Consider the following 132,428-nt stretch of genomic DNA (forward strand, 5'->3'; position numbering starts at 1 on the left):
AATAGGAAACATGTCACTGCCGGCGACAGCTTGTTAGGAAATAAATAATGCAGATATGAGATTTTCCAAAGTTTTTTTAGCTTTTTGACGAACAAAAGATGAATTTTCAATTTGTCGTTGATATAAATTCACGTAAGGATCGTCCTCTACCCCGTTCCGTACCCAAAGGGTAAAAACGGAACCCTATTACTTCACTCCATCTGTCCGTCTGTCTGTCACCAGGCTGTATCTTATGAACCGTGATAGCTAGGCAGTTGATGTTGAAGTATACTTATTCTAAGTTATGAATGTATGTCTGTAGAACGTAGATGTAAATAAACAATGAAGGCGCGATCGGTTTCAGTGAAAGTTGCCGTAACATTTCATGTTAGGCATGCCCGGCGTGCGCCTGGATTGTCTTTCATGCGGTTTGACAGCTCTATCTATGCACCCAAATCAAATCGTCTGCTGTCAGGGAACTAAAGCCTTGCTTATCAACACAATAATTATATCACGGCTTTAGTAACACTAGCTTTTGCCCGCGACTTCGTCTGCGTGGAATTAGTAATTTGGGTACCTTAATTCTTAAACAAATTTGCTTTTTAATCCACCCTTTTTTCACCCCCAAATTGGTCCACACTATACATTTCCACCCCATTTTTTACACCCTTAAAATAATGATTTCGGGGATAAAAGTTATTCTATATCCTTTCCCACAGCTCAAACTATCCCCATACCAAGTTTCATCTAAATCGGTTCAGCGGTTATTGATTCCTCATACAAATTTCCACCCCCCTTTTCACCCCCTTGAGGGGTGAGTTCTGGGATAAAAAGTATCCTATGTCCTTCCCCGGGACTCAAACTATCTGTATACCAAATTTCAACTAAATCGGTTCAGCGGTTTACGCGTGAAGAGGTAACACACAGACAGACAGACAGACAGACTTTCGCATTTATAATATTAGTATGGATAGTATGGATAGTATGGATTTTTAAGTTTTTGTAAAACGCTTATAATTATGAAAGTACCATTTACTTAGTCGAAATTTCATATTGTTTATATCTGGCCATATCTGGCTATCATATAATTTAATGATAAAACCTCTAATCAAACAAATTTTATAAAAATTGGGGGCGGAGTAACCAAAAATGTCAAAAATGTTTCAATTGACCCCAGTCTCCCATACCTTTAGAAGCCACACGACCTACCGCTCAGCAACCAACTTTTGATCACGATAATCAATTAATTAAAGTTCCAACTAGACAGAAGAGTACTTTATGTTCAATTCGCAAAGTTCTTGCACTACTGCGAAGAAGCAGTAAATTTTACGTGCAATAAAAAGAGTAATAACAAAATAACTTAGCACTAAAGTCTTACAGGTTGAAAATATATTGGACTCGCCTCTAGAGAGGGTACAGATGTACTCTGGTTGTAACTCGGAAGATATGAAATATTATTTTTATTTACCTATTTTATATGTTGTAGTTTAGGTAATAAACATGACATGATCAAAAGTATTAGGTATGATTTATTTAAACTTTGTTGCGTAGTACAAAACAAATTATAGACTATAGGTATTGAGTCTTCTTATCACTCACTCACACTGCTTATATGTCATTAACTTTCTTGTTACTCTAGCTATATTATTTTAATTGCACATTTCAAATAAATATATGTATAAATATGCAGTCAAAATATCCGGAACCTAGTCGATCAAGTGATTCGGTTTTGTGGTAAAAAATCCAATCCACTGCCAAACCTACGAAATCCTTTAAAACGCCAGCCAAATTTGCTGGGGGTAGCAAACCATACCTTAATAATAGCGGTGAGCCAACGGATCTGGGGGCCCGGTAGTGCCCTCGCCAAGAGGAGCAAAGCGAAAGCGAAGCGATCGCTTAAGGGGCATTTAAGGAAACTGTGGCTATCGGACCAGAATTAACTGTTTGTGACTATGGATGTATATTTATTTTATAAAACGTAGGTATTATATATATTTGTTATACTGTTACTTCAAATTTTTATCTTATTTTATTTATTTTCGCCCTCTTTTATAAATTTATTGACTTTCCTCTAGTCTATTGTACGCAGTGCTATATTTGTCTACCGTTCTTCATCAATTCTCATCTACTCAAAGGTTAACTGGAAGAAATCCCTTAAAGGGATAAGTTCGCCTTTGTACTGCCTATTTCTGTGCCATATTTGTGTTCTATGTCTTTGTACAATAAAGAGTTTATACATACATACATACATATACATACATACAAGGGCACTACCTACCTTTTCTCGTAGCGCTTCGTCGTTTTTATGAACCCTCATAACTTGGGTTTGGACTACACCAGATAAACAAAATTCTCGGGATATGATGCCAATAGTGGACTTATTATGCATAAAAAATTTCAATTGCATAGCTCTTATACTTTAGATTTTATTCATATCTAAAAAACCCCGATTTCGTCACTCACTCACTCATCAAAACCTTTAGGCCCTAAAAAGTTATCAGATCTTTTGTAGAGCCAAGCTTCTAACTCTACAGGCCCTAACTTCACAAACTCTACACCTTAATTAAAATATGTGGCTTGGCCGTTTTGTTACAAGCAAAATAATTTATAGTGAATACATTTTTCACCTTACGCCCATGTGACAGTAAAGAAACGGCCAAAACACATATTTTAACTAAGGTGTAGAGTTTGTGAAGTTAGGGATAGGGCCTGTAGAGTTAGAAGCTTTGCTCTACAAAAGATCTGATAACTTTTTGACAGTGCGAGCCTTATGGTTTCGTCTTGACAACATTTTACAAGAAATGTTTTTAGTGGGATTCATTATACTCCATTCTTTTCATCCGCAGTATTTTGTCCAATATAGGGCTTTATCTTTTCTACCAAGACTACCAAGAGTCAAAAACATTTAGGGTTAAAGTCAATATTTGGCGAGATTTTGGATCTTCATTGGGGATTCTGCGTTGACACGGTTGCGACCCTTTGTAGTTTGACATCCCGTATTTATTGTTCGTATGTTTCATGAAAAATGGGACTATTATCAAACAGTTCGAAGCTAAGTACATAATACATAAAGATATCTTTTGACGGAATTTATTGTAAGGTTTCGAAATTTGAGGCATTAATATCTTAAACTATGCATCTTCTATATCAACATAGTACGTAAAACTTAGTTTAGTTACGTTTAAGATAGAAATTATAGAAATTTCACGTAGTGAAAGATGAAGGCTACTCGTATGGAAGGCCTCCAGATAAGTATTATGACAGTTTTATTAACATTACAGAAGCTGATGAATACTGCATACGATCGTTAGTTGTGATGTTTTAAAGGACATCATCTCCAATTAGTCAAAGGGTAAACAACTGATATGTGCAAGAATAACTATTTATTTAAGAGGATAATTCACAAAATCAAGCAGTTTTACAATTGAATTTAAATCAACAAAGTAAGGTCCTCATGGACATGTGCATACTTCCAGTCCTCACCTACGGTGCTCAGACTTGGTCTTTGACGGAAACTCAGAAGTCCAAACTCGGGGTTTGTCAGAGAGGTATGGAGCGCAGCATATTAGGTGTGAAACTCGGGGATCGCATCCGGAACAACACCAGCACGCTCCGCTCTAAAACCCAAATAATAGATGTAGCTCGGAAAGCGGACAAGTTAAAGTGGGACTGGGCTGGTCATGTCTGCCGCATGACGAATAACATGTGGGCCAAAATAACCACAGAGTGGGTGCCCCATGAGTCAAACCGGGGATCCGGCAGACCTCGTCGGCGATGGCGGGATAACTTGGACTCCTTTTTGAGCGACTGGCCAGATGTAGCTCAAAACCGGGAGGAGTGGAAGAAGAGGGGGGAGGCCTTTGCCCAGCAGTGGGACACAATAGGCTCGTAATAATAATAAGATCCTAAGAGACCAAAAATTATGCCAACCGTATTTATAATGTTTGTCCATCAAAACAATATAGCCCTAGAGGCACAAGGCACAACAATTCAGTGTTAACTTAGGATGATAAGGGTCAGTAGCCTAACCTTATTTATTCAACGAGACATATTCAGGTGGCAGAGGTTTGAGACTGTCGTGTTTTAATACCTTATAGTTTATATCTCTTAGGGCCACTTGCACCATTCACTAACCCAGGATTGACTGTTTAACCCCGGATTAGTGGGATGGTGCAAGTGGCGCTTAGGAAAAATAGATTGGACTGGAAAATAATCCTTATCCCGAAGTTTTTGCTTTGTTGTTCTTCGTAATATTCTTTAAGGAAAACCTTAAACATTGACTTTTTTACCTTTTCTTGTCAAATTGTCTTAAAAGATATATTTTAACACCATATTTTTGTATTTTTTCTGAGTGCATATTGTTGCTCTATCAGGCGCAATAGATGCTTGAATTCACGATTTTATTTAAAACTAAGAAAAGGTTTAGCAATTCAAATACAATAAAAATAAAATGAATATTACTGCTACTCTTTCGTTCCATTTTAAGTTAAGCTTTTTTATACCTATCCATACTCTGAGTTAATGCTGAACAGCACGGCTAACCTCTAAAATCTGAAAAAAAATGGTATGTTTCGGCGAATCATATGAATATGTCGATATTTTCTATGGAGCAGATGTTTTTATTTCGATTTTGGGCTTGGCTCCATTTAGGCTGAGAAAATCTTCACAAAAATATACGTTAACCTATTTTTACTAATATAGTCTGCTCTCATAACGAAATATTCCAGTCTAAAATTATAATACATTTTAATAAGGTAATAAGTGTATTACAATTGCTTTTCGTGTCATTGACCTTTTGAATTTATGTAACATGACTTGTAATGACGGGAGAAATGATCTGTAACAATAATTTTACGCTTGACTGTACGTAAGCTTCTACACTTACCTACCTATAGATAATACGCAAACATGAACTGTGGCCGATTCGAACATATATTTTGACATCAAAATGATGTCTGTTTGTTAATTCGTCCGTGTGCCTCGATTGTTACGAAATTCACGCGCGAACGATAGCAAAACGGCTTCATTTAGATATCAAAATCTGTGTTTTAATTGGTCTGTATGATTCTGAAATTTCGTCTTTGGCCGGTTGATAATTTTTTCTTTGCTAGGAACTAAGTAGGTAGAGTGCAGATCAATATAATCTACACATACTTAGTAATAAACTTACTTATAGAATTCGTATCTTTATTTCATAATAAAAACTCAGAATAATAATAAATTGTTTAAAATTGATTGATTTATACCACAGGTTTAAAGGTGTTGGAATTACGATATTAGTGAAATAATATATGATAATAGGTACTTAACGGCAAAAAAACAATCAGGCGGTAGCGGGTTCAAACCCCGTCTCGTCTTGACTTACTTGCTTATAAAACATTTTTGCAATTAAACCCCGTCTCGTACCGATGATTTTTTCGGAATTTTTGATATTTACCAGTCGCTTTTCGGTGAAGGGAAACATCGTGAGGAAACCGGACTAATCCCAACAAGGAAAAGTTTCCCCTCTGGGTTGGAAGGTCAGATGGCAGCCGCTTTCGTAAAAACGAGTGCCTAAGCCAATTCTCGGGATTAGTTGCCAAGCGGACAGGCTCCTATCAACCGTGGCAAAAAGCCGGGACAATGCGTGGAAGATGAATAGGTACTTAACGGCGATTTGCACTGCCGCCGCAACAATGACAAATATAACAACACTAGACTACTCATAGTGTTGTGTTCCTGCCGGTAAGTAAGGTTGCCAGAGCTCAACGAGGGAGAGGAGTGTTAAGGGGCCCACTGACTATCAGTCCGCCGGACGATATCGGCCTGTCAGTTGTTCGGAACTGTTAAATTTTTGTTCTAACTGACAGGCCGATATCGTCCGGCGGACTGATAGTCGGTGGGCCCCTTTAGGGTCGGCAACGCGCGTGCGCAATATCTCCGGTGTTGCAGGCGTCCATAGGCTACGGTAACTGCTTACCATCAGGCGGGCCGTATGCTTGATTGCCACCGACGTGGTATAAAAAAAAATTATCATTTATTTAGATAAATTAAGGATATTATAGTTAATAATTTATGACATGTCTTGAGCTGACAAAATGTACAAGTGTTACCATAACCGACAAACCCCATGAAAATATTATAAGTCATAACGCTTCAACATTTTATTAAAGCAAAGTAAGTGCAGAGTTAGCTTTAACGGACTCCAAAAGTAAGCAACACGTATTGCCTCAATATCCACTTATTGGTTCATTGTTTGCTTCGTCTATGATATTATAAAACTTTCCATAAACAATGCCAACAGCAAAATTGATAAACTGAAATAAATGTCATAAACGCAGGAAAAAATTACCAAAGCCTCCAGTGTCCAGAGCTGGAATCGAACCAGCGTCTACTTGAAAAAACACAAATTAAAATATTTTCATAGAAAATAATTTAATTTAAATCATATTACAATCGGGTCTATCGCGAATTTATTTTGTTACCTTTATTTACCGACGTTTCGACACAGGTTTTACTGGTCGTGATTTAATATGTGTTCAAAACGCCAAAGTTTAAAAAAAATGTTATATAATTTAATTTGTTCTTAGAGTAGCAAAATTGATATTGCTGCTAGGTATAACCTTCTTTATCTAGAGCACAGGTTTCCATTCTGCACCTCTCCGTTACTGCACAATATCAAAACATATTTCGTTCCTTTCTCAAGAAATCCAATATAGAGCAAGGTTCAACCTTCTTAGGAGCAAAAGCTTCTGCAAAATCCTCGCTAAGATGGACACAAATATAGAAATGCACGGAAAATTTTCTACAATATGAATTTATGGTATTTATACGAGTTAAATCGGATTTGCTAAAGCATTGTGACGTGCAGACATTGATTTTAGGAGGCAAAATTAAATGACAGGGAATTAATGGCGATAAATTCAACTATCGATGGTTTTCCTATACCCAGGTAGCAATTATACGTCATTATGACGTCCGTTACGTCATTATGACGTCCGTTACGTCATTGTGACGTATAAATGACGTCCTTATGACGTCGCTGACGTCACTTTGCCACCAGGGATATGATAGTGATCGCTCACAGCTTCCTTACTTTTATACAGGGTGATTTTGTTGTCTGACCAAACGCTGAGGGGTGAATATTTATAGTCACACTTAATCACTTTTACTGAAGCCAACCCCGAAATCGCGAAAATAAAATCGGCCGTTTCATACATTTCGGTGAATCACATATGTCAATGTTTACTATGGAGCAGCAGATTTTTTTTCTAATCCGCCCCTCGGAGTATGATCAGACATAAAAAACTGTTTACCTACACTAAAATATGCAAATTTAATTAAAATCCGTTCGGTTGTTTTTGCGTGATGGATGAACAAACATTCAATTATCCAATTCCTTTCACAGCAAAAAGCAACATAAACATATTCAGCCGTTTTTTGATTCTTTAAAAATCATTTATGCTTTTATACTTATGTTTTGGGTTCGAGATTTTACGATGTGACATAGGTATGTTTATAACTTGGTAAAATGAAAGATGTTTCGTCTCGAAAATGCCAAAACATTATTAAGAGGCATTCATTACAAAAGCTTTTGAAGGAAAATAACTTTTAACGACCACAAATGATTAAAAGTTGTGTCCCGCCTTGTTAAAAGAGCAAATGTAAAAGATTTAAATTTTAAGAAGGGTATTTTTACTAGTCGAGTAGGAATATTTATCGAAATTTTTTAATCGATGCACAAAACACTTCAAAACACTTCGACAAAGTAATTATTACGAGCCAATAATAGATAATAGGGATGCTAGGGTCATTTAAAGCAAAGAAGCTACAGAATATAAAATCTAGGTTTAAACAAAAAGGCATCAATACATTTTTACTAAAAAAGCAATACATTTTTACTCATTCACTCACTCAAAGAGCATCGGGTAGACCTCCGGCTTCCTGGTGGTCCACTTTCAAAAGAGACCTGAAGACGCAAAACATCCCACCACTGACAACACGGGACAGATTGTCCTGGCGCAGATGCACAAGAAGGCCCGACCCCAAATGAAGTTGGGAAAAGGGCAGGATGATGATGATGACATTTTTACTCATTCTGAGCGTGATTGTTAAAAGTTTGGACTCCTCCATAGCGAGAAACTGGAATAGTTTGCATGTAATGAGTTTGACTGAACTTTAACTAATACCTATTAATATTTATTTTGTGTTTGTTTGTAATTTTAAAATGTACCTTTTTATTTGTATCATTTGTATGAGACTGAAATTTTAATTTATATATTTTTATAATTTTAGTGTTTCAAATTTATTGTTATTTTAATTGTGTACGTAATTTTAACGTAATTTTAATCTAATATGGATCATTTGTTATCTGCAATAAAGAAATGAATAGGCGAGTCCGACTCGCACTTGTCCGGTTTTATATTTAAACCGGACAAGTGCGAGTCGGACTCGCCCACCGAGGGTTCCGTACTTTTAGTATTTGTTGTTATAGCGGCAACAAAAATACATCATCTGTGAAAATTTCAACTGTCTAGCTATCACGGTTCATGAGATACAGCCTGGTGACAGACAGATAGACGGACAGACGGACAGTGGAGTCTTAGTAATAGGGTCCCGTTTTTACCCTTTGGGTACGGAACCCTAATAAATACCTATTTCTCACCACTGTATCCAGGGTGTTTCTTTGGTGCAGAAGATGAAATAAACGAATACTTCAGATTTTGCTAATTGGAATACCATTTATGATTATATAAATTTAAAAACGTATCTCTTATAAGATACCTACTTCTGTCATTAACAAGATGTATATTTAAATAACCCTCGCTCCGGGTCGTTCCTTTTGCAAAGGTTGTCCATCGCTGTTCAACGTGGCAACGCGGCGAGCGTGATGGGCTCCTTTGCATCTGGAGGGGCGCGGGGCGCATTTTGTGAATAGTTTTTGTGTTCGTTAGGTTCTAGTTTAGGTTAAGATTTTTGTAATGTTTTATTTTGTATGACATGTATGTATCCTTGAAGTAAACAATATTAATTAAGGTAACATTAATATAATAAAATTTGAATTATTTGTGTCCTTCACGAAAAAAAAAATTTAAATAACAATGCTCAAATAATTTTGTTAAATGTTGATTTTATTTATGGCATCTGGTAATTATTATTCGCAAAACGTTTTTTCTTAAAAAAGTCTCATTAAAATTGTTGTTAAAACATTTGCATCTTCTGATCGGTGTTTTATTTAAGTACCTACCCAAACCCATACATACATTACATATATTATTTCCCTAGTCTAGTCCCTGATAACTACTTGCTACATATTCGTAAATTTGGAAGCCTTTCCACATTTCGTGGTAATATCCTCCACAGTGTTTTCCAACAATTGATTCCAAATACAAATTAAGAATAAATATTATGTGGCCTCATAAATATGTGTGTACTTCTAGTAATCACCTACGATGCTCAAACTTGATCTTTGACGGAAGCCCAGAAGTCCAAACTCTGGGTTTGCCAGAGAGTTATGGAGCGTAGTATAACTATTAGGAATAAAATTAGGGATCGTATCTGGGACACTATGTTGCACTATCAAAAAATAGACGTTGCTCGAAAAGCGGCCCGGTTGAAGTGAGCCTGGGCCCTTGATGCCAAAATAACCACGGGAGCCCCACGAATAGTAACGAGTAGTACCCACTTACGATAACTTATGAGGTATTTTTCATTGATGTAGGTACTGCGTAGTCGTTAATACTTTAAAAATTAAAGTCAAGGCATTCGCACGCATTTCATTATAACTCGTACATATTAATCGAACAGAAAAAATCTACGCAAAACACTACATTACTGTGGAATTAGAAAGATGGCAGCTGTAAAAATGCAAATTTAGCACTTTTATTGGCACTTTCACTCGGTCTAGTCGAGTGACACACATTAGTGGTTAGCATGCGAGCGTGTTTGGCCGCACATTGAGATGTCGGCGCATTAAATGACGATGAGACTGGTATCTATGTCAATAGGGTAGTTCACATTTTTTTAATGGTATCAGTCGATCAGGTTTGTTTTGAGGATCAAATGTCTGTATGGGACCCATTGTCTTAAAGCAATACAAAAGTCACAACTGATGGTCACAATTTGGCATCGCGACTTTACTGAGCAAACGCTACAAATGGCAACACATCGTGATGACACTGTGTCAGTTTGCCTTTGCACCGACTTAAACACAATACATATAATAGGTATGGTAAACGTCATATTTTCATATTTTTTGAACAGGCCTTTATGTATATTAAGCCAAGTTTATAGTTTATGGTTCATTATTTTTGTATGTGGGTACTTTTGCGCATTGTAGTTTTCCTGTCACCCGTTGACCACGAACGCTGTAAAGGCAGGGGGGTGTCACTGCGCAGTTTAGGTATATTTGGCCGGCGCACCGCCCGGGCAGGTGTATGGCAGTGGGCTGCCGCTCGCGGAAAATTGAAAATACGCAATGGCTTCGAAACCTAAATCGCGATCTAATCTGTATAAAAGATAATGTTCTGTTTACGGATGTCTGAATAAACGGAAGAACAAGGAAGCAGAAAAAATTTTTTTTATATATTCCGGATTATATTGACCGACATATTTTCAAAGGAATAAGTACTTCTGTGGCATACCTACTTCCGTGAGAATCAGACATACTATCTCCGGCTAAATATTGTATGTTTACAGAATCAACGTTTGTAATTCCTACATATTTATCTTAAAAATAATAAATCAGTAGGTATAGGTACAAAAACGTGTCAAGTGACAACCCCGTGCCGACACTCGCAGCTCGGTCATAAAACTGCGGCGCGCAAAGATTCACGGTTTGTGAGCGGTTATAAGTTTCAATTTTGCTTGCAGGCGGCGGGCGTAGGTATAATTTTGTACCTAAATCTGGCTTTTGTGAAGGAGTGAATTTTCTGTACGGTAGTACTATTAGTTATTCTGTGGTAAAGGGTTCAAAACGTCGGGATGTAGTATAAATTCAATATACGCGATATAATCCGATTTCCTAGTTTTATTTCATGAGTAACTATCGCGGTCACCGAAGACAATATTACTACACTGTCGTTGCAAAGCAGATGCGGAGTTAGTTGGTCTCTTATGTATTTGTTTTGTGCAATAAAGTGTTTCACTACTCTTCTACCACTATTATCAATTAAAACATTCAATACTATTACACAGAGATAATAAAATATGACATTGATGCACCAAGGCGTTTTGTTAGAAGAGAACCTACCGGGAAACGCGAATCTGAAATTTCGCTATCTGCCCCTTTATCGCTCGAATACGCAAGAGTGACAGAGATTATTAGATAACGAAATTTCGGCTTTCTTGTTTTACGATAGACCCTCAATTGTTGTAGTGGCGCCAGTTTTTTGACAAGTTTTCACTATGATATTGATGCATCAAGGCGGTTTGTTTACAGGTGGCCTACCGCGAAACGAGAAAATCTAAATTTCGTTATCTGCCTCTCTATCGATCGAATATGCAAGAGTTGCAAGACCGATAGAGAGGCAGAAACCGAACATTATATTTTCGTGTTTCGAGGTAGGCCCTGTGATTGTGCTAGTGAGAATATTACGCAGTTTTGCGTAATATTCCCTATTAACATATAATATTCTACATGAACGGTATTTGATCTTAATCCTTGAGGATTAACTCAAGGGCCAGAAATAATACGATTCTATCATGGAGTTAAGAAAACATGAACACCCGATACATACAGTGAAGAAAATGGTCCTTAAATCGTGCAGCGAATTAAAAAATTGGATTTATTGTGCGTTGTTTATTTTATTATTAAATGTAAGTTCCGATAAAAATACCGACTAAAAAATGAAATGAATATTAATTATTTTCGTAGGAGTTGGAATTCAGAGCGGAGGCAGACTTTAAATAACTTGCTGCCGCCAAGTCAAAGGCGATTTATATGGTTGCTTATTATGACAATTTTATAAATTGAAAAAACCAAGAAAAAAGTGAAATTAAAAATTTTAAAAACCCCCGACAAAAAAAAACACTAAAAACTAACAAATAATATTTTAAACCTATTTTAATTATTATCGTCACATATATTATGTATGTCTTGGAAAACAGGTATCATTCACAGACTGCACATACAAGGAAATAACAAGAAGAATTGGACAGACATGGAAGAAGTACTGGTCTATGAAAGATATATTCAAGAAGAAAATACCAATGAAACTAAAAAAACTAGCCTTTGACTCATGCATTCTACCCTGTCTCAGGTATGGTAGTCAAACATGGTCACTCACAGGAGATATCATCAAACGAATTCAAGTATGTCAACGGTCAATGGAGAGAAGTGTCCTTAACATTAAGTTATCAAACAGAGTTAGAAACACAGAGATTAGAAGAAGAACAAAATTTATAGATGCGGCGATACATATACTGAAACAAAAATACAATTGGGCAGGGCACATAGCGAGGATGAAAAATAACAGATGGACAAAAACAGCAACAAATTGGAATCCAAAGATTGGTAAGAGAAAAAAAGGCAAACCAAAAACAAGATGGGAAAAAGACCTAATAGAAACAATAGGAAAAAACTGGAAAGAAATGGCAACAGACAGACAAAAATGGAAAAAAATGTTGGACAAATACTTAAATATAATAGAAAAAGGCGATTCGGAAGAGGCCTAGGTCAAAAAGACCTTACGAATATGCATATGGAAGAAACATACAATAAATATTAATAATTGTTACAAAAAAATGTCAACAGTTCGTATAATAAAGGCTTTAATAATAATAATAATAATAATAATATTATGTAAGTTCAAATCTTTCTATTTTCCAAGCGTCGTCGCGTCAAGGAACGGTTTTTTTTCAGATGCCAAACACAATTTAGTTTGCGTTGTTTTATCACAGAATTCCCATGGCTACCTCCTGTCTCTATCATCAGATCAGCTCCATGTCATCATAATATTGCATTGTCATCTGATTTACATACTCGTATGTATGTAAACTTTCAGCTAGATCGGAAATCGGGAAATGAGTCAAATTGCGCTTGTTGTACGAAAATAACTAAAAGTCAAAGTGGGCCAAATTTCGTACGCTTGATAGTTTCGAACAAAGCTTTAGGGGCAATTTTTGCTTTGCCAGGATTACACTCGTGAGTTTTACTTACGTAAGTAGGGACAAAGCTATTTGCTAGAATGAGATAACGATATTCATATCTCATTCTGTAGTATAAAAGTGTAATCCTGGTCTTACTACAGCACCCTTTTAGTTACGCGCTGCATTCTTAGCTCCATGTATTCTACAGATTCTACTTCTATTATATTTAGACTCACGTGGGTGTTGGGATTGCGGGTAAACCTTTAATTAACGTTCTTTCTCGATTGATCCCGTCATATCGAGCGAAGAAATAATAAGTAGATGTGTAGGTACACATTGGGGGTAATCCCAAAATCCCGTCCTAACAGGCAGCTTCTACCGTAGGTTCTGCCTACTATCTAAGACAATCAGCACAAGTTCTTCGCTTGAGATCGCTATTTAGCGATAAGACCGCCTGTTGTATACCTCAACCTGTGTTGCTATTTCTTTCTGTATTGTTTTCTTTTATTGAGGTGTGCAATAAAGAGTAGTTGTATTTTATTGCAATGTTCCTTTAGAAATATGTAGAACTTAGTTCTATGCAACATGCGCCATGAATTGAATTGTACTCAATTAAAAGTGTAACATTATTTTCACGTACTTAATGATGTAACTGCTCCCTGCCGAGGTTTTCCCGAGGGGCTACAGTATGGGGTTCTTCAAAAAAGGAGTGCACAGGTTTTTAAAGGGTCGGCAACGCGCGTGTAATATCTCCGGTGTTGCAGGCGTCCATAGGCTACGGTAACTGCTTACCATCAGGCGGGCCGTATGCTTGATTGCCACCGACGTGGTATAAAAAAAACGTAACTGACGACAGTTTAAAGTTAAAAATAGTCTTGGAACTTTGACTACAAACAGCTTTACACAAAATTACTCTGCGCATAATAACTTCCACATTCAGATCCAGTAGGATTAAAGCAGAAATGGGATATTTAACGCTGTCTATGCAAAGATGAGATGAGATTATATAAGCCAAACAATATAATATACGATGAATACTTCGAAAGCCGCAGAATTTACAATTTATATCACGTAAACAAGTAGATACACTCAGCAGCAGAAGTTGCTAAGCGGGCGAGGTGTTCAAAATGATCTTGACGCGACTTAATTGTTAAGAGAATAAGAGCGTGTCAAGGTAATTTTGAACACCTCGCCCGCTTAGCAATTTCTGCTGCTGACTGTACAGACAGCGTTAGCAGTAGTCACGTCAAACGAGAATACTGAGGGCCTACCGCGAACCACGTTCGACGTGTTGCCTCTCTGTTATACTTACGTACGAATTTACAAGTGCGACCATCTTTCTCTTTTACTCCAAATAAAGCGTAATTAGATTGACAGAGATAGTTGCTCGTTTACGAACTTTTCACATAGCCCTTTACTTAACACAGATAGTTGATACATATTATACTGATAGATTCCTATACTTTGTATTATAAATGTGAATGTAACTTTGTCTCTTTATTTGTACGAAGGTACACCTCTCTACGCTTAATTCACTAATATTGATGAAATTTCGTGTGGAGATAGTGTCCGGCTCGAGGTGGTAAAAAAAACGAATGCGAAAATGAACGAATTGAATTAATAATATGTAGAAATAGTGAAAGTTTAAATCAGTGTCGAACGAATTCATTCGGTCAAATTGTGTTTTTTAGGGTTCCGTACCTAGAGGGTAAAAAAAGGGACCCTATTACTAAGACTCCGCTGTCCGTCCGTCACCAGGCTGTATCTCATGAACCGTGATAGCTAGACAGTTGAAATTTTCATAGATGATGTATTTCTGTTGCCACTATAACAACAAATACTAAAAAGTACGGAACCCTCGGTGCGCGAGTCCGACTCGCACTTGGCCGGTATTTTGAAAAACAAATTATAGCCAGCTTTATATTGAAATTCAACAAGTTAATACATGAATATCATGAGTCTTACCAAAAAGTTGCATGTAACCTTTTTTGTGTAAAATTTATTATGGATTATTTCTTACCTTGACACTTTTTTCCTAACTCTAATACTTTTTTCAAAATAAGAAATAAAAACCGAGACATATTTCATGCTACAAGGGGGGGTTGCGTCAGGAGGAGAAGAGGGGACGCTAGTGTGCGTAGAGCACCATACCCAAAGGTATCACACTACATTCATTTCATGCTTGCTCTAATTTGTTTGTTTTCCACATACATTAGAACATTACTTGACCGAATCAAATGTTGGTCATCGATACAGGCGTGCCTAACGGCCCGGCCACCACATCGCGAGGCGGCGGCAGCGGCGAGCGGCGGCCATAGGTTGGAACAAGACACAGCGATAGGACCTTTCGTTCCCACCCATGGCCGCCGCTCGCCGCTGCCGCCGCCTCGCGATATCGTGGCCGGGCCGTAATAGTGCGGTTACCAATGTTTATCAACTTTGATTGTAGTAAGTTGTTAAAATAAACTGGCAAATAAAAGTTTATCTGTCTAGTTGAAAATCCAATATCCGATTGAAGCCTTAACGTGAGCTTATAAGGATAAAATAAAAGCTGCAATAAGCTCAAAACTCGTTATTACTTTCGCAAGCTTTAAACCAGACATTAAACACTTGGGTATTAAATATATTTTTGTGCCACCTTGTATTTCGAGGAAAACTAAAAGGAGGGCCCTAGTAAAAGTCGTTCGCATTGTCTAAGTTGACAAAAAAACATACTATATTTTACCTAACTGGAACCAACCACATCCGTTACCATCCACCTGTTATCGCCCATACACCGTAGGTCCTTATTGACTGACTTGAAGGGTGTTTAAGGACCTTATTAATTTTTAATAAGCACATTACAAACGGCATCTATTGGACAATTTTTATTTAAACTCATAAACCTTAAGATTCCACGTATAGTCTCTATTATATTCGCACAAGGTTTAATTTACCTAGGCTTGAAAAGGTATATCTAACTTATACCTAGTCGTCATGGTGTATGGCCTATGGTCATTAGTACTTCTTGGTCACTGGTTGGCGCCGTACAGTCGGGGTCAGTGACATGTATACAGTCTTTCTTACACTTTATTGTAATGGTACAAGGTACAAATTTTGTGCATTTATCAGTTAATAAGGTTGAAAAATGTATGCGAAAGTTTGATCGTGCAAACGGGGGACAGGTTTGTAACATAATGTCTTATATTAATTGTAGTAAGGGTCATTTTGTCGCGTAGTTATAGAATTTCTAACTTGATTTGAAGTGTTTAATGCTAATGGGTAATATGCCTACCTACCTACTTGCCTACCTTATAAAATACAATGTTTATTAAATGCCAGAAAACTGTCTAACAGTTTTAAGGTAGAATACATGTGAGCTGAAGTTGTAGGCGTCCATAGGCTACAGTGTTTGTTTACGATTAAGAGGAAATGGGACGGCCGTTTCCCCATACAAACGTATTCCCCATTTTCCTCTCTGGATGGAAAATATTTTTACATAATTTGATTTATTTTAACCATAGCCTATGCCCCTACGTTTGTTTTTTTCTAGATTTTTTAATTATTGTAAAAATTAGGAGCGAAAAACAGATATCATACAAATTTTTAAATGCTACCAAATCTTATAATAATTCAAAATTGGAAAAAGTCAAACGTAGTAGCATAGCTGTTACTATGTGCGGTACTTACAACAAACTTACATAATGTAATATCCAGAGAGGAAAATGAGGACTACGTTAGTATGAAAAGGCGATATTGCGGGGGTCCTCCACTTAACCGGACCAGTGCGATACGGACTCGCCCACCCACTTTTTAGTATTTGTTGTTATAGCGGCAACAGAAATACATCATCTGTGAAAATTTCAACTGTCGAGCTATCACAGTTCATCAGACCGACGGACAGACAGACGGACAGACGGACAGACAGACGGACAGCGGAGTCTTAGTAATAGGGTCCCGTTTTTACCCTTTGGGTACGGTACGGAACCCTAAAAAATGAGAAGGATTACCCCGTTACACTAAAACTAAAATGAATATAAATATAGTAATAATACACACTAAATATAAATAAAATTAAATTGATAGACACAATTAGTTAATTTCTACACGAATTACATTATTATTTCCATGAAAATATCATTTTCTTGTTGTAGTTCCTTCAGATATGATTCAATACTTATCAGTTAAACCAGTCTCAAGCTATATTAAAGACATCAACTTTCCAAACGATAATGAACATTACGTTTTTCAAAATAGAATTTCTACTCCTCTGACAAATATTTACCAACTCCAACATTTTCACGAAAAAGATTAAAAATCAAACTGAGTTTCCTCAGATTAGAAAACTTCTTATCAAGCAATGGCTAATTTTGGCAAGATAAGAAAAGGGAACTCTTTTCTTCATTTGAAAATAATGCTTATGTTAACCTGTGTAGGATTTCTTTTACATTGACTATAGAAAGAAAATAAAATGTTAAAAGTGGTTTTCTTTTAAATCACGATGTAAAAGTTTGGAAATTAATCTTCAACGCGGACAATATAAAGCTGTCTCAAAACTAAGTGTAAATCTGCGCCTTATTTACTTATGAAAGGAAACCTCTATCGAGTTTTGGATTTTTGGTGGTGGTTTGTTTTATTTATTTGCGTATTCATTTTCACAGTGAGAGGGCGATAACATTAGCTGCAATAATAAATACGCAAGTAAATATAACGGGTTAGCATTAAATGAATTGCACGTTCAAAATATTTATCAGTACGGTTTTTACTCACTATTATTTATAGTCGCTTTTGGCGACATGTTTCGGATTCTTTGGGCATCCATCCTCAGGCACGAGTGTCCGCGGCGGTTCTACGTCGTGCACACCCGCACCGCCGCGGACACTCGTGCCTGAGGATGGATTCCTACTAAAAATAAAAGTGAGTAAAAACCGTACTGATAAATATTTTGAAATATGTCTCACGATAGTTTAAGTGTGAATTGCACGTTATTATTTAGCAGAATAGCAAAGCAATATTAATGTTTTAATTATTGAAAGAGCTCCTGAGGATGAACGTGGCTGTGAATCCCCGTTGTCATATAATTGTTTGGTCGTACATTTATTTTAAACAAGGCTCTCCACTGTTTCCCAACGCGTACTACCTACGTACTTACTTAGTTTCATCGGCCATCTGAGCAGAACTAGACCAGAGACTGGAGTTGGGTGGACAAAATTGTTCGTTGTTCAAAAAAGTTGTTTGGTGGACAAAAACAAAAGCCACATAACAGGTTAGTATGCACTGAGCCCTTGGGCCCTATCTGTCTTGAGAGCGGCTTATTTATTTATTTATTTTAATCAGGTAAATACACATAATATGCAACTTAATTACAAAAGTACCGTTAAACCAGTAAGGTTTGTCTCGGTACCCCAAAGAGATACTGTAGAGAGCACTAGTGTGTTTTTTAGGGTTCCGTACCCAAAGGGTAAAAACGGGACCCTATTAGTAAGACTCCGCTGTCCGTCTGTCTGTCTGTCTGTCACCAGGCTGTATCTCATGAACCGTAAGTGCTAGACAGTTGAAATTTTCACAGATGATGTATTTCTGTTGTCGCTATAACTACAAATACTAAAAACAGAATAAAATAAATATTTAAGTGGGGCTCCCATACAACAAACTTGATTTTTTTGCGTAATGCTACGGAACCCTTCATACGCGAGTCCGACTCGCACTTGGCCTTATCTTATCTTATCTTATACTGCGGAGCAGTTTATTGGCGATGAGCTCGCTCGCTTTATTCTTACATCAGAATCAGGTACATAATTTTGCACTGTCCTACCGTCCCACAGTCGTCTCGTCATTCAGTCATGAGGATACGAAAAATAAAATGAAGAAGACATCTTTTACTTTAATCAATACAAAAGGGAAAAACTACAGTCCATACATTAATCTACAACATCAATATCATGAAAAAACCGAGACGCAATTATGAACAAGTTTGGGAACTAATCAAATTATTTTATTAAATATTTTGATTTGTGTTTTTTCACTTCGTCTTCGGCTTCGTCACATTTTCTTTAATATATGACATCTATTACAGTTTTTAACGCAATTATGAAGTTATTAAGCAGCATATGCGGGCGCGTGTGCAACTGATTGTACAGTGAAAGTTACGGAAACATATTACCAGTAGTTCCGATGTAGGACGAAAGCAGGAAAAGAAGTTTATTGCCCAATTACGAATTGTAATAGTTATTCGTGAAATCAAATCAGCGGCTTCAATGGAATATTTTATTTTATTTTAATTGTGTAATTGTTTTACATTGTAGAAAATTGTCAATGGTGTGGAAAAGGTTAGTTTATTATAGATAAATAAATTGTTTTACAGCAATCATAGACATAAAATCAGTTATAACATAAAACACGGAAAATACACAAGTACTACTATCATCGAAATTAAACTGTTGTGAAACATTTACGGTTTAGACTCACTTGTTTTAGTCATTTGTTTTAGAAACATGTCGCGCGAGTGACTAAAACAAGTGAGTTTAAACCGAAAAATTATTTAATGTAAGTACCATCATCAACTATCGTTAAATATCAAATCAAGTGTCAAGTCAAGTTTCAATAAATATGTCGATTAATACTCGATCAATCAATCAAAGAAGATTGTTGATGGGTTAGATACAAAACTTAACTAATAGTTTGGCACGTGATGCGTCAGCTCTAATCTGTTTTATACCTAACCTTGAATTTAAAGCTAATTTACTACCTAACGTTGAACTTAAAGCTAATTTATCAAACATCATGGCAAATATCAGCTTCTTCTTAATGTAGAAAAAATTACGTCACCGTCACGTACCCAACACTTTTCTGGGATGACCCAGAATCTCATAAGTTTTTCAACTTGACCTACACTACAATAGATAATTTAACTGCATCATAATATGATAACATGTAACCATGCTCTAATTCCCAAATGGGTGGATACTGTGGATAGAGCGCTTAGTGAGATTAGCTGACCGTCAAGCGAGCGCGAATTTATGAATTTTAATATTTAGGTGTATACATAATTAATGTTTATGTATGTATACTGTATTGGTTTGACGGTTTCCCAGTCTAGTCGGCAGTGACACTAGCGACTTTACCTGCGAAGAAGGTCCCTAGCTCTTCTTCTTCTTGCTGTGCCATATCCTCAGCGGATGTCGGCGACCATCTTACGGAACTTGGTTCTATCCTGTGCCAGTCTAGACAAACTGGCAGTGTCATTAATATTGGACCAGCTTTTAATGTTGTCTATCCAGGTTAGCTTTCTCCTTCCTCTGCTCCTTTTGCCGTCGATTTTCCCTTCCAAGATGTTACGAATTATGTTATACTTGTCGTGTCTATAGATATGTCCAAAATATGAGGTCCCTAGCTCAAATTCTGTTAATAAATACAACTACCGATGCAAACATTAAATCAAACAATCTTAAAAATTAATCAATTAATACAATAACCGACCACCGATTGTATGAAAACACTATGTTCTAGCAATAAATATATTTAATTTATTTATTTTTATTTATTTAAACTTTATTGCACAAGCAAAGAAAAATGTACAAATGGCGGACTTAATGCCAAAAGGCATTCTCTACCAGTCAACCATTAGGTCAAACAGAGACATAAATGTTGGTGCAGGATAGATTCATAAATTAACGAGAAATAGAACGAAAAAAAGTCAAATATTATGTATATATACATAAACATAATAAAGTAAACTAACAAAATTATGATTAAATACCAATACTTATTGTTGTTTGTAGAAATCGCGAAGCGTCTGGTTGACATAACTGGTGACCGAAGAGCTGGCGGCTTTCTCGCACAACGTATCAGCATTGCGATACAGCGGGGAAATGCCGCCAGCATCCTTGGTACAATGCCTCAAGGGCCTATTTTAGATTTAAGCTAGTTATTAATTTCGTTTACGTAGTACCACTGTATATATCTTGTATGTAAATAAAAATCAGTTATACTTATATTTTAATTCAATTTCATTTCAATATGACACATATATGTAAAGACTTTACAACTAATAATACATTCAATTTGGAGATGTAAAGGCAACTCGTGTAATCTAAAATATATTTAGCATATTAAAGAAAACTTCGAGCATGACTTGACACGAGACACGACTCAGATAACATATGTCATGCTTGAATGACACATACCTATTAGGTTTAATTGATGATGATGATGATGATGTATTCCTGTTATCCCTCATTAGGGACATAGGGCTCGCAGAAGAATCCTCCATTTGTCACGATCTTGAGCGGCTACTTCCAGCTCTTTCCAGTTGAGTCCAGTTGAGCCAGCCTCTTTCTCAACTGATCGCCTCCATGTAGTACACCGCCTCCCCGACCGTCTACTGCCAGCCGAATTCCAGCGGAGACCCTGCTTGGCCAGATGGCTGTCCGGCCTACGGAGTACGTGTCCGATCCAACGCCACTTTCTTAATTAATTAATTAGGTTTAATTATGTTTAATAAATCGTTGGACGAATAAACATATTCTATTGAAAACTATATTAATGATCAACTGAAATGCCGTAATGAATGTGCGTATGTCAAAGAGAATAATATTGTTATTTAGTGTAAACTTGATTAAATATGAGGAATGAAGAGAATACTAAGATTTTTCGAATATCTACATTTAATTGTTATAATGTCTATTATTTATTATTAAAGTGCGACCAAGCGTATCTTTACACATATCATTTTGAGCATTAAATAGGGTTCAAATCGAAATCTACATTAAAATAATATTTTGAGTAAATATTAAAGTTTATTTCTATGATATAATTATGTAGAAAGTCAGTCTAAGGAGAGATATTGCCTCCTTGTGTGTGTTTTACCGCTTATGTCCTGAAGAATTATTTGACATGCTGCCATCTTCCGCTTTTTATCACCGCACCGCTCGCCGTAGGCAGGGTGTTCCTCCTCACACTCTAGAACCTAAATGGTCGCGGACTGCGCGGTTTAAGAGGAATTTCCCCCACGGATGTACCGGCTATGAAATGAGCTCCCCTGCCGAAGTTTTCTCGAGGGGCTATAGTGTGTTTTCTCAGAAAGTACAGGTTTTCAAAGGGTGAGCAATGTGAGCATCGCGCGTGTAACACCTCTGGAGTTGCAGGTGTCCATAGAATATGGCGAGCGCTTACCATCAGGCGGGCTGTATGCTTGTTTGCCACCGCCGTGGTATGAAATGTTTCTTTTTTATGTCTACATAGGGCTTAAAGATTACCGGTATTGGTTCTATAGTTACTTGATCAAGCTAGAGTAACTACTCGACCTTGATGTCTCGCCGGCCGCACTTCGCAAGTCTAATCAAGATCATTTCTTTCTATGATACAGATCTCATCTATAAAACGATCTCTCAAACATATCATTATGAGAATTTATGGGACAGTTAAGTACCGTAAAATGTGCCTACTTTGCTCCAGTTTGCTCCAAAATTCGATTTTTGTACGGTAGGTACTTGTTGTCACAAGATCTTTTGTTAAAACTTCTCGGTGCTAAAATAACGTAAAATAAATGTTAAGGCTTTTAAGATAGTGCCTAAATAAACGAAATGAATAAAATGAGTATTATAAATGTAAAAGTAATTTTGTCTGTCTGTGTCCTTTTCACGGCGAACCTTCATTCAGTACCGGGTGCCATGAAATTTACCATGTACAGTCAGCTAGACACATAGATTAACTAAAGTATTATTTTTTTCATCACTTAGATTTTACACCTTAAAGTATCAAGGTGTAAAATATAAAGGGTCACCCATTACCAGTCCGCCGGACGATATCGGCCTGTCAGTTGTTCGGAACTGTTAAATTTTATTAGTTCTAACCAAAGATAGATATAACTCCGTAATAGATGGATAGGAAAAAATGTGCCTCGAAAATCACGAAAATTTGATTCTCGATCAGATGGCGCCACTAGTTTTTGCCTACTCTCGTATAGAGGGCGCTGACGGTCTCGTTTGTTATTTATAACTTTAACGCATATCAGTGAAAGAACATGGGTCAAAATCATATAAAAATAATTAATGCAAATAAAAAAAAGCATTGTATTATTTTGTATTGTTTTGTAAGTGTTTTTATATTTTACTTTTATATGCATATTATAAAAAACCTAACATGAGAAAAATAATAAATAAAGAGAATAATAATAATAATATTCTTTATTGTGCACAATGAAACATTTTTTATTTTTATTTTTATTTCATACATGGAAAACCAACAGCTATAAACATTTTTAAAGCTACAATAGAATTACAGAGCCAATTACAGGTTCTCACTTATAAAAATTAAATATACAAAAATCAAATATAACTAAAATTCAGTTCAACACACAAGTACCGACAGCACAAGCCAAGGTTAGTGTGTACTGCCAGCTGCAAAACCGCATAGACACAACAGGAATGGAATTCATTCAGAAAGTAACCATGCACTTCAACCGCTGACTGCACAAAACTTTAAAGATTAAACAAAAAATAAATAAAAAAAAACAAAAAGCAAATACACCTATAAAGGACAACTTTAGTAAGCCGAGCCATGATTAAATACAGCAAATTAACATAAAAAACTAAGCAGCAACAGGCGGTCTTATCGCTTAAAAGCGATCTCTTCCAGACAATCATGGCATTTATCTATATTTAAATACATTTTAACGTATTTTTATAAATCTTCATTTTTTGTTTTAAAGTATGTCGATAGATGGCAGTGAATTTACAGTGGTTACAAAATTTACTATGACAGTACCGCTCTATGTTATTATATCCTCTTTGGTTCTAACTGACAGGCTGATATCGTCCAGCGGACTTTTTGTTTTTTTAATGCCCTGGTAATGGGTAGGCCCTTAAGTGATAAAAAAAATTAATACTTTCGCCGATTCGCACACGAGCGAAAATAAAAACAAATAAACGAATAAAATGTGATAATGCTTAAAATCAAGGGCCTGACACTATGATAGAGAAAGATAGTCTTATTGCGATTCTTATAAGAGGAAAGAGAAAATAGTGCCATGCTTTGTCCACACCGACCGGGTGGTATCATAGGTAGGAGGCGATTGCGAAATACCGATATTTATAAGAGTGAAAGAGAAAAATTCTATGCTGCCCAAATTTTATATGAATATTCTTTCTCTTACCCCCTGTCGCTCGGTGGCGCGTCTATAACTACTTGTATATACTATGTCTAAGCTTAAAATAGATAATCTAAAATTACATACATACATACAAACCTACTTTAACATTTTACACGTATGAGACCTAAAATAATATATAATTTTGCAGTTATGGGACCTTAAATAAACCAGTCGTTAATGGTTTGTTCAAGAGTTAAAGTGTTTGCTCATGTCCGAATAACTTTCTATGTGGTACGGTTTGTTAATATAGTAAACATTAAAGACTAACAACTTAACAGCTTTTAGTCTGAATAGTTTAAAAGTTAAAGCTCAGTTAAGTGGAGTATGGCGTATATTTAGGCTTACAACTTTCTAACGCGATCGTACATATGAATTAAACAAGATACTGACACTATGTAAAGTAAAGCTAAGCGTCACTTACACCATCCCACTAACCCGGGGTCAAATTGTATTGGTAAACATGGTAACTCCAGGTTTAACCGGTTAACCCCGGGTTAGTAGGGCGTGACGCTAAGAGTGACACTGACCCACCGCCAAAAAGCTGCTACCATACAAAGTGAAATCGAAGTTACGCTCTCAATTAAAAACGACATTTTTAAATTAAGTACATGAACATAGCATGAATATTTATGTAACATAATATATGTATGGGACTAAAATTTTCGTTGCAAAATACTAGATTATGTCAGAAGGGAGCAAAATTACATATTTACGGCGAGAATTTATAATGGATTCTATAGACTACGGTGACTGCTTACCATCAGGCGGGCTGTATGCTTGTTTTCCACCGTCGTGGGATAAAAAAAATTGAATCCTGAGCGTAGCGAGGGATTCTAAAATATAATCTTGAGCTTAGTGAGCGATTCAAGTGATAACGCCCAAGGTGGAAATAATTTTGCTACCATGTGACACATAAATTTCACATCACCTATGAGGAAATTATTATGTTCCAAGATATTAATTACCTAAAAAAAATTTATACCACGTCGGTGGCAATCAAGCATACGGCCCGCCTGATGGTAAGCAGTACAAATCCCTCAAGTATTCGCCTGATGGTAAAAAAATTGTATGCAAAAAAGAAACAAAATCGTGTCCTAGAACAGAAAAGTTTCGGTTTCATTCACTATTATTTTATATTTTGAAATATATCTCACGATAGTTTAATTTCGAATACAAAAGGGTATTTTACAAATTTTTATTACTGGTATCAGTCGATCGTTTCGTTTGTCTTGAGGATCAAGTGTCTGTATGGGACCCATTTATACGCCATATTATGGCCAAATAAGGAATGATGATGAAAACTTTGTTGACCTCCTGTTTTGTACCCTTATTTATACAAATAAAATATTTTGAATTTGAATTTGAGTAGGTAATGTCCGGCTACAATACTGCAGCAGTAATGCTGGTGCAGTTTGAATCCGAACGGACCGGTCCCTTAACCCTTTACCTACGGGGACTTTGAAAACTCAGTCACCGCTCAATACGGGCATGTATTGGCGAAAGTCAGCGGTTTGACATAATTTCACTTACTTGTAACTTTTGAAGTACTACAGCTACGTGTTTGAAATTTCACACACACATTAAGTATAATATGTTTTATTAATAACTAATCACTAATCACTTACTCACTTTTTTTACTAATCACTTGGTGTATTTATATTCACTAATAATTCTTATTTCACGCTTAATATTAATCACTAAGAAATTGAAGAATTTTAAGTTACTGTTAGCGAATTTCTCAAGATTAAGGTTTAAAGTATTAGTTTATTATATACGTAACACAACTAAACACTTAAATGATGATGATTATTGAAATATTGCAAAAAATCAATCACTTAAAATGTTGCACAGAAACAGATTTCTGCTACTGATGAACAATAGTGATGTGCGCATATCGACACAATTGACGATATTTCTGTAAGTACGGGATTTAAGCTTAGCAAGTTATGTTTTTAATAAAAAAGATATTACATTCCAATTTTGTAACTATTTGGACAAAGAAAAGTGTAAAAACTCAAAATAACATTCAAATCACCCACACGTCTCACTCCTACAACAAGTCGATGAAATATAAAACAACACTAGGTCCGCCATATTGAGTTCAATTATTTGCGCTTCTGCAGTACGGGTGTCAACCCCAGTTGACAGCAAAAAAGCGGTAATTTTAAAAATATGTTTATGTCAGAGCCATCTACCGAAATATTATGATATTTTTTTCTTTGCACCTATATTAATCCCAATGCATAATGTGACCGCTATTACCAAGACACAAGGTCTCGTTTCGATTAAAATAAATATTGAACATGAACCTATCTTCGATCAACTATAGTTGACACCCGTACTGCAGCGGTGTTGCCTTACTGGCAACTCTGGTTGACACCCGTAGGTAAAGGGTTAAACCAGCTTACCTTGTACTTTAGTGTATTTGGCAGCGAGTTCGGTATAATAGCTTAAACAAAGGTAAGAACTAGTATCACTTGGCTTGTTCCCAAACATTTTTGTTGAAATAAAGACTATCGTTTTATCATAATGTTCTATATTCCGAGGTTAAAATGTATTTACTTTGTTGTGCACTTCTTGAAATGCGTATTGCCATTGTGCTAATTTTCACAAAGATTATCTAACCTGCCTCGGGGTCTACCCAAGATGTTAAGATAATATATATATATATTTTTTTTTTATGATGAATAGGCAGGCGTTTAACCACGATCCTACCTGATAATAAGATAATATTTATTCATATAAAACTTATGCTAATTGGTTTTATAAAATGGTAAATATACAATTTATACTTAAATACTAGTACATTCTTAGATTCAACTCAAAATAGGTACAGGTCAAGTTAAAAACTTTAATACCGAACGAATTTGCATTTTCTGTCGCTCATGGAAATTTGATAACATTACCTAAACTAAGTAAACATTTACTTGTATCTTAGGTTATGGCCAATGTCTGTTACAAACGATGCAAATTTGCATTTTCTTGTTTGGTTTCCTCGCTTTCGATATGAAGTGTTTAACTCGGGTGAAATGTAAAATTCATCTTTTGGTTAACAATCTATATACTAATAGCTACCGTTAAGCCAATTGTGACGGAACGGAAGGGTAACTACGGAATCCTACACTGAGCATGGCCCGACATGCTCTTGGCCAGTTTAATTTCTTTTCGTTTGGCGTTTGTCGAACTGCCATTCAGTACATTGTACTGTTAGGTTACATCATGAGTTGAAAATCGGACTTTCGGTTCGAACGCCATCTTGATAGTAGCCTCGTGATTAATTCCTTTGTTTTTTGCTCATTAATATTGTTTAAAGTGTAATATCGATAGCTTTATTATACAGTGATCTAATTTGGTAGTGTGCAGTGAATGGAGAATTAATCTCAAAGCGTGTCCACCATTTTGGAGTCAACGGCCGGTAAAGTCCACGTGCTTCTCGTAAAATCCAGCTATCGGTTTTACGAGACACTAAAACAACCACCGAACAACGTCGTGCTCTAAGAGCATTTGGTATTTCTACCCCTAACCGTGTCTGGCTAGAGCCCTAGAGGCCCATAATTTTACTGTTTACCGTACACTGGCTGAAGAAAATCAAGAATTATTATTTCGATCCCACGTGGATCCCACTTTGACGTTGGCGAAATCATCGACAGTATCGATGGAGCCATACTACTTAAAATTGAATTGAATTGACTTGAAAATCGGTGAGAAAAATTCAAAGAAACTAGTTCATATTCATAACATTATAGAGGTAACTAGTATTTTTCTCTAGTTTATTTTTGACCGAGCGAGAGCTCAGGATCACTGTTTCTGATTGCCATTCTTTTCTACAGGTTGCATTTCCGTTAATATAATTTCATCATCATCATTCAAGAGCTGGGGCTCTTGTCGGTGCAGGGTGATGAAGTTGTATCCAGGTTGGTGGATCCGAAACCAGTCCTGTAGTGGTCTGGTCTCGACCCCTACATGCTCAGCTCCTTTAACCTACCTATTAAGATCATCATCATCATATATTTAAGAGTTATGCTCTTGTCGGTGGAGCGATTTCCATATGTGTCGGTCCTCTGCCTTCTCCTTGACAGCCTGATACGGCACGACGTTGAGTTTTTCCTTTACTTGATCTTTGTATGTTCTCTTTGGTCTCCCCCTCCGAGCTCCGTCTCCTTGCCTCAACTCTTCCTTATGTTTTTGATAAATTCGTCGTGTCGTAGCAGCTGTCCAAGCATCTTTCCTCTTCTATTTTCTATGGTTCTCAACAAACTCCTCTTCTCTCCTACCATGCGTAAAACCTCTTCATTTGTTGTATGAGGCAACGTGATAGGGAAAGGCTGGAGGCTTTTGAGATGTGGTGCTGGCGGCGAATGGCAAAGGTCAGTTGGACGAAGAAAACCTATTTATTCGTTTTATCGAGTTCTCAATATTCCAGTACAAGTGCAAATGCTATTCACAGAGTAACTAATGTGCTGGGAATTTTAACACTCACTACAATATTTTTTAAGTGCCCCGAAAATTCCGAACACTTCGAATCAGCCTGGCTGGACCTCTTGATGTGCTTCAAATTTTAACTCGCTATAATACTTCGAAAGTGTCACGAAAATTCCCAACTGAAGGGCTACCACGTCAATCGAAATATCGCTATCTGCGTCTCTATCGCTCGAATGTAAGACTAAATAGAGAGGCAGATAACTAAATTTTGATTTTCGGTTTTCGCGGTAGGCCTTCTCTTTCCGAATCGGCTTGGCTTTTAAACTGTTCCAAACGAATTCAAGAGCCCTCGGCGCGGCCGAGTTGGCAACGGTTTCCGAAATTAACATTTTATTCTCGTTGTACTACTTTTGGCAACCAGTAGGTAATCGGGTGTATTAGAAATCTAGGGTGTTATTCTAGATATCACTACACCTATAAGTATCACTACATATTATAAAACAAAGTCCCCCGCCGCGTCTGTATGTCTGTATGTTTACGATAAAGTCAAAAACTACTGAACGGATTCTTGCGGTTTTCACCTATCAGTAGAGTGATGTTTGAGGAAGGTTGGGTGTATAATTTGTTTTGTGTAACCCATGCGAAGCTTCGGCGGGTCGCCAGTATTAGATAAGATTTTATTTGGTTATATATTTCCTTTTGTTTTTGAAGCCTTCAAATTTTAACGGGCTTCGGTAAAGTAAAAATACAATATATTGTTAGATAAGAATGTGCCAAAGAAGCAACAAATTTTTTCAAAGATAAGTACGTACGTAAACTGATTGTATGGTTGCCGTCTGACGATCGTCAACTGCTTGTTGTCAACATTTTTACTCATTTAAAAACAACAAAACCAATGAATATTAGATATCAAATAAGCTCTAGTAAAAAAAAAAAGATTTATAAGTAAATACGTCACTTCCTTTGTGTCCGATTTGATGTAGGCACACAAACAAATAAATGTTTCCACTTCAAAAAATTGCTATGCTAATAACTGAAGTATATGTATAGGGCGAGATAAAATTTCAATTTCAAAGCCTTTTATTATCGAACATACAATTAATAATATTTAATACAATGTTTATTTGTTTATGTGTTTGCAACAACCGTCGGCTCAACGTGTCCTTTTGACACAAAGGCCTCCTCCATTGCCTTCCATGCCTCTCTGTCTCTGGCTAGTCGTGTCCATAGTGGATCAGCAGTTTCCTTTTAATCATCTGACCATCTTTTGTATTGTCTGCCTCTTTTTCTTTTTGTGTTGTAGCTTGGGGTCCACTCAGTCAGTATGTTTGACCACTTCTGCTTTTTTCCCTGAGCATGTGACCCGCTTTAGAGTAACATCTTCTAATTTTGTGACCTCTCTTATTTCCGTCGCCCGTTTTCTGTCTCTTTTTGTGTACCCTAAAATGCTTCTCTCCATTCCTCTCTGGCATATTATTAGTTTCTGTGACATTTTTTCTGTTGCCGGCGAGATAAAATAGTAGAAATAAAATAAATTGTAACTAAAACATTTCCATGCTAAATTGTTGCCATGTTTTAAGCATTTTACGTCAAAACTGCGACAGTTACGTAGGAAGTGGCGTCTTATTTAAACTGATCTCCTGGAGCCAGTTTATCAAAAGCTTGTAGCTTGTAATACAAAAAGGGACTTCCTTTCTAACAAAAGCTGTTAAAAAAGGACTTCCACTTGTATTATAGGTACAAGCCACAAGCTTTCTATAAATGGGCCCCTAGTGTTTTCATTCGATAGCGTGACGAGCGTTCGAGTTTGCCTTAAGTCTATTTTTGTATGGGATTTAGAAACAGCGCGCCAAGCGGGACGTTTTAGAAACTCAAAATCCCAGACAAAATACACTTAAAACGCGTCCGTCACGTCACGCTATCGAATGAAATGTACACTAGGGGTACTAATCTTCTTCTTCTTCCCTTGTCCCAACTTCATTTGGGGTCCTAGGGAGGGGGGTACTAATGAAGGATAATAAATGTAGGCCTACATATTTATGAAAATGAGTTTTACACGAAGGTATTTATTTATTATATATATTTTTATCTCTGACACCTAGAGACTTTTACATCTCTAAACAATTTTAGTAATTGACTGTTATTTGTATATTTTTTATTAGTTTTTTTTTGTGTAATTCGAGATTTAGACTGGATACATCTCTAACAAAGTATCTAATATTTCATGGATTCCATATTTGTAATTGTTTTTTGTAAATTTTGGTTAATTGTATTGCTTGTAAAAATTGACATGTACAAGTGCCCCTGTGGCCTATTTGCTGAATAAATGTTTGATGTTTGGTCTGTTATAGACGTTCTAGTTAGAGTGACACGGGTTCGACCCGGTGTCAAGTTATCAAGTAGTTTCATTTTCGACTGAGGTTGACCACGGGCCATGGCAGATGTCATTTGGGACCCCACGTCGATTTGAGAATCGAGACACTAACATAGTTTTTAAATGGCTGTTGAAAGTAGGTTATTTATTCGTGGTGACTATTTACATATATTTGCGTGATACCGTGTTCATTTCTGAATTCATTTACTGTGGAAATTTCTCTAGCGATATACGGAAAGGTATAATGTTGACCTAAACCTGTTTGATGATTAGCACACAAACCGATTTTCAACAGCAACTTTTGTTTTTTCTACCATATGCGTAGAATTCGGCACAGTATTAGAAAGTTTCTATTTCTGTTTGTAAGTTAAGAGAAATGACTAATATGAGGAAGTGGCCTAGAATTGGAGATTTGGTTTAGTCATCGTTTTTAGGGTTACGTACCCAAAGGGTAAAAACGGGACCCTATTACTAAGACTCCTCTGTCCGTCTCTCTGTCACCAGGCTGTATCTCATGAACCGTTGATAGCTAGACAGTTGAAATTTTCACAGATGATGTATTTCTGTTGCCGCTATAATAATAAATACTAAAAAGTACGGAACCCTCGGTGGGCGAGTCCGACTCGCACTTGGCCGGTTTTTTAATCATTTTGCGAGAATGATACTTCGAAATTAAGTTCGAATGGATGTGTCACATTGCTTTGCACGCCCTTGTTTTCTTAAGACCACGCGCAGCCGGCTTAAGGTTCATTCATTCATTCATTCACTCATTCATTCATTCACTTATTAATTCATTCATTCATTATTTTTGCGACTGATAACACATGTTTCAAGCTTTGAAACGAGAAGCGCCTACGAACAGTGAGCCCGCCGGTCTTTATCTGGCAGTGAATGTGTTAAAGGGAGAACTGAGGACTAATATTACCAGCAGTATTTGCTTTTAAATGCTCCATCTTGTACTGGAGGATCTGTGAGAGAAACAAACAATAATTTAATTATGTCTGCGGGAATTACGTTTGTAATAAACATTTATTCATTTCTCACTTAAATAATTAGCCATTATATTCTGAAATATTGTCCTTTTTTTCCTTCAGGCGTTTTTCGTTCTGGAAACAAATATTCAAGAAAGGTCAATGGTACCCGGAGGGATTTCGGGATCTATTGTGGTATCAACAAGCTTTGGTTGGTTATTTAGAGGAAATCTTTCGTACAATTGATACCAAATTTGTTTGTTTCTATTGTTCTAATTCTAAATTATATATTTGAAATAGAAATGTAGAAAAAAATGGTACAGTCAGCATCAATAACAGCAACACACAACAACAACACAATAATAACAATGACATAATAATAACAGTAACAGATGAAACTACGTGTTGCGAACGCAACCTTTTATTTGTATAATGCAGTAGCTAAACGCAGCCGTCGGGCTCGCTTACTGTGCGGAGGCTTTTCTAAAAGCACCAATAGGAGCGCTCCACATAACCTGTATCGCGGTCAATTAGAGACACTAAAATTTAGACTACCTTTTTACCATTCAAAATTAGCTTAATCACTATACTATTACCAACCACCACTTCTACACCTTTAGCCGTTTACGTCAACTGTACCTTGTAAAGTAACCATCACCTATTAATTATAAGTTTACTTGAAAACGAAGTATTTTTATTTGTCGTCGAGACCTGCACGGCGGCTACACTACGCACCAAAAGTATCTGCCACCCGGAAATACTTAAAAATTCTACATAGGAGAGTGGTGGATATTATTGACGCATAGTCTGATCCGCTTAGCTGTTGTAAAATCAAATTTCTGATTATTTCAGTATTTAGGTTTCCCTTCTTATAAGGGAAAATAACACAGGAGAAGTGACTAAGAAAAAACTTAACGGACATTCGCAAAACTTCTAAAAAAATGTTTAATAAAAAAAATTGCCGAAGACAAATAAAAACACCGCTTGCCTCTAAATTATATGAAAAAATAGGACTTTTTTATAAAAAAGTTCCTACGTATCCTTTCATTTAAAGTAGTTATCCTTCGTTGCTTGTTTAAATTCAAGTTAACAGAATGCAGTCCAATAGGTAATCCAACCTGCTAGATGCAAGGTCTGGTCCAACCTGCCCTTCCCTAGTAGGTAAGTAGAGTTGACTAACCAGTCTTTATGAAAGCAGAAGATTCAAACATTTTCTTAGTATTCTATTAAATCTGGGAATCTTTCTTCGTTTTGATCAAATTTTTCAGATTTCGGAGAATATACCCAAATTTTTGGACTTTCTGCAACTTGCAAAACGTTAGCCGTAAACATCAAATTTCGTTCGTAAGTTTAGAAAATTAATCCAAGCATCTGAAGTTTCGAATCCACGAAATCCAGATTGAAGGTGCCTGATAAGGATCAAAAGGTACTATGGATAAATTGCATTAACTGCATTTAATCTAAGATGAAATATTGTCTTTTTCCATATATAATCACAGTGATCATTATAAATATTCTAAACATATCCATAATTCACCTATTAATCGTCACAAAATTATTCTATAAAGACACATTCATCTGGCGCAGCGGTACTCCCTCTACCTACGGGTAAATTATCGGTTTAAACTGCAGGCTTTTTACAATTCTAGAAAATTGTGCCATACGTATTGTCAATAACAAAAACTAATCTTTTCATAATTTCTAAAATGCTAGGAAGCCAATTGGCTTGATGAAATTCCATGGCTTGCCTTAAAATGTGACAATAATATAGACTAGTAATCTGTCATTATTACTCGGCTTACTAACATTCCCAGCAAAATCAAACAGTTGCATTTGTAAACAATACTGGAGGAATAATACCGCTACAATTTTCTATATGTATACGGATTGTATAGAACAACAAAAAGATCACTGAAACTATGTTGCACCACATGTTGAATTACACGGTTGGATGTCTGTTCAACATTCCAGCAGTGGAATCTGTTCAAGATAAGTTGCTTATTGTTATGATAATACTCTGTCGCTTTACTTCAAAATAGAAATCCAAGACATTCGGCAGTTGTTAAAGCAGTTTGGAGGCAAAATAGTCTAGGTACGGTATTGACGTAGATCAGACGTGGATAGGTATGAAACATAGCCTTCAAAAAGTTGCACCGACGATATTAATTGATGATGAAGGAGATCTACCAAGATGATGATTTACGCATACATCAACAGATGAAGACTTGAAAAATGTTGAAAATGTCTGAGAAATAGAGAGTTCTCAACTACTTTGTTGCCTTTTGCTTGAGATGAACTCTATATAACTGATATATAATTCTAATATCTAGTCTCGTTATAATGCAATAAACGAATTATGGGGCCTAGCCAACAAAGTGGTAATCAATAAATTTGACAACATCACCGTGTTGCCAAACGAGGCTTAGTCATGCAGGCTCAAATACATTGAGTACCAAAACTTCCGTGAGACACAGACATATTAAATATATTAATAACGGGTCACTCACGATGACACTCCTCAGTACGGAGTTAAACATGTCGAGCGTTTTTCGACTTAAAATACGTGAGTGACCCGTTATTAATATATTTAAATTGAGTACCTATAAGAAGTTCCTTCATACCTGCAAACAATTATAACCTCATTCAGTTGTCATAGAGGGACCATAATATAAAACCGACCTAACTAAATAATTAAAAACGAAACGGACCGACGACTCGGACGACTGTCGCATCGCTCTGAAATTAGATTGCTTGTTGTATATTGTTATATACAATTTTAAACGGAAATCGTGTCGAAATTTAAGTTAAAATCCCAAAATACTTTAATTAGTACATAATGTAGGTAATTGTTCTACCCGTAGCAGACATTAGATTAGCTTTAGTGCGAATTTAGAAAATACAATTAGCATTAAACTTAACAACGGTGTACTCAACAAGCAAATCTGACCTACAAACGAAGATTATTCGTGAAATCTTGCTAAACAACAAGTTTATACAGACAAGGCAGTTTCGAAAACAAATTTTAAAATTTAAATCAGTCGTTTTCGTTTCAATATAACGGGTAAAATGTTTTACATTCTTTCAATGAGCTGAATTCATTTTAAACTGACATTATTTACATATTTGTGTCGTTTTCAAGCAAAAGATACCACATTGTCGCTTGCCATAAGGACGCTGTGACAGGTTATTCGTATAAGGATACAAGCAAATTTCGTCCTTATAGTAAGCGACAATGTGGTACCTTTTTCTTGAAAACGTCACATTTGATAACGCGAAGTGGGTTAAAGAAAAAACCTATTTAAAAATAAAAAATAAATTAAAAGATAAATTATGCTTGTTATATTTTTAATCGTGCTCGTGGAATATTACCTACTGAATGTTATATTGTTAAACTCAACTTTAAATTCAAAATACCTAATTATTGTACTTTTTTTCGGAGCAAAGGAATTTTGTATTAACTATAAGTGAAAACTCTTTTGGCCTATGTTCTAACTATATCTTTTACTTTATTGTATTATTATGTGCTGTATGTTTCCCAAATAAATAAATTAAAATTAAATTATGTCCTTCATATAGGACAGTGAGTTACAAAAAATAAACACTCACCTAGTCAAATAATCCATTGCTCTCTCCAAAAAATCCGATAGTTGAAGTCGAAAGAGAAATCAGCAAACCCAGTTTTTTAGTTCCTTTTCCTGCGGCCAATGCACCCAAACTGGTTACATGTCACACTACACAAAAACTTCAAGCACTAAACACATGTAAGACACTGTTTTTGTACTTTATGTAGCACAAAATGTTTATATTGTCACTGTCATGGCCACTGTCGATGTTCAAGAGCCGTAAGTGCAAGGTCGATTTCGCGGTTACTTTCGTTAGACGAGTGTGTGGCACAAGTTCGCGACGGTGAATGGTGGTGAAACGATAGGTTATGTTTTGTCTTTGTCGTTCGCTGCGCGGGCGCTGCGGTGGTACTATCGGTGCGGTTTTCTATTAAAATTTGAACTAATTTGCGTGTTTTTGTTTTCCTCGCTTTTTAACCATTTGATTTTTTTGATGATAACTTTGAATGTATTTTACAGAGCATGTGTCTAGATTTTAAGAAGCTCCCTTAATACCATAATACCCTGCACCAACAATACTTCCCTATGTGACATAAAAGCCAAAAGTCAACTGGTAGAAAATTTCTTAGGACAATAAAATAATTAACTACTAACAATTATATAAGGACAAGGGAAATTGTTTACAAACACAAATTGAAAGAACTTTTTGGTTTGTACGAGTAAAATGCACAATTTATCCTAGATTCCTAGTTGAACTGAACGGACTTCGGGTTCGAGCGCCATCTTGATAGTTAGCCTCATGATTAATTCCTTTGTTTTTTTGCTCATTAATATTGTTTAAAGTGTAATATCGATAGCTTATTATACAGTAACCTAATGTGGCAGTGTGCAGTGAACGGAGAATTAACATTGAAGTATTGGAGTCAACGGCCGGTAGTCCACGTGCTTCTTGTAAAGTCCAGCTATCGCTTTACAAGGGCTACTAAAATCACCGTACACTGTCTTGTACTAACCGTATAATTTTAGTCGTATTTAAAGCTCCTAATACCTTGATACTGGCGAAATAGTCCCACTAGACTCAAGCCATAATTTTAAAAGAATGAATGAAACGGTTGAACGAATAGTGTAAAATAAATATCAAAGGAACATGATCGAAAATAGAACAAAACTTGGTCGAAACAGTTTTTTAATCAACAACCGACGAACGTTATTTGCGTTGTCAGCACCGACGTAGTTTACCAGTTGACGGCAGCAGTTTAAAATAGCGATGTGACAGACAGACGGATGGACGGACGGACGGACGGACAGTCGCACCAAAAGAACTTTCATTTTAAAATGGCCGATGTAGGAACTTTAACTCAACTGTATTTTCGGTTTCGGTTTTGTCAGGTTTCGATCGGTTTTGAGGTTTTGACCGAAACTAGAGTAAAACTGAATCTTTAGTTTCAGTTTCAGTGTCGGCAAAAATCCGGTTTCGATCGGGCACTAGAAATTGTAAAGGAACCTCTGTCGTGCAGTTCTTACACTGTGTAACTTTTACTGTATACTCGGATCAAGCTTACTCTGCAGTTCTGCACCGAACTTGAAGTGACTTACCCCCTTGATCATAAAACTTTACAAGCCTAATTTAGTTAATATATGTTTTACAAACGACTGTTTATTACTCTTATATATATATATATATTTTTTACTAGCCTAATTTAGTGTCCCACTGCTGGGCAAAGGCCTCCCCTCGTTTCCTCCACTCGACCCTGCCGTTTGTAGTGTCCCGCCAATCCGGATAAAATGCGTCCAAGTCGTCCCGCCATCTCCTTTTCGGCCTGCCTGCACCCCGGCCATTTAATAATATATGATTAGTAGATAATTAAGACTCTTTGTGCGTTTACGGATAACGCTAAAAGTGTGGAAGTGAAAAGGTTTGAAATGCGGATCTGAAATGTATGAAATTATCTGGATCTGGATCCGCTGATCTTCCTATACATTTCAGATCCGTCGTGCAAACCGTATGTGGAAGTAACATAGTAAACGTCAGTAACATACATATTATTTTCATGGAAATTTTACGATTATGCTGACAGATCAACACCTTGTCATTGCAAAGCCTAAAAAACCGGCCAAGTGCAAGTCGGACTCGCGCACCGAGGGTTCCGTACTTTTTAGTATTTGTTGTAATAGCGGCAACAGAAATACATCAACTGTGAAAATTTCAACTGTCTAGCTATCACGGTTCATGAGAAACAGCCTGGTGACAGACAGACAGACGGAGAGACGGACAGCGGAGTCTTAGTAATAGGGTCCCGTTTTTACTCTTTGGGTACGGAACGCTAAAAAAAGCTGAAATAATTGTCGATGACCTCTAATAAAACGGATTAAATAAATACACATTTCACTTTGTCTTCACAAGTGCTTTATAAGGAAATAAATGTTCATAGAAGGTGAATACAAAATGAAGATGTTGCTCCCTAAAATTCTGCCGGCAGCGTTTTCCTTTTACAACGTTATAAACAGCCTCTAGGAAGACAAGATTTTGTTCCAAAGTAACATTGCTTTTCAATTGATATTTACACGAACGTTTAGGTAAATTGTTTTGAGCTAAATTTTAATAGGTATCTTTTTAAATGCAAAATGGCTAAAACCATAGAGTAACTTATACTAGAGCGGTACTGTCATAGTAAATTTTGTAACCCCAGTAAATTAAAAAACCACACTTTAAAACTAAAAATGAACATTTATAAGAATACGATAGAATGTATTTAAATATAGATAAATGATTTTTTTTATTTGCATTAATTATTTTTATGATTTTGACCCATGTTCTTTCACTGATATGCGTTAAAATTGTTAAATAACAAACGAAACCGTCAACGCCATCTATTCGACTGTAGGCCAAAACTAGTAGCGCCCTCTGAACGAGAATCAAATTTTCTTGATTTTCGAGGCACGTTTTTTCTTCAGACTATCTATCTATTACGGAGTTATATCTATCTTTGCTAAAACGTAACCCATTATCTGTATCTATGTCATAGGTAATCCCAAACTTATGATATCCCTTAACTTAAGTAGTGAAATATAATGTTAAATAATACATACATATGTGTGACACCTCTTTTTCATTTAAAATAAGTAAAAGGTTGCTTAAAGAGATTTTTGATTAAGGAAATAAAATATAAAGTCTGTCCACGAAAAAAAGTGGTTATGCATAATAGTGTAAATCTTTTATATGAATGTGAATTTTTAAGCAGCATGTTTTGTATGTAATTTGTAGATATCAAACATATATATATTTTTTTATGAATTTTAGCAATATATATCCCATGGTACGAATGTTTTCTTGTACAACGTCTTCTGGAAGACTTTACCAAGTTTTCCTGCAAAATATATAGTTTTTTATTAAATTAGATAATCCAAATTATACCTTATGGCGACCTCTTTTCACAAAAGAAACAATTTTTCTAATTGTATTCAGATTGAGATAGTTCTGAGGTTCTTTAACTTTGGTGAATTTGACTTTATAACAAAAAAATGCCTCCCATATAAAAACTACTTTCAGTGCTTGGAGTAGAAAGTCTTCCTGACTACCACAAATAGAAATTAATTTCAAGTCGTATTTTTTTTGTAAGATAACATTCTAATCTGCCTAAAACAGCTTGTAAAAATACAAATACAGTTGTGACATTGTAGCGGGAAGCGAGTGAAGATTGTCAAAAAACGATTACGATAACGATACATTAAAATACGATTTTATTTTGTTACATAGTACTATATATACAAATTATTAAAATAAAAAACTTCTTGAAAATGTACATTCGGTAAAAAGATACCAGATCACCCACCACCACTTTTTTTCGTGGACATACTTTAATAGCCTCAAAAATCAAAATTAATGTGTTGATATAAATATTATATTTGAAACAATATTTAAGTAAGTAATTGCTTATCAAAAGTAAAGATAGATATAACTCCGTAATAGATGGATACAGTCTAAGGAAAAAACGTGCCTCGAAAATCAAGAAATTTGATTCTCGTTCAGAGGGCGCTACTAGTTTTGGCCTACAGTCGTATAGATGGCGTTGACGGTTTCGTTTGTTATTTAACAATTTTAACGCATATCAGTGAATGAACATGGGTCAAAATCATAAAAATAATTAATGCAAATAAAAAAAATCATTTATCTATATTTAAATACATTCTATCGTATTTTTATAAATCTTCATTTTTAATTTTAAAGTGTGTCGACAGATGGCAGTGAATTTACTGGGGTTACAAAATTTACTATGACAGTACCGCTCTAGTATAAGTTACTCTATGTCAAAAGTAAGCTGACCGTGTACGTGGGGATTTAGCTCGATATTGCCATTCCAGTTAAGCTTTATGAGCTGGAGCAAGTGGTTTTAATATTTCACTCAGACATATTGTGCTCCACAAAGGACATGTCGTAAATTTTACACTCAATTTGTGCACGAATGTTATCTTGTCACTTGTAACATTTTACAAGAAGCAAAATGAGGTTAAGTAAGAATACCTTTGCAGTATTGTTTTAGGTATTTTACTACAGTAAATTTAAAACGAGAATAATAATTGAAACTATTATGACGGAAGAAAGTTTTATATAGTTCTATATAATATGAGTAGTTCTAGCCAACACGGTTTACAAATTTTTAGAATTATTACTTAATTTAATAATGTTTCACGATAATAAATTTACTGGTATACCAACTACGCTACCTTGGTTACTAAGGCCTTTTCATAATGCAGGAGCCAAATTCAGAAACAATTAAATCTTCTGGATCTTGGGAGGATAGATTAAATATTTGGTTAAAGTTGCCTCAAAGGTAACACCAAAGACTATGTAACTCCGTATAAGATGGATACAGTCTAAGGAAAAAACGTGCCTCGGAAATCAAGAAAATTTGACTCTCGAACAGATGGCGCCTATACCGATACCTTTGGCCTATTCTCGACTAGATGGCGTTGACGGTTTCGTTTGTTATTTAGCAATTTTAACGCATGAAAGAACATGGGTCAAAATCTTGTAAAAATAATAAATGTAATCATTTATCCATATATAAATATAGTATTTTAACCATCTTAATTTTTTGTTTAAATCGTGTGTCGATAGATGGCAGTGAATTTACTGTGGCTACAAAATTTACTATGACAGTACTGACAGTAAAGGGTTCGAAACGTCGGGATGTAGTATAAATTTAATATAACGCGATATAATCCGTTTTCATAGTTTTATATTATGGCAGTACTCCTCTATCCTATATATCCTCTTTGGTAACACCAAGAACTTTGAATCAGGATCAGGACTAAGATTGCCAAACCAAAGCTTTTCTAATGAAATGACGGAAACTCCCTCAGATGGAGGATCTACCAGTTAATTAAAACTCGCTCACGACTTGGTTCAGAATCAACTTTATAGTCAATATTTACTCCTTTATCTTTTACTCATCTTATTTTATGATCTAAATTTCTAGCTTCGAAGAAATCTAAAAGGGTTAAGGTGAATTCAAAATCAAAGTTGATTCTTCGCTGTTTATCTTTATTACATTTTGGTGCAACATCGAACCTAAATAAAATATGTAGCATTCTTAAATATATTGCAATAAGAAAATACTTGTATGGAAAATACGTTATAATAAATATTTTTTGTATATAAATGTCATATTATAAATTGAAGATTCTGCAATTAATTGGAAAGCTGTATCCGTTCCGTTCCAAAAATGTATTTAGAATTTTTCTTTGTTTTTATCGAGTTTTAAAATAATTATGTTTATTTCATGTACTTAGGAATCACCTTTTAACTTCAGCTTTCCATGAAATAAAACTATGAAAACGGATTATATCGAGTATATTGAATTTATAATACATCCCGACGTTTCGAACTCTTTACAGCGTTCGTGGTCAACGGGTGACTGAGGGTGTCGGGATGTATTATAAATTCAATATACGCGATATAATCCGTTTTCATAGTTTTATTTCATGAAAAGCTGAAGTTAAAAGGTGATTCCTAAGTACATGAAATAAACATAATTATTTTAAAACTCGATAAAAACAAAGAAAAATTCTAAATACATTTTTGGAACAATAAAATAATAATAAATTAAATTTACAGTACTAAGTACTAAACTATACGAAAATACGTGACGTTTTCAACTAAAAGGTACCACATTGTCGGTTAATAAAGTTGATTTCAAATTAAAGCCATATGGAAACAGCGCCTTACTGACAACCGACAATAAGTACCCTTTTGGTTCGCACATATATTTAGCGAGGCAAATTACCTACACTATAAACCGGCCAAGTGCGTGTCGGACTTGCGCACGAAAGGTTTCGTACCATTACGAAAAAAAAACAGCAAAAAAATCACGTTTGTTGTATGGGAGCCCCATTTAAATATTTATATTATTATGTTTTTAGTATTTGTTGTTATAGCGCCAACAGAAATACATCATCTGTGAAAATTTCAACTGTCTAGCTATCACGGTTCATGAGATACAGCCTGGTGACAAACAGACAGACAGCCGGACAGCGGAGTCTTAGTCATAGGGTCCCGTTTTTACCCTTTGGGTACGGAACCCTAAAAAAGAATGAATTTATTTAAATTTTAATTTCGATTATACTTTCACCTTTTCGGGCTTTTTACACTTTCTAAGTAAAACTAAATATGAAACTTTGTACGTTGATGAAGTTATGCAAGAATTATGACCAAATAATATTAAAATATAATTATATAGGTAGCTCTTTTCTGCCGCGCTTAAATATCATGAGAGAAGTAACTCATTTTGAAATCTCTTTCAATTCTTGAACATATCGTACAAGTACAAAGTATACAATTGAATGACAACTCATTTGAGTTACTGCTCATGCTAAGCGCGGCAGTTTTCCCTATAGTAACATTAACTTCATGTTATTGTTATTGCACATTACAGCGAAGGCCTGTGGTGTTAATGGCAAGTTACTATTGGTACTAAATATAACAAATGGCCTTTTCAGAGGCCGTATCGACATTTTAGCCTAATAATAGAGATTTATTAATGGATGTTAAAACGGCCTTTTGATTGATTAAAATGAACCACTGACAGTAGGTAAGCCGCAAAGATGAAAGTGTCATCCAGCGAAGATTAGAAATGGTACAAAGGCCGGTTTATTAAAACAATACAGTCATCAAATAAATATTTTTTATATAATTTATCGAAGTACTTTTGGTCTCTCAAATGAAGTGTAAATCAATTAATGCTATATTATAATTAGCTTCCAAACTTTAATTTGATAAAATTAAATAGGCGCCTTGTTAACATTATTTGGATTATAAGCAATATTTGAATCTGTATATTTTAATAACACATAAATTAAACACGTATCTATTTATAGCAAAACCTAAAAAAAATGTAAAATTAAAATACCGTTACAGGTTAGTTGACGCTTTACGTTAGAATATAATTATAATTACTAGCTTTGTCCTGTTTGTAAAACACTAGGATTACATTCCATGAATCAGCACGGTTTAATGAAAACATTATCAAACCTAATCTAAAATAATATGTTTTTTTTTTCTATTTATTATTTAAGGACCAGAACCAGTTACATGATTATGCCAGCCCCATTGTACCTTATACTAGTATTCTTACATGTACATGTACATGTACTGTACGGTTTGATAAAATCTATAACATATAAAAATATATTTTTAGCCTCTTCTGAGGTCGGTACAGCTAAGATGCTTTGAAAAGCACCTATATCTAATCTATTTAGCTTGAGGGTAGTTAGTAACGATTGTCTATCGCTTTCATTCCGTGCACATTCCGTCAAAATATGTTGCACATCTTCAACAGAACCGCAAACTTGCCAATTTGGAGATGGCTCTTTTTTCATCAAGTAAGCAATTTTTTTTGAATGTTGTAAACAAACACATATCACTTTTAAGAGTCTCCGGCAAGCTCGGCCGAATTTCACCTTCCCATACAAACGGAGTTCCGTTTTCATTTTAAAACTACGTTTTGGATTGTAATGAAACTTTGCTCATACAATGACATGAGGTATATCTAGGTCTGAAATTAGTTTATACATATAGCTCCAGTTTATAAAACAAACGAAATAGAGCAAAAACACGTTCTGTATGAAAAACGTAAATTCGCTGTATTTTTTTTACTATTCTATCTAAAGCTACTAAACTAATTTTAAACATAGATATACCTTATCCTATTGTAAGTACAAAGTTTCAGAACAATCTAGCTAGTCGTTTTAAAATGAGAGCGGAACTACGTTTGTATGGAGAACCGAGCTTGCCGAAGACCTTTAAGCCTGCGACAGTATGACAACCCCTATCCTGCCGCTGACGGCCGCTATATACTGTTACAATACAGATCATACGTGCTCAAACGAGTGAATAAAACGACCGATAGCGTTACCGTGAAGCTTTCAATGAACAGGAAAATAGGTAAAAATGCTCATTTCAAAAACATTGTTTGAATTATGAGAATATATTTTATTGATATGATTTTTTTTTTTGTAAATTTGGTACTCTTAGCTTAATGCGTTTGAATGTGTAAACTTTCACATAGACATAATAGGCACTTCAAACATTTGAATAAAATTGTTTTGTTCTTTTTGTAGGATACTTTTGATTTAATTCCATAAATATTTTTTTAATTATTAGGAAATTATAGACTTGTTATTCTGTCTCTTTAAAGATGGTATCACAATAAATAAACACATCTATTTTAAGCCTGTTACAGTCAGACAAGCCCCTATCCTGCCGCTGACGGCCGCCACTGTTACAGTTACGTGCTCAAACGAGTGAATAAAACCATTGATAAAATAATGTTACCTATTTAATTATACGAACGGGTAGCGCGATTTAATTTCATTGTTTTTACCTCAGCTTGGCTCTATAGAAAAAAATACGAAAACGGCAACTATACGAAAATGTCAAATTTTCATTAATTTTCAGTTGTATATACCCTGTATACCATTGCAGTATAATTTCTGTACAAAATAGCTAGTGATATAGCCGAGGGATCTCACATCCTATACTAATCTATATACTATTTCTCGATATACCAAAAATATCTTATGTACAGCGGAATCCGTTTATTATGACTCTGCTTATACTGACCAACCGCTTACCAAAGATAGATATAACTCCGTAATAGATGGATACAGTCTAAGGAAAAAACGTGCCTCCAAAATCACGAAAATTTGATTCTCGATCAGATGGCGCCACTAGTTTTGGCCTACTCTCATATAGAGGGCGTCGACTGTTTCGTTTGTTATTTATCATTTTAACGCATACCAGTGAAATAACATGGGTCAAAATCATATAAAAATAATTAATGCAAATAAAAAAAATATTTATCCATATTTAAATACATTTTATCGTATTTTTATAAATATTTATTTTTAGTTTTAAAGTGTGTCGACAGGTGGCAGTGAATTTACTGGGGTTACAAAATTTACTATGACAGTATCGCTCTAGTATAAGTTACTCTATGCGCTTACTATGACGTAATTTGCGAATTTTGGTTTTCATATAAAATTCTTTCTGACAAAGTCGGATAAGATGACTTCGCTTATAGTGACAAACCGCTTACTATGACGTATAAAATTTTATGATCATGAAATTATGTCCGGTTGTACTGACACATTCGCTGGTTTTCGTTGCCATCCCCACGTCTTTCCCTGCGAGGACGGTGGATGCGGTGTTTTAGTTTTGATTCTCAGTGACAAGTTGATAATTGGTACAAGGTTAATAAAATTTATCTCTGACAGAGGAATTTGAGATTAATATAGAAAAAATTACAAAAATAAGAAGTTAATCAACTATGCTTTATATGACATCCGCTTAGTATGACGTGTTTGTCACTTCCCTTCGATGTCATTATAAGCGGATTCTACTGTATTTCCTCAGTCAAATAACATTCGGATAATGGAGTTCACCTGCAAACACTACAAAGGCCAGGGATGTGGAAAATACAGCAACATCAGATCTGCCAAACAATAAATTGGCTCGTATCCGGATTGAAGTCCCGTCCGTTCGTATCCTTAATAAGCACGCACGTGGAATAGATTCCATTCATGCATAAATGCAAAAGCAATCAATCCTTGCCTGGTACAGTCGCCATCAGATATATCGGAGGGGCCAAGGAGCTCACAAATATCTGAACACGCCTCTATTGTCAAGGCGCTAGAGTGCGTGTTCAGATATTTTTGAGCACCCCGGGCGCTGCGATATATCTGATGGCGAGTGTACATTATACATATTTCCGAACGATTGTTGTTTAGGTTCCGGAAATAAATTGGTGTGGAATCGGAACAATTTGTTATGGTTTTAAACTGTTGTTGGTACAATCTTGACAATTGTCTTGATGATTGGCATCTAGCGCACGACATTCACTTAATTAGCAATCAGCATGAGCTATATTTAAAGTCTAACCGTACTCCGTTTTAATGAAAAATGAAATGAAAATGAAAATATTTATTTCAGACACCAGGTGTCCATATTTTTGTCTACAAGACTATATTAGTACTTAACAATAAAACATAAAACTATATAAAAATAAACATTAATGTTAGTAAAACACATAATGCTCATTGGATCGAACATGCATTGACATCCAGTGAGTTGTGAGAGGGCTATCATCCCTTTCCGCAATCACCCTCAGGAGTGTTGGTGCTGCCCCGCACGCGGCCCCACAGGGACGCCACCCTCACGCAGCACTGCGTGGAAGCCGTCTGTGCTCCACTCAGCGAACATTCCTGACGCGCTGCAGCGTCAGTCCAATTAATGTTTAATTGTATAAGTATTTAATATTAATAACATTGTGAGTAATGAATGTGTAATGTGTGTATTTTCCGTTATTTAGATATTAACAGACAACACACAGCCCAATAAAGCCGTTGCTTATAGCCACAAAATAACAGCTAAACCGTGATGAGTTGAAAATTAGTTATTTATTTATTATTTATTTAATATAAAACTATTCATAAAAAGTTTATTTTTATTTTTATTCGGAACAAGAACAAAATTTAATGACAAATAAACATAACATGGTTTAAAAAAATCTAAATAAATGTAAACTCGTAAGATAAACAACTCGTTCGATAATCTGCTCGTTATATAATCCGTTGTTAAGCGTAAAAAAATAAAAATAGATTTTTAATAAATAAATAAAATATTTCTATTCAAGGAACAATAACAAAATCTCGCACGAATTGAAATCGAGTTCCACTCGTTCCGCAGCCGCTTGGAACAGGTGAACGTACTTGTTTGCGCATTGGAGAGTTACCGAGATACCGGTAACAATCGATTCATCGGCAGCCACCGATTACCATCGGCATTCTTCATTGAGCCACTGAGCCATTGTTTTATCTGTGACAGAGTCAATGTACTCTCAGCTACCGCAACAAACGACAACAACAGCAAAGCAACAGCGACAATAGTTATTTGTACAACAAAAGAGCAAAGGTTGATATTTCTTCGAGTGCTTATTTTGAGTTCCGTGCAAGCGAAAGATTCTATAATAGATTGGCGAGCGTAGCGAGTTTTTATTATAAAATACGTAAAATATAGTGTTTTTATCAATATACTTTTGAATGACGTTTAAACTTTTTTGTCTCTTTCTTTTTGCTAATGACGTGAAAGTAGTGGGAATAGAATCCAAGTATTTCGAACTTGTATAGGCTCCGCACGTTAAAATGACATTCGAATATAAAGGTCACTTGAATGTCATTTTGTCTCACTCAGTGAGCAAAATGCGATTTTACTCACTGTTTTTAAGCAGCAAAGTATCTTATTTCGAGCTGCTGAGGTGAAAACGTAATTTGTTTTAATGGTTGCGAACGCGAGTCCGACGCGCATTTGGCCGGTTTTTTTGAATTGAAAGCCTAGCTTTGTTTCGCTTGTTTCGCTTTTGAATTTAATCTAAGATCCCGCATATTACCTACTAAATGATAAAGTCACGACGTCATATTCCTAAGCGAATACATCGCTGATAATGTGAAGATTTCTCAAAACCGGTTACAACTATATAGAAATGCTAGAATGAAAGTGAAACTAGTGTTTGTCTAAAAGTTCAGAGAAGAAAGTTATTAGTTGGGTGAAAATTAAATTATGGGTGAAGCGACATGCATTGTTTTGTGTGTACAAGATTTTAACATAAGTCTAATGTCAGTGTCAAGTGTTAACTACAAAAGAGTCTAATGTCAGTGTCAAGTGGTAACTACAAAAGTATTTAGGGTTTCCGACTTCCGATTCGAACGCCATCTTGATAGTAGCCTCGTGATTAATTCCTTTGTTTGTTGCTCATTAAAATTGTTTAAAGTGTAATATCGATAGCTTTATTATACAGTAATATAATTTGGTAGTGTGCAGTGAATGGAGAATTAATCTCAAAGCGTGTTTAACCACCATTTTGGAGTCAACGGCCGGTAGTCCACGTGCTTCTCGTAAAATCCAGCTATCGGTTATACGAGACAATAACAACAATAACTACCGAACAACGTCGTGCTCTAAGAGCATTTGGTATTTCTACCTCTAACCGTGTCTGGCTAGAGCCCTAGAGGCCCATAATTTTATTTACCGTACACTGGCTGAAGAAAATCAAGAAATATTAATTCGATCCCACGTGGATCCCACTGACGTTGGCGAAATCATCGACAGTATCGATGGAGCCATACTACTTAAAATTGAATTGAATTGACTTGAAAATCGGTGAGAAAAATTCAAAGAAACTAGTTCATATTCATAACATTATAGAGGTAACTAGTATTTTTCTCTAGTTTATTTTTGACCGAGCGAGAGCTCAGGATCACTGTTTCAGATTGCCATTCTTTTCTACAGGTTGCATTTCCGTTAATATAATTTCATCATCATCATTCAATTGATTGATTGATTTAGGGTTTTCTATTAAGTGTTATAAATAAATAATCACCGGTGATACGAAAAATGAAATGGCTGCTTTTACTTTCCATTGAACATGTAAACAATGAGTCATTTATGTAATAAATATCATACCACATTGTTTTCTTTCATAGTTTAAATTGTATAACTGTAATATAAAGGCATGCTATGTAATCCTATTGTTTGTCGCAGAGCAAAGAAGGACCGATTTTGGCAATAAATTCCTTAAGTAGAAACTTTAACAAGACTAAAAATATAATGACAATAATTGTCACATTTATAATTATTATAAAGGTCAAAAACATGTTTAACTAAGAAAAAAAATAAACAATTCAATGAAAGGGCGCCGTAGGCTCTTGGAATTGCATATTATGTACTTGGGAAAACTTTCGAAATGGTCTGGTCGGCCATTTAAGGATTCCGGGTATTTCCGAATGTCGAAAACCGTAGGATAATAGCGAAAAGGGACTTATTGCGATGGAATTTTGGATGATTTTCATCATTTTCGTAACTATTCGACAATGATTCGACATATGAAATTACCCGAATACACCTTACACTTAGCTGACAATTAATTTTTATAGAAAGCATGACAAACAGATATTAGTTCGACACGAGCTAACTAATTCACTACCGGTGAACATGCAGGCACATGCATTTTATGTTTCATATCGTCATTATACTCATTATGTGTTTGATATGCTAATTACTTTCACTTTGCTTCTAATTTTATATTAAAAAAATAAATGGAAAAAGTTACGCTTCCGGCAGGACTTGGACCAGCAACCTCCTCAATCCGTGCGTTGCTCTTAACCAATTGAGCTACTAGCTAAAGAGGAGTATCGCTCGCAGACGTATCTGCATGTTAAAAAATTAGTTTGCTTTGCTTGTTTAATATTTATATATGCTCATTATTTGTTTAAGCAAGGCTCACAGTATAGTGGTCGATTATTTTAGGTTCGTAACTCATAACTTAACTGGAACTTATCCCACTCTCGTCGAATGATGGTGGTTATATTACAGTTTCTTCATATCTTAAATAAATTGAAGAAATGCGTTTTTCCATATGTTTCTTTTCTAAATAATTTAGTGTTCTAAATTTACAAAAAATGTTTACTAAATTTTTACGTGACAACTGGTACTATAAAAATGAACCTATGAATTGAATGAATGAATGAATGAATGATAGGGACCATCACATGGCGCGTGAGGTAGGCTAACGGAATCATTTAAAAACTTACCCCCTTATTCATAAACGTCTACTAAAGTTGACAAACCGCTAATAATCGTTTGTCCCTTTCCGTCGTATTAGTATGATGGAAAGGGACAAAGGATTATTAGCGGCTTGTCAACTTTAGTAGACCTTCATGAATAAGGGGGTTGGTCTTGATTTAATAATAATTCGATATTATTCGCGGTTTTTTCGCTCACATTATGGTGATGATTATGATGCATTGAGTAATAATGAATCAACATCATATTTTAAAAGTTTGAATGCCATTCCAGCCAGCACATTGCTTTATAATTTTGTTTTACATCTAAAGTATAATAATATGTTAATAATAAATGCATAAAATGTGTGAAAACTACGCGAAAGTTGAATAATATATTATTGTAAATGAGGATGCAATGAATTGGGAGCAAGAATATAGTAATTAATGTTTTCTAGCATTTAAAAAATGACCCTACAGTGGTTGGACCGGTTTGTATAACCCTGAACTACAGTTATTATGCACAGCTTAAAAAGTCAGCGGGCTAATTCGAACGTTATGATAGGGACCGTGCGCGTTGGAGGATCGGCCATCTTGTGGCCTGAATCGGAACCATAAACATGTACATCACAGTCATGTACGATGACACTTCACGCCAAAGCAAGTGCTGCCATCTTGTGGGCTACTTTGGAAGCATAAACCTGCCCCCTACAGTTTATGCACGCTCCCTATACCAGAATGACATCTAACTGACGTCATTTAGTTATCGTGCACTCACTCGTACAGTCCGTACCATCAGCCGTAAAAGTGCAATTATCAATTAATTCATTCATTAGTTTCTCCATGTAGTTTGGCAGCTAACTAGACACACGATATCTAAATAACGTTACATTATGTTTGACTCAAATCAGTGTAAATTTGAATTGGTCTGTTATAAACGGTTTCTAACTGTGTTATCTCCCTTAAACTGTATTATTATTATTACAAGAAAGGTCACTTTAACTTTACTTAAAGAAATGTTTGCTTGTAAGTAACAAAATATTTGTTTTCTACTTACGCAAAATGTACTGATCATCATATTCATGATACTCCAGTGTTTAGGTGAAGAAATGGCGAGTACACGGCGCGCCTTCGAACAGTGAAGTAGTGTCGTTGCTCCGTGAAGACGGTCCTCGTAAATTGGACCGAAACATGTCGAGCTATTCGACTTAATAATACGTGAGTGGCGGTTTAAAATAATTTAATTTGTAGAAATGGTTTCGTTTATTTATTATAAAATAATTACTAAACTATGCATTAAAAATAGGTAGTACGATCCAAATATGGTTAGCAATAGTTCCCTGTTGTAACAGTTTTTATCTGTTTCTGGCTAGGGTACAACATTCCCGCACTCAAAACCCCGGATCAATACATGAAGACGCCATTATGTTATTACCCCAATCAACTCGGATGTCAATGTATACAATGTGTGGCCTGTAATAGGAGCAAAAAATTAAACTGTAGGCTGTACTCCTCAAACTGACCAACATTTGTTCAGCGACTTTTAAAAATAATGAAGACTTTAGACTTCGTATTTTTCATACAAAATAAATATTATCTTCAATGTACGCCATTATCATTGCGATTGACGTTACTTGTCACACCTTAAACATAACAAAATTCGCAATACATTGCGTCTTGGAAAAAACTTTAAAGTGTATTAGAAATCAAAACAAGTTATTTTTAAAAGTCGCTGAACAAATGTTGGTCGGTATGAGGAGTACAGCTTACAGTTTAGTTTTTTGCTCCTGTTACAGGCCACACATTTTATAGTATCCATCGATTAAAGCGTCTACGCTGTTCTACTCTGGGCTTTATACGTATGTATGACGCGAGGTTCCGCATCATCGTTAAAACATTTCTGCAGAGAAAGTCGCTCCGATCCCACTCCGTTTTGCTTAAACGGATGCATTTTAGGGGTCCTTGTACTATGTCATCATTTAATTTTAGGGCAAAACAGCGGTGGTGGCCGAGTGAACATGACGTCACACTTTCAATCCGGACGTCTCGCGGCTCAAATTCTCGCTTGTATCAATGAGTTTTTCGGAACTTATGTACGGAATACACTGATTTAAACTTTCACGATTTTTACTCATTATTATTTACAACGACGGGACTTAATCTCGTAAAATAAGTGTTAAATTTACCTCCGACGTTTCGAGGACGGCGTTGTCCCCGTGGTCTCGGAGAAGACTGGCTAAAGTTGACATCAACATCTTCTAGGCGCGCGAGTTTTTCGAACTACCCGCACTTGGTCTTGTTTATTAACTTGAACGTTTTGCGCACTAGGGATGTCACGGGGTCGACACACAACTCACAATATTCGATTTTTCAACTTTCGATATTTAAAACTTATTTTACGCGATTAAGTCCCGTCGTTGTAAATAATTATGTACGGAATATCATTTAATATTAACCACTAGCTTTTTTGGTGAAGGAAATCATCTCGAGCAATCCTGCGTAAAAATTTAAAGGGATAACTATAGGAAGTCCCCAATTCGCATTAGGTTAGTGGGGACTATAGCCGATATGAGAGGGGGTCTGCGACCAGCTGATTTTTAGGGTTCTGTACCCAAAGGGTAAAAATGGGACCCTATTACTAAGACTCCGCTGTCCGTCTGTCCGTCTGTCTGTCTATCACCAGGCTGTATCTCATGAACCGTGATAGCTAGACAGTTGAAATTTTCACAGATGATGTATTTCTGTTGCCGCTAGAACAACAAATACTAAAAAGTACGGAACCCTCGGTGCGCGAGTCCGACTCGCACCTGGCCGGTTTTTATTGTTAATATTTAGATATTAAATAAATTATGTTTTACACACTAGAGTAATTTGCACGAAAAATTCCAGTATCACATTTTTTTTATTGTGTTGTGCCGAAGTGTAGAAAGAACAAGATTCTAACTTGAGAAAATACGAAACATTTATATAGGTAGACAGGTCACAAAAACACACAAAACATTTCTGACACAAACAAAAAGACAGAAATTCAAATTACCAAAGTTGGTTTTTGATAAAACACGATTCGCCAAATGAAACATCGGGCATACATTTTTTGAACTACTGAGCATTTCACATAACATACCTATGAATTATATTATAGGCATTTTCATGCCATTATATTATATTAAAATAATAACAAAATCTCAAGAATACATTTAAAAGTGGAAAAATTACTGCCTTGGGTGAGACTTAAACTCACGGCCTCTAGTTCAAGTTTCACCCAAGGCAGTAATTTTCCACTTTTAAAATTTAAAGCTTTATAGCTTGTTGAAAATTAATTTAAAATGTCAAGATTCCACAAGAGAAATGTAAAGGTAAAAGTCATTATAAAAGAAACATTCAAACAAGAAACCAAGTTGGTTCAGGTTTAATAACTTGTAACGATTTTCAACTGGTTTTGATACGACCGTCTTGGTGATTGGCGCTCTTTGACTAATTCGGTCAAATTGTGTTTTTTGAAAAACAAATTAGTCAGTTTAAAAAAATTCGTCAACCGGGACATATTTCACGCTAAAAGGGGGGGTTGCGTCAGGGAAGGGGAGGGGACGCTGTGTGTAAAGCACCAACCATACCCAAAAGTATCACACTACATCCATTTCATGCTGGCTATAATTTGTTACTCCCTTATTCATAAAACAAATTAAATTAAATTATGTTTTATCCCTTTCTTACAAATATACAAGTCAAGATGACAGACAAAGACAAACGATGCATAGCTAATTCAGGTTAGTAGTGCGTTTATGAATAACGTTATAAGTCTTCCCCATATATTAGGACATAACTTGACCGAATCACTTATTGAGATCTCTCGCACGACTTTCACTTCATTTCGCATGCATAAATCAGTGTGAGCGATCTTAAACTCGTAAGACCCACCATATAAAGTTTTTCAATTTTTAATTTGAACCTTTTTCTATAAGTAAATTGGAACGAATTTAGTTTGTTTTACAACGCAGTGAAAGAAAATAAATGATACTCTATTTGTTTCATCAAAAGGTTCAAATTAGATTGCAATGAATATGTACATTTTAATGTAAATTTAGACTCACGAGGTTAAAGGTGTCAAAATAAGATCAAAACCGTCAAGTTTTTGAATCTGAATCGGGTTACCGGTGAAATGAGATAGCGGAGTGGTATTTTAATTATTTATTGAAGGAAAACGTCAAGGGTCATTATGCTTTTGTGTGGCATTTAATTTTTGATCCTTTTTGCCTTCGTCAAATATAAGTAATTTTAGGGGAAAATGTCCCTTATAAACTGGTCCTAATCCTATTCAATAACAATTCCAAATATAATCGTTCAATATACATTATTATAAATGTGAAATTAACGCTCAGGCCAATTCGAACGTACACTGAGATCAGGATGATATTTGAATCATGTTAGTTATTTAGTTAGTTTTACATGATTATAACATAAATTTCTGCACTTCCGTCTCTCCAGCGGTACCTAGGGCCTCAGCGAACTCGGCGCCGTCGACTGGACAGAAACGGCTTTGGACAGAGTAGCATGGCGGTCTTTGGTGTCGGAGGCCAAGATCCACTTCGGGTCGTCGCGCCACAGCAGTAAGTAAGTAAGTAATATAACATAAATTTACGGATACTTCTTAGAAAAGTATGAATCTGGAATTTCTTTCAAATTTTTTTTTAGGTTCCTCTTCTTCCTCGCGTTATTCCAACAATTTTTCACGGCTCATGGGAGCCTGGGGTCCGCTTGACAACTAATCGCAAGAATTGACGTAGGCACTAGTTTTTACTAAAGCGACTGCCATCTGACCTTCTAACCCAGAGGGGAAACTAGGCCTTATTGAGATTAGTCCGGTTTCCTAGCGATGTTTTCCTTCACCGAAAAGTGAATGGTAAATCAAATGATATTTCGTACATAAGTTCCCAAAAACTCGGTGGTACGAGCCGGGGTTTGAATTGAACCTCGATCTCCGGATTGAAACTCGCACACCGCTAGGCCACCAGCGCTTTAGGTTCCTACTGACAGATATTTTGAAATTCGTATTCACAAAACATTCGCCAAATGACTTTTCTCAGAAAATACAATATTCATCGTTCAAAATAATATTAGTAAAACGCAAGAATTAGAAATTACATTGTTTGTACAATATAATACTGACCCAACTATGAATACCGTGTGACAATGATGTCTACGTCAAAAGCAAAACGTCGTAACTACGCGTATCACTCATACATAATCCTACGTTTTATATTTGACAGTAGTAGAATCGTGCGTTTGCCAGTGAAAGTAAGTAGTCATTTTTGTTTTGGGATCCCAAGGCCGGTTACGTTGGAAGCAGAGATTAGTAAATATTCAAGACGGACAACCTCTTTTACTATTTCTACATTTTAACTTTATGCGTACAGTCGAAGGCAAAAATATCGATCCAGACAAATGGCTCAAAAATATGTGAACACGACTTTATTGTCTCAGGTGTATTTTTTGTATTGTTGAAACTTTGGTATTGTACAGGGTGGGCCAATGATAAATGCATTTTAACGAAAGACGTCAATACGAAAAGAGAATTTATCACTGGCCCACCCTGTATTTATATTTATTTATATATATTTATATATATATTTATATTTAAATCTGTCACCTACTAATATTTATGAACTCTACACGTAAAATTGGCATTGTTTTGTCTGGCCGCTGTCATATGAACAAAGATACAATAAAAGCATAAGACAAGCAATTTTATTATGGTTTAATTATATAAGTATTCCGATAAAGGAATTGTCTTATTTGACTATGCCATTAAAGTAAGCTGTTCGAGAATTTACATAAACTTTGACATATGAAGGCGCCATTATATAACAATACCTATACCTAAAATACTTTTATTATTCTCATTATGTGCGTATGACTGCGGATAGACAAGTCGAAATTTACATTTCAAAATTTTGAAAAAACAGCAAAACTGTTACAGTTAGACCAAGATAAGTCTGCAACGATTTTGATGGGACACGCATAGAGATGGGTAGGGGTGAGTAAATACTGAGTATTTACTCGGTATTTACTCAAAGTATACAGTAAATACTCGTATTTACTCATTTTGGTGAGTAAAAACGATTATTAACAAAATTTAAATATTTTGGTCAGATTTAAGTACTAAATTGGTTTTTATTTAATTGTGTTAACGTGTATTAATGATATTTATGTTATAAGAAGCTTATTACGCTTAGTTTTTGGCAAAAAGGTGATTATCAGTGAGAGGTAATTTGGAATTTAGCGGATATAGACGTGATAAAGCATAGTTAACAATTTTGTTTTAAATAAGAAGGTACTTAATTACTTTCAAAGTTACTTAATTACTTACAGTCTAGATAAGTGCATGTTGCAAGCTGATTCACATATTATACAGTTTTTAACCAGTTGTTTATTAAAATTGCGCGGCGATTGTTACATAGTATGTATAGTAGTTCTTACTGCTAACTCTTTGTCTATTGTAAGTAAAACCGCACGTGCTACTACCTGCAAAAAAGGTTCGGTCATTAGCATATAATTCTAATAGGATATTTGACTACTAGTCAAATCAGTTTCTTTTTTCGAACTGTCAAAACGATTTTGCTACTATGGAATTTATATGAAACACTAGCATGTGACGTCACAATCAAATTACCTACTCTTTAGTTTTATACGGGCTTTAAAATAGAAATGGTGTCTAAAAATAACTGCTGTCTACGTTTCTCTATTAATCTTCTGGTGCTTTATTTCATGCATGGTGTAAAATAATTAATTTTAAATACAGTCAAATGCCCTATTGGCTTATCAATATTCGGGAATCTAAAATATTAAACACGAACTTTCATTGGGCATCATCCCATCATTGGCCACAGCATCTTTACAGATGATAGTTGCAGCGACTAGAGGTATTTGAGGAGATGTCTACAGTCTACATCGACTGCGGTGACTGTAAAGACCAATGGCTGATCGGCATGTGGTCTCCTCCTCCTCCTTGCATCGGTTCCTCATCACTGAGGGTCGTGGTCACTTCTAGGTAACTTCTAGCTTCTCTTGGACAATTTGCCGCCACCTCTTTCTGTCTGTCGCCGAGTGTGGAGCGTTACATCAAGGGCTGAGCGAATTTGGTCTGTCCACCGCATTGGCCTCCTGCGTCTCGGCTTATCGCCTTCGATTTTACCAGTGATTACCAGCTTTTCCAGGTTATCACTGTCTTTCCTGGCAATGTGGCCAAAATTCATAAAAATACAACTCATATTGATTAATTTAAGGCTCCGTTTTTGTTGCCAATTTATAAATTTTAGTACCCATGGCCAAAATGGTTACTGAGTAGGACCCACGGAACACCATAGACGGTGCAGGCCGGGGTTCAGGCAGACCGAAAAGGACATGGCGGGACGACTTGGACGCATTCTACCCGAAATGGTGGGAAAATGCCGATGACAGGGTCGAATGAAAAAACGAGGGGAGGCCTTTGCCCAGCAGTGGGACACCAAAGTAGGCTAATAAAAAAAAAGTACCCATTTCTATTTTTTTAAACTACCCAAATTCGATTAATTAGTTGACCGGTTATACGTGCCAATTACAATGGAAAACTATTAATTACGTCCCACGTTTAGGGGGAGGGACGGGGTCTAGAAAATGTGTAGTCGAAAATTGTTTTGATTGTTTGTATTCGCGATACAACTAAATAAGCTAGTTTTTGAAACGATATATCGTATCGGTTTCGTGTCATAAAATTTCTTATATTCCTATTATTTAAAATATTTTTATTAAAATCATTTAATTTACTTATTTCGTTGAAAACAAAATTGTCAAATATGTGAAGTCACACGAGGGGGAACGGGATTGCCAAATGTGAAATAACGAAATTCGTGTGATGTAATTTATGGATGACCCCCGAGGCCAACGCTCAAAAACCAGTGTAAGTGCGCTCTCCGATATATATATATATATATATATATATATATATATATATATATATATATTATATCGGATAACGCGCCTTTGTTACGCATCTCATTGACACATTTTAGACTGGTTCTGTAGCGTTCGACTCGCCGAAACTCAGTAACTGTAGAGGGACCCCACACAGTCTCGCAATTTTTCCGTAGTTCATTTTGAATCTTATTGCAAGTTCCACAGAAATTGTAATTCAATGTTAAATTGACCGAACCGTTTTTTATTCAGCTTAGCTAGTTAGCTGCAAGGGCCAGCTTGAAAATTAACGGCTATACATAGTATAGCCGTATAGTATACGCGGTCAAAGTTAGCGATTCTTTTTTTGCAGGTAGTAGCACGTGCGGTTTTACTTACAATAGACAAAGAGCTAACCGAAAGGGCCAGCCTGAAAACTAACGACTATAATTAAATCATATTTTAACCACACTAAATACATAGTTACGGTATACGGCAAATACGGGTATTTTAGGTAAATATTTGGTGGGTTTTTACTAACTACCCATCTAGTTGCGGTCAACTGCTGCTTAAAAAGCGTCGTTCCACGCTAGGTTCCACTCTCCCATTAAAATAAGTGACTGAGGACTGGAATAGAATCCACAGGTCCGCCTTTTTGAATCCTGAATCCCAGTACACGCAAAAGTACGTGTTTACGCGGCACTTACGTCCTTTTATGAAGAGTTTTTTAATGAAAACTAAAAAATGACCAGACCGATCATGTTCAAAGTATTTTTTTCTCAAAGTATTCTCTAGGGTCTATTCTCCCGATGTTTTTTCACATTTTATTAAACTTTGTTCCAAAAGTTATAGAGGGATGAACATTATTTTGGCCTTTGGAAACGGTTTTTTCCCAAAAGTATTAAATTTATCGAAAAAAGTGTATAGTAACATTTAAGTTATTTTTAAAGACCAATTTAATGATGTGCCACACGTTGGTGGTTTCAGAAATTTTTTTATTGTGACACTTAGTTACATGTATGGAACGCCCCTCTTAAAATATATTTCTTACTAATTGGACTACTAAATTCAGTACAAAATACACCTTTATTTCAGATTTCTATACCCTGTCAGCAGTGTCAGCACTCTAATTAGTTTATACCCACCAAATTGGCTATAAACTAGTAAATACGGGTAAATTGAGTAAATACTGAGTATTTACTCGGTATTTACTCTTGAGTATTTACTCACTACCCATCTCTAGACACGCAGTACAAGTGTTAATTTTAACGTCAAACTTATATGTAATTATGACGTATAAATAACTCTTGCACTGCGTATGCTATCAAAATCGTTGCAGACTTTTCTTCGTCTAAGTTTTCATACGCAATTTACTAAAATGTAAAATAATATTTAGCGCCATCTATTCGCCGCATTGTATGGAGGATGTCAGTCTTCTTTATTTACTAGACTCTGGTCGAAAGTAAGAGCAAATAGATTTTTAACGGTGTTTTTAAGTTATAAGTTGTATCTACAAACGTTTACTAACAAACTCGTTACGTGAAAAATAGACCTTAACAACAGTTTATTTTTAAAATAAAACTACCTTTTTACGTGAAACTAGCATTTATTTACATAAAACATAGTTTAGTTTGGCAAGCAAGCTTTGTCAGTAAAAAATGTAAATTTGAAAAAATGTATTCCCATTAGAGTCAGCTACGCTATCGGCCTGATTCGAACTTTAAGATACATCAAAAATTTGCTAAAGATACGATATGGATCGGATATGTCCGTGTCAAAAGTGACGTTTGTGTTTGAAGAAACGTCACTTTTGACACTGAAGACAGGCCAATTCGAACAATAAGATAAGTCATTTACTAGTTCTAGAAACGATATGGATTAGATGTCAGTGTCAAAAGTGACATTTTTGTTTGAAGAAACGTCACTTTTGACACCGCAATGAAGACAGGCCAATTCGAACAATAAGATACGTCATTTACTAGTTCTAGAAACGATATGGATTAGATGTCAGTGTCAAAAGTGACATTTTTGTTTGAAGAAACGTCACTTTTGACACCGCAATGAAGACAGGCCAATTCGAACAATAAGATACGTCATTTTCTAGTTCTAGAAACGATATGGATTAGATGTCAGTGTCAAAAGTGACGTTTGTGTTTGAAGAAACGTCACTTTTGACACTGAAGCCAGGCCAATTCGAACAATAAGATACGTCATTTACTAGTTCTAGAAACGATATGGATTAGATGTCAGTGTCAAAAATTACGTTTTTGTTTGAAAAAAACACATATACACATATTTCTACGCCGATAGAGGCAGAACATGACGCACTTATTGTAATTTGACCATCTTTGTACCATATTCTATGAAATAAACATCTGTATTTGTATTTGTATTTTTCAGCACTTGTAAACGTCTTTCAACTATTTCACAGAGACAAATAAATCCACATAGACCATCCTTTTCAATATGTTATTTCGTCGGAGATAATGTATAGGAATGTTTATTTCCTGGGAGATATATCTTATTTTATTTGGTATATGTATTCATTTTTACCTAACGTGATGTAAATATTTGTAAAAGGCACAGACATAATAGCCAATCAGAACACCCTAAAACACTTACCCCCTTATTCATGAAACTTTACGGGCCTGATTTAGTTAAATTATGTTTTATCCCTTTCTTACAAATACATTATTATTATTATTATAAACCTTCTTTATTCCTTAAGTAAACTTAGTCTATTTGTTACATATTGTTATATTTGTTATATTTTTTTTAATAATACTTTCATAAACAGTTGTTATTAAAGTTTGTTGAAGATAATAGTTGTTTTTTATTTTATTTAAGGCCCCTTTCGGGTAAAGGACTCCTCCAACTTTATCCAGCAACTTCGGTCTTTGGCTGTCTCCATCCAGCTTTTATCGGCCACTTTCGATATTTCGTCTGCCCACCGTTCTTTTGGTCTTCCTGCTTCCCTTTTGCCTACTGGGCCTTTCCAAGTTGTAGCTTTTATTGTCCACCTATTGTCTGTGTAGCGGACTATGTGGCCTGCCCATTTCCCTTTTAGGCGTTTGGCATATTGTAGAGCGTCTATAATATTCGTTTTTTTTCTAATATCAGTGTTTCTTTTTCTGTCTCTTAGTTTGATGTTTAGGATACTCCTCTCCATAGCTCGTTGACAAATTTGAATTTTATTTTTTGTTTCTTTGTTGTATACCCACGTTTGACTTGGGTATACAACAAAGTCAAACAAATACATACATAAGTCAAAATGACAGATAAAGACACGTTGATTCATAGCTAATTCAGGCCGGTAACGCGTTTATGAATAACACCATTAGTGTACGCGTGGCCACGATAACAGTGAGTTTGTTCATAGTACATTCCATTTTGTGATTGTTATTTGTTATCGGTAGTTGATTGATGAGTTTCACCAGATTTTAATTTAATATTTTATTATTTACGAGGTCTGAAGTTTAGCCGGCAAGATCTAAATACTGGCGTAACGCGTTTATGAATAACACCATTAGTATACGCTTGGCCACGATAACTTTGTTCATAGTACATTTAATTTTGTGATTGTTTTTTTTTTCAATCGGTAGTTGATTGATGAGTTTAACAGATTTTAATTTAATATTTTATTATTTACGAGGTAGCCGGCAAGATCTAAATACTGGCAAAACTATATGTGTAGTAAAGTACTTTTTAAAGTACTTATATTGACCGAGATATAGACGTTTGTGAGCTCCCGGTATTTCGATGCAGTTACATGCATCTTGTTCACGGGTGACTGAAGATAGCGGGTGGGTGTCAAAGTTGAGTTGTGTTGTGTGTGTTGTGGAGCTCACAAACAATACATAAGGTAATCACGGTCTATATCCCGGTCAATATAAGTCTAGTGAAACCAACCGTGAATCTTTCAAAACTCTTACTTTTTTAAACTATGTTTTTTTTTTATACAAATAGCAAGTCAAATAACTAAAGATTACAAGAATCAGGTATCATACATACACATCTTAATATACTACGTATAGTAAATAGAGGTACTAACGAGATATCAATTTATTTTCATTAACCGGTTAATGTGACGTCTATAAAAATAAATGTCTGCGGTAAAAGGACAGGAAATATCTTGACATTCTTATACTAAACGTCAATAATAGAGTAGGTATCGCCATATTAAGAAATTGCTAGGTACAATAAACGAAGATAAATAGGTACATTATTAGCGATCAATTTTTATTATACGTGGTAGCCGTATATAGACATGTCTTTCTAGCCGTTTATAATTCTTTTGAGAAAAATTAAAAACTAAATTTCACCCCATACATAAAGCTCCACTCTGTCACATTTTTAGGGTTCCGTACCTCAAAAGGAAAAAACGGAACCCTTATACTATAAGGGTTATAGGATCACTCGTGCGTCTGTCTGTCTGTCCGTCTGTCACAGCGTATTTTTTCCGAAACTACTGGACCAATTAAGTTGAAATTTGGTAAACATATGTAAGTTTGTGACCCAAAGACGGACATGTAATGTAAACAAATTAATTTTAAACACGGGAGCCACTTTTGGGGGGTAAATGAGAAATTAAAAAATAAAGTTTTTCAAACTAGGGTTACATATCAAATGAAAGAGCTCATTGTGAGAATCTCAAATATATATTTTTTATAATTTTAAGAAAAACAGTTTAGAAGTTATTCAAGAAAATAGGCAAAAAATTACCCCCCTTTATCTCCGAAAGTGCTGGGTCAAAATTTTTGAAAACAAATATACAAAATAGATCTTTACCTTTAGATTACAGGAAAACCTATTAGAAATGTGCAGTCAAGCGTGAGTCGGACTTAAATACTTAGTTTCTGATCCGACCCCTACGGGTTTTTTAAAGACATTTCACGCGAGTCCGACTCGCACTTGACCGATTTTTTGGGGACAAAAACAAGACAACGAAAATAATTTTGACCCAGCTACCTAACTGATATGATTTCAATATCAATCTAATATCGATCTGTGTGAGTACACGTTCGAATTGTCCTGGTAGTTACTTTCGCGTAATGATATAAGCGTGGATATATAAGTATATGTTATGTCTGATATGCTACCTATTAAAATTCACTTTCGTTTAGTTTCGACAGTATACTTATGCGTCTGTATGACATCGTGCAACGAATACGAATTCGTGACCGAGGCACTTTCACTGAAGCTAAACCATAAATAATTATATATTACGGATGAAATGAAACTCGTAATTGAAAGACGTTTTAGGGTTATTCCGATATGTTTTCGGCGATTAGAGTATGTTCGTGATTACGATTAAAAATAGAAGTCTATTATAATAAATAATTATAAATGAATATTAAAGGACATTATTACATATTATTATTATATACGAATGCACAGGCAGCTTAAAATAGCTGATACGTGCATATCAATGTCCTGCACTTGTGTTCTGTCCATTCGTCAAATGTTTGTCGGGTCAGTTTTTAAAGGAGTTCACTGAAGGCGCACTGATTACGGATTCGGGCAAACTGTTCCACACTTTCACTACACGGTTAGACAGGAAGTGTCGTCTTGGGTTGCTACTATTCTGCGTCCGTGCCAGCTTCAGAGAATGTCCTCTCAGTCTGTCATTCATATTCCGAGAGAAAATGTCACTCAACCCGGGTACGTTATAGTGTCCTGTGAGTATTTTGTATGTTTCTATTAAGTCACCACGTTGCCTTCTCTGCTCCAAGGTTGTCAGGCCCAATTCCTTTAACATATCTTCGTAAGATATATTGACTAAGTCCGACAGTAAGCTCAATAAGGCTTGGGTACAACGATAAGTGTAAATAAAAAATACTTAAATATGTACCCTACATAGAAAACACCCATGACTCGGGAACAAATACAACCGTGCTGCTTACCAGGATTTAAACCCGGGACCATCAGTTTCATAGGCAGGGTTACCACCCACTAGGCCAGACAGGTCATCTTACAGATCACAAGAATACATATATCCGCCGACATACAATCCAAGTTGTGCTCTTATTTTAGAATGAGAGATGTCTAGTATTAGTTTACGTTGCTATGAATTTTAATAAGTACAAAGAAACAAAACTTCCGTGAGACACAGACATATTAAATATATTAATAACGGGTCACTCACGTGAAGTCGAAAACGCTCGACATGTTTCAGTGTGCGCCGGTCCGTCACTGTCGACGCAAGCTCCTGATGACGCTCCTCGGTACGGAGTGAAACATGTCGAGCGTTTTCGACTTAAAACACGTGAGTGAGCGTTATTAATATATTTAATAAGTACAAAAAAAATTGCTAGTAAGTTGCAATATGAAATCTCCACTCCCTCAACTTATTTTTTTTATAACATGTATGGCGGAGACTATGTTAAAAAGGTTTTCATAAAACTGATTAACTTATTTTTAATTTTAATCAACGCTTAAATAAAGTAGATACTGCGTATTAAAATACTGAATGTAGAATATGCATGAATTTTTAATATGACATCATTTTATCTATAATATTTCCGAATTAGAGTTTTGAATGATTCACGGTTAGTTTCACTAGACTTATATTGACCGGGATATAGACCGTGATTACCTTTTGTATTATTTGTGCTCACAAATAATACAAAAGGTAATCACGGTCTATATCCCGGTCAATATAAGTCTATATTTCCGAATCTTTGAGGTAAGTTAAGAGTTAAGGTTCGAGTTTTGTGATTTTTGAACTTTTTTCGTACCCGGATGGCCAGGGAATTCCTGTTTTCCCCAGGATTCCTGGGTACCGGGAATTATGAAATATGCAATAACATGCTGATATTTTGAATCGTCGTGCAACTAAATCGGTTTATAGCTAATTTGTAATATCATAATCTACGCATTTTGCAGATTTTATTAGCTTTGTGTTTTAATTTTGCAATTAGCAGTACTTCCCACAATATCTCTGCTTTGCCAGGTTGACTGGTAGAAAATGCTTTGTGGCACAAACCTTTTTTTGTGCAATAGAAATTTAAGGAAAATACATCTATTTTTTTTATTACTGTTCAAGTACCCCGTTTATTGAATAACCCCAATATCCCTTGTTGTTTACTGTGTGCCATATTTACTTAACGACTTAAGGTGTACTTATTACAGGTCATTTGGGACCCTAAATCCAAAGTAATCTAACTTACATTTGTAACTCAACGCGATAAGTTCTAATATTGCTTGTCAATGACAAGTATATATCGCCATAGTATAAACATTTAAGAAAGTGATCTATCTCTGATTAAAAAGTTCACGGCCAATGTTAAAAAACAGAAACAACGTATTGGCCATTTATTGTGTATCGTCAGATAATTATTGTGCTTTGCTTTTTAACTTTTAGATATTTATATTTATTAATTTGTTACTTTTGCATAAATTATCTTTCAAGTTGAATATGTTAGATTATTTTAAACCGGGTCACTACGTATTATTAAGTCGAATAGCCCGACATGTTTCGGTCCAATTTACGAGGATCGTCTTCACGGAGACACGACACGTCTTCACTGGTCGAGGGCGCGGCGTGTACTCAAGGGGTGTCGTGTCCTCGTAAATTGGACCGAAACATGTCGAGCTATTCTACTTAATAATACGTGAGTGATCCGGTTTAAAATAATCTAATATGTTTGAGTCTTACGGGACTTTTATAGTTAAAAAGCTGAATATTCCCGATACTCAATAGAGCTAAAATTAAGCACAATAATTATACGTTGAGTTACCATCAAGATGGATTGATTATTGAAACTATCGAAACAACTTAACCTCGTTTAGCTTAACCTCGTTATAATCATTTGATAAATTTTGATTTTTTCCCAAATTTGCATTCTATTATTTTCCACAAAACTTGTTTATTTGAAGTAAGACTACTTTCGCTAACACTTGACTCTGCTAGTAAGCAATTTTATAGTATTATACCTACGTAATTTGAGTTTAATTCAAAAATTTACGACCTCACGCATGTTACATTAGGCCATCATTATTTGTATCTCCTCGGATTTCTCGGGCCTATAAATCCCGGTCTTTTGATAGGCTTGCGTGGGGATATAGATCCAACACGTAGAGGCCCCTTGGAGAGCTTTAATGTCATGTAGAACGCCTGCTGGAACCCGTTCACAGGTGCAACAATAGACACCCATGAACCGGTTGCAACAGGCATTGGGACTATTGTAGAAAAAGTGAACAGTATACCGGTCTATGGATTGAAGTTTGGGTGGACAATGAGACTGGGCTATTGAAAAGAAGTCCGGACACCTGCCATAACAATGCTAACACACGTTATCGAGGCAGGTGGTGACTTGCCGCTGACTAGATGGGCCCCTGAAACTGCCGTCGTGAAGACGACCAGGAGCAACACCGGTGTGAGCGGCTCAGGGGTGTCGAGAGGTGTGCGCCGCTTTCTACCCAGTGGCTGTTACCAGCCACTGTGCCAACTCGCGTCTTATGCATCTTTCACTTCCACCCCTGGAGCATATAGCTCTAGCGACTCCTCTCTGGACAGCCAATGAAGGCAAGCCAGAGCTGAGAGTCCTGCGGGTCCCCTTGGGGTCCACTCCGACCGACGAAGACACGCCGGAGACGGAGACCCTGACCGACTCTCGGGAGCACTCGGGTCCGTGGGGTCGTTACTCCCCAACAGCTCGCCACAAGCTGCCCTGCGGGCAGGCCATCATTATTATTAGTATTATTTATTACATTTAAGGTGATTTTAGTTACAGTTACATGCAGTTAAGTACTAAGCTCTCCTTTTACTTGAAAAGTAATATTATAGAAATATTTTTTTTTTATTAGGACTATATTTATTAGCTCCATTCACACTGTGGCTCCATTAATTACATGGACAGTTTACTGAATTTAATAATATAATTGAAGGCACAATAAAAAAAAGAATAACTAACTAAATTAAGTTTAACAAAGTAAAGTAATAAAACTATGAAAACGGATTATATCGCGTATATTTAATTTATAATACATTTACATTTACAATATTTTTTTTTTTTATTGCGTATATATATATATTGTGATATTTAAAATGTTGACGTGTAACTGTTATTAATAATAAATTTCATTTCATTTCATTTCCTTAAAGTTTATAGTCTATGTTTGTTCATTATTTTAGTATGTGGGTATATTTAAAATGTTGACGTGTAACTGTTATTAATAATAAATTTCATTTCATTTCATTTCATTTCATTTCCTTAAAGTTTATAGTCTATGATTGTTCATTATTTTAGTATGTGGGTATTTTTGCACTTTGTAATTTTTCCTCAGTCACCCGTTGACTACGAACGCTGTAAAGGGTTCGAAACGTCGGGATGTATTATAAATTCAATATACGCGATATAATCCGTTTTCATAGTTTTATTTCATGAGTAACTATCGCGGTAACCGAAGACAATATTAAAGTAAAGTAAGTAAAAATACCTACATAAGAAAAGTTCTGTTCCCAGGAAATTGGCTAGGAAGTTCCGCACTGGACGGCGATGCCTATTATTTGTCCTAGTAGGTAATTAAAAACATAGATACAAACTAGATTGTAATCATTTTGACTGACTTGCCTAATTCCACTGAGTTTGCCTGGCAACTGCTTTTTATTTCTTTAAACATATTTACATTGTTTTAATTAGGTAGTTATAGTAACAAAATATGATCATCCTTCTTTGATCTTGTCGTTATAAAAAATCAAGAGAATCCACGATTTCGATTTACTCCTAGGACGCCTCAGTTTCTCGTTTTTTTTACGATAAAAATACCTTAATCTATGAAACACAGTAGTAGTAACTGATACACTATAATACAATAATGGATGTATATTAGCATAGAGTAACTTATACTAGAGCGGTACTGTCATAGTAAATTTTGTAACCCCAGTAAATTCACTGCCATCTGTTGACACACTTTAAAACTAAAAATGAAGATTTATAAAAATACGATAGAATGTATTTAAACATAGATAAATGATTTTTTTTATTTGCATTAATTATTTTTATGATTTTGACCCATGTTCTTTCACTGATATGCGTTAAAATTGTTAAATAACAAACGAAACCGTTAACGCCATCTATACGACTGTAGGCCAAAACTAGTAGCGCCCTCTGAACGAGAATCAAATTTTCTTGATTTTCGAGGCACGGTTTTTCCTTAGACTGTATCCATCTATTACGGAGTTATATCTATCTTTGATATTAGTTAGGTTCCACTATTTTTTTAATTACTCTAGAGAACCTACATTAAAACTAAGTGTCGCCACATCTAAGCCAAACAAGACTTCAATACACATTTATTACCAAAGAAGCTCAGCTCTCACACGTCTCATTGCTATATAAGACTAAATAAAACCGGCCAAGTGCGAGTCGGACTCGCGCACGAAGGGTTCCGTACCATTACGGAAAAAACAGCAAAAAAATCACGTTTGTTGTATGGGAGCCCCATTTAAATGTTTATATTATTCTGTTTTTAATATTTGTTGTTATAGCGGCAACAGAAATACATCATCTGTGAAAATTTCAACTGTCTAGCGGTTCATGAGATACAGCCTGGTGACAGACGGACAGACGGACGGACAGACGGACGGACAGACGGACAGCGGAGTCTTAGTAATAGGGTCCCGTTTTTACCCTTTGGGTACGGAACCCTAAAAACGTACTCTTTCACTTTACGTATTATACGCGTTTATTTGGACGTCCATGAATAGTGTTACAGCGACATGGTACTACTATTTATAATTTACATTTTTAGCAAATTTCCCATAGCTCGTATCTAACTTGATTGTCTTATAGAAACATCAACCGTGATGCGTGATCTTAAAGTTCATTTTGTGTGAACATAATAGTGACTTTCATGCTTTGGGTGATTTTTATCGAGTTTTGTTTGGTTTGAAACGGTTCATTTCCTTCACATTTCCTTCGCAATAATTTAGTAGTATGTGACCTTTTTTTTTAGTGCCGGTAAACTTTACTTCAATTTTATTGAGATAGTAGGTAATACAAGCAGCTTGCGTTGGTTTGTACAAGCAACTTGGGGATTTAAGAGATTACTATTAAGAAGGTAAGGTTACAGTAGGTGTACGTTAAAATACCAAATTGCTAAGTTTATGTAGAATACCTAAAATATGAAGTAGTGAGGTGTATGCGCCCGCGCCGCCCCCACCAGTCGGTATGTCTCGTCACTTAAATGAGTTAAAAGCAAGCAATTCCTGGGAGGTGTGGTCAAACAAAGTTAAACTTCCGAGGAGGTTTGACATGATTTAAAAACAGATAATAATTACACACGCGCGAAGTAAAACGTCCGTTCGTCGCCAGTGGGAAGTACTTGGGTGCGAAATGACCAACAACCGGTATGTAGCGAAGCTAGTTTATTACTGACTGGTGGGGGTGGCGCGGGCGCATACACCTCAAGTAGGTAAATAGGTACCTACCTACAAGTATAAAACTCAAAAACTAAATATATATATAAAACTAATCTTAAAATTAACTATGTAAAAAGTATTCCCCTGCGGGGCCTGCGGCATGATGCCGTAGATGCTGGCAGCATTTCCTCGCTGTATCGCAATGCTCTTTGCGCATTTCGCAGACACCAGAAAACTAGTAAAAAATCTACCAAACTAGTCTGGGTGTCTGGCGACCTACGAGCTGGCGCATTTTTTGCGCAGCTCAGCCTCACTGTGCAGAGAGGGAACGCGGCCAGTGTCCTGGGAACAATTATTAAGTAATATGTACATAATATAAAAAAATATTGTAAGCGTTCTGAATAAATGTATAGATAGTGTTTAATCTAATGCCTAGGTATTTAAAACAATACTTAACAAAGACTTGGTAGCTAGTCGGCGAAGTTAATTCGAAGTAAAAATATTTTTGAGTAAGCTCGTCTAGGAGTACGCACTTAAACTTCAAACATAAAAAACGATAGTAGGTAATTAAATTTCCATAAAGTGACATAAAAAGTAGCAATACTAGTCTAAGAACAAATTAAATTGTTTTCTATGAAAATATGTTAATTTGTGGTTATGACTATGATAGTTTTCTAATAATAATAACAATTAACTAATATAGAAAATGCGTAATCTTAAAAGCCCTATTGGATAGAGTACGCGTTAACGCCGATAAGAGTACGCGGGTCAAGCACTGCGTTATTTTACTTGCAGAGGTCACAAAATAATTTTCTTTGACCCTCACAGCTTTTACAAGCTTTCTTTCTTCTAAGATCCTTTGAAAAGGAGCTTTGGAGACTATTTTTGGCGCTTTCGTTTAGGTAAAAGCCCCCTCGAAAGCATGTATGGAACCCTTCACAAAATATCTGATCGTGCTCTCTAGCGCGTAGATTGTGAAATAAAATATATAAATATAATTCTATAGAACGTTTACGATTATGTACCTAATCTATAAAACGGCAATATTCTTTGCTGGTAAAGTATTACTTTGATTTTGAAGTACCTACCTATAATATGAAAGAAAATTAATCAGGTGCATTCATCGTACTATGTAGGTTTCACTACATAGTATAAAACAAAGTCGCTTCCTGCTGTCTGGATGGATGTCTGTCCTGTCCCTATGTATGCTTAGATCTTTAAAACTACACAACGGATTTTGATGCGGTTTTTTTAGTAGATAGAGTGATTCAAGAGGAACTAAAGGAGGGTTTATATGTATAATATATCAGCATTGTACCCGTGCGGGTCACTAGTATGAAATAAAATTAATATCACGTCTCCAGGATACCCTTTTACTAAATATTTTTTATTCATAACAGCGGCCAAACATCACGTATTTCATTTCATGTCATTTCGCGGTGGATTCTTCGCACGAGTTGGTCCATTCCTATCGCTATAAAAATAGCTCATCCCTGAAATAAGTATGATCTCCTAATACTTATCATTCTTACGGATTCAGGGGTCAACTAATATTGTTTTTTTGCGAGGGATGTGTAAGCGATAGATACCTATATAAACCCGGACGTTGACACAATGATTATACGAAGTTTGCCCATGAATCTCATATTTATTGCAATATCATGACCCTCGCATGTTACTTTTGTATTCTTTGATGTTCCAAATTCGAATTCGAGTGATATAATATTTTACTCAGATTCCGTTTTTATTATTTACAATTATTTTAATTTATTTGAAAAATCGCAAGCTCAAAACAGTTCTGGGCAGTGCATTCTGTGCATTTCAACGACATCATTAAAGTAAGTAGTTACGCCGTTTTGCCTATCTGACCAACTGGTAACTCCAGTGCTAGCTGAAGTCCAAACAGTCGATTTAATCAAAAGTTAGTAAACTAAGCGCCGAGTTGTGATGACCTTTTAGTAAATAAATACAGCTAGAAGCGCGGTGTTTGTGCGGCTCGAAAGGCCATTTAATTTTAAAGTCTCGATTTGAAGTTTAACCTTTTGAACGCCAAGAACACTTAATGGCGTCGTAACTAGTTGTGCCTACAGCGCCAGGGACAACTATAAGTGTTATGGCGGACGCTGTCAAAGTATCCTTCACACTTTCAAGTAAGGTTTACATTAGCTCGCTTGCGCCCGGGACTTTGGCGTGTCAGTGACGTTTTTGTTTATGAAGTAAAGCGTTCAAAAGGTTAAAAAGAGAAAAAACACGGCATGTGGTTTGCCAGTAATAAGAATGTAGTAATTCAAAAATTATAACAAGGTTTCGTAAAAAAGACTTAATTTAAAGCCAGCTTTTGATTTACTACATGATTTCATTGCATAACATTATATTTGCAGTATGCAATTTACTTTCAGATTACCCTTTTACTTTGCTATAAAACTGAATTTAATGAAAATTTAATGAAGTTTAATTCTGAACCTTTATTAAGGCACAAAGCATAACAAACTTAATTGGCCAATAAAGACAGAGCAGAAACAGAGAGAAACTTATAGCATCGCATACGTATGCCAAATATAGTTTAACATAAGTAGAAATAAATAATTATTGACATTAATTGTAACGTGAATTGAAATAAATTATTAACACGTTTTAATTTATTACGGTTTTGTAATATTGTTTTAATATGTAATGTACAGTGTATGATTAATACCAAATAAAATCTATATATATTATCTATATAAAATACTTAATACTTTAATTCTTGTTTGATAATTAATTATGAAACAGGAAAAATAAATCTTCTTTGGCAGGCAGTTACGAAAACCATAGTTATGAAAACGTACCAAAGGGAAATTTGGTACACATATGTAACTTTGTGACCCAAAGACGGACATGTAACGTAAACAAATAAATTTTAAACATGGGGGCCACTTTTGGGGGGTAAATAAGAAAATTAAAAAATAAAGTTTTACAAACAATATCGTGTTACAAGGTGTTACATATAAAATTAAAGAGCTCATTTTGAGAACCCCAAATATATATTTTTTGTAATTTTATAATAAATACTTTAAAAATTATTTAAGAAAATAGCCAAAAAATTAACATTCCCCCACTCTATCTCCGAAACTACCGGGTCTAAACTTTAAAAAAAAAAACCCAGAATAGTTAATTCTTTAAAACCTACAGATGTCAGAAAAACCTAGTTTTGCTGGGCATTTTCCGCAACTCGACATCCAATTTTATTTTGCGTGAAAATCAGAAAAACCTAAAATAAATGTGCAGTCAAGCGCGAGTTGGACTTAATTACTGTTTTTAATCCGACCTCTACGGGTTTTTTTAAAGACATTTCACTCATGTTTCACATAAAAAAATACATTGTTAGAAATTGTGTAATGTACGGAACCCTTGGAACGCGAGTCCGACTCGCACTTGGCCGGTTTTTTTCCCTTATAATGTGTCATATGTTACCGTCTGCAAAAATAACATGGCTACCCTAGTTTTGTTATCCCGTTACATTGGCCTTTATTGGATTTGGGCCATTAATTAAAAGGCACATAGCGATCATAAGAGTTGGAATTTATTATCGCAATATTGTAAGGCAAGGTGTGCTCCTATTTCATATGTAGCTACCAAGGTACTAAAATACAAACGAAGTCAAACTTCAACTTCAAAGGTTGCTGTCAATGTTGTTCATACATAATGCGGGTTTGACCTGACCGCTGCCCGCAGAACGCATCCAGTGTAGCAAATCCTTTAAGATTAGGAACGGGCTGTTATTTTGTATTCAATAGTTTACATATGTGAAAGAGAAAGTATAACAATATACTTGTAAGAGTAAGATAGATTTTTTTTAACCGTTATAAAATCTCTTTATTTACATACAAGATATTAGTTTTGTTAATTCCAACAGTCTAACTTTAGCATTTAAACCATATTCAACATTAGTGGAGTAAAAAAAATAGATGAAGCTTTTATATTCTGAGCTTTTTATCAGAACGTGATTTTATTAAAACTGAATGTCCAGTAGTTGAAATAAAAAAAGCAATCCGACCAAGAAGACGAGCTTAGAATTTCCTTTAGAACGTGATTTCGCAGTAAAATAAGTCTATTGCAGTTTATATTAAAAGCCATTTGCACCAACATGATATTTTTTTTTTGTTACTTGCTTACTAAATTGAAGTTTTAATATCTCCGATATGCTGAGAATTAATTATATGAAATTTACAAGAATACTTCCTAAAATAAAATACCTAAGTATTGATACTTAAGATTTTAGTAATAATTTAATAATGAGTAAAATAATTGTAGCCAATAAGCCTGACATTGTGATAATAGATCGATCGCAGCGCCGGACCGTGCTCGTCGACATCACCATCCCCCATGATGAGAATCTCGTGAAAGCCGAGAAGGACAAATCCAGTAAGTACCTAGACTTGGCTCACGAGATAATTGGCCTCCTTTTCTTTTCAATAGAATTTTCAAAAGGCTAAATTTAATAGTTAACAGTGCGGAAGATGCTATCCGTTGTGTATCTCTAAGGGGCCCTCTGAATACAATGCTATGAAACTTTACTTATGTATTTATACGTTGTATAGGCATTGTATGGTATGAAGGGACAGAAGCTGCAATCGACCGTGCCAGCTAATATTACCATAGAAATAATAAACCTCATTATGTTCTGTCCCGAGTGGGACCCACGGAACACCATAGATGGTGCTGGCCGGGGTGCAGGCAGGCCGAAAAGGAGATGGCGGGACGACTTGGACGCATTTTATCCGGATTGGCGGGACACTACAAACGACAGGATCGAGTGGAGGAAACGAGGGGAGGCCTTTGCCCAGCAGTGGGACACTAAATTAGGCTAGTAAAAAAAAATGTTCTGTCTGTCAACATACTCGTATATCACTATATCACTCGCAGTCGTGCGATGTCGCTTTGCGGAACGGTATCCCATCGTCGACTCTGTACTCGTAAACTGACAATTCGTAAACTTTATTTTATTGCAAAATCATACAGTTTATGTGTGTTTTCTCTATAGATCATCTATGACGTTCGTTTTTATCACCCATTTCTTACATGGCGATCCTGCCAGTAGCGATGAGTGCGTGTATGAGCTTAGAGGATATACCCAAACGGAGTAGCCATTAACAGGCATTCCCATGCAAGTCACAGACAAGATTCAAGAGTCAAGCTTTTATTCATAAAACATAGTATTTTATATGTCAAATTGGGTAAGTACATAACACAATTCATTTACCAAATTGGGTAGGTATATAATATTAGTTTAATATGCATTTAATAGGTACACACATAGTTATAATTAACATCGTACAATATCGAAAAACAGGTTTAGATTTATAATTTAGAGTCACTACACTCTTCGACAAATTCGTCAATGGCAAGCAAAATGTATGGACTGACGTTTATCTGACATGGTTATTTTGACTTTACGTATACATTTGACGTTCCCCTCCCCCGCAAAAATTGGCAGACTTTTTTGTACAGCAAATTACAGACAAGGCGTGTCCGATGGTTATATCTCCAAATTACGCTAAAGACTAAACTTTTAAATAAAATGTGTTGGAAATTGTAACTAAATTTATGCACCTAAATTTGTCATTAAAATCCGTGTATAATCCTATTGTAAAATAACCGCAGGCGACAAAACCACACTAGAGAATTAATGCCTATCATTATACAGCTGTAGCATAAATCAGTAGCAGTGCTATTATACAACAAGGTTTAACCACAAATGCATTTGAAATATTAGAGCGCATCAGCGCAACGCCTGTATTCCTAGTAACAAGAATACCATGACCAGTATAAAATGATCTTAAGAGTTGTTAGAATTATAATGTAAACGAAGACCACTTTTAAATTGGTTTATCTTAAAGTTCTGTTGGTAGTGTTTTGTAAGGAATAAAAGCCTTACAGCCTCGTTTGGATAAACGCCAGATATGGCGGCCATTTTGAGTTTTGTTTATTAGAATCATGTTCATTGCAAAGCTCTGTAAATATGTGTCGATACACTGGAAACAAACAACTTTATAATGTAGTACTTTGTATGGTATAGTTCATCAGCGCTGGGACGTTGCATAAAATATGTTTAGCACTACAGAATAAATTTGTAGCATTTTCAGTAGTTTGAAACTTTTAACATATTCAACCCAGTAATAATATTAAGGTACCTGCCTGGAATAAGGCCTGGTTCAATATTTCATATAATATGACGGCCTCCGTGACCCCGCCTGCGAAGCATGATTCCTCTTTTTTTTTAAATAAATACAAAATACTGTCAATTTACATTGTAGCTAATTTGGAGATCCTAAAATCCATATCCATATGTCAGAACGTTCGGTTTGTCCGCATAAAGGTGACGTTTGGATTTAAACTGCATCCAGCATTATTGTTGCTGTATACTGTATTGCATCGCGGCATTACTGTCGCAAATGTCAAATATCCGGGCAGCAACATATATTTTGATGTCTGGCGTCTTGGTGCAGGCTGAATCCGAACATCACCTTAAAAGTAATTTGAAAAGAAATTCCAAATATACAAATAATACTGAAGCTCCGAATGATCAATCTCTGATTGCTCGTACGTTGCACTATTATTGGCAATATCTATCCAATATCGATATGTCAATTGTCAGTTTTGAACAGAGTAGGGAAAAACAGGAATACCTATTTATTCATTACGATATTCCCAATCGGTATTCTGAATGTTAGAGTAAATAGTGTTACACACGATTTTTGTGATATATAGGTTACATTTTTAAATAGGGCACTGATGGCAGGTTAGGTAAAGGTAAAAACGGTCTTAAATAAGTGTCATTATTTTTTTAAAGAAAAAAACTTCCTTTACAGATTTAAGTAAAAATGTACAACCAGCGACAATATTATCAATAGCAGCAGCAGTTCATTTTTGATGCCAATCAATTTCATTTCTATTCAGGATAAAAAGCTTTTTAGAGACCAACCTAACCTAAGGCGCTAGAAAAACCAGAAATGAAAGAAAATGTTCTTCATCAACTTTGTTTGTAAACATGTTAAACTAATCGTAAATAGGTTTACTTAAACTTGTTCAAAGAAGTAATTGGTAAAAACAAACCTATATAAACATATATAATTCTTTCTAAAAAAAACAAAATACCTATGTATATGATTTAAAATAAAAACCGGCCAAGTGCGAGTCGGACTCGCGCACGAAGGGTTCCGTACCATTACGCATAAAACGGCAAAAAAATCACGTTTGTTGTATGGGAGCCCCCCTTAAATATTTATTTTATTCTGTTTTTAGTATTTTTTGTTATAGCGGCAACAGAAATACATCATCTGTGAAAATTTCAACTGTCTAGCTATTACGGTTCATGAGATACAGCCTGGTGACAGACGGACAGACGGACGGACAGACGGACAGCGGAGTCTTAGTAATAGGGTCCCGTTTTTACCCTTTGGGTACGGAACCCTAAAAAGCAGTCGACTATTTTTTTGAACGCAATTATTTCAACCCTTTAAACTTAAATACAATGAACATCTCCACAATTCCAATAGATCATGGTTCAAAAACATCGGCAGCCGTCGACGTCGCCATTGTAACAAATGACAGTCGTTACAGACTCGGTTGAAAGATACAATAAAACCGTAATATATATTTCGACGTATCACACTGTCTACCTCGTAATAGAGCTATTTATCATTGTCACATGTCTTATATTTCTTGTGTGAAGAATTCGTATTATTTCGATTGACTTTACGATCCGTTGTCGACACAACAGTTTATTTGTCATGAGTTTTGTCAAACGAAAGAAAAGATAATACTGGAAAAACGTTTTAAAATGTTATTACTACGGTTTTCTTCGTCTTCTCGAGTAGTTATATAAAAATACATCACAAATAACTCACGTTACATCACGTCTTTTTTTTTGGCTTTTTCTTCATCGGTTAAAATATGATTAGGTATTTATTTATTTCATAATATTACATTGCATAATAAATTTATGTCAACTAGTATAATCTGCATCTTCTCAAATGACTTTTTCGTCTAAGACGGTAATCTGTTAAACAAAAGCCATATATTGTTCCTTTTATGTGAGCGGTCGCCCATTGTGTACCAATGAGTCTGAGCGCGTGCTACGGCGCGTGCCATTGTCAGTGACAATGGTACACAATGGGCGACCGATCGCACAAAAGGAACAATGGCTTTTGTTTAACAGATTACCTTCTTAGACGAAAAAGTCATTTGAGAAGATGCAGACTATACTCATTGTTGTTTATCATCGTGGTACAATTTGGAGTTCGGTTCGGTTAACATGGTTTTACTTATACGTATAACCTTGTTCAAATGGGTAGGTGTAACCCGCTAAATTCAATTGTCAGTTCAATCAGATTGTAATCTGGAGCGGCACATAAATTGCATCCCATTTTTCGCTCAACTCTTTTAACATTGTTACCAAAAATGATCACGATGTTTCATGTTACAAATTTTACTGTGGTAAAATCTCGTAGATTTTGTCGTTGAAATTTTTGTATAATCTTGCAGTAAATAAAGCCTTACAGAAAAAAAAAAACTACATTTAACTAAACTAAAACTACTATAAAACTAAAAATCTAAATCTAAAATGGGCCCCCGTGGCATGGTGCCGAGGATGCTGGCAGCATTTCCGCGCTGGATCGCTATGCTCAAGCGATGAAAGATTAGATAGATTTTGCAGTAGATTTTCAGGTTTAGAGTTCGTCAAAGCTAATTTTGCACCGACTTTAATGGAACAAAGTGTGGTAGTACCTATAATCATAAACGTCATATTCTCGTAGAAATTCGACGATTATGATGACCTCCTCATTTTGCCTTTGCAAAGTTTGTGCAAATTTAGCTTGGCCTAACTGATCCAACTCTAATACATTATTATTATTAATTCTACATATTCATCGCCTAAATAAAGCCAGAAGAAACGTTTCCTGAAAACGTTAAATACCTACCTACTATTAATGTAAAATAACGCTTGTGCGACGTAGAAATTGCTTTACATATAACAGCAGCATCTTTTGGACGTTTGACAAATTACATCACAATTAATTAAGGCCGTTGCATCGGTTTGCCACTGTCTTTGTCACATTTCACAAGAAAGAACGGGAAAAGAACATACGCGCCAAGTGTCAATTTTGATTGAATTTTGTCGGTTTTTATTTATTTTAAAAACGTTACCTTATTAGCAACATTATTAGCAGCAGATGAAACAACGCTCTAAAACTATCTGCCATCCTGGAATTAATTTCCAAATAGGGGTATATCTCTATTGTTTTGCCTTATAATTAGTTCTATACCAGCGAATGACTGTTCTATACATATACAGGCACTTTTTGTGAAGCTATCGGAGAATGGCGGATAATTTTGACGCGTAGTAACTGAGCAGCGTTACTTTTAATGAAATGAAAAATCACAACTAAGGCAACTATTGGTTCTAGATAAATATGTACCTTAAAACGACCATATATATACATATTATGAAATATATTTTAAAAACTAAAAACTCATAGTCTGGCTGCGATGCATTTCGCAACCCGCTGTCTCAGGGACATAGATAAATAATAGTATTATCATACAGAACGGCCACGCACCGCCCCGCCCCGACTCGAATTACCTCGCCCCGCGACAGCAGATTGACGGACGGCCGTTTGCCGGCCGCTCAGTACTATTTTAAGCAACTCACACTTACAGACGTGCCGTTCACACATAGAAACGCAAGTGATTTTTGATGTATAGCGTGTCCGCCCTTGTCAGGGAGCCGGCCGCGGAACCGTCGGAACTTGCCACCTTTCGGCCAAAACTCCTCCTTAGTGAAGGTCGCTAGACGTTCAGTTGGTACGCTCACCACAAAAGAATTAAAATTCGCTTTGTGTCGATATTCCAACTTCGGGACCCTCAGGACGCATCCGACGAAAAGACGAAAGGAGTGCCCGGCGTCCGTTGGCTCGTTGGGTGGACGACATTCGGAAGACTGCGGGTCACTTCTGGATGAGATTGGCTCAGGACCGGGATAAGTGGCGTACGCGAGGAGAGGCCTATGCTCAGCAGTGGGCGATAGAAGGCTGATGATGATGATGATGAGGACGCATCCGGACTAATAATCCGGATTGATACTGACTACTTATATATACCAATTGCTCTCATAATTAATGAAAACATCACAAGTGTCATGCTTTTAACTATATGCCTCATTAGTAAAAACATGAATGTAACAAATATAAAATTAATTCACAACAACAACAATTCGAATACTTCTGTATAAGACCTATACGAGTGTGTAGTATATATTGGATTTTTGTAAAGCTTTGTGTTTCGAGCTTTGTATTCCGTGCTTTTGTTTGTAGCCCTCGGGCATAAGATGGCGGATTACGATTTGGAAATGGTAATAAGTTTTATCAATTATATGCATTAGTACATTCATACATTGTGTATTAAGGGCGGTAAACAAGAATTATCGAACAAGGCTTAATTAACACGAGTAATTAAATTTTTCAGAAATACAGAAAGGGTCTAACCGGACAGTTAAACAAATAATTGGTTAAGAAGAGTAATACAAATTGTAACATAACATAAAAAATATATATTGTTGCCGATTTAAACCTACAAAATAAGAGCGATTTCCAAGTATCGACTATCAACATACATACATAGGCTACGGAGACTGCTTAACATCAGGCGGGCCGTATGCTTGTTTGCCACCGACGTAGTATTTAAAAAAAAAGTGATATACCTATATCACTTGTTTTTTTTATATATGTGACATTCCATGACAAAAGGTACCTTATGGAGGTCGGCGCTTACGCCATTATTAACGGCGGCTCAATACTAATGCGGTACTACGCGACGTAACTGCCGCCCGCCATAGGGTACCTTTTGTCTTGGAACGTCACATATTACAGTACTTATTCGATAATATTACAAAGAGAGTAATCCTTTTTAATGCCATCGAGCTTAAAATAAAGTATTTCATCAAACAAAATATTCATGCTCATATATCGGGAAACATGCGAGTGCTAGAAATATGCAAATGCTAATGTAATTTGTAACTTACATCTTGATGATAACGTGTCCAGTCAACGTTATCCATTTTTGCTTGTTTAGTTTTATAGTATTATTTAACATACATTTTTATCACTGTATACATTATACGAGTATAAAAAAAATCCTAATTTTTTTAGTGGAATATATAGGTATATGTGCCCCTACTTAGTAGCAGTCAGCTGCAGAGAAAAGGTACCCCACGTCCATACCAATTTACAGAACTTTGTATGCAGGGGGGGTGCCTTTTCTCTGCATCTGTCTGAGCTAAGTCGCTATACTAGCTGTATAGAAAAGTGGATAGGTTATGTTAGGGCACCGACTGTACATCTATATCTTTTTTTTCACCTCAGCAGCTCGAACAAGCCTACTTTCGTCACTCCCTGGAGTGAGGAAAGTGCGACTTTCCTCACTCCAGGGAGTGAAACAAAGTAGTTTTTTAATTTAGTGAAGGCCATGAACTGCCACTTCATACTTCTATTACAATTTTTTTTTCTCTGTATTATTCTGTGTATATCGAAATACATTTTAACCTTTAATATGTACTCACTACTGAGGTGAAAAGCTATATGTGCAACACGAGAGCAAAGTTATTTTACATCTCGTGTTTTTGGTCCCTCGCCTACGCTCAAGATTTTAACTTATATTATAGTATATAAATACAATTATAGAATCTTTCGCTTTCTCGGGACTCAAAATAAACACTCGCAAGAAAAACCAACTTTCCTCTCTTGTTGCACAAATAATTTCTTAGGTTTGTGTGTAATTAGGAATGTATGTAGGTAGATTTAGTTATCAGGCGAAAGTTGTTTATAGGTAGTCATATATGTATTGTATTGAATAACCGATCTATGAACGGACCTGTTTTCTTTCTTGTCTCTTCATCATAGTGAGCTTGAGGACGCATTTAAAACATATATTGGGAAATACGACTACGTGAGTGCTTTAAGTCTTATCTCAATCTTATTTTTATACAAATCGTAAGCATAATTATATGTGGCTTTCCATAAGATAAGGGTCCTTATGTTTCACCTGTAATAAGGACTTAACTTCTTTATTGCACTTGAAGCATAAGGACCCTTTCTGTTTGGAAAGCCACATAATTATTTTTCCCTTCGTCCGTTTAGCTTTTTAATTTTATTTGCTAGGGCTAAAAAAAGGTTTCTGTATAACGAGTATTGTATTATATTCTCAGCCGTAGGTAAATTTTATTTACGTACGCAAAATACGAAAAGTATTATCAAGTCATTCAGTCAATTTGAAGCAGAACGTTTAATTTTCACACGTCACTTCGGCGGCCAAATGGAATGGAATGGCCGTTTTCCGTTAAAATAATTCCAGATATAAAATAAAATTTCGCTTTACAATTTATTTATAAAAAATTCGTTCACGCAAAAGTTGATTAAATGGAAATCAATACAACAAACAAACAAACAACAATAATACAAAAAAAGAATTGCCGTTAAATTTAATTTCAATACAGACAGATGGTTATAATAATTATTACTTACCCCGAATCCAGACAAAGGGTCACAAAAACACTGCACTAGAAACCCACATAAGTTATGTAGAACTTAATACACACGTCAAAAAAAGTTTTACGTTATTGTCAATTCAAAAACCACACGCCAATTTCCGGTAAGAGTATTTTTTAAACAATTATGGCCTAGATGGAAGTCCTTTAAGCCAAAACCAAGTAAGAGTTTTTTTTTAATAATACTATTTTAGATTCGTACTTATTTATATATATTTTGTAATGATAATATAATAAATTGACGTATTTTAGGAAGTAAAACAGAACACACCCACAACTGGAATATGACTGAGCCGTATCAAAATATCGGGTAGCGAGGCTTGGTATGCTCCGATAGTTTTGCCAAGGAATCGTAACGCTAATCATAAGTTTGAACTAAATAGGGATGGGAAGGGACAAGTCGATATTTTTTATCGATTACTAGAGAGAATGTAAAGCTGGATGTTAACAAGAAGGAATGGATATGTTGAAGACGGGCTCTAAAGCGCTAGCCGAAAAATGATTAAGAGAGACGGCCTAAGTAACAATGCCCAATGACAACAGTTGGTGTCCATTATTTGAATATCTAGGTAAAAGTAATCTAATCTATGGAATACTGTCAAATATTAACTATTATTAATATATATCGTAGTGAGACCTAAAATAACTGACAATAATTTGTAGAAATTAAGTAAAATAGAACTAAAAACGAATCATAGTGGCAACATCAGTATGTCTTGTTATAACAATATTTTTTTGTGAGATTTTTGTAAACATGGTTTTTATAAGTATAATTACAATTTCTTGTCGGGCTGTACTCAGTGAAATTAATTTTTTTCATTTAAAAGATACCTATTTGAAGAAGAAAGAAGAAGAAGAAAGACATTTATTCCATAAAGCACACATACACATGACAATACAATGAAAGAAAAAAGATGTTTAAAAAAGGGAATATAAAAATAATAGCAAAAACAAAAACAAAAATTAAATTATTTACACATTAAAAACATAAAAATTACACACGAATATTACATTCTTATTTCAATAAGAATTACATAATCGGACATCAGAAATAATATATGTGAAGTACAGTTAGTTGGATTGTCCTTTCTTACTATAAATTGTCACAAACTATTAGTGTAAAGATATGGAAGTGAGGTATTGACTTCAGCTGGTCAGTCCGTAACAACAGCATACGTTCATATCGATAACTTCACCACGTCCCTTAAACTTGTCAGCGATAATATGAAATTACTTGTAATATTCATTTGGAAAGCTATAATAATGGTTCCGTACGGTTGTTTTGAGCCAAATGTGACGAATTTCTCCTTTTCTTGCAATTTTCGTCAAATCACTTGATGGTTTAATTTAGATCGAGTTTCTTTTTCGGCAATTGAGCTATCAGAGATGATTATAGCGTAACATGTTGTCGTTGATACGTCATGGGATGTTGAGATGTTGATTATCTATTATGTAGGAGTAAGCTTAGTTGAAAGTTTTCGTATTATAAGAAGGGCTTTTCACTATATAATATTACGTTTTAGTGTAGGTAAAGAGTATCAGACAAGATATAATTCTTATTTCTCTAAACATTTATGCGGTAGGCAGGTACACTGTTTTTTTGTTATATAACAAGGGGGTTCATATGTGTTTTACCTATATGCCGTTTTTAAACAAACAATAACTTACAAGTAAAAATATTTTACTTACTCTACAAAAATGAATTTATAAATTGACCATGAAGAATTACTGTTATCACCTGGCGTGGCGCTGGTAGACATTTTGGAGCAGGTATTACCTATTAGCAGTGCTGGGTTAGGGGGGGGGGGGGGGGTATGATACGAGTAGGAGGACCTACTCCAAAATGTCTACCAGCTCTCGCACCAAAAGCTTAAGTCGAATAGAGGTAACATCGACCTCGGAGAAAGGTCAAGGTCACTGCTCATTATACAGGGTTCACCTTCGGGGGATATATTCGGTAATTGTTAACAAAATTTTATAATATGGGAACCATATAATTGTTATTTTTTTATGAAACTGAGCTACGAAGTATATAATTCCAAATACATTTAATTTTATGAATGTATGAGCTTATAAGCTTGACTTACATTCATGAGATCATTTATTTTATAAACTGAAATAAATGTCATATACTAAGAAAAAATGACCAAGGCCTCCAGTGCCCCAGGCTGGAATCGAACCAGCGTCCTCTGCTATCTCGGCAGGTGCCTGTGCCATTCGGCCATTGGGCCACAGCTAGATAGGTCGAAATTTTCCAAGTATATGCACTTGTTACTGAAGGCTAAGGCGCCCCCTGGATTCCAGCCTGGGGCACTGGAGGCCTTGGTCATTTTTTCTTAGTATATGACATTTATTTCAGTTTATAATTTATATAGTAGTGTTTCTACTTAAAATAAAAACAAATTAAAGTATTTTTTGTAAATAATTGAATTTACTTCTAACAGTATCATTTATTTTGTTTATAACAGACTTCACGAAACGAGGAGGTTATCATATCGACCGTATTTTTTTTGTATGTATGTAACCTTAGAACTCCGTCATTTCTGAACCGATTTGGAAAATTATTTTTTGTTTGAATGTATATAGTCCCAAGTTGGTCTCATTTTTCTTCTCAGTAGGTCAAAACCTAGTTATAATGATTATTTTCATTGACTTCAAACATTTCAGTTGCTAGCGCATACAAAATGGGATAATATTTAATTTTATCCTTTTTGAAGTCGGTTTTACTTTTTTTTAAAGATTATTATTTTATTTATTTAAGGTTTACCAACCGATACAACACTGCAGAAATCATATTAATTATCTAACTTATCAGTACATTTTATTACAAAAATAATTATCATATTGTATAAAAGTAACAGCTTATTTCAGTACGAAAAAAAAATTAAATTATCAATGAGGTTTTTACTACTTTACCGCTTCCTAATTGGTAATTTTCCGTATTGTTTTAATTAAGAGCGCATCAGGTTACTATTTTATATCACGATCGCTTAAACATAAATGTGGAATTGCGCCCTTAAAACGTTGCTTTCGGGAGCTTTGAAGACTATTGTGGATTTGTACTAAATAGTGGTTAGTCTGAACATGCAACTAGCTTCAACTAAATTGATAAAGGGCGGTGAAATTAATATTATTAAGTACAGGTGCCTATATTAAAATCAGGAGGCCTAGCCAAGATGACGAACGCCAAATGAAAAAAAACCGGCCAAGTGCGAGTAGGACTTGCCCATCGAAGGTTCCGTACTTTTTAGTATTTGTTGTTATAGCGACAACAGAAATACATCATCTGTGAAAATTTCAACTGTCTAGCTATCACACATATAGCGGAAGCCGTAATCATTACATTTCGGGCATTTTTTTTAAATTAAAACAAAAAGAATTTTCGAAACATACCAAGTTTGGGCTCCTCCAGACACGATATGGCTGATTTTTTTTGTACAATATACCAAAAATGATATGCAATATCCTCATGTCTAACCCCAAGGAAGCAATTTTGAAAATAATATCAATAGCAATTTATTTGTTATTTTTCAATTTTACAAAGTGACACAGTTCTACTTCAATACCTATTTCACGAGACTTATGGAACTATACTGCAGATACGGTACATATTAATCATAAAATGATACGTAATATCCATATATCTAACGGGAAATACCTCTTTAACCCTTTAGCTGCGCCTTTCATCAGTTGGTATAGTTTGTTTAGTTTTTGACACAAAATATCAAGATTGTATCCTACAGCTACAATATACCTTACTTATTTTTTTTTGTACAATATACCACAAATGATACGTAATATCTTGATATCGAACCCCAAGAAAGCAATTTTGAAAATAATATCATGTGAAATAGGTATTGAAGTAGAATTGTGTCACTTTGTAAAATTGAAAAATTAAAAAAAAATGTTAATGATATTATTATCAAAATTGCTTTCTTGGAGTTAGACATGGGGATATCACGTATCATTTGTGGTATATTGTACAAAAAAAAATCAGCCATATCGTGTCTGGAGGAGCCCAAACTTGGTATGTTTCGAAAATTCTTTTTGTTTTAATTAAAAAAAAATGCCCGAAATGTAATGATGTGATATATTTTTAGAATCGCCTCAAAAAGCCCTTTCGTATTATACCACATACCATAGGTTTTGGAAAAAAAAATTTTTTTCATTCAAAAAATTATGTTTTACCACTCCGCAGCGAAATTTTTTTTAGGAACTGCGGGTCAAAAATTTTGTTTTGGCCTCTAGTATGTGTGTGCCAAACGGCTAACCTGTACGTCGATTTGCGGTATTTTTATACGAACGGGTTAGACTAATAGCCGCAAATTTCAGAACATAAAATATTTGGATGGCAGAGGAAACAGTAAACAAAAGTTTTACCACTAACTTCGAAACCATTAGGCTAAGTTCACACGGCGTAATTTTTTTGCGTATACCGTATACGTGTGCGTGTGTGTGTTTATCGAATACCGTAGTGACAGCAAAATTTGTATGGCAACGTTCAAGATCGTTCACACGGCGGCGTCTATGCGGGAAAGCCGTGTAAACGATTTTGTAAGTTGCCATAATTTTGCCACGGTATACGAGAAAACAGGAAACGCCGTGTGTACCTATACTTATACAGAAAGTTGAATGTTTTTATTCCCTTTTTACAGTGGAGATTATTTTTATTGCGCGTATTTTGTGTAGCCCTTATCAGATACGATTGCGTGCGGGCGCAGTTTTAGGGGTAAAGGGTACAGTCCGCAGCTGTGGTTTTTTATACGACAATTCAAAGTTCAGAGTTCAAATATACTTTATTCATGTTAGCTTATTGTAGCTACAAGCACTTATGAATGTTAAGTATATTTAATACTCTTTATTTACATACAAGATATATACAGTGGAACTACGTAAACGAAATTAATTACTAGCTTAAATCTTGCCCTTGAGGCATTGTACCAAGGATGCTGGCGGCATTTCCTCGATGTATCGCAATGCTGATACGTTGTGCGAGGAAGCCGCCAGCTCTTCGGTCACCAACTCACCAGTTACGTCAACCAGACGCTTCACGATTTCTGCAAACAAATTGCTGCGCGCTGGGACCCCATGGACCTAGAGTTTCAACTCCAAATGGAACGAAATGATACTCTCTACCGAGGCTCTGAATGGTATTATGTACATATAACTATATATAACGTATATATTTACAGGGTATTTTTCTATGTTTACCCAAAATCTGTGTGGTGATTATGTTTACTGGAGAACTTTGAAGTACAAAATTCGGCTAATCAGGTAATTTGAATTTGTTTTTATAGGACGGAATGGTGTATGGTACGGTATTTATAATATCGAGGGGTAACCGGTCAAACCCCATAAGTCCAGATATTTTTTCATTAAAATTAGAATATCTTAAGCTAAATCAGAGCAATGTATTCCATAATAATATTGAGTTATTATACAGATCAAATTTAATAAGTACTAAGAATTTCACAAAAAGATACTTAGTCAAATATAAAAAATTAATTGAGGACGCTAAGAACGATAAAGGAGAATGGGCACTTTAGTATGGGAAGTGTACCATGGATGTATACTGTTGAGACATATGTCGTTTTAAAGCTCTTAATCGTAGTATCATTTTATAGTATGGCACCAACCTGAGACAACTTGCAGGGACCAAGCTATACAAAAAAAAAAGTTGCGCACATAAGCAGTTATTTTTCATAAGACGCTTGATATAATAAGTTGTAGCGTATTTTAATAGAAAGGATATGAAGAATGCTTTATGTTTCTTGTATCAACACCAACGATAAAGTATTTAAAGGGATTCAATTAACAGTTTAAAAAAATCGTCATACTAAAAATGACTTGCTGTACAGCGGAATAACAGTGTATACACATGCCATGTATATCATGTAAAAAGGATCTGTATAAGCTATTTTTCGTATAATATAGCTGAGGTCATACGCTTGCAGGAATCGAAATATAACTATTTAATGAGTGAATTAATTGTAGTTAATTACGCCTTAATTTTTCTACTCACCGCTAGATGTCGCTACAAGGCAAAATTCAACTTGACGTAAAGCATTTCTAAAGTGCGGTAATCTCGTCAGTCTTACTCCATCATTAAAAAAATATATAAATAGTTGACCAATGTCTATGGACTTTCTAAAGTAATGTCAAGATGACGCTCAATGTAACATGCAATTTAAAATAATGAACATTGTCATTATGTACAAAATAGCGTATTTTAAATGAGCTAGAATTTTTTCCAACCGAAAGACATTCCATTGATTTATTTCAAACCCGATGTATCTCAGCGAGTACCCCACTACATATATACCTATGCTCTTTGATGATCTTCACTAGGTAAATAACGCGTAATCGGGGGAATATTATGAGTTGTTGTTACAATGATTGTATATGAAAGTATTATTTTTTCGTATAGCTCCTATAATAGTGATCGTCTCCATGGATAAAAACGAAGGCTCACAATTCTACATGAAGGTAATTTCAATAAAAAGTGCTATTTAAAAAGTATTCTAAAAATAAGTTCCAATACACCTAGGTATTTGATATATCGTATTATCCGCGTATTACCCGTGGTTCCACTGTTTTGTACCACAGTGGGTCCACGGTTTTTTTCCGTAGACCCACAAGTGTTCGCCAGTGGATCTACGGGTAATTTATTTTTACCCGTAGTCCCACTGCACTGTGTCTCTTCTAAGACATATTTGCTTCACAACTTAACTAGACGGAGCCCCGCTTCGCGGGGCTCCTCTTACTGGGCGGCTTGCACTGCGAGCATCTGAAGCTACCTAACAAACCTAACGTCCCGTTTTTTTTTTTTTGTTGCCCAGGAAAAATCTTCGAAAGATTCCCCATCGCCAGGGGGAGACACTGAGGATATGTGAGATATCTACTCACTAAAAAACCTGGGGTGTTCGTCTCTCTGCCTTTGGGGTGGAGTCACGGGCACGCGGCGTCACTCATCCGCAACCCACCAGCAGCTGCCCATTAGGACCCATCACCGGGAAACCTAACGTCCCTACCTACCTACGCTGTTTTCCCCAAAGTGTAATGTTTTCACGGACGTCACACTAAATCAATAGGTAGGTTAGGTTCGAGTTGTAAGAGTTTCAATAGTAGTTTACTCATAGAGTACGTCTGAATGTCGTACCGAAGGGCAAACCGCCCAAAAATAGAGGGGCTCCGTCTAGTTAAGTTGAGAAGGAAATGCAGTGAACGGAAAGGAAATCTTTTTTGCAAGAGAAACAGTGCGACTGCGAAGGGACCGCGGGTAAAAATTCATTATCCGTAGACCCCTGTTTAGAACGGAGCGTTTACGGGGGAAAAAATACCTGTGGTCCTACTGTTTTGTACCACAGTGGGTCGAAGGATATTTTTTTCCCTGTCGTCGCCGTCCTTTTTAATTACACGCGGTTTTCGAACATCATCATGTCAGCCGATAGACGTCCACTGCTGGACATAGGCCTCCCCCAAGGCTCGCCACTCCGACCGATCCTGTGCCGCTCGCAACCACCGAATTCCCGCGACCTTCACCAGGTCGTCGCTCCACCTCGTTGGAGGCCTACCGGCAGTTCGTCTTCCGGTACGCGGACGCCACTCCAGAACCTTCCGGCCCCGCCGGCCATCAGTTCTGCGAGCAATGTGCCCCGCCCACTGCCACTTAAGGTATTCGAACATATTCATACATTATCTACTTTTGAGTCTTCTGATATAGGTACGCAACCTTGGAAATGGACTGTCATACCTAATTATTTTACTTGCTATTGTTTTCAGAATTTCACTGGCCATATTAGAGGACTTATATTCATTCATCGGATTCATACTTTTACTATATACCTGCCGCGTCAATTGATGGTCTGACAATGAATTAATTGGTAGGTACCTACCTATATTTCTAAATAAATCATTGTGTTAATAAATTATACTTACTTCCAAAAATGTCTACAAACATTTTACGTGACATGTAAATGTAGCGCATCTTTGCTCTGTTCAAAAAGCGCTTTATGGATTTTCTAATAATAAAAAAATTGTTTATATGACTGCCTTTTACCTATTTTCATTAGAAGCGTTTACTAGTTAGGACTTAGGAGTTCTCATGAGGGGGAAAATACCAATGAGTAGTAGTAGTAGTAGTAAACACTTTATGGACTCAGAGAATACAGTAAATGCAATATGTGGTGTGGTAACTGGTCTTGTCCACCCACAGCGCCATGGACAGGACAACTATAAAGCGCGCGGTGGTTTTATGCGATATAGGTAAGTACGCAGCGGACAACGGATCTGACAATCAAAAATGTTGACAATAGATTTAATACGTTTTTATGGTAACAGAGTTGTTCATAGGCTTCATAGCAAAATAAATATTAATTCTGAGATACTTGAACTAAATGTTTAACTTGTACGGGACGCATTAGTACCTATAACATCTACTTTTCAGTGCTGTAGCTCGCATAATCCACAAAGTACAAAAAGCGGAGACTTGACACCAGAAGGCTTCCAGAAGGCATTCACATTTAGTCACCATCAGGCCAAACAGAAGTTTTAGTTGCGACCGTGAATATTGTATTGTGATTGTACATAATATATGCTGTAGGTATCGAGTTAATGACCCAAGAAGAGACCCATGATGAAGCCCAACTTTTTAAACTTAAGCAGAAACCAATCCGCTTTAGGGCCTCACCTTTATAGGTGAGCTCACCTATAATTGCGTGCGATTTGTTTATTTTTTTATTTAGATTTGCATTAGGTATATTTCTGTATTTGATCGAATGATTAAATTGGTTGACCCACTTAGCAGTAAAGTAAGTAATCTAAAATCGTATGCAATTTTTGCAAGGTCTAAAGAGGCCTTTACAATATAAATCCCAAAATTCTACACCTCTATGGATTCATGAAAAAAATATAAATGACATATACGATTTTTCTTAAATCGATATTATGTATTACTTATAGACATGTGCGATATTTATAATTTCCATGGTGGAGGCGAATGGCCATCACGCTTTGAGTTGTTGTCGCTGTTCGGGGAGGTTTCCGCGTCACCACGCTCTCAATGACATCGTAAGGAGGGCCTTAATATCCGCCAACATCCCCTGTGTCCTGGAGCCGCCGGGCCTCTGCCGCACCGATGGCAAAAGGCCGGACGGCTTGACTTTGGTGCCGTGGCAGAGGGGTAAGTGCCTACTGTGGGACGCCACGTGCGTTAGCACTTTCGCGGCCTTACACCTCGGCCGAACTGTGCGGACAGCTGGTGCCGCGACAGATTTTGCCGCGGTCAAAAAGCGGGATAAGTACGCGAACCTGGCCGGTAATTATTATTTTGTACCCCTGGCGTTTGAGACTACTGGGTGCTGGGGGTCAGAGGCTATTACCTTTATTAGGGAAGTGGGACGTCGCATTAGGGAGAGGGGGTCTAACGCCCGCGCGGGTTCGTACATGGTGCAAAGGTTGATGAAGTTTAGGGATCCGTACCCAAAGGGTAAAAGCGGGACCCTGTTGACTACAATGTCCGTCTGTCTGTCTGTCCGTCTGTCTGTACGTCTGTCTGTCACCAGGCTGTATCTAATGAACCGTCATAGCTAGACAGTTAAAATTTTCACAGATGATGTATTTCTATTGCTGTTATTACAACAAATATTAAAAACAGAATTATATAAATATTTAAGTGGGGCTCCCATACGACAAACGTGATTTTTAGGGATCCGTACCCAAAGGGTACCCTATTACTAAGACTCCACTGTCCGTCTGTCTGTCCGTCTGTATGTCCGTCTGTCTGTCCATCTGTCTGTTTGTCTGTCTGTCTGTCCGTCTGCCTGTCCGTCTGTCTGTCCGTCTGTCTGTCACCAGGCTGTATCTCATGAACCGTGATTGCTAGACTGTTGAACTTTTCACAGATGATGTATTTATGTTTCCGCTATAACAACAAATACTAAAAAGCGGAACCCTCGGTGAGCGAGTTCGACTCGCACTTGTCCGGTTTGTTTTTGCCTTTTTTGCGTAATGATACGGAACCCTTCGTGCGCGAGTCCGACTCGCACTTGGCCGATTTTTTTGCGTAACGGTACGGAACCATTCGTGCGCGAGCCCGACATTTGATAAAGTGGAACTTCTTATATTGACTAGAACCTAAACTCTACATCTATAAGGGTTTGGCGTCGCGTTTGGTGGATGCCACGGCCCACGGGTGACCAAAGGGCTAGCCAGTATTTTGCCCAGATAATTAGCATCGCCATTCAACGGGGAAATCCGGCCAGCCTGCTAGGCACACTGCCTGCTGGCGGCGAGTTAGAGGCTGTGTTTTGTTTGTAGGGTTTTTTAACGTATAATTTTAGAATAAGTAAGTTGACCGGGTTATAGACCGTGATTACCTTTTGTACTGTTTATGAGCTCCCGATATTTCGGCGATATATCCCGGTCAATATAAGTCTAGTGAAACTATCCGTGAATCATTCAAAACTCTTATAGTAAGTAAGTTGACGAAGCCAGTTGCAAATCTTATTTCTGTGTTATTTTGTGACGAAGCCTGTAGCTGATTGTGAGTTTGTGTTCACCTGACGAAGCCTGCGTTGCGGATATAAAATTACACGTACTTCACGTTTGGCGATTTGTCTTCTGTACCTATAAGTCTACCTATAAGTAAGTTTGTATGTATGTGTCTACACAATGAAGCACATTATACCTATTGGTAGTATTGGAGACTTAAAGCGTGGGTTCGACACCCGCTTTAGCTCTTTGTGTCGGTAAACCTACGCAAGTGTACGTTCCCATAAGTAAGTGTGTGTCTACACAATGAAGCACATTATACCTCTTGCAGACTTAAGGCGTGGGTTCGACACCCGCTTTAGCCCTTTGTGTCGGTAAACCTACGCAAGTGTACGTTCCCATAAGTAAGTGTGTGTCTACACAATGAAGCACATTATACCCCTTGCAGACTTAAGGCGTGGGTTCGACACCCGCTTTAGCCCTTTGTGTCGGTAAACCTACGCAAGTGTACGTTCCCATAAGTAAGTGTGTGTATACACAATGAAGCACATTATACCACTTGCAGACTTAAGGCGTGGGTTCGACACTCGTCACCGGTTTTAGCCCTTTGTGTCGGTAAACCTATTACGCAAGTGTACGTTCCCATAAGTAAGTTTGTGTCTACACAATGAAGCACATTATACCTCTTGCAGACTTAAGGCGTGGGTTCGACACCCGCTTTAGCCCTTTGTGTCGGTAAACCTACGCAGGTGTACGTTCCCATAAGTAAGTGTGTGTATACACAATGAAGCACATTATACCTCTTGCAGACTTAAGGCGTGGGTTCGACACTCGTCACCGGTTTTAGCCCTTTGTGTCGGTAAACCTATTACGCAAGTGTACGTTCCCATAAGTAAGTTTGTGTCTACACAATGAAGCACATTATACCTCTTGAAGACTTAAGGCGTGGGTTCAATACCCATTGATTTTTTTGTTAGTTTTGTTGTAAGGGACAAGCGGCTGAATGAGTAAAGTTTCCTTAAGTGGTGAAATCGAACTCCTCACGAAGACCAGAATGGTACTAATCCACGACTACGAGTAGTACCTAGGTATGTTACGTCTTGGGGCTAATTGTTATGAGATTTACATATATTATGGGCATAAATAATTGTATTAGCATTAAAACTATTTTGTGAAGTTTTTTTTTCCAAGATTATTTGATAATTTTAAACGGACTTTGTACATATGTACTTATCACTACATAGTATAAAACAAAGTCATAGAGTGATTCAAGAGGAAGGTTTATATGTATAATACGATCAGCATTGCACTCGTGCGAAGCCTGGGCGGGTCGCTAGTTCTTAATAAAATTGTAGGAATATTATATAAGGTTGGTTGACATTGGGTTGGTTTTTAGGGTTCCGTACCAGCAGGGTAAAAACGGGACCCTATTACTAAGACTCCTCTGTCCGTCTGTGCGTCTGTGCGTCTGTCTGTCCGTCTGTCTGTCACCAGGCTGTATCTCATGAACTGTGATAGCTAGACAGTTGAAATTTTCACAGATGATGTAATTCTATCGCCGCTATAACAACAAATACTAAAAAGGACGGAACGCACGGTGGGCGATTCCGACTCGCACTTGTCCGGTTTTTTTTTTTTCAGTTTGTGACTTATATTTTAATGTTAAATTAATTGTATTTGTAAGCTATACTTTTAAGAATCGTACGCCGGAAAGGTATATCATAGCTGCTGCATGTAAACCACCCTATCCTATCCTATGATTATTATGATAGTTCCAAGTTGGTCCTATTTTTGTCAAAAGCCAGTTCTGGTGATGGATGCATCTACGCAGAATTGAGGGAACTCCTTGAATCTTATAGGCATACATAACCCACAAAACATTTGCATTAAAAAAGGGCAATTTGATGAAGTAGAACTGCGGATAATCAGAACGGAACTTTTCAACGATGTGTACCTATTAAATATATTAATAAAGGGTCACTCACGTATTTTAGTCGAAAAACGCTAGACATGTTTCACTCCGTACCAAGGCGTGTCATCAGGAGCTTGCGTTGACGGTGACGTGTACCTATTTCACATTTTGCGATTTGTCTCCTTCGTTAAGTTTGTTAAGCAATGCATACGGTCCAGTTTTGATGATGGGTTTCATGAGGAATTTTTAATACCATGTCAAGCAGTTTTATTCAAAAAAGTGGCGTATGATGAAGTGGAACTGCTGATGTTGACCAGAATGGAACGATTTTTACTGTACCTATTTTTAAGTAACATTCTTGTCAAGGTCGAATCCAGTATCAGGATTGCATGAGGAATTTGGGTATTTTTTTTTAACATCATAGGGGTCAGCGGCTAGATGTTAGATATTAGGTAACTTTCATATTAGTATTGTAAGTTTTAGGTTATTAAAATTTAGGCTATACGGATTATGCTTGTAGAAGGTTTCGGTACAAAAATGTTGTAAAACATAACCAGTATTTAAGCCATACATAAAATTTTTAGGTAAACAAGCTTATAGGCGCACAAAAATTAGGGTATTTAATTAATGTTAATCAATATTTTATGCGAAACGTTGTTATGTCAACAGATTTTATGCTATGTGAAAATAGGTAAGACAAAATTATGCGTTTCAATAAAGAAAACCCTGTCCTTTGACCATTTAGGTACAAACATTTTACCGTAGTACGCCTTTGAAATAAGCAGAACGCGCGACCCTCAGTTCAAACAAGTTTTTTTTGTTTCTTTTTATTTTATACATCTTATACTCACAAAAATGAAAATACCTTATATCAGTGTAAATTAAACATTTTTTTAATTTATACCATTGGTATATTGATTCCAGCGGGTTAAGAATGAATCTGTCCTTACTCAAAAAGTGGAATCAAAGATGACTCTGCGAGTCTGCATAGATAATGTATGTCATCTCAGTACAATTTTGTGAGATTTGGCGTTTTAAGGTTATAAAATGTATGTAGGTGACACTTGTCACCGTACCCATCGTTATTGAGAAATACTATAATGTCAACTTTGATAGAACAACAAGAATTAACTGTATTATGTCTCTTTTTCATGCGGTGAAATCCCCACACCCCGGAATGACAACGACGCCCATTTTGTCGACTCTGGTCGACTCCAATCTGATACTAAAAGTAAGTACTAGTAAGCAAGTTGTAGTAAACATTCATTCTTAGTAAAAATCGACCATGAGCATGTCGGGCCATGCTCAGTGTAGGGTTCCGTAGTTACCATTCTGTCTGAATAGGCTAAACGCCTGCTTAGTAGGCACTATCGCCCTATCTATCTATCATGTAGATACATTACAAGCTTAAGGGACGAGTACCTTTGTTGCGCTTTGTACCCTATTTCTACTAAGAAGAAAAGATTTGGCAATTTGTAAGTAAGGTTACGCAAGCCTGACGCAAGTAAGGTTTTTAAGGAACATTTGTGTCAAGGTCCAGCTTGGATGAAGGGTTCCATGTGGAATTGAAGGAACTTCTTGATGAAACGTACCCGAAGCGCAAAACTGTTTAGTGACATGACTGTTTGACCAGACAGGAACGAGTCTTGCAGATTATTGCGTCCCTCATAATAAATACCTAGTAGTAACTTACTAAGTATGTAAGCTGTGTACTTTTTACAATCTTTGACCATAGTCATAAAAAAATTGTCTGACGGTACCTACTTAAATTAAAAACGAATAAATATAACAGATTTTAATAAAAAGAACGCCTTCAAACATATCAAAAAACAAGATATAAATTGTTAATTATACTTTCAGAAACTTACGGCAAGAACAAGGAAGCATCGATGCAAGAAAAATCGAGCAGAATCGAGTTCAAGAAAAAAAGCAAATAAAATGTGTACTTGTTTAGTCAAAGGAAGTTAAAAAAGAATAAATCATGATGTGCATAGAATACAGAACCAATGGTCCGAACATTAACTATTAGGTATATACGTACAGGCCATAGGTACAGGTAGGTCGTACTACTGGTACTAATATATTTCTTCTTTTCAATTATATTTCATTGGAATACTTAGGTACCCTAGGTACATTTGACTCATATGTATATTGGTTCTGTATTCTAAATGCACATGAATTGTTTTAGTGTAATTATTATATTAAATACTGTTGACGGAATGTCAACAGTATTTATTTCTGTACTACTATCACAGAAGATTTTAGGTCCTACGGTAGGACTTGGATTAGTATTTAGGTACTTATGGACAAATGTAACGCAACGTGAGTTTGGGCCTAAAAATCAATCTTTTGTGAACGTGGTGTAGAGAACCGTTTACGACAGAAGTAGGTAAGCGGGCAACATGTTTAAAATGGGATGTGTGTAGAACACCGCATCCACTTAACTATATATTCTTCTGACTACCTTTTTACCGGACACTGCTATCTTGATGCTAAGTGGGACATAGAAACAACCCCCTTTAGACGCATAGTTTAGCATTATGCGTCTAAAGGGGGTTGCGTCTAAACGCAATTAAAACGCCATTTTGTCGTTGCGCGTAATTAAAAAAAAAACGCATAACGCCAAATACGAAGAATGCCAAAAAACGCATAATGCCAAAAATGCAAAATGCCAGATCACTGTCAGAGTTCAGATCAATCTGTTTCCAAGATTTTTCAATTTTTGTATGAGTACATATCCTTCGCAACTTAACTAGACGGAGCCCCGATTCGCGGGGCTCCTATTTCTGGGCGGTTGGCCCTTCGGGCATCTGAAGCTACCTAACGAACCTAACCTACCTATTGAGTTAGTGTGACATCCGTGAAAACATTACACTTTGTGGAAAAAAGCCTAGGTAGATAGGTAGGTTAGGTTCGTTAGGTAGCTTTACATGCCCGAAGGGCAAACCGCCCAGGAATAGGAGCCCCGCGAAGCGGTGCTCCGTCTAGAAAGGGTCGAGGGGTTTCGTACAAAAACAAAAACAAGGTTTGGATGATATCCAATAATTTGCTGGGTGTCATTAGCTTTTGGCATTATGCGTATTTGGTTTTTATACAGCTTTGGCATTAACAGAATTTGGCAATACACATCTTTGGCGTTTCGCGTATGAATGGCGTTTTGCGTATTTGGCATTATGTGTCTAAAGGATTCGAACGTTCACTTGACATCAAACCGATAATATAATAATTTTGGAATCATATCAGTTAAGCTGTCATTCGCACGGCAATCTTGCTCGTACTAAGGGCCACCCCACACTAGCGTCTTTTGAGCTTCAGCGTCGTCAGCGCTATGCAAAATTGCGTCGCTGCACTTGCGCCAACGTTGCGTCAAGCAGCAACCATAGAGTTGACTAGACGCCGACACTGGAAACTAGTGTGCGGTGGCTCTAATAGATGAGCGGACAAGTCTGAGGAAAATGAACGCGCGAATGATTTGATTCCAATATTATTCTAATATCGGTTTCATGTCAGGTGCACGTTCGAATTGGCCTGAGGGTTATGCATGTACAGTCGCCATCAGATAGAGCGGGCAAGGTCTCACAAATATCTGAACACGCACTCTTAACTCCTTGACAAAAGAGGCGTGTTCAGATATTTGGGAGCACAAAGATCTGCCTCTCGCTCGCACATCGGACCGGCGTGTGCTTTTAGCTTTATGAACGCCAAGAACTAAAGAACTCGGAACAACGCCATGAACACATTTTAGGTAATATAGCGTACGCTGCCAAGTAACCTTTCAAGTAAGGTACCTAAGTCTCTTGCGCCCGTGACCTATTTAATTGTGTAACGTTTTTGTTTATGGCTTAACCTCTCGAATGCCGGAACGCGGATCCACGTTAGTAGGTATTGAACTCTAATTATTAATTAATTAGAATTCAATACTTACTGTTCGAATTTCAGATTCGCCAGATTCTTGTTTCGCCAGATTCCTGTTTCGTGGGATTCTCGTTTAGTCGGATTGTGACGTACCTAAAACTTACTGTCCGTGTATTACATGACATGCACCGTCAAACTACTCTGCCACGTCTACGTGACGTCAGAAATGGATGGCTCTATACATTTGTGCATTACCTGTAATGCACGGACTTATCAATCCACGGCAGTAGTAAAAGCGAGAGGCAGTTAAAGTGTTAAGTAAATCCGGCCAAACAGGAATCCGGCAAGACAAGAATGCACCCGCACCAGCTATCAGACCAGACGCGTCTGCTAGCTGGCGCGGGTGCATGAAGCGGGCACGGGCCGGGCGCACGCGTGGGGGGCCATAGTAGGTAGACGTCCGCGCTAGTTAGCGTTGCTCATACTGTTTTTCGTTGACCCGCCCACCCGCTCCGTGCACCCGCGCCAGCTGGCGGAGGCCCTATGCGAACGTTTTGCAAATGGTCCGAGATTAGCGCACTAGCCATGCATTTCCAAATCTGGATGCACGTATTCACACTTATTACCAAGGTTCGCATTATATTGAATTGTTCACTCGTCCTGCTAATACTTGTGCGTGAAGAAAAGAAAAGTATGGCGTGAATTATTTTTCAATTTGCATGAATTAAAGATATTTAAAGTATTCAAAAGGTTTTATTTAATAGAATATATATGAGTGAAAGAAATACAGCTAAAAGAAATACCATCGACTTGGGAAATAGTTAAATTCCTCTACAAAAAGTCCCTGATGCAATACATTCACTCCGTGAATTTTGTCCTGCTTTATATGGCAAACGGAAGAAAATAATAGGTAGCGCGTAACGCAAACCCAAATGTTTCACTTGTACATAAGCACCATTCTCCTGCAGAGAGAGAAATGAAAAACCTTCTTACGACTACTTTTATTTTAACATAGAAACTTAGATTATGGTTTGGACACGTGGAAGGAATGAGTTTCTTTCACTCATCCCAGGCTAACAAAGAGGGTGTATAAGGGAGAGGTAGAAACGGGAGCTGGAAGGGGCAGACCTCGTCGGACTTTCTCTGATCAGATCGGGGAAAACCTGAAGAAAGTCCAGGTCAAGAGAACCCTAAACCGGCGAACGTGTATGCGGAATGTTATGAAAGTGAAGGAAGCGAAAGAGGTATGTCAGGATCGTAGCGAGTGGAATGAAAGTCCGTGGTCTCTCTGCCTACCCCTCCGGAAAACAGGCGTGATTATATGTATGTACTTAGATTATATTTTCTTGCCGTTAAACAAATAATTGTGGCATTTCATAAAAACATTATTTACTTATTTATTGCTTAGGAATCTTATTTAATGTTGAACTAAGTTCATATTAAGTTTTTAGCGCGATATAAATACGCGAAGTCTTAGTTTTTGGTTATATTTTTGAGCGTTTAAAAGCGACTATATGGATCCAGCATTAGCCGCTCATTCGGTTCTTCTATTGCACGCAAGATGTCAGTACTAGAGAGAATTTGAAAATACATACTTAAGTAGTTTAATGCGATTTATTCAGCAGGAACTATTCACGAAAAATAATAACGTAGTTTTTCATTATATTTCAGGCATGCAAAGTGATGTAAATGGATACAAAAGTAACCTTATATGAATGTCATTTTTTTAGTTCCAGTTTACGCCGCAGTGCATGATCAAAATCATGAATAGCATCTTCCCTGGACACTTTCGGAGTTTGGTGTCATATAAGTTATTAATGCTAAAAGTAAGACCTTCCAAATAAGATATGTCTCAATTATATATACCAATAGTAAAAATTGCCCATTCTCCTACCAAAGCTCCATCTAGTGTCGGGTAGAACAAACAAAGCGGCATTTACCACAATTAATTAACTAATAAACTAGTTTTATTTCCGCTCCTGCATGGATTTGAGTCCGACTATATTTAAAAAAAAATAGCTTATAATAATGCCTTTTCAGTGTTATATATGGCTTGTGTATACAAGTAAGTTTCAGGGTTTCGTAACAGTTTTTTAATTCAAGCATATGTTTTATCAATTAATTCCAGTCCTGTACGTACTTAAACGTAGGTGTTGGTATACAGAAGTGTAGCATTTCTCATATTCTTTTATATAAAACACCTAACAACTGGCTACAAAACAAGTCTTTTGTAAAACAACAGTTTATATGCGCCACACTTTTTTTTAAATAGCTCTGTCCCTGCACGTAATCCAAAGTTGGTGTCATACAACAAAATAATGCTATTCGTAAGCCCTTTCAAACGAGATATGTCTCAACAGTATACATCCATGGTACAAATTGCCCATTCTCCTTTCGCACATTGACTCGCCTTACCTACATGTGTTTTTAACAACTGTCAGGTATTAAGAAGTCAGAAAAAAAAACACTACGTACCCAAAAAAAAATACATGGTGCATTTAATAGGTAGGCCGATTTATATTTCGTTGTCTATTTTATTATAGATTTCCTTATTACGTAGGTACATCATGAGCACAATTTCATCATGTCCTAAAACTGTTCCACTGACGTACTAAAATAATAATTAATTGAATTAACTAATTAGAATATTTTTTGTCATTTTGAAATTAAACGTCTTGCGTAGTTTGTTTTGCTGCTGACCGTATTACGATTATTCGGCATTTTATTTCGTGGCTACGTCAATGTTGTTCTTTATAAAGAGTGATACTACAATTTATTATTTACATTAGAAAAATTTGTGTACAAAGAATTAGATGCTAATAGGTTTTGACGTTCCACGACGATTTTTTTTTACTTCGAATTAGATTCTAAGCTTATTTCAACATTTATTTTGGTCGTCACTAATCAATGTATACATTTACAAGGAATTTATCTACGTTTACCCAAAATCTGTGAGGTGATTATGTTTACTGGAGAAGTTTTAAGTACAAACTTCGGCTAATCAGGTAATTTGAATGTTTTTATAGGACGGAATGGTGTATGGTACAGTATAATATCGAGGGGTGACCGGTCAAACCCGATAAGTCGAGATATTTCTTCATTAAAATTAGAACTATATGTGACGTAGTCGCGTTTTGCCTAAACTTCAATCTCAAAATCAATGAGTTCGATCGATAATCAAAATGCGCATTTTTAGAAGCAATTTTAATGCTTTTTGTGCAAAAAAAAAAAAAAGTTTTTATAAATTTTTAAGGTGCGTTTGAGACCTATGGTCGTGATTTTTTTCTATCGAGCGAAATTCACGAAATCAGGTTTCTAATCGATTACATTACTAGAGAAATACCTGAAGATTGCTACTAATATTTTTCGAAAACCGTGTTATGGTCTCAAAAAGCGCTACGATTTTTCAAAACTACTGGCTGAACCTACTGCACTTTAACTTCGCCATTTGTACATTGTTGTATTTTAATCAATAAATAAACTACTTCACTACATAGTAAAACAAAATTGCTTCCTGCTGCCTGGATGGATGTCTGTCCCGATGTGTGCTTAGATCTTTAAAACTACGAAACGGATTTTGATGCGGTTTTTTTTAAATAGATAGAGTGATTCAAGAGGAAGGTTTATATGTATACGTGACATCAGCATTGCACCCGTGCGAAGCTGGGCGGGTCGCTACTAGTCGCTAGTGGTAAATAAGTGAGTATTGCTGATATATATTATGTTAGAAAGCAACCCACAGACCCACAAGTCGGTCTAACCGACAAGTGACGTCTGAATGAGGGTTATGTGCTTAGCCAGGCCTGACAAAGTTTGTCTTGTGTGGAATAGAGCGTGTTATACGCGGTGGGTTTGGTTTGATGTGTAAACATGTGAATAGATAAGTGTTTTATGGTAATAAGGTGTTTGGAATAAATATGATTCTAAGTGGCGGCGCGGTGACGGATTTTACCTACAATGGTAGAATGGCACCCGCGTGCGTGCGCCCGCTCCGTGGACCCACGCACGCAAGCGGGCGCCCTTAGTTTGATGACTGATGAAAACAGGAGATGGCAAGGACATAGTTATTAAGATACAGATATTTGTTAATAATTTAATTTTCGTTGGTCAGCGACCGCCATGCAACTTAAAATATCACACCGTAATAAGAGTAAATAAAAATAAGGCACAATTGTTTGCAGTTAACGCTAAAGTTTAACCCTTAAACCCTTAATGCATGATTTTTTATTTTTGGTTGGAAAAAATGTTTTTATTCAGAAACTTAAGCTTTTCTCTGTTGAATCTGTGAGCTGTCCAATGCTTTGTATACATTTGGCAACAATATGCATTTAAGGGTTAACAATATTACCTAATAATAGTGGCTCTGTGAACTGTATGGGGGCCCATTTAGAAACTTCAGAAGCTGAATCAACAAAAAATCTACATAATTATCAAGGACGGTATATTATACGGTTATACGATTCTTGATAATTATCGAAACTGCTCACAAAATTTCACGATAATTGGCTGAGAAATGCGACCTGTGGAACATCCTGACCGGCATACAAAAACATTTTTGCTAAAGCCAAAACAGACAAATTGGCTTTTCTCGGCCAATAATAGACAGTAGGTACACCCAAATCATCAAATCCGAAATCATTAAAATTGACCCTCGTTTAAAAAGTCACTACGCGGTCAGCCGAATTTGGTACATACTACTTTGATGTATTTACATGAAAGATATCAGTGGTACTACTAAACTGAATTAATAACTAGCTTGAATCTAAAATAGGCCCTTGAGGCATAGTACCAAGGATGCTGGTGGCAATTTTTTTTTATACCACGTCGGTGGCAATCAAGCATACGGCCCGCCTGATGGTAAGCAGTTACCGTAGCCTATGGACGCCTGCAACACCAGAGATATTACACGCGCGTTGCCGACCCTTTAAAAACCTGTACACTCCTTTTTTGAAGAACCCCATACTGTAGCCCCTCGTGAAAACCTCGGCAGGGAGCTCATTCCACAGCCGAAGCGTCCGCGGGAGGAAATTCGTCTTAAACCGCACAGTACGCGACCATTTAGGTGCTAGGGTGTGAGGATGAATACCCTGCCGATGGCGAGCGGTGCGGTGATAGAAAGCGGCCGTTGGCATCATGTCAAACAATTCTTCAGAGCACAGCCCATTGTACAAGCGATACACACACAAGGAGGCGAAGTCTCTCCTTAGACTTAAAGGTTCAATACCGCTTGTGAGTTTGGGATCGTCGACGATTCGTACAGCGCGCCTTTTTTCTTGCTGTATCGCAATGCTGATACGTTGTGCGAGGAAGCCGCCAGCTACGTCAACTTGTGCGTGCTGGATAAGTTAAAAGTTCTCATGTATACACATAATTAACACGCAGATTTTAAGTAAACGATAAAAAAAAGTTCAACATTAAACAAGTGTACGTTTATTTACTCTGCTTGCAAAAGTTTCTGCTGCGCCTACGTGAAAAGCAATAGCAAAGAACAACCCACGCAGTTTTGCAGATAAAGTCACCTCCTTATTCATAAAACTAGTTAAATTATATTTTATCCCTTTCTTGAATGAATGAATAAAGCTTTATTAAGTTCAATACAGATTGATAAGATCCCTTTCTTACAAATACATAAGTCAAAATGACAGATAAAGACAAACAATTCATAGCTAATTCAGGCCAGTAGGTACTTAACGTGTTTATGAATAACGCCACTTATATAATACGGCGTGTATTTTTGATACGACCACATATACTAAGGGTATTTAATTAGTACTTAATAGTACTTATAGGCCCAAATAAATTAATTTTCGTATGTTTTAAGAATAACGTACAAAATGGCAGTTCCTTCAAAATCAAAATGAATACGAGTAAGTATCTAATTTAGATAAGTAAATTTACTAGTATAAATTTTCGTGTCACAGAAATATAATCGTATTATTTTATGATCTTTGATTTAAAATTTTAGCCATATACCTAATTCGATTATAACGTGGGACCATTTTGTGGGATTATGAGTCACGATATTTGCCAGGGAAGTGAAGAAAGTGGTTTGAAACACGCAACCACAATAATATTAAATAATATTCGGTATTTTAAACGGTTTCCTGTCTGTAAGTCTGTTAGCTTCAATTTCCTTTGTACTCAAAGCTGTAATTTAGTTTGGATATCAAGGACTGTAATTTATTTGGGTAAAGTATCTACTCATACTAAATAAAACCGGCCATGAGCGAGTCGGACTCGCGCACGAAGGGTTCCGTACCATAACGCAAAAAAATGTCATAAAAATCACGTTTGTTATATGGGAGCCCCACTTAAATATTTATTTTATTCTGTTTCTTATAGCGGCAACAGAAATACATCATCTGTGAAAATTTCAACTAGCTATTACGGTTCATGAGATACAGCCTGGTGACAGACGGACAGACAGACGGACGGACAGTCGAGTATTAGTAATAGGGTCCTGTTTTTACCCTATGACCACGGAACCCTAAAAATGGTTGCCCTGATACTGCTGGACTCAGAATGGTGGCGTTTATAACAAATATAACATTTCTGAGAATATCTCTGAACACGATTTGCTAGATGACATGTCGGTAAACTCTTTTAACATTAACATATGTTTCACTTCAACATACGAGAAGGAAAGAGATAAGGAAAGGAAATGGATGTTGATATATCTTAGTCGGTTTACGACATTTTGATGGGATTCAAATGGAGTCATTTGTTGGGAACCCATTCGTTTTGTCACAGACTTGTAAATATTCTAATTTTCCATTTAGCTTTTTAGGTAGGTACCTACGTATAAAATCTGTCACTTGCTGCTATATGGGGCATTTTCTATGAAAAGGGACCTTATTGTCGATGGCGTTTACGCCGCACAGCGTCGCGCGGCATTGTATTTATATCGAAGCATTTAATAATGGCGTAAGCGCCATTGACAATAAGGTCCCTTTTTATAGAAAATACCACATATATGAATTTTCTATTCGTAAAATCAGGCCGCTTTCATGCACAAAAGACCTGCAATGTATTACGTGACTATGCGTCCAGTCAGGTTCAATTTTATGTTTCGAAATTATAAATAGCACTAGAATTTTCATTCGCAAATAGGTAACCAAAATTTTTTTTTTTTTTAATTTATTTAGGAAACAAACAGTCATATACAGAAAAGTTTAAACTTGCAGATATACAATAAGACCTATAGTTCCATTAATTATAACATACTGATATTGATAACAAGTAGAAAAAAATTTATATATAATCTATATTTAAAAATAAATATAGATTATTATCTAAAGCGGAGTTCAATAGAAATAATTTAAAACTAATACGGGACTTAATCGCGTACAAACTTACGTTTATTTATGGCCTGACGTTTCGAACGTGACGTTACGTTCGTGGTCACAGGCAGACAGGGAGTCTAAATTATGAGTGAAAATCGTGTTAGTCTAAATTCAATAGAAATTGTAAGTAGTGGAAACACACCAATTTAACTTTATTTCTTCGTATTCTCCCACTTTTTGTAAAGAACCATGATTTTATCAACAGTTTATATATTTAAATCACAGAATAAGTAATTGTATTATCATACAGAACGGCCACGCACGACGCACGTTTCTATTTAATGAAATGAGGGTTATGCGAATTAGAATTAACATACAATATCATAAATAATAACATTTATTAATTTACTTAGTAATACTTAATTATTTGTACATTGACTGAACACGGCTTATTAATAATAATACCGCAGGCGACAGTTATTTAGTTATTTACACCAAAGAAAAGTAAGTACATAACAAAGAATCGCACTTATGGATGAACGCGCTGAAAATTGTCATGAGTCATGACGTTGGCATTGGCATTAGCACACAAGATTGACAGTGATCGCATGAGTATGGCTTTTCAAGGTATTCTGAAGATTATCCTTGGAGCAATGGTGGCCGCTTGACCGACTACGCCGACTGCCGGAGCCGATTTTGATGTCTTTGTACGGAGAATTTATAAAGATTGACAGTGATTGCATGAGCATGATTTTCAGTGTTAGAAAAGATTATCCCTTGGCAACATTAGCGGCTTGACCGACTACGGCGACAGCAGGGCCGGCCTTGATGATGCCGTCTCGCACGTGCTGTCCCACTCGCTCCTGGAATAACAAAAAATAAAACGGTAAAGTTACGCTGCATATGAATCATATGATGACAGAAATGAAAACTATAAGGAGCGTGCATAAACTATAGGGGGCAGCATAGGGGCCGTCAGATTTTTGGTGCGAGACGTAAATCTGAAGTTTATGCTTCTGATGTAGCCCACCAGTTGGCAGAAACTATTATGCACAAGAACACGTACGATAACGGTAGATGGTAGCACTTGCTTTGGCAATGGTCATGTTTATGTTTCCGGTTCAGGGCACAAGATGGCAGACCCTCCAACGCCTATAGCCTGTTAAACAACTGTTAGTAGAAAAAAGGCGTAAAATTCCAATTTTCTATGGGACGATAACCCTTGCCGCCTACATTTTTTAAATTGACCGCTTTTTTTACTGACCGAAATGGCTTGACAGACTTTATATACCAACAATATTAGTCTTAGGATACTTTATTGTAAACCGTGGATTTTATTAACAATTTTTAACAATTTTATTCCCTATTTCATTATTATTATTTTTTATAAAAAGTCACACGAATCTAGCCTCTATTTTAAAACGCAATTATGAAATATAAACATTTATTTACATACAAGATATATACAGTGGTACTACGTAAACGAAATTAAAAAAAAACTAAAATAGGCCCTTGAGGCATTGTACCAAGGATGCTGGCGGCATTTCCCCGCTGTATCGCAATGCTGATACGTTGTGCGAGAAAGCCGCCAACTCTTCGGACACCAGTTACGTCAACCAGACGCTTCGCGATTTCTGCAAACAACTTATGCGCGCTGGGCTGGGACCCCATGGACCTAGAGTTTCAACTCCAAATGGAACGAAATGATACTCTCTACTCTCTCTATGCCTATTATCCCTATTTATTGCCTATTTTCGTTGCTATAAATATTAAATTATAATACAAAGAAATTAGTTAGTAGAAGTTTAACATCCAAAAAGTGTCAAGTAACAATACTTGACACTTTAGTGAACAAAATCCCTTTCTTATACGAACAAAACACCGTTATTATATTACCAAGTTAAGATTATTTAATTAACTGCAAGCCGGAAGCCAGAAAATTCAATTAGAAAATGCCCATCCAAATAAGATAACGCCTGCAGGCTTGGGCAGCGAAAAGTAGGATAAGGAAGAGACGAAAATTTGGTCGCAAACTACCGATTTTTATAGTCAACGATAAGTAAATGTATTTTAGTGTCAATGGGATTTTAAGGGCGTTCGCTAGATGGCGCGGGTGCATGGAGTGGGCACACGCACGCGTCCGCGCCAGTTAGCGTTGCTTATACCAAAGATAGATATAACTCCGTAATAGATGGATACAGTCTAAGGAAAAAACGTGCCTCGAAAATCACGAAAATTTGATTCTCGATCAGAGGGCGCCACCAGTTTTGGCCTACTCTCGTATAGAGGGCGTTGACGGTTTCGCTTGTTATTTATAATTTTAACGCATATCAGTGAAAGAACATAGGTTAAAATCATATAAAAATAATTAATGCAAATAAAAAAATCATTTATCCATATTTAAATACATTTTAACGTATTTTTATAAATCTTCATTTTTAGTTTTAAAGTATGTCGATAGATGGCAGTGAATTTACAGTGGTTACAAAATTTGATGCTCTCCTGACCGATTTCGGCCACAGCGACTGTGTGCTCTGGAGAAGGCAATTTTTAATTCGCGTTATTAGCGTGTAGCTGATCCTTCTTGCTAAATACTCGAGCACATTTTTACAAAATTTACTATGACAGTATCTTATTATATCCTCTTTGCTTATACTATTTTTCAGGACTACTCCTATGAGTAAGATGAATTCTGTTTTACATTTATCGAATTATTATGTTATTAATTATCATTAGAATTTAGAAATCTTTTTTTAACTTTGTATTAAGCTACGCGCAATTTTTCAAAATGCCGAATTTGGACTCGCTAGGTCTCACAGAGACACTAATAGTGCTTAATAGGTGTACGTGCGAAATTATTACAAAAAATATCAAATAATTAATAGAATCAGGTGTTACTTTGCGGAAATCCATTATATTAAAAACAAAAATGTTACTTTGCTAATCCGCGACATTTAATAATAACGTGCTAGTTACAAAATTATTATTAAATTAATGTTCCATGTTGTTCGTTTTCGCGGTGGGAAGGTGCTAACATTAATTGCGTGGAAAAATACACAAGTGAGTACACTCATGGACAAATAGAATCGCAAAAAAAAAGTTTAAATTACTAATTTTGAAATTACTTTAGGTGCTCAGCTGCAATACAGTAATTAAACTTTTTATTTGGCGTTCCTTTAAATTTGTCCATGAGTATAGTATAATAACGGGTTAGCACTGATTGACTAAACACGTTATTATTTCGCGGATTAGCAAACATTTTTGTTTTGTTTAATAAATAAACATCAGATTTGTTTTCAGAAAAGTCTTTAATCTGCAGCCGACCTAAAACCGACCGCAAAGCGTCTTTTCAGTCCCGATATTGGAAAAATTCGGTACAAAGTCCAATACTTAAGAGTGCTTATTAAAAATCTATTGGTTCTTTATTTACTGAAAACAGATTTTGCGAGCTTGAATTTAATAATGCTTAGTAGGCAAATTTAGTTCTAGACTTAATGTGTAATTTCTTGTTATATTTGATTAATTTTGGAAATATACCGATCTCTTATTGACTGTAGGTACCTATTAATTCTGCTAAACATAATAATAATTAACAAACGAAACAATGGGAATAAAACTATTACATTTTTATTATACAAAAAAAAATGACAGGGGACTAAGGAAAAGTGGAAACTTTTACTGTTTCGGGCTAGACTCGAACTAACGACCCCGGGATACCAGCCCGCCGCTCAACCAACTGAGTTACCGAGACTTACCCATTGACAGCGAATATTTCTGTCATATACTTCTTAATTATGTGCCTTAGGCGGCGCCTAGCGACATCTACCGTAAGAGTGTTACAATTTTTGAACGCCGTCAGCAAAAGTTTATTTAATATGATGGTACTTACGAGTTTTTTGAACGGTTTCCATCTTGGTTCAGGCGCAGCGCTCACTGAATACAAAGCAACGAAACAAGCGAAGAAGAAGAACAACAGCTTAGAGAAATCCATTGTTATTAGTTCAAGTATAGAACAAAACAATAAAACAAATGAACGTTGTTGTGGAACGTTTAAAAATCGAATGAAGCTTTTGCTGATCCGAAGCCTTATATACGTTAAATGTTTCACGACTAACAAACTAGCTCATGCAATTACTACAAGCAAAAAACAACTTTATCATTGTGTCATAAAGCCGCCTCGAAACGCATTTTATCTCGTTACTAGAAAACAAGTGTCAATTGTTATTGAAGCGTTGGAAAATAAACTGTGGGTTATTGTGATAAGAGTGAGCTTGGAGGCAAATTATCCCGGTACTCGGGTTAAGTACCGCGGGTTGTCTCAAGGAGATACCCTGGTAATGAGAAGTGTTTGTAGTTTGATATCAATGTTGACAGTTTATAAAACGATCTGAAGTAATTATAACTAATCTGTTTAATTTAGTGCATTTTGATTTGTAAAAACATTCATCAGATACACTGTATTGTTAGTATTAAATAACACTAGTTATTTTAAATACTAAAATGATATAGGTATGGTATGTATGCAAGGCAACGAAATATAACTGAAATATAATGAAAATTAAACATTTTGGTGACTTCGAGCCAACTTTAACTTAGTAAGGTTTCGATTATAGAGTCTAAACTTTTTCATGCCTTTGCCCTTGATTAAAACGTATAATATAAATAATATTAATAAATACTATATATTAAATATATTAATAACGGGTCACTCACGTGTTTTAAGTCGAAAACGCTCGACATGTACCCTCGTATGTCGTCGTGTGTATGTATGTGTCCTCGGTACGGAGTGAAACATGTCGAGCGTTTTCGACTTAAAACACGTGAGTGACCCGTTATTAATATATTTAATATGTCTATGTCTCACGGAAGTTTTGTTATTAAAATACTATATATTATATAATTTTTATATAATTTTTGTTTTATTACCGGTTTTATTTTGTTACCGGAAGTTCAGTTGTCAAGTCAATAGAGATACCGGAAGCTAGCGATAAAGGGATTGTATGTATATTGTTTTTGAAAATGCTGGGCCTTAGGTTAAAATTAAATAATTGGCGTTGTAACTCCTCGTTATGAAGCGTACTTATTCTCGTACTTATTCGCAAACTTATTCTTAAATAAAAACGTTCTACTTACACTTTTTCAAGTCACTTAAAAAATCTAATAGTTCCTCATTGTGAAATTCTTAAACATAATTTCCACGATTCAGTGTAAAAGCCCACGATAAAGCGCCTAAGTGCTAGTTAAATAAAACTAATCAGTACTCAACTTTACATCTAGATTTCGTAATTAGGTGACATATATTTCTGTAAGTGCCTTACGCTCGTTTTTTTTAATTGCCTTAGTGATATGCGTAGCTGTTGAAGAAATCAGTTTAATGGCTAGCAGCGCTATGGAAAATGGCGTAGAAACCCTTTGAGATTGAGTTTGCTGACCGCAATGCCTACAAAAGGGAAACTTGCAATAATCCCAATAATCCGGGGTCATTGAACTATTACTACTAACGTATAGAACCGACACAGAGAACCAATATATTGCGCCATAAGTTGCTGCCGTTTTGGCATCAAACCATATAAGCGGAGCGTCAGTCTCGCCCTCGCGACCTAAACGCGTAAGCGCCATGAATTTCACGGCGCTTACGACGTTTTGGTCGCGTGATACAGGTTGTGATTGCGACAATTTCATTGTTGGGTATGTCGTCTTTATAGTAATAATAACTCAGTACCCAGGGTTAACCGCTTAAACCTGGAGTTATCATGGTTACCAGTACAATTTGACACTGGGTTAACGGTTTAACCGCTTAACTCCGGGTTAGTGGAATGGTGCAAGCGGCTTAGGAATGCTTCGAGCGGAGCACGTTTTAAATCTGATAGCGGTCAATAGCTATTAGTGTCCCTGTTTTTTGCGATTTTAATAAATTAACAACAACAATATACAACCCTCATACGTGTACTTATTAATATCCGCAATTAATTTAATGCTCAGTAAAAGGGGTTTAGCAAAACCACTGCTTGTATCGGGGAAGCACCGCACGTTTGCGGTTTAATTAATTCACAGTAATGTTGTTTAATATTTCACGCGTGCCATGAGTCATTACAACTCCGATAAAAGGTCGGGAGTACACCGGCCGCTGCTCACGGCCGGGAGTACCCTTCTTATCAGTCAGACAATATTTATATAAGTAGACGCTACATGTATACATCTACATATAATTTGCATAAAGCCTTTTACAAATATGTATATATACATATATATATGTATATGTGTAGCCCGTAGCGGTTTATTTATTTTCAGATCTAGATAATAATCTTGATATTCGGTGTGCATTTGTGTATTTTGATACGACCAGCACACAATTGATACAGCCGTCATCAGATATATCGAAGCGTCTGAAGTGGCCAAAAATATCTGAACACTAACTTTAACTACGCTTAAGGATAAGTTAATATTTTATTTATAAATAGTTTCATTGCACTAAATCTTACTTTTCGTTTAACTTTGCGGTTATATTAAAATATACGCTCTTAAGTGTTTTTATTTTTTTATTTTTTTTTATTACAAAAAGGCAAGCATTTGACCGCAATCTCACCTGATGGTAAGTGCCGATGCAGTCTAGGATAGATCATGCTTACCTAAAAGATGTCTATTCACTCTTGATTTAAAAAGATCCAAGTTATAGTGGACTGGGAATATATTTGCAGGAAGTGAATTCCACTGTTAATTGTATGTTGTTATTAAAGACAGCAACAAGAACAAAGTTAACTTTGCTCACACTCAACTCCGACAATCTGACTGAATACATAAAAACTTATTTTCATCAAGTGCAAGTCTAGCTTGGTCACAGTTTCCAATAAAACAAACGCGCATCAGTTCTGTATTCAAATTTCAAACACCGCGTTGGGGAGTCAACGTCTGTTTTGTTTTAAAAACTATTCGTTCTATTTTCAAAATGTTTTCCTGCAAGGTTTTATTTTTCTTTGTTTTATGTGTGATGGTTGCGACTTATGTGTCGGCTGCGTCTGATTTTGACGTGGATAGATTGATTGTAAGTTATTCTTTGAAGCATTTATATAATTTTTCAAACAGCTTGGGTACTGTGACAGATGTAATCTCAAGACGAGTTTAATTGTATTGAGATGACATCTGTCACCGTACCCTTGAAAAATACTAGAGGCTGATGTTATTGATGTCCATGTATTATTTGACAAAACCCCTGGATATAAGTGCATTATTTTTGTATTCTTAGGTATATAAATGATAGTTTGTATAATTTTTTAAACAGTTGATTTTATAAAAGTTATGTTTTAGAATACTATGAAATTATTTAATTAGATCTAAGAATATACCGTATATTCTAAAATTCCTTTCATTGAGACACAAGCATTTTTGTATTTACTTTGGCAATGATGTTTCAACTTTCAATCTAATCGCAAAATAGGCGTTTTTCTATTCGTATTTATTTCGACTTTCAAAACAAAACAAAAATCGGCAGATTTACAATACTTTATCACTTACCTACTCTTATTTACGTAAATAAATAAATAAGTTGTTTTAAAAAAACTTGTAACTGCCAACATAACTAGTAATTATTTAATTAAAAAAAAAATGTTTCAAAAAGTTAAGTAAGTTTCCCATTTCCCAAATATTTGTGTCGTTTTCAAGCAAAAGGTACCACATTGTCGCTTGCCATAAGAACGTTCTGACAGGTTTTTCGTATAAAGATACAAGCAATTCACGTCCTTATGTTAAGCGACAATGTGGTACTTTTTAATTGAAAACATCACATTTACTTGTCATCATTAAACTTACTTCATTAATCATTAGCAATTTAGCAATCAAGGGCCTAAGACTCTATGATAGAATCATAGTCTTATTGCGATTCCTATAAGAGGAAAGAGAAAATAGTGCCATGCTTTGTCCTTATCACCGACCGGGTGGCATCATAGGTAGGCGATGGCGAAATACCGACATTTATAAGAGTGAAAGAGAAGAAATCCTATGCTGCCCAAATTTTATATGAAAATTATTTTTCCTACCCCCGGTCGCTCGAGGGCGCGTCTATAACTTGTATACACTATGTATATGTTAGCAATATACATATATAATATGGTAACAGAGTGTCAACTATTGGGCATAATCATATTAGCCGTTCAACTCTTGTTTACCTTACTTTGTTTTTTTTTTTCAGAGAAACCTCGGCAAGCCGATTCGCGAGGCCATACTGGACTCCGATCAAGCCATGAAAGTACTGGATGACGTTGACGACATTTATCACGACATTGCTGACGATTAGACATGAAATTATAACTATAAAAAACCGGCCAAGTGCGATTCGGACTCGCGCACCGAGGGTTCCGTACTTTTTTAGTATTTAGAGTTTTGAATGATTCACGGTTAGTTTCACTAGACTTATGTTGACCGGGATATAGACCGTGATTACCTTTTGTATTATTTGTGAGCTCCCGATATTTCCCGATGTTTTTAGTATTTGTTGTTATAGCGGCAACAGATATACATTATCTGTGAAAATTTCAACTGTCTAGATATCACGGTTCATGAGATACAGCCTGGTGACAGACAGACAGACGGACAGACGGAGTCTTAGTAATCGGGTCCCGTTTTTACCCTTTAGGTACGGAACCCTAAAAAGCTAAATAACGATAGAATAATATTGTCTTCGGTTACCGCGATAGTTACTCATGAAATAAACACCCATCACCCGTTGACCACGAACGCTGTAAAGGGTTCGAAACGTCGGGATGTATTATAAATTCAATATACGCCATATAATCCGTTTTCATAGTTTTATTTAACAATAGAATATTCTAAACTAGACTCCTTGAACGTAGGAATAGGTATTATTGTAAATAAATTATACCATGTACTACATTATGAAAACAGGCTTTCTTTTTAGATTTCCTGTAATCAAATGTTTCAATAAGTCCACTTCCTGGTTTCCGATTTAGCTGAAATTTATTATACCACCATAACTTCGGCTACAATGCAAAGTTACCTACTAACAAACTTTAATAATGGATCCCGAAGCCTAATTGTTTTTGCAAGCCTAACTCTATTTAAAATATTTTTGTACAATATTTAAAATATTTTTTCATGCAAAAAAATAGGTACCTATTTTTTTTTGCATTTCTGAAAATTCCTTGCTCTTACAAAAATTTATAAATTAAACGAACCATGGCTATGTGTGTGTCTAAACTTTATCTTGATATCTACTTTTTAGTATTTTGTTGTTATAGCGGCAACAGAAATACATCATCTGTGAAAATTTCAACTGTCTAGCTATCACGGTTCATGAGATGCAGCCTGGTGACAGACAGACAGACGGACAGCGGAGTCTTAGTAATAGGGTGCCGTTTTTACCCTTTGGGTACGGAACCCTAAAAAAGAAGTAAAAAGTAATAAACAATCTTTAGATAAAAAAAATGAATAAACATTATACATTAAAATTAAATAATTACAACACAATAAAAAAATGTCAGGTCATTAATAATCAAAATTTACCCACTTAAATTAAATTAGAGGAATCAAATTACAGTTTTATTAAATAATAACAATAAAATTAATTAATTACATAAAAAAATATTTAAACTTTGCAGACATTTTCTGCAAAGTTCATCAACATGATCTGCGAAAACATCAACGTCATGACCCTCAACTCAATAGCCATTGCCCGATGCGTAGCCACGCGAACAGGTGGCGGCGGCGTCGTGGCGGCAGCCGAGCGCATCGCATTTACGGCCCGGCCACGACATCGCGCGGCGGCGGCAGCGGCGAGCGGCGGCCATAGGTTGGAGCGAGACACAGCGATCGGACGTTATGTATATTTATATGTATATATATATATATATAAATTCGATGTATATATTTATATTAGTAGTACTCAATATTATTATGTCACGTCGTCCACAACGTGTCCCGTCCCGCACTATGCTGTCCCGCACACTCCGCTGGCTCCACAGAAAACCAGCGCCGTTGACCACGCTAGTCGTGCCAGCTGCACAGCATTGCTGAGTGGAGACCATTTCGGCTTCACATCTCTATTTCTACTGTTTTGTTTATCTTTGTCTTATATTTGCTATATATGTGTTGTATTGATGTGTTGTCTGAATAAATGATTTCTATTATATTCTATTCTATTCTTTCGTTCCCACCTATGGCCGCCGCTCGCCGCTGCCGCCGCCGCGCGTTGTCGTGGCCGGGCCGTTACGGCGTCCGACACCGTCCACTGTACTGACAGTCTGGCCCATGCAGGCCCATTCGTTCCATTACGGATAAATTATTGACTCTGTGTGTGTGGTATGAATATAGGTAGTATGACATGGTGGCTCCCTTATCTCTGCAGCTGGCTGTACACTGCCGTTGGCAGCGCTCACAAAAGCCCGGAGGATATTTGGCAGGAAACAAAGGGGACTCCATTGTATTAGGGTTATGAAATTGCTACCAGATTTTAGGTGTATTGAGGTAAGATTGAATTGACATGAATATTATAAGATTTATAAGTTTTGTGGGTTACCTAATTAAAATAATAAAAGGGTCGGGCCACGAGAATCTAATACCCCCGGAGTTGCAGGCGTCCATAGGCTACGGTGATCGCTTAAAATCAGGCGGGCCGTATGCTTGTTTGCCATCGACGCGGTGTAAAAAGAAACTGTATACCTACTTAATAATTAATTAGTATTACTGTATTTAAGTCTAGTAACATTACGAGTATCACAATATACCTTACACGAGTAATAGCTAACGCAGCGTACTACGTAGGTGAACAACACGCGAATGCGAAGCGAAGCGATGCGGCACGGGGTGAATCAATCCTTTTTGGTAAGGGTATTCGGGTAATTCCGACTACTTCAAAATGTCGGCTAATTCCGAAAATTTTACCTGAATACAACTTACCTATAGAAGTGTCCTACGTGGGCGATCTCGTTGCGAACGCTAACGCCGTGGGCCCGCCGCGCCGCACCGTATCGGTTCGCGTTCGCGAGTTGTTCGGTTACGTAAGCCGCTGCGTAACCATAAGGCGAGGCTAGTTTTAAGCGTTTCAGCTGTCCACTTTTAATTAAATTAATTATAGCATTTCTAGCGCAAACGATTTGCTATCGCGATACAGCGCGGGAACGCTGCCTGCGTGATAGCAAAGATAGATATAACTCCGTAATAGATGGATACAGTCTAAGGAAAAAACGTGCCTCGAAAATCAAGAAAATTTGATTCTCGTTCAGAGGGCGCTACTAGCTTTGGCCTACTGTCGTATAGATGGCGTTGACGGTTTCATTTGTTATTTAACAATTTTTACGCATATCAGTGAAAGAACATGGGTCAAAATCATAAAAATTATTAATGCAAATAAAACATTTATCTATATTTAAATACATTTTATCGTATTTCTATAAATCTTCATTTTTAGTTTTAAAGTGTGTCGATAGATGGCAGTGAATTTACTGTGATTACAAAATTTACTATGACAGTACCGCTCTAGTATAAGTTACTCTATGGTGATAGGCACCTTGAAATCGAACGACTATACGTAGGACTTGAAACACAAGTGAACTTTTTAAATAAATGCAACTTTATGTCAACCTAATTATAATACATATTTTCTCTCTTACGACCTAAAAATGTATTTTATTTGTCATCATCATCATCATCATATTTCCCGTGGTAGATTTTCTGCACGTCGCGGACGACATCCACGGCTGGAGCGGCCTTGATGATACCATCACGGATATTCTGTCCAATCTTTTCCTGTAAAAAAAAAAGAGTATACATCAGGCATTGCGTGACATTATTATATGGTGGGTGGGTGGGTATGGGTATTAAAAATAATACTCCGGATTCCTGGCTTTAATCATGGAACTTGGCATGAATGTACCTAGCTTATGTAGAAAAAAAATTAGTAGAAACTAATAATTAATATTTTACAGTACATATGGTGCTACTTTCTCGCACTAGTGCGAAAAAGAGCACTTTTCGTGCATATGTCGAAAGTTTAAACGGCCTATAAATGTACTGTAAAACGTTGTTCGATACACGTGCGAATAGGTAATTCGCAACCTATGTCGATTTAAAACACTAGCATGTACCTATAAAACCTATTATGTACCTACCCAATTTTGTGAATGAATTGTATCAAATTGTATATACTTATGAAACTTGACATGTAAAATACTATGTTTTATGAATAAATGCTTGAATCTTGAATCTTGACTCCCTGCGGTCGTGTTTTAATTTATCGCCACTCGTTTCGAATTACCTTTTTTCCGCACTTGTATCGAAAATAACTATTTTGATGACAGAGCGCCGTAATTCAGAGTATTTTTTTCTTGCGCAATTTGTTTTACCTACTTACGTTTATGACTAAAGGCAAACAAACAATCAAACGTAAGTACCGCATAGAAAACTTGAACGTGGGTGAATTATTGTTGTGAAAACTAAGCATTTTTCTAGGTCGTAAATATACGTCATATTTTTGGTTTCCAGCGTCATTGAAATTTGAATAATATCGCACAAGATAACTTATAGACTGGCAAACCCATTTGTTAGTAGAAAAAGGCGCGAAAATAAAAACTGTACTCTGGCAAGCCAGCAGAAAACGGCGGCACATTTGAAAAATATATTCGCGAAAGTTATAATTTTCTATTTAGCGCCTTTTCTACTGAAAAAGATGGATATTATAATAATGGTTTTTTGTAACTAAACTTACCAATTCTTTTCCAAGTCCAGGAGCAGCCGAAACATTACTCGCCATCGCCATCAGGCACGTGAAAAAGAAAAACAAAACATGGAAGAATTTCATTTTGGATTTCGAAAATCGAATTCCAACGTACGTTCAGACAGCTGACCTGAGAATGCATTTCATACGCTCTTGAGGTCTTTTATATGGGTGATTTGTTAATCAATAAAAGATGTATTCATTTTGCTACAAGAAACTCACTTACGCTCTTTTGAAATTCAGTTATAATTACAAAGGAACGATACCAATGAGCAATGTTTCATTTGCATTTAATATTAAAACGAGGCCATTTAAAGTGAACTCTATTTGTATTGGTGTTAGGTTGAATAGCTTTTGGTCGACGGCAATAAAATGTTGGTTTTGATAAAGCACGGTCCGGTCAGCATCTTAGCTAGGGAAGTCCCGTCTTGAAAATTGATACGAATAAATCTCTTGTTTGACTAAAAAACGTAAACACATACTTTACACAAAATGGATGAATAATACAATGATTATGGGCACTAAAATTATGTTTTTGATCAACATCTCCGAATGGGCTGTTTTATGAATTTGAACCATTTCAATATACTTCAAACTAGCCTTTACCAATGATGTTGGCTTGTGTGTGAAATTAGTGAATTTGACGTTGATGAAAAATTTAAATATGATGGTAAATTTGCTTTATAAACGTCTTGTTCCCGTTTATTTATGACGGTGTTTTCAGCAGTAGCAGAAGTACACTTACGTAGCGTACTACGTAGGCGAACACCACGCGAACGCGAAGCGAAGCGATGCGGCGCGGGGTGAATCAATCCTTTGATACGAACGATCTCGTTGCGAACGCGACCGCCGTGGGCCCGCCGCGCCGCGCCGCGCCTCTTCGCTTCGGTTTCGCGAGTTGTTCGCTTAAGTAAGACGCTTAAATGATATTGATAGTAAAATCATTTTGTGAAGGAAATGTTTATATCTGTATTAAATCTGATTAGCAGTAATTAACTAATTGGCAGTTAAATTTAAGTACTAAATTGTGTGTAATTACGAAAATACTAGTTAAAATTTATGGCAAATTAAAATCACAGACTGACTCAATATTAAGATTACAACTGAATCAAACAGTTATCAAAATGTTAAAATTCATTTTGTTTTTTATACCATCTATTTTGAGTAAGGTTTAATTTAAATACTTCATGGTTCAAAATACTATATTTTTCAATATTTTTATGACTAATATACTCGTGGCTCAGAAAAAAATACAAACAAGTATAAATAAATAATAAAAAAACATAATTAGGACCTTCTAAATTAAATGTTATCCAATAGACAAAGCAAATTTTTAATAAAATAGTATAAAGCCAATAATGTGATACAACATATTTTTATCGCTTTTTCCAGTGTTTCTGTGTCCAATATCACCTGTGAAGCTCCCAGATGATTTGATGAATTTAAAGCAGTTCAATAGCACGGCTGCTGGGGACGACACAAGCCATTGTATGGAGGAGTTCAGGCACTGTCTCAATCCACACACGTAAGATAAGATAAGATAATATAAGATACGATAAGATATTGCTAACAGTAACACACATTGCATGAAAGAGATCAGACACTGTCTCAACCCACACACGTAAGATAAGATAAGATAATATAAGATACGATAAGATATTGCTAATAGTAACACACATTGCACGAAATAGTTCAGACACTGTCTCAACCCACACACGTAAGATAAGATAAGATAATATAATACGATAAGATATTGCTAACAGTAACACACATTGCATGAAAGAGTTCAGGCACTGTCTCAACCCTTACACGCGGAAGTCTCTTTCTAACAAAGGGAATTGGAGAGAAGCGTCCGATTGTTTTATAAGTTTTATGATGCTATTATAAACCTCCAAGAGGAGTTGAATGTTTTAAAACGGTACAATGCCACGGCCTCTGAGAACGACACAAGCCATCGCATGGAAAAGTTCGGGCACTGTACCTTAACCCTCACGCAGCGTACTATGTAGGCGAGCAATACGCGAACGCGAAGCGAAGCGATGCGGCGCGGGGTAATCAATCCTTTGATATCTATAGAAGTGTCCTACGTGGGCGATCTCGTTGCGAACGCGAACGCCGCAGGCCCGACGCGCCGCGCCGTATCGCGTTCGCGAGTTGTTCGCTTACGTAAGACGCTGCGTCACGCATAAGTTACAAACGGAAGTCTCTTTCTAATAAAAGTATTGGAGAGAGACGTCCGTATCTGTCAAAATTTTAAGAGCCTGGTTCTTTTCGGTGGAGTACCTAGTCGCAATTCCGTTCTTCTCAAATACACCCAAGCCAATTCGAACGTGGACGGTGCACGTTCGAATTGGCTTGGGTTGCACGGTGCACCTGACATCTAATCGATATATGTTGTTATAATTATTTTATAAGATTTTTTGTATATAATATGATTAATATGAAAATTATTTCAAACACAGTGAAAACTGTTTATGAATAAACTATGACTATGACTATAAGAATAATATTGGAAACATAAATCAGCTAGCTTTCATTCGCGTGGGCGTCTCGCTCAGTTAAAATTGACGTGTAATGTCATTATCATCTATCTATCTAACGTATCTTTCTCAGTAGTCCTTGGTCGCTCTTTCCCACTCATGATTGATATAAGCCGACCAAGCGTGACAAGCGAGTGAGCGCGTGAGATGATGCGAATAGGTTTCGGAGCGATTCGGATCGGAAAATTTCGGAGGGTGTCAGGAAAACAGGCGGGATAGTATCGCGTGATTCGCCATCTTGGTCGCACTTATGGCTCTGTGTATCTGATTGATTGATATCGCTCTCTACTCACTTGTGAACAATATAGTCTATATATCCAGTGAGCGAAATGAGTGATATAATATATCACCGCGAGAGAAAGATATGAAACAATCTTTTTATCTCAGTGAAGCGTTTTGCGCATTCTAATACGCTGATATGATGTCGATAATACAATACTGTCGATTTAATACGCGTTTTTCAGGATTTCACCAGTGTGTGGGATGAACTCCCTGACTGATATTAAACAACCATTTGAAAGCATATGTGAAATGATTTATGAAAACTGCCGCAGTAAAAAAGGTATAGTGAAGCTTTTTTTTTCGTTCCTCTAAATTTGTCCATGAGTGTAGCTGATGGTAGTCTTATAACTTATAAGTAATTGATGCTAACTCATTCTACATTTCAGAACAATGGCATTATATAAGTGATAATATAGAATATTGCAACGGAACTTTTGGAAATAATACTAAAATACTTAGGAAGATACCAACTAAAAACTCTTCAATGCTGTTAAAATAAATTATCCAGTAATTGCAGTACTTACCTATTGCATACGCTCATTTTTTAATAAAAATAAAATTATGAGTGCTTGAAACTGAATTTTATTTTACCTTCCTCTATTAGACCGCGGGCCAGGAACAGATTTCCATGACCAATCGCCTCCCAGGGGAAAACTCGTATAGTGATTAACGGCTATGTATGATGAAGCCTCGTGAACATCAGCTGCCGCTCCGTTGGTGGGTTGAGGAATGGCAGCAAATAAAGTCTATAAAAAAATTTAGTCATCGTCTCATGCTTGATACTTTGTCAGATGATAGTTTAGATGCTATTGTGAATAAACAAAATCGTCAGCCGATTGTATCGCTGTGGAAAGACCGTTAGATGGTCACATGAACATGTAAAAAAAAGAAAATTCTTTTCAGTCATCGGCGTCATCGCCTCCCGTTTGATACTGTGGCAGATGATAGTTTAGATACTATTGTTAATAAAACAAATCGTCAGCCGGTTGTATCGCGATGGAAAGACCTTGTTAAGCGTTTCGTCGGCTGCCATTCTTCAACCCACCAACGGAGCGGCAGCTGACATTCACGAAGGTTACATAGCCGTTAACCGCTATACAAGTTTTCGCCCGGGAGGCGATGACTGACGAAAGCGAATGGCTCGCGGTCTATATAGAACGGCTGACAAGTCAATTCGAACGTACCGATTCACGCGCGCTCCTACATACAGAGAGCGTTTTCCGAGCAAAGCTCTATCTCCCAGATATTTATGATTCACAACCAATCATTGGATTCGACCTATCTTATTAATCATCAATAATTATAAAGGTAGGTATTTAACCAAGCCGGGGCTTCCTCTTATCTCCCTCTTCCTCTTAACCTCTGAGCTCGCAATAACCGCGTTATCAATGTGGCCCGGGAATGGTAAACTGCGCAGTTTAATGCAAATTGTATAATTATATAGGTAAGTACCTATTACATGATGACGTATACACGCAAAATAGTCGCCAGTCGTAGTTGCGGAAAATCGCCCGAACTACAATGATGACGTATCAGTTTTACGGGTGTTTTGGTAAGTAAGTTTTTGAAGAGTTTAGAATGGACTAGGATAGGTGTTTCTAGCTTTTCTATTCTGTTCTAGTGTAAGTATGTAAGTATTTTAGTACCTAAAACTATAGTTACCATTGTTGAAATTATCTTTCGAACAAAAAAATGTTACAAAGTAGACAAAAATCTACGCTTACTTAAATTCGTTCTACTAATAAATCTTCTTCTCGAATTTTCTAGAAGATTTTAACTATTACAAAAAGGGGAATCACTCTAAATCGAGCTCTTCCCTGTTTGACCCGTACTGAACTTTGTATTATTTACCGTTACAAAAACATACGCGGCGCCTTATCGCCAGCGAATAAAGTCCATTTAAGACTGACTCTGAGTTTAGTGATTGCAAAAGTAAAATTGTTATTATCTTCCAATATAAAGAACGTTAAAGTGTTCGACCATCATTCACTTGTTAATCGTGAGAACGTAACGTTCAGGACGACTTGAAATACGAACATTCTAAATTCAAAATGAACTTCGGTCGTGTTTTGTTTTTCTTGTTCGCCTGCGTGCTGGCTTTGAGCGCAGTGTCAGGGGCGCCCAACCCCAGGTGGAACCCGTTTAAAAAATTGGTATGTATACATTTTTGTCTTCAAATATATTTTGCCAGAGTTAAGTGATTCTCTCTGCCTATACTCCAGATTCCACTGACAAACGGCAGTATAGGCAGAGAATCATGGCATATTTTTATGCTTTTTTATTATAACCTTAAAAAGAGAAATGAGTATAGTTTTTTTATTCTACTGTTACTGACGAAATTTGCTTGCCAGATTATAATTATCCTATCTTAGTATTGTTTGATGGAAAATTAAATAAAAGAAAAATATAAGTATTACTTACCTAGAAATCCGTCGTAAATAAAGAGCTTTGCAATTGAATCTGGATTAAATGATCTTTAATTTGTTCATCTAATCGAATCTTTATTACTTTTATAATTGAATTAAGATGTCAAGCATAAAGGCCTAATCTATCCGTATGAAACTATACAATAATATTGATTTTTATTTGCTCCTGTGGCGCAGCCCTAGTGGGTGTGGGACATATTATTGACAGTTGACAGCTGTCAAATAGTATGAAGATGTCGTCCCACGATAGTTCATATTTTTACCGAGTCGTGCAATGCTGAAGGCGGGATTCTATCATTTTTTAGTAATGAATATGCTTGTGCACAGTGCCGCACTTTGGTGGAATCCTGCCTTTAAACTTCCTCCACTATCAACTTCGCACAAGCCAATTATAGGCACAATGTTCGTATATAAAATGACTTATTGTGTTTCATCATTTGTTACAGGAAAAAGCGGGACGAAACATCCGTGATGGCATTATCAAAGCTGGTCCCGCGGTAGCTGTCGTCGGTGAAGCTGCGACCATTGCTAAAGGATAAAAAAAATGACACCGAATCCTGTATCTAAATATTTTGTCTCTTTCTAACTAGTCACTTGAAAAGAGATGGGTGTTTATTTAAAAGTGGAAACCTAATCATAATTTATAGGTACTTAATGTTAATAAAATAAAATGTAATAGACATTGCCTAATTGAAGTTATCTGAATACTCATAACTTTAATAAGAATAGGTACTGCAGATTTTTTATATGATAAAACGCAAATTAACAAAATACACTTTTTTATATTTTTCAATGAAAATATAGTCTTAATTGTCTATTAATGTATTGTACTGTAAAATTGTATCAATTTTATGACAATTATATAGCTTAATAAGTCTAAAATGTATTTATTTTCATGCCGATATCCTTAGTAATCCTTACCTTCAAGTACCTATACATTCAGCATCAAATATACAGGATGATCATTGAACGTGTGAACCATAGTTATAGTAAATAGTAATGGACTTATAGTAGTGGAGTTATAGTATAGTACAATCGGATTAGGTCTAACCTCGAAATCCTTTCAAAGATATGAAATTAAGTATGTATGTTCATTAAAGGTCTCTTTTTCATGTCCACACTATTTGACATTTGGGGACCTCGAGGAGTCGCAGCTATCTTGGAAAATGTGTACCATCCTGGAGAAATTTGCGTTTTACTCTAAATATACGTTCTCTATGAAAATATGGTGTAAGGCAACATTAAAGCTTATTAAATTCTACACAAAAAAGTTGCGGAAAAAATACATCTTATTATAGAAAATAATAGCTGAATCGAGATTTAGACCCTTTCAGGGGATATTCTCTTAATAGGAAACTTGTAGGAATATGAATTCCACTTTTGTCTACACACTTGTACACGTTATACCCCAATATCAACATTTTACTCGACTGCGACTTAAACAGAAAGAAGGGTTATGGGTTTAAATACTGATAATCAGTACAGCCATATTTCTAGAAGAAAGATCCGTTTTAGGGACATGGTGTTTTATACCTTTTTTGTGTAGAACTGAATAAGCTTTTGTTTCGCCATACACAGTACTCACATTAAATACAGATATTCCGAGAAAAACAGAAAAACCAAAAAAGACATACTTTTCAAGATGGCGTTTGATCTCCGTGGTCCCCTAAGCTCCAATTTTATGACATGCAAACATAGATACCTGAAATTGTAGGTGTCAAATTTCATTACTGTCACTATTGTTTAAACCCCAATTTAAGACCTAAAATTTGTTTTTGCAGTCACATTTTTAAGTAATAAATATTTTCCTGCATTTATTTTAGTAAATTTGTATTGCATAGCACTCGTGTACCAATTATGGATCTATTGATGTCTATTTCATTGAAATCCACGCAATAGTTTAGGCGCTAGAAGTAAAAATATGATTTAATATTCGGCATCCTCTCAAGGCGGCTGTATTGATTTTTCTTTAATAAAACAAGTGTAAACAGATTGTGGAGGGCAAGACGAATCTACTGATATGTCATTAAAAAAAATCCGTCCAGTATCCTGAGCTACAGGGTGTACTGATTATCAGTATTTAAACCCATAACCTTACTTTGTGTTTAAGTCGCAGTCGAGTAAAATGTTGATATTGGGGTAGAACGTGTACAGTATAGACCAAAGGTGGAATTCATATTCCTACAAGTATCCTATTAAGAGAATATCCCCTGAAAGGGTATAAGCGCTAAATCTGGATTCAGCTATTATTTTCTATAACAAGATGTATTTTTTCCGCAAAGATATCTAGGACTTTTTTGTGTAGAATTTAATAAGCTTTAATGTTGCCTTACACCATAATTTCATAGAGAACGTAGATTTAGAGTAAAACGCAAATTTCTCCAGGATGGTACATATTTTCCAAGATGGCTGCGATTCCTCGAGGTCCCCAAATGTGAAATAGTGTGGATATGAAAAAGAGACCTTTAATTAATATACATACCAAATTTCATAACTTTGGAAGGATTTCGAGGTTAGACTTAATTCGATTGTAGTAGTAGTGCTTTTACGGTACTTGTTTTATCATGTGGATAACGCTGCAGGATTGTACCTATGTTCCGTAATCTCATACTAGGGCTCGCGGAGTCGCGGACTGAATTCAGCTAAGTACCAAATTCTATAAAATTAAAAATCCGACGCGCGAAAAGGTTGTTGACGTCTGGCTGTGGCCCCCGGGACTGTGATAGCCTGAGGGCCTACCGCGAACCACGTTCGACGTGTTGCCTCCGTGTCACACTTGCGTACGAATTTATAAGTGCGACAGAGAGGCAACACGTCGAACGTGGTTTGCGGTAGGACCTCTGATAGGCAAACTCTCTCATCTACACATTATGTATACGCTATGCAGTCAAATAGTCTGAGAACCCTGGGTGCTTGCCACAAGGGTGCTGGTTGGTCAAGTTTAACATGCGCGTTATTTTTTCTGACTATCCCATGTCATGGAATCCAGGGGTCGGCAAACCGTGGCTCGCCAGCCGCATGCGGCTCTTTGGTACGATTGCGGCTCTTCACTTCACGCCACCCTAAAAATCACACTAATTAGACCACTGAAAACATCACTTGCGGCTATTTGAGTCTTCTTGAAACGGTAATTACCCCGAATGGCTCTCTTTCTCAAAATTTTGCCGAACCCTTTATGCTGAACAAACTGGGCATTTTCACTTAAAAGTGAACCATTTACTTTTTTTCGAAAATCCATCAACTTTTAGGTTATTTCTACTCGGAGTCACGAGGACTAACGATTTAAAAAAAATATGTCTCCAAAAAATGAGAGTTTTGTAACTCATTTTTACATACATTTTGTATGGACAAAACTGACACGCAAAATTTGTATCAAAAACTGAGGAAACTTGTTTTCTTTGTCTCATTCAATAGTACTCGTGATTCTGAGTCAAAATAACCCAAAGAGTAAATGGTACTCTTTTTTCTGAAAACCCTTTAACCACATAGGTATAATACGATCTTCAAACCTTCAAGAAAAGAACATACTCCCATCTTAAAGGCCGGTAACGCCGTAAACCCTCTGGTGTTGCGGGTGTCCATGTGCAACGGTAATTGACCATCAAGCGATTCGTCTGCTGGTTTGCCTCCTAAATCTTACAATAAAGAAAATATACATATTATAATAATTATAAACGGGTCACTCACGTATTAAGTCGAATAGCTCACATGGATCACAAACGCTCACTTATGGAGAATAACCGGACAAACACCCGTGCACAGGGAGATACAGACGCGGAAATGGCATTGGATTGGACATATCCTCAGGAAACCTGACACCCACCTATCCAAAGTGGCCCTGACCTGGAAGATGCCCGGCAAGCGGAAACATGGTCGCCCTAAATCCACTTGGCGTCGTTCTGTGGAGCAAGAGCTGGGTGTATTGGGGATGGGGTGGGAGGAGGTTACCCAAGCTGCCCAAGACCGTAGTCAATGGAAAGACAAGATTCGGGCCCTACACCCCAGCAAGGGGTAACAGGAAAAGAAGAAGAAGAAGAAGCTCACATGTTTCTATCCAACTTACGAGGATCCTCTTCACGGAGCAACGACACGCCTTCACTGTAGGCCGAGCACATGATTGGCGCGACAGTATCTCGCCGCGAGATAGACTACCCGTCTTTTACTAACTGTATGAATTAAAGAGGGACGGGTAGTTTATGTCGCGGCGAGATACTCTCGCGCCAATCATGTGCTAGCCCGGCTGGTCGAGGGGAGTACACGGCGCGCTCGACCAGTGAAGGCGTGTCGTTGCTCTCACGGGAGTTTTTAAGTCTCACGGGAGTTTTATAGTTAAAGAAAATATACATAAATAGTACATTGTGCAACATGGGACGTAAGTTAAATATTGCAAACGAGAGTATATAGTTAAATGGCGACGGCTTGCCGGAGCGATTTATAGACTCGAGTTTGCAATATTATTACGCCCCGAGTTACACACACTGTTTTTCATCACACTTGCGATACAAAAATAAAGTATAAAGACAAAAAACTGTTAATTATAATACTAGAAACTTCATAACTCCCTAGAGAAAACGCTTTTTCTATAGTTTCCGCTAAGTCTGACACATACATCCACATTTACTGAGCGAGTGTGATGAAAATATACATACAAGTCCATTGTACAATGATAAACAAAGACCTTTTGCTCTAGCTAGATTAGTTCCATACATTATAAACTATATTTTTAAACTGCAAGGACGTCTAGATAACGGTGACAATTCAACTAATATAATAAATAATAAATGAAAATGTATGTGTTTGGATGTCATACGAATCCGCCACCGAAAAGCCGCTCACGTACAGTCGCCATCAGATATATCGGAGCGGCCGAGGCGCTCACAAATATCACGCCTCTATTGTCAGGGCGTTAGAGCGCGTGTTCAGATATTGTGAACACCTCGGCCGCTCCGATATATCTGATGGCGACTGAACAATCAAAGTATCGCTTTCACATGATGCTTAACCCACATGAAAATTATGATATGAAAATGTGAGTTCTGGTGCTAGTTTTTATTTGCTAAAATACAAAGAAATACAAAGAAAATAAATAAATAAAAAGAAAAAAAGACAAAAGAGGTACAAACAAATTAGATCGTTTTTTTATATATATAACAGTTATACTCACTGTAATATCTTTGTATTTATTACAAATTCTAGCAACGAAAAGTAGTACCAGATACCCAGTCATAGTCATAGATATAAATTTTACTCGAATTTACATATCACATGTTATTTCTTTTAGTTTTAAAATGAGAGCGTAATTTCGATTAGCCGTAATTATAATTAGTTTTGTATGAATGATATATATTAAATTATCCTGAATTTTGGTTTACAATTACATACATCTGACGTATACTCTAGAATCCATGGATATGCAATTATTTTTCCACCATCGATCTCTTCGAACAGTTCGAACAGGTTTACGAAGTTGGCCAAGTTTTGTACGAATCGGTAAACACCTCAATCAATCCATCCAGGCAGTCTAGATAATCGATAATATCTCATAATCTCCTTTGTCTCGATATTCATATTCATATTTATTTATTTGTATTAATCATACATATAAGGTAAAAAGGGGAATCACTATAATCGACCTCTCCGGTAGTTCCCAGTCTGGCTGGTCCCTGCTAAACATCGTATCATTTACCGTTACACAAACATACATTGCGCTATATCACTAGCCAATAAAATCCATTTCAGCTTGGCTTCTTATCTATCAACTGCAAAAATAAATTTGCAACAGTTTACCAATATAAGGAGCGTTGGTGTTCGCTCATCATTCACTTGTCAATCGTGAGCACGTAACGTTCAAGAGTTCAAATTCGAACTGACATTCTAAATTCAAAATGAACTTCAGTCGTGTTTTGTTTTTCGTTTTCGCCTGCGTGCTGGCTTTGAGCGCGGTGTCAGGAGCGCCCAACCCTCGGTGGAACCCGTTTAAAAAATTGGTATGTTTTTTTTGTTATTTATTGCCATTTCGTTTTAGATAAGGGGGCTTTATATATAACAAGGTACTTATTGGCAACGGGTTAGGATACATACTTCTATGACTGCATAAACTAAGTAAAAAGTGTTTTAATTTTTAATAGTCTTTTGAAAGAGGTTGGCACTTAGAAGTTTAATAACGATCATTTTAAACTGAACTGTCATCTAATCGGTTTTTGATTACTTTTTGATGTCACGAAACTACGCTTTAGTTTAAAGCACAGCTTAAAACTTTGCAGAACCGTGTTGAAGATGGGGTTTATAACTTTAGTCTCTGTTTTATGTTGCACAAACATGAATTCCTGGTTGTGTGTATGCTATTCTATTTTCTCTATTGTTACAGGAAAGAGTGGGGCAAAACATCCGTGACGGCATCATCAAAGCTGGTCCCGCGGTAGGTGTCGTCGGTCAAGCTGCCACCATTGCTAAAGGATAAAAAAAACGGCGTTATCTTTACTCTCTTTCTTACTTTTAAGTTTTAAGTGTTTTGACAACGGTGAAAGGACGACATGAATATCAAAGACTTTAATAGTACTTAAGTTTTATTTATGGAATAGAGAAACTATTCTTTTTAGTCCAAGTCATCTGGAATTAAATAATCTCTTTAGAAACAAGTATCAAATTGTTTGTATATTTACAAACGCAATAATATTTGCTTTTAATAAATTTATTTTAGAGTGTATGTATTTTTTTCTTATTTGTCACGTATTATCTTAACAAAAGAAAATTTTATCAAATATTAATACCTCTATTTAATTGTGAAGAATTGTTTACAATACAGATACAGATAGTTTATTCATAACGCCAAGTTACATGTCATCAGGTACATATTCAATAGGTTCATATTCAATTTAACTGTTACACATTTAACACATTTTAATTGGTACATTTTTCTTTTCAATCTCACAGACCTAACTTTTACTCTATAGACACTAAGCACGCTAAAGTCAACTGCAGCTCCACTTCTGTTGCGACACTTGCGACATTACAGCGGCGGCGTAGATGCCGCCGCTGTATCTGTCAAATTCCTTGATATAATGAGTTACATTCGCCGTCGCATTAAATATTTGTCTTGAACCTTAAAACCAATACGATATAGCAGTTTTTTAAACGACATTGTTGCTTTGACACGCGTACAAAACAAAACGGAAGCTGACCGCTCGCAAAAAACAAACAATGGCTTTTGTTTAACATGTTAGGGTCTTAGACGTAAAAATCATTTGAGAAAATTCATACTATATTGAGGGATGCGTGTTTGGATTTTAAAAATACCTTTCTCGCACCAATACAAGTTCCTACCCAGGTAGCAAAATGACGTCAAATGACGTCATTTTGCTACCAGGGTATATAGATACTCGTGTCAATGAGTGGGTATGAAACGTAGGTACTAAAATAGTGTAACAGTCGCATCGAATTTTATAGTCTGTATAAGCCTCTTGGCCTGAATATCGACAAAACAAAGAAATAAAAATGAAAACTAGCCGATAAAATATTCAAGGGCTAAGAAATTGGCAATATCCCGTTTATTTAGGCTAAAAGAGGACCTTTCTTATAGGGTTTCGTACAGAAATGGTATTAAATTCCTCAGCTATTTTAGCCTCGCCTAGAGGATAGTATACTAACTAAGCCCCTTCTCAGATTTCAGAATTTTAGGTAAATATCTTCGTCGCGCTAACGGGGCGGCTCCTAAATTTAGTGCGATAAGGACAACTGCAGCTTAGGTGAAAAATCTCATCTCAAAAATCGAGGTTTCGTTCTCGACATTTTCCTCCTCCAAAACTTAATCACGAAATTTTGGGAACGGAATGAGAAAGAAATTATCTGTTTCTTATGTTCAATAAAAAAAATCCATAAATTCGAATATTTAGTACGCTAGAACATATTTAGACAAGCAAAAAAATAAAAAAATATATATGAATGCAGTTTTGTTTGTTTTTAAAAATAAAGGAATGTTTCCTTTAAGTAAAATTAGCTAACTGAAGGTTTTAATTCACTTTCCCTCCAGGGCCCATTAATGTTTTCCACCCTGTATGTCATATCAGACGGTTGGCGAATATATTATGTTTTAGCTTAGGTTTGGTTGAGTAATAATAATTAACATAAGGTATATTCAGCAAGTAAAATTAAATATTTTTTGCTTCTAATAGACATAATCTATTTGCGCATTACGGCGTGGAAGTCCTCTACGTGGCCGTCAGCAAACATTCCAGATACGCTGCAGAATCTAGGGAGTCCCATCAGGACCCTAAACTTGTTATTATAAATGACTCGTAGGGCGTTGAGTGCTCTCTTAGTATAACTAACCCACAGGCCGCTGGTGTGTAGAACGATGGACAGAAGGGCTTGAACAAGGCAAATAAATGATTATGATTATGGTTCTCTATACTTCACCTGTACAATGCGCGAACCTGCGAGCCAGCATATTCCCCCGAACAGCAAACGCCCTGCGCTCCCTCTCAATATTACTATCGTCCTTTAGGTGACTCATGATAATATGACCTACATATTTGAAACGGTCAACCTTCTCCAGCTCTTTATCATGCAATTTGATCGGCGGCACAAAGTCTAAAGACTTGCCCCGCACTGCTAAAACCATATCCTGAGTTTTGAGACAATTGTACTTCAGTCCATGTGAATCGGCACGGCACGGCATAGGTTTCGCACATGCGCAGCAGATCCCTAAGTGCACTGACTGACGGACTCAGCAACACCATATCATCCGCGTAACTAATGTTATTGAAATGGTCCATCTATAGAACATCCCGCATACGTGCTGCTGAGTCCGGCAATCAGCTCGTCGACATACAGACAGAAAAGCTTAGGCGAGCTTAGGCTTAGGCTATGCTTTTCAATTTTAGATTCGTGTTCGTGACCACGCCGCAAGCAAAGCGCTTAGGATACCGGGAAGCAAAGCTTTATAAATTCAATTTTATCTACCACAAGATATTTAAAAACTAAGATTATTCTCACCAGAAAAGCGATGCGAAAAATATTAAAATTATAAATAAAAACCTCCGGAAAGGTTGGCCGTCTGCGATGTAATATTTGAGTACCTATACCATGGATGTAAGTAAAGGGAGGTAGATATGGTACCAGGCGCACGATCGTGAGCCATCAAATATAGGTTCCGGAACCTATATTGAGTTAGTCGTACAGGTGACGCTAATGTGTCAACATTGTCACAACCATCTAGAAAATTATACGAAAAAATATCGTGTTGCGCCTTTTTCGACTGTTTTAACAGCTCGAAACATAAAAACAAATCTCACGTAATCACTTTCCATTCGTAAGTACTGTTATAACATTTAAAAACATTATTATTAGTAAATAATTTTAAAATTATCTTTGTTATTGAGTGAGAGAGATAGCTAAATAATGCATTACCCATGTG

At 36.3% G+C, this 132,428-nt stretch overlaps 2 protein-coding genes and 1 long non-coding RNA gene across 3 annotated transcripts; 2 read left to right on the forward strand and 1 right to left on the reverse strand.

The window, feature by feature from the left end:
* Nucleotides 1-30,909: 30,909 nt before the first annotated feature.
* LOC134750588 (uncharacterized) lies at nucleotides 30,910-111,714 on the forward strand. The gene is made up of 2 exons (XR_010128565.1): nucleotides 30,910-30,940; nucleotides 111,568-111,714. It is a non-coding gene; the product is annotated as an uncharacterized LOC134750588 (long non-coding RNA).
* Nucleotides 111,715-116,601: 4,887 nt separating this feature from the next.
* LOC134750759 (cecropin-A-like) lies at nucleotides 116,602-117,920 on the reverse strand. The gene is made up of 2 exons (XM_063686000.1): nucleotides 117,757-117,920; nucleotides 116,602-116,798 (listed from the first exon to the last, which is right to left on the reverse strand). The coding sequence occupies exons 1-2, from the start codon at nucleotides 117,847-117,849 to the stop codon at nucleotides 116,679-116,681; spliced, it is 213 nt and encodes a 70-aa protein (XP_063542070.1). The 5' UTR covers nucleotides 117,850-117,920; the 3' UTR covers nucleotides 116,602-116,678.
* A 930-nt stretch (nucleotides 117,921-118,850) lies between these two features.
* Nucleotides 118,851-121,086, forward strand: LOC134750760 (uncharacterized). The gene is made up of 4 exons (XM_063686002.1): nucleotides 118,851-118,929; nucleotides 119,158-119,290; nucleotides 120,770-120,867; nucleotides 120,974-121,086. The coding sequence occupies exons 1-4, from the start codon at nucleotides 118,890-118,892 to the stop codon at nucleotides 121,084-121,086; spliced, it is 384 nt and encodes a 127-aa protein (XP_063542072.1). The 5' UTR covers nucleotides 118,851-118,889.
* The last annotated feature ends 11,342 nt before the right edge of the window (nucleotides 121,087-132,428 follow it).

Source organism: Cydia strobilella, chromosome 20 (assembly GCF_947568885.1).
Source record: "Cydia strobilella chromosome 20, ilCydStro3.1, whole genome shotgun sequence".
Lineage (NCBI taxonomy): Eukaryota > Metazoa > Arthropoda > Insecta > Lepidoptera > Tortricidae > Cydia > Cydia strobilella.

What these genes read in the sequence shown, in the direction of transcription:
- LOC134750759 (XM_063686000.1), bottom strand. Translation starts at nt 117,849, where the DNA reads ATGAAATTCTTCCATGTTTTGTTTTTCTTTTTCACGTGCCTGATGGCG. An exon ending in CTGGACTTGGAAAAGAATTG is followed by an intron (nt 116,799 to 117,756) that starts GTAAGTTTAGTT and finishes TTTTTTTTACAG; the next exon opens with GAAAAGATTGGACAGAATAT.
- LOC134750760 (XM_063686002.1), top strand. Translation starts at nt 118,890, where the DNA reads ATGTTAAAATTCATTTTGTTTTTTATACCATCTATTTTGA. An exon ending in TTTTATACCATCTATTTTGA is followed by an intron (nt 118,930 to 119,157) that starts GTAAGGTTTAAT and finishes CGCTTTTTCCAG; the next exon opens with TGTTTCTGTGTCCAATATCA. An exon ending in AAACTGCCGCAGTAAAAAAG is followed by an intron (nt 120,868 to 120,973) that starts GTATAGTGAAGC and finishes TCTACATTTCAG; the next exon opens with AACAATGGCATTATATAAGT.